At 41.0% G+C, this 144,179-nt stretch overlaps 4 protein-coding genes across 6 annotated transcripts in view; 3 read left to right on the plus strand and 1 right to left on the minus strand.

The window, feature by feature from the left end:
* Positions 1 to 9,320: 9,320 nt before the first annotated feature.
* Positions 9,321 to 100,347, plus strand: RIPOR2 (RHO family interacting cell polarization regulator 2). Of its 2 annotated transcripts, none has more exons than XM_067537571.1 (22): positions 9,321 to 9,424; positions 56,119 to 56,245; positions 57,558 to 57,713; positions 58,401 to 58,479; positions 58,728 to 58,751; positions 59,811 to 59,864; positions 64,675 to 64,824; positions 65,859 to 65,922; positions 70,983 to 71,026; positions 75,237 to 75,362; positions 75,474 to 75,622; positions 77,210 to 77,339; positions 79,808 to 80,491; positions 83,247 to 83,431; positions 85,240 to 85,408; positions 86,827 to 86,962; positions 87,944 to 88,105; positions 89,069 to 89,227; positions 90,719 to 90,921; positions 95,258 to 95,341; positions 97,264 to 97,354; positions 98,412 to 100,347. In XM_067537571.1, the coding sequence occupies exons 1-22, from the start codon at positions 9,364 to 9,366 to the stop codon at positions 98,510 to 98,512; spliced, it is 3,138 nt and encodes a 1,045-aa protein (XP_067393672.1). In that variant the 5' UTR covers positions 9,321 to 9,363; the 3' UTR covers positions 98,513 to 100,347. The 2 variants fall into 2 exon arrangements, with proteins under 2 accessions (XP_067393672.1, XP_067393673.1); XM_067537572.1 differs by lacking the exon at positions 9,321 to 9,424 and adding an exon at positions 28,989 to 29,267.
* A 1,126-nt stretch (positions 100,348 to 101,473) lies between these two features.
* Positions 101,474 to 106,978, plus strand: ARMH2 (armadillo like helical domain containing 2). The gene is made up of 2 exons (XM_067537458.1): positions 101,474 to 101,675; positions 106,366 to 106,978. The coding sequence occupies exons 1-2, from the start codon at positions 101,474 to 101,476 to the stop codon at positions 106,809 to 106,811; spliced, it is 648 nt and encodes a 215-aa protein (XP_067393559.1). The 3' UTR covers positions 106,812 to 106,978.
* A 3,870-nt stretch (positions 106,979 to 110,848) lies between these two features.
* On the minus strand, positions 110,849 to 119,792 carry GMNN (geminin DNA replication inhibitor). 2 transcript variants are annotated; one of them, XM_067537446.1, is made up of 7 exons: positions 119,720 to 119,792; positions 118,922 to 118,993; positions 115,224 to 115,319; positions 114,578 to 114,716; positions 113,672 to 113,754; positions 113,484 to 113,594; positions 110,849 to 111,373 (listed from the first exon to the last, which is right to left on the minus strand). In XM_067537446.1, the coding sequence occupies exons 2-7, from the start codon at positions 118,976 to 118,978 to the stop codon at positions 111,179 to 111,181; spliced, it is 681 nt and encodes a 226-aa protein (XP_067393547.1). In that variant the 5' UTR covers positions 118,979 to 118,993; positions 119,720 to 119,792; the 3' UTR covers positions 110,849 to 111,178. The 2 variants fall into 2 exon arrangements, with proteins under 2 accessions (XP_067393547.1, XP_067393549.1); XM_067537448.1 differs by lacking the exon at positions 119,720 to 119,792 and having other exon boundaries at positions 115,224 to 115,316.
* A 19,128-nt stretch (positions 119,793 to 138,920) lies between these two features.
* CUNH6orf62 (chromosome unknown C6orf62 homolog) overlaps positions 138,921 to 144,179 on the plus strand; it is a 13,615-nt gene continuing 8,356 nt past the window's right edge. Inside the window, exons 1-2 of the mRNA XM_067537573.1 lie at positions 138,921 to 140,498; positions 143,328 to 143,504. Of these exons, the coding sequence (XP_067393674.1) occupies positions 140,370 to 140,498; positions 143,328 to 143,504 (306 nt within the window). The 5' untranslated portion in view covers positions 138,921 to 140,369. The remainder of the gene's footprint in view (positions 140,499 to 143,327; positions 143,505 to 144,179) is intronic.

The following is a 144,179-nucleotide window of genomic DNA, read 5'->3' on the forward strand; positions in this document are numbered from 1 at the left end:
CTCTGCACAGGTTCAAAAGAGAAACTTCAGAGAGATGCCGAAGAAAAAAAAGAATAAAATGTAACATTTTGGGGAAATCCTTGTTATTTTTATTCATATACATGCTTATAGGCTCTCTCAAACTAAGCAAGGTCAGCTGGGTCTGTACCTGGATGGGAGACGTAAAAAATTGAGGATAATGCAGGGAGTGGTCTTAGCGATTCAGTAGGTGGCAACCTTTCTTCTGAGTCAGGCTAGGGCAGGTGCATCAAATATGGTAGCAAGTGACACTGTGTTGTTTTCTTATAAAAATCAAGACCCTGACCACTTATGGTCAACAAAGCGTTACAAGTACTTTTTGCAATAGTAGGAATGTTACCCAAAATGAAATTTGATCAGGACACTGGGATCAACAACAGTCAATTTGCATGCCCAATTGTGGTTTTATTTGAGAAAAGCTATTAGTTGCTGCTTGACCTAAAGGGCTGTGTAGCATTGTGTGCTGTGAAAAAAATTGATACACTTAAGTGGTTGTGGGGAAAACGAGCCTACCATTTGTTCAATTTACGGTTAAAGTTTGTAAAACCCTCAAAGATTTTTCTAGATGAAAGATGCTGTTGTATTATCATCCGTCCATGGGCTGCTTGTACTTCTTTCTGAGATGTTTTTCTTTTTTTCCATAAAACCTTGGCAGTTCATGTTTTAAAGTCACCAAGCTAACACCCCTTCCTTGCCCATTTTCTTTTGTATTTTAGTTATCACGCTTCAGTGAAAAATAAATAAATAAAATGCAACAATACAAATATGACTAAACACTTCTGCAAGCTGTGGTTATCACACTTTCTGAATTTTCCATTGCTTCACCACATTGCAAAACGGAGTTACATGTTTAAAAATCTACTTTTCTATAATAGCCCATAGGAGTGTCAGTGAAGCAATCCCTACAGGAGAGATTCTATGACCCCAGGGTACATCCAGTTCCTGCACTTGTTCTGCAGCATTATATCAGGGGGAAGTCAAGCAGGGTGGGGATCCCTTGCGGTCAGGTTTCCTTTACCACAGGTTCCGTTCCCATGTGCCCTCTTATCCTAGTGGTTTCAGAAAACAGAAGTAAACTCTGCTGTTGAAATTATTCAGAGAACTCAGTCCATAGTGGCATCAAATGTACCCAAAAGTGGCAAATACAAGGACAGGGATATTTTTGTAAGAACTTTCAAAGTGTTGCCTGAAAGTTAAAGTATACATTTAATATTCCATATCATAATATTTTATGCTTAAAAAAATCCATTCATCTTTCAAGGAGCTGTTGAGAGGGACAGGAAAAGGTACAAGGGATACATACCCGGAGGGCTAACTGGACAAAGAAAAAAAAAGGAGATGGGCAGGGGGGATTATATGTATACTTCAAGATGAGATGGTTATCTGCTAGTCTCACACCACAGCATGAAAAATCTGGGAAGAGAAAGAAGCCTGAAAGAAAATACTAGACTTGAATATTCCCAATGCTTGGGAAAGTTTGGATCCTAATTCTAACTCTGCAGTGCAGACCCATCTCATGGTGGGAGGTGGAATTTTAGCCCTCTAACCTCTTCAAGTCAAGCTGAGTTAAAAAACTACAAAACTCAAAAGTTTCCCTCTCTCTTTTCCTAGGTCTTCCTACAAAATAGGCCCAGGTTGAGCTTAGGTTTGTCCTGGCTCCTGTCAATATAGACCCTATAAAGTCTGGTGGGGAGGAGTCTTGAATAATGTCTGCATCTTTCTGTCTGCCACAGGGTTTGTATGGGCTGGGCCAGCCCAGAGTTCACAGCTCTGGCCAGAGTAGGACATAGAGAAATGAACACTCCCATTCAGTAGCTTCTGCTAGCAGAGCTCCTGTGGCACCTCAGTCAGAAATTGAAGCTACTTGCTCTTGCCTCCAGCATCTGAGGAAAACCCTAGAGCAGTGGTTCTTAACCTTTCCAAACTACTGTACCCCTGAAGCCTGAGTCCCACCCCCACGAGGCTGAGGCATGTAACTTAGTTTCATGGCGCTCCTGTGGCTCCAGGCAATTGCCTTTCTTGCCACCCCCAATACCAGCTCTGCACTTGCGACCCCTCTAAAACCCAAGGTTAAGAAACACTGCCCTAGAGTGAGGCACCCAGGGAATCCAGGTGGCTCAGAAAGGGACAGTTTACATTTTCCGCAGCTGCTTCAGTGAAGCTGTCCCATTATTTACAAAATATATGCAACCATTTTGTGTGAGATTTTACATATTGTGCTCCTTAAAAGTCTAACCTTCAGGTAGCACAAAAAGTAAAACTCTGGCTAAGGCTACACATGTGTGTGCATCAAGCCAAGATGGCTTTAGAACTAAGCATGGGTGAATATACTTAATTTCAAACCCATGCAAATTTAATGGATTTGAAATCTGGACTCAAATATAATTGGGTTCATGTTCCTATAGGGATTGTGGGGTGGTGGGAAGAGTAGAAAAAAATCTAATAATTTGATAAATACAGTGTCCCGGGAAGATATGAGGACCCATTTATGACAGCTTTTTGGAGAGTTGTTCTCTCCTTTATATACAGCACAGATTTCCAGTTAGCTAGAAAACCTGGTGGGGGTTTAAAAAAATTGAATATACCTTGTCCAAAAAAAATATTTAAAATGATAAGAAAAGAAGTTTCACGAATGCAAAATAATTCGGCATGAAACAAAATTTTGCCAGGCTCATCCTCAGTCAGAACCTCTGAATGTCTGTATGTATATATAGCCTAATTCCCTCTGAGTCCTCCATCACCTTCAAAGGAGTAAACAGCTAGAACAAAAATGATGGTTAGCTTCTTGAAGTTTCAAAGAAGGCTATTAAGAGCAAGAGATTTGAAACTGCAGGAATATTCAAAACAAGACTATACAAACAAGTTGCTCAGAGTTTTGAGTAGACCTTCACTCTCCTGTGCTGATGGCCTGTTTGCTTTTATCCCCACCTCTATTTTCCCCTCCTTTGGTCTCTTCACCGATCGATGAAAGTTGGGCTCCTAAGTACCACTGAGGATGTGGGCCTAAGTGCCTCCAACCTGGCTCGTGCTCGCTCACACTATTGCATGAGGCTAGATGCACACAGTTGAGACTGGTGACGCCTTCATGGGGACATAGTACACCAACCAGCATGGAAGCTTGGCCCTTGCAAACCCTGGAGTGCTAAGTAGTAATTCTGCCCAGCAGATGGGGAGATGAGTAAGGAAGAGGCTCCCTACATCCCCTTCCAGCACTAGTGGACCCACACAGCACTCAGAGTTGTCCTGTGTTTAGTGGTCAGTACAGTGCATCATTATACATTTTCTGTCAATATTATTTTTAACAGAAAAAAAAAAAAGTTTCCACAAAATCAAAATTTTCAGCAGGAGATTTTTCATTTTACTGCAAATTTTTAATTTTTTTCTGAAGGAAAAATATCAAAACAAAATATTTCAGACCAAATGGAAGTATTTTGTTTTGAATCAGTTTGGCCAAAGATGCAGCAGTTCCTCATGAGGGTTGTAGTTCGGGTGCCTCATGGCCCCATTCTCTCCATCGGGTGGACTACCTCTTCCATCATGCACTGCCATCTCCCCTCTGATCAAGCCATGTGGTGATATATGGGAGTTGTACAGATGTAGTGCATCATGGGAAATGTACTCCAGCCAGGAAGCCTTGCCCATACAGGAGAATGAGGGCTTGAGGAACACAGAGAACAGCTCCCATCAGGCACTGCAGTACCATAGGGCGATACAATTTAACATGGATCTGATTTGAAACAAAATGTTTTGACATTTCTACATTGAATTTGTGGAACTTCTTGTTTTGTGAAAAGTTTTGCTATTTCAACTTTTCATCACAATTTGAGATAAGAACAAATGTCAAAATATCAATTTGTACTCAGCTCCACTATTTGGTACTAATTAGCTAATAGTCAATACTGAATGTTGGTTTTGTCAAAGTGAAAAATTACAAAATATTCCTGCCTCGCATTTTCCTGTGCTTGGCAAGTGGCTTCTCTGAAAGAGGCTGGAACTTCCCCAGGAAGACCAGGCTCGCAGTTGGAGAGCCCAAATCTTCACCACTGGAGGCAAGGGGCCTTGTCTACACTGGGAAAACACATCATGCTAGAAAACAGTAACTAATATGATACTAAACATAATTTTTCCCCGGGGGAAATCTGATTAAAAATGTCTTAGTTGATCATAGTTAAACATCTGTACAAGATGCTAAGTCATTTTTAACGTCATGTTTGCTCTAACACCCTTTTTGACATGGTGCATATGCTCCCAGTGCAGTCACAGCAAGTGGAAGTTTGCCCATTGACTTCAATCAGAGCTGTGTCAAGTACTTAGAGGTTTCATCTGGATCCGAGAGTTCTAACTGATGATATGACACTCAAAATATTGGCCATGTGGGAGCTTTGAATTAAAAAAAATACATATTGAAATGAATGCTCAGTAGCTGTTGTGGTACTATTATAACACTCACAGAGCTTGATGTGACAGATGACTTTTTCAGTAGGTTGCAGGGGAAATGAGAAACAAAGAAAAGCAAACAACATTAAGGTTGCTAAAGGTGAGCTATTTTACAAGCTGCTTTCTAGTACTTGTCTTTTCTCTGATTCACACACCCCACCCTTGGTTTCAATACTTCCATTGTCACCCTTGACTCTCTGTTTACAGGCTGTTTGAGGATGGGCGGTGACTTTTTGTGATAACAGACATCAGATGTGGTTATGTAAAAGAAGAATGAGTCTTGTAGAAATTCTATGATAGATGCTGGCTGGAGTGCCCTGAGTTAATGAACAGGTGACAAGAAAAGTAACAAAGTTTGTAAACATATCAAAGAGAAAGATATAAAGTGCTTCTTGAGGGAAAGGAGGGAATGAGAAAAGCTGCTTCAAAAGGAAGGGAGAGGGCAACTGTTTTAGCTTAGATGCTTTTGAGATCAGAAAAAGACAAATAAATTGGTCTTCAAACTGACAGAGAAATCCCAGATACAAAACATCCAAAGAAGGGGGCACAGGGAATGGTAGAGCATAATCACGGCAATGTAAATCATTTTCACACAGTAAAGCGTTTCATCTTAAATAAAGAAGTCTAATTGTCCTTTTGAGACAGGTTTCTGTGAGAAACTTCACAAGCCAATGATGATGATGTAGGTGAGCCTGTCATTTAGGGGAAGACAGTGTGGCAAATGGGAACGAATCAAAAAGACTTTTCTTTGTATGTTTGAAGTGGAAGTTGAGTCATTATCATTCATCACCAGGCTAGTTAGTGTTCATTCGGGTGACAGTTATTTTCTGGAAAGAAAACAGCTTTTGATGCCTTTTAATTCCTGAAAATAAAAGAAAAAAAGGGCTGTCAAAGTAACAGGCATCCGGATGGGACGACTGAAAACAGTGCACAAGGAAATAACTTTAAATCCTAAGGAAAATGAAGTACAAAAGGGAAGGGCTACAATAACCAGGAGAGTTTTCCTTGTTCCTTAATGTTTCAGAAACTTTGTTAAATGGCTAAAACTTTCCATGCTTAATTTACAAATGAGACACATAGACAGGGCAGTAAACAGAAGTTAGCATCTTTTTATATAAGGTATTTCCCCCCATAATTTCTATTAGGGCAGCTGTGTAGTTTGAATAATCCTGTGTCCCCATGGATGACATCACTAATCTTGGCATTTATTTGAATCAAACACAGAAACCTGAGTATAAAAGTGCAAACCTCTTTTGCCCTACATTGGTCTCTAAAGGTTGAAGTCCTGGCCCCATTAAAGTAAGTGGCCATTGTGCTATCTACTTCAGTGGGGCCAGGATTTCCCCCCAAAAGCATGTCTACATTGCAACTGGAAGCAAGCCTCCCAACCCGGCTGGGACTGCATGCACGCTGCATGCTTGAGTGAGCAGGCTAAAAATAGTCGTATGGAAGTTGTGGCTCAGGAAGTGGCTCGAGCTAGCTGCCTGAATCCAAATCTACTTGACTCCGTGGGTCTGAACTTGGGTGGCTAGTCCAAGCCACTTCCCTTTCCACAACAGCCACACTACTATTTTTAGTGAGCCAGCTTGAGTTGAGCTAGCACAAATCTGTCTACCCAGGGTAGGAGGCACACATTCAGAGGCAGTATAGACATACCTGTAGTGTTTAAAAGAAATAAGAATTGCCTTAGCTGGAAGATTTTAATTCTTAAATCCAGCTGTGATTCTGGCAATCCTCCCACAGAACGTCTGTTTTTAAACAAATAGATGCAATCCAGGAAGCATTTTAATGCATGGAAATAAACACACCGTTCCCTTCTGCTCTTCACTGGTTCTGTTTCCCTTCACTTCCTCGCCCTTTCTTTTTTCTCCTCCCACTCACTGTGGTAATTCAGCTGTTTTGAGCCTCCTATCACTCCTACTACTTCCTGAACTTAATCTGTTCTTCTGGAGGCAGCATTTAGAAGTGCTGTGGATGTGGTGTGGATTTTCTCCTGATAATCCTCTCTCTTGGCAATGGCTTCTCTTTCCTCTATACTGATTCCTTCCCACTGCAGCTCCACTCCACCTGACTTTTCCTGTTCTCACGTCTCTTTGCTGCTCATATTGTGTGGATTTATTTTCTCATTCTTCCCAATCCTACTCTCTATTGCTCCTCTGCTTATCTTCCCACAAAGTTGCCTTCCATTCTTTTCTTCCTTCTTCTGTGTACTACATATGTACTACAGTAGCACGTGGAGGCACCAACTGAGATCAAAGATCAAGCCCCATTGTCTTAGACTTTATAGAAATACCTATATCCCTGCTCTGAAGAAATTATAGTGTCAGGGCCTGTCTACACAGGAGGTTTAGTCCACATTAACTTACATTAGTGCAGATTGAAAATGCCTGTGTACACATGATGCAAATCCTTAAATCCCCAAACTCCCTACTTGGTGTGTAGGGTCTAGAATTCTAGAGTCTTCTTTCAATGTGTGCTAAGTTTGATGCAAATTGAGTTAGTGCAGACTGTTGTTCATGAGGAAACAATGCTGCTGCACATTACTTTGGCAGTCTTCCAACTGCTATCTCACATTGCTCTGTGGGCATCCATGCGTGACCTGTGTGCCCTCCCCTGCTTTGGGATCAGATGTCCCCTCCCCATTTAAAAACTGGTGCAGAGCTGAGATCAGTGCACTTGCTCCTGGATTCCAATTTATCAGCATTGCAGTATTACTCCAGATTCCTTAAAACGTACATCGAGCAGACACTTGAAGCCATGGTGACATCTTTGATCTCACCACGTGGGGAAAAGCAATAATGCAGGCAGCTCTTGTGGCCAACCGTGGCAAATAAATAACTGTGCAAGGAGATCTCAAAGTAGATGGCCAAAAAGGGTCACAACCAGGGTGCCTACCAGTGCTATATAAAGAGCAAACAGCTAAGAAAAATATACAGTGCAACCAGAGATGACCTGTCAGGAAGAACTGGACAGGATTTTTGTCAGCATGCTGCTATAGAGCCTAACACCCTTGTGGAGACTCAAGCCCCTGATGGTGAGCAAAAGTCACTGGAAGAGGAGGAGGAGAGTTAAGAGATCTCCCTGAATAGCCAGGGTCTCCTCAGAATCCAGGGCCTACCGGGCAGCTGTGGAGGAAGCCAGCCCAATTCCCAGCCTCAAGCCCACCCTGCAACATAGGAGATGGATCCTTCAGATCCTGTCAAGGGGACCTTGGAATGTAAATATGTATCTTCTATCAGTACAGTTTATTATTATGTTATATTACTGTGCTAACTTCCGTTCGTGGTGCCCAACAGTTGCCGCCATTTTGGGCAGATGTGAGCTAAGAGCTGTACTTCATGTTTTTACAACTATGAGCAAAATTTATAATTTTTTTCAAGTTTTATTTTTGTCTGATATGTACTGGCATAACTTGTGCAATAAAAGCCATTGAAAAGTCACATAGAATCTGCAGTGCATGCATGGTACATACACTGAAGAAATGCAGACTTTCATAAGTAGGATTTCACAGAAGTATAAAAGCACGGTCAGAAGCTAAAATAGAGTGCAACAACATGCTACTTCTACCACCCATAAAAGCAACAATGTGCTTTAAAATAGGCAATAATAATCACTACTGAGCTCATATTTGCTCATAACTCACCTACTGGATGGTGAAGTGAATGAATTGCTGTTCAGTGTTTTTGTCATTAAAGGGCATGATAGAATGGTACAGCCACTATACTAACAAGTCGAAAGTCAATTGAGATTCACTCTCCTTGCAAGAATGATATGTCCTAATAGCAAAAAAAGAGTGGGAGATTATTCCTCTAAGGCCCAGTCCTGCAAACATAGACATGAATGATTGTACTTATGTGAGGAGTCCCACTGAAGTCAATAGGACTATTCACGTATGTAAACTTAAGCATGAGTTTGCTTCTGTGAGGCAGAAGCTTACAGTGCTAGAGGCATAAGATTCCCACAGACTCCAGGAGTGAATCTACTTGCTTCAATAATTCAGATATGTTGCCATGGAGAGAAGCAACATATTGCAGAAGTAAACAATCAGAAAAATCATTGTCAGAGCTGGGCTTTGTATTAAAATAATATTTCTGATATTCAACTCTAAATGAGAGATTTGATTTTATCAGTGTTCTAATTTTGTTCACCTGCTCAGAGCAGGAAGGAGGTTAGTACCTAGATGGTGATGCACCAAAAGTGGTGACTCAGGGAAGCTTAACTGCCAGGGCAGCATGTCCCCACAGTGTAGCCACAGATGCAGTCTTGTTAATGAGACCACCGCTGAGTTCAGTGTTTTAACTGTATCTATTCAGCATGTATAAATTTCCATTTTTCAAAAGGAAGAAAAAAAGTGTTGTCACTTAACATGCTAATTAAAGTGTCCTCCGAACACATGATGCTCCTGGAGCATGGTGGTATACTCGAGTTGAATTGTCTCTGTAGTGAAGCTGAAGTTTTCTATAGAAAGATGAATGCAAATTACTCCCTCGCTCTACCACTGCCACAACAAACATTCACATTCATATTAAAAAAAACCTCACAAAAAATCCCACACGCATCTTTTAACTAACATGTATGCTGGACATTGTTGCTTTAGAGCAGTATTCACTGCAATCAGGCTATGAATGCAGTCTGCATTCTGAGCCTGTTCTGTCTGCATCTCCCCTCTAGATTCTTTCTCTCTCAGCAAAAAGAAACACCCCACCTCAAACCCAATCTCAAAGGCTATGGCTAAAAACAAGAAGCCTTATTCATATGAATGAGGCTGTTTTCGTAAGCGCAAATGCGGAAGCTGCCATCACCAAAATGTTTAGGAAACTATTGAAAGGAAATAGCCCTCTTGTAGCCTAGAAACTAATTCAAGCATTCAGCTCTGTAGCAGCTACCTCTAGCTGAGCTGTGGCCACAATGCAGCACCTAGAGGAGGATCTGACTATTCTTGGAGAAGCAGATGATGTCTTCTGTGAAGGTAAAGAGCCTTTTATTAAGCAGATCATTTTAATACACAGATTGAAGACAGGTTTTTAGCTTGTATTCTGTTTCTCTGCTAAAAGTTGAAGTTCTTCACTGGCTCAGAACAGCCACTAGGACTCACAGTGTTAGGGCTGAAAGAGACTTGCTTTATCTCAGTAAAATAATGGGAACAAAAGCTTTCTGGGTGCAATAGGGTGAGTGAGATTCATATTCACTAGGCAGACAGGTTACTCAGCGAGGGTGTTAGCTCAAAAGAGAAAGCAAAGGGCGGAACTACACACAAATGTGCAACCTTTCATCCAAAAAGTTACACTTTGCAGAGTAAGCTGATACAAAGGGTCTGTGTTCAGTGATTGACACTGTGGGGCTGATTCACTATGGCCCTAACCCTTGTGCTGTCACTGGCACCAGTGTGGCAGCTGGGTGCAAAAGGCTACTAAAATAGAAATGTTTTACACCCACTTTGCACTCACTCTCCACTGGTGTAAAGGATTATACCAGGTAGAGACCAATGAGAATTAGGTCCACAGTCTCTCTCTCTTCTCCCACCACTCCCTCCCACTGGCTTAGAAACAAAGGACCTGACTCTACAAGCCCTGCCTGCACAGGACTCCCATCATCTTCCATGGGAGTCCAACACATAGAGGGTTTGCTAACCTTTAAACTCAGTTGCAGCATAGTTTCACCAAACTCAGTTTAAACAAGAGTTTGGCTGGTCACTTGGGATGGGGCCAAACCAAGGTATTTTAGCCTGAGTAAAGACAGAGGGGAGAATACATTTTAAAATCTGGGCTTCGCTGATGTGCTGCCAATATTTTAATAGGTCTCCCACAATATCCTCCCACCCCTTATGCTGTGACATATCTCTATGCCAGAAGTGCAGTGCAATTGTAGAGAGGTGGGGTGAGAGGTCTGAGAATTTGCTCATGTGTTTTCATTTATACACAAATACTTTCTAATAATTATAGCCCAGGAAGAGACAATGCCACCCGGCAAACCAACTTACACTTAGCTGGAAATGTTTATGCTTTGTACCTGAAAACTATACTGAGTATATGACAATGTAGCACAAAGTTCAGGTTGTGCAATTTGGAAGGAATATAAACGGTCCTGCTTTCAGGCTTAAACAAACCTTTAACTATTGGGGCTCTGGAGGAAGCTTTCTCTGGGGCAGCCTATCCCATAATTGCCTACTCTAGGATTTCTTGTAATGCCTCTGAAGCAGCTGGTAGTGTTGGTGACAGGCTACCTCATTGGTCTGATTCAAAATGATTCCTCTGGGTGCAGTTTTCAAAAGGGCTTAAGGCCATGGAAAGTCAATGGGATTTAGGCTCCATAGCCACTTACATGCTTTTGACATTTTTGTCCTATGTTTCTAATTTGAAATGTGGGGATAGGAGTGAACATTTTTTTGAATACCTGCCATTTGATACAATGCCATCCTGTCCAAAGGCACACACGTGGCATTTATGCTTTTGGGCCCCATGGCTTTATCATCTCGGATTGGAACGACTTATTGGGAGACAGAGAAAGGTTGATTACTGGCAGCCATGGGAATCCTACTCTCCTGCCCTTTAGTTTGGCAGCAGACTTAACCGGAGGCTCAAGAGAGCCCTCAAGAGTTCCCAGCATATCATTGTGTAGTTGTAACATGATCTGACCCACCACCACATTGGCTGGCTAGATGATATTAGGAACAAGTTCCAATACTTGGTGGGTTAAAGGTCCACAGAGATGAGGCCCCCTCTGTGTTTTTCCCTTTGCCCTGTTTCCTTTCTTTTGAATGAATTTGTGGAGAAACATTTACTGTTTTGCTTTTATTTTCCAAAGCACTTGCTAACTCCATTCATGGTGTCAGTGAGAGGCCAGTACACTCCCACAGAGTGGAGTGAGCCCAGGGTCGTCTTATGAATCTCAGAGCATCTCCTGAGCCACCTCCACTTGCATGAGGAAGAGAGACTCAAGGGGCAGCATGCATCAGAGGAAGCTATACCAGCATGGTTCCATCAGATTAGTGTTACCAGAGGTTAAAGGAGGACAGAATGGAAAAAGCTTTCTTGATGATTATTTCCCATTTCCCATTACATTTTGTTGACCAATCTGCCAGTTCTTAATCCATTTAATGTGTGCCATGTTGATTTTGTATCATTCTATTGTCTTAATCAAGATACTGTGTGCTACCAAGTCAAATGCCTTACACAAGTCTATTACATAAACACTATTTCCTTTATCAACCAAATCTGTAATCTCATTTAAAAAAATATACCAAGTTAGTCTGACAAAATCTATTTTCCATAAATCCATGTTGATTGGCTTTAATTATATTACCCCCTTTAATTCTTTATTAATCAAGTCCTTATCAGCCATTCTATTTTGCCCAGATTCAATAACTGCCTGGGTCATCCTGTTTACTGTTGTTAAATACAATGTTGTGAAATACAACATTAGCTTTCTTCCAGTCCTCAATATTCCAGAGATCTCTTAGGCCAGCACTTTTAAACCTTTTGGACGTAAGTTATTCAGATGTATTGATTTTAAAATGTCTGACTTTAGTAGCTGCTGTTTCACAGCCTCCTTAGTTACTGCTGAAATGGAAAGACTTTCATCATCATCATCATCATGCTATAAGAACATATCATCTGCTTTTTCCCAAATACAAAACAGAAATATGTATTGAATATTTCTGTCTTTTCTGCATTATTGTTGATAGTTCTATCATTTCCATTGCATGACAGGTCAATACCATTGTTAGGAATTCTTTGGTTCCTAATATATTTAGAAAATTCTGTGTGACACAGCTGAGGGGGCTAAACTACTGAATTCCTATCCTCATGCAAGGTCAGGCCCATGCTTGGGATAACTGTTCAATACTTGATGAAAAAAAAAGGGTAAGACTTGAAAGAAGATCTTATAATTAATGTCCTTATCCTTGCACTTATATACTACCTTTCGTCTCAAAGGACCCTAGAGAGCTTTGCAAATGACCACTCTGAAACACTTTGCCCATCAAGGAAGTGCAACCACATCTGGTGTGAAATACAATAACCTTTTAACAGTGTACAGCCACATTAGCAACAGTTTAGGACATGAATCAAAGACTATTTTATCCACTTAAATAGACAGATAATTTATATAAATTCTTATATGACCTTCACCATAATAGCACCTAAGCAAATTACCCATATAGGAATTTGGACAGAGCATTAAATTAACACACCTGCTCTTGAGAAAATACTATTTGATTTTTGGTGACTGTAAGTTGGGATTTTAAGTTTATAGCCATAAAAATACAGCACCTCAAACACCAGAATGCTCGCTAACAACACTCACATGAATCAGTACACTAGAATGTGAACAGAACCCTTCATATGACCTGGGACTTCCTTGTCTCCCACCCACCTACAGACTTAGCAAGCTTACAAGCCTAAGGCTACAATTATGCAGCCCCATGTACTTCCACATGTATTTAGTTAGCAATTATTAATATATCTAAACTTAGAACTTAATTACAGTTATTACAAAGTCTTTTAGACAGCTACTCCACACTAGCCTATACTCACTTAGGCTTGAAAGAGCTGATCTCCCTCTCTTATCTAGTGAATAGCCTCTTTGGTTGCACTTAGGGCAGGTGACCTACTTTTCAATAGTTTCCGTAAAGCTAACACAGAATCCTCTTAAATCTTCCAGAGTATGAAAAAAACAAACCAAAACCAACTATTTTTGATAATATTTAGTAAACAAGAGACCCATTTTAGACAGTCCACAACTATATACATGAGTCCCAGAGGTCTTTTCTCTGCCCAGAGCTGATTTGCTTATTGGGTCGTGCAGTGATTCTCTCAGCATTGCCATCTATTGAGGAGCTCCTTGAAGAATTGTAATTATATGCAATGTGCAAGATATGTTTTAAAAATGTATATGAGTTTGCTTCCTTGTGAAAGTCCCTCTTTGAAGAGATAAGCAGTAAAAGTTTAAGTTTCATGATTAGGAGTAAGGCTTACCTGAAATTAGAATGCAAATAATACTCAATATTTGTTTGGTGTATATTTGTGTTAGGGAAAAACTAGGAAAGATCCTTCCTATGATTACTGTAAGTTTAAAAGACAACTTTATATTGTTATTCACAAAAAACAGTAACTTCATTCAATTATAATTAAGGTAAAACAAGGAATTTTTTTGGCTTAGGAAGAGATTAAGAGATTTTAGTTTTCTGAAATAAACAAATCTTTGAAAACCTGGAAAATCCAAGTTAAAGCTCCACTTGCAAAAATAAACCATTCAAAAGTCTAAAAATGTACAGCTGAGATAACACAAATGACCTTAACTCTGCCCTCCTCAGCACCACATTGAGACAAGTTTATTGATTCATATAACCATCATACATGTTTATCTCATTAGTGACCACAAAAACAAATAACTTCCTCTTAATGAACTTGTGTGAAGCTTTTCTCAAAGTGACCTTATGTTGTTTGGGTGATCAGAACCATGCAGTTAAATACTTTTGAATGGGGTAGGGTGAGAGGGGGACTTTGTCCAGTAAAACACTATCTTGGAATTTTCAAGCACTTTGTATCTTTTGAGAAAATAACAATATTCTTTTGAGGACTTTTTGGCCAAAGTGAGTAAGTTTATTTCAAACAATTCAAAGTTAAAGATTTTTGCATAGGTACTTCCTTAGTTTACAAAATAATGTTTCAATATTGCTAAATGACAGGCATCCTTAAAGGTATTATAAGCCCTGCAGTGACTCTGGTGAAACTTTCAAGCATCACAGGGACTTTGGCAGTCCTGGCACACCACTTGGGAATGAACCTAATTGCTGTTTAGACTCTCTCCTGTCTTCACATGTGGCTTCCTCTTTCCTGTTCCCCATAAAAACTCTGTGCCCCACTCAGGTGGGTTACACTGTTCTGCTCCTTCCACACCACAGTGTGCATCAAACTGCTACATGTATTATCAAACTATTGTGTGTACACTCAAAAAAACCCGCTATGCATTTCAAAAGTATTTGCATTCATTATAGATATTCTTCTCCATGACCCTATGTTTTCACAAAAACAATTCTGAACATTTATTTCCCCACGTCCTTTAACTCCAAGTACATATTACTGAATATTCTTTACGGCAGATCAACCTCAATCAAATATACGAACCATGGGCATACAGTATTCTATTCTCATACTTTTGGGACATTATGGACAATTTGTACTGAAAGTTGCTACAGCTCTTCACCAGCCTTTACCTATACCTTCAGCTTCTCTGATGTTCCCAGAGAAAGAGAATGCTTATGGCACACTGAGCTCTAGAGCAAAGAGAGAAGAATACCCATTAGTTCATCACCAAGGCAACGGTGTTTTCTTGAAGAATATACATTTTTAAACTGATCTTCTTTTTAGACAGTCACAGATTTAAGCACATTTAGCCAAGAATATTGATAGGCCTAGTTATCATTCAGAACAAGGATGGCTTGTTAAAGATGTAACATGCAATGTTTCCATTTAATGTATTTTTTGTTAAACCAACTCTTCATTAGCCTGTTTGTTACACCAGTCATTGCTGACTGGGGTTAACAGATGGAGAGTTAACAAAACTACAAGAGAGTCTGCGCTGTTTTTTAGTTCAAGGGTCCACAATTAGATAGTTAGACATGTCTGCTCACCCTTAACCTCTCTCCTCCCCCCCTCAATTCAAGATGATTTTAGCTTCTCAAAACTCAGCCTGTGACATTTGGAGTATTAGTTGTAACAGTGCAGTATGCTCTGTATTTTAAGTAGAAATGATTCTTTAATGATGATATTTAAACAAAAAAAATTAAATCAGAGATTGTTTCTGCACTGTTGTGAGGGAAAAAAAGTGTTTAATTAAAGATCTTTGATCTTGTTTTCCTCACTCTGCCTTGATGGTAGCCTATCTGACTCTCATGGTTGACATTATTTTTGGATGGATAATAACAGTAATGAGAAAATCAGGCCATCATCAATTAGTACCACTTAGTCAGCCTTGTGAGAAGAAAGCAGGATACATGTGGGCTAGTGAAGCGATTTGCTAGATATGCTCAGACACTTCAGGCTGCCAGAACACGTCTTGTCAAAAAAATCTGAACCAAAATTGCCTTTCCTTCTTATCAGCATTATCTATTATGTATAGTTCCTTGTCTCCGTGTACAGCTCAGTAAAACATAAGGGCTCTAGTGTCAAATCAAATTATTAAAGTAATAAAACAAATTTGGAGTGATTTAAAATCGAGTCAATTAGCATACGCATATTTACCTCTTTAACAATTCAGGGCTCAGTTTCACAGCCTGCTGTGAAAGCACACCCACATATATACCTGCTAAACATATATTTGTGGTTGGTGTATTAAGGGTGTGGAATCCACAAACCCTCTAGGCCAGGAAGTTCAGAGTTAAAGCTATAGCTCACATGTTTGTGCGGAAGTGAAAAACAGAACAACAGCACCAGTTAAAGACAGAGGGCAGAACTGTCAAACGCTTGACAGTGTCAAAATGGCACATAAATCTTGAAAGCAAACACAGAGCTATTTCAACTTGATTTTCAGTGGGGTGCATCTAGCAACATTATTTCTTTATGACTCCTAAATCTGATTTTAATCTTGGGAGTGCAGCCTGGTCTAGTTTGAATTTCATTTAAAATTTCAAAACCTGCAAGCCATGAGTTGCATCAGATGAGGGCAGCTGAGTTAGTCAAGAGATTTGAATATGGTTCCCATTATAGCTTCAGTTAAAATAATACCATTTAAGTTTTGAACTTCACCATTTTATGGGAACAACCTTCCAAAAGGCTAGATGTACATGTGCTCTAGAGAACATTTTGCATACAATGTCAGAGAAGGTACTTTTTCCCCAGAGAGCCACCTGTTTTCTTGTACCCAGATTATAGTCATTTTTCCAGTGGATAACAGGTGAGCTAAAGTGATCTGTGAATTAAAAATGCACTGACACTGACATGACAGCCAAAAACCTGGCAATTAAAGCATTCAAAAACCCAGACTTTTTTTAAAAAATGGGTGCCTAAAATTAGTCTACTAAATCTTAATTTTCAAAAGAGTAAAGCAGCCATTGAAGCCAATGGGGGGGAAAAAGGAACAAAAAGGATTAGATCCTGCAAGGGACAGACAGAATAAAATAAAGAGAGGGGCTTTCATAAGTGCTTCAGCATTTTAGGAGCACAAGTTCCAGTGGCAGTCAGTTCTACCCTAAATAAACACTGAAATGTAGCAGCAGGAATAAATACAAGGGACACAGAGGAATAAATACAGTAGGCTGCATCTGTATTTAGAAATTTGGCAAACTCCTACCACTAGCCTAGCACCAGTGCAACTTATTGTGATGCTAGCAATGGTGGCAGTGGTATCGGAGTCCAGCTGCTTGCCATTTTGCCAATATGTTACCTAATGCTGCACATTTTTATTCATAATGGTAACCAGTCTACATCACTGCTCCTACTGTTGCTAGACCAATGGTGAGAGAACTCCCTAAAATTCTTGCTGTAGACAAAGTCTCATGGTGATGATCCCAGCTCCCAAGCCTGTTTCGTGAGTCTCATTGTCCAGACACAGGCAGAAAAAAAGGACCCTGAACAGAGGAGAGTTACTCTCATCCCACTTCCCCTCCCCCCCCAAACAATATAACTAAAACACACATTCTTTACCCTGTCCATAATCAGCTCATTATATGACCCTCTTTCATTAAGTGACAGTATGTAGCAGAGACCGAAATTATAATCAAATTACATTCACATTGCAAACAGGTAGTTGCAACACCTCCAATTTCATCATCCCAGGCTCACCCTTTAGGTGGCCTGTCTTCCTTCCTCTCCTGTTACCAAACTAAAGAGGAAGTAACAATACAATGACAAGCTTTTGTGCAACTATTTCTGTGCTACCCTGAATTCCAATAAGCTGTTTGTGAAAGTGACTCTCCTTTCCTGAAATTTCATCGCACTTTCTTCATGGTGTATAATCTGAAGTGAAAAATTCCAGTGCTGGGTCAGCATTCTATTCACAGGAACTCTTGGAACCCAAGAAATGCAGCAAGTGTCAGTCAACTCAGGAAGAACCCTGAAGTTTCCCCCTAAGACTTCTTTAAAGCCTCTCGTTATAGAAGAGTCCTTTAAAAAATGACAGTCTTTCAATAGGTTTTGGAACCAGCCTACAGAATTTAATAGAGAATTATATCCCCCTCCTAGAGAATTGTGTAGGATGGTTCAAAAATTCTATGGGAGGGTTATCCTTATCTATTAAATTCAATAGGTTTTCAAAGTAATTTCTACAGAATCCTATTGGAGTCATTTCTATAAAATTCTGCATGATTTTTGATAAAACTCCCTACAGTGTGTGAATAAAGACTCTGATTGCTTCAGCATACAGATTCCCTGGAATCAATGCATTTCAATATTTTCATCAATAACTTGGATAATGGAGTGAAGCGTGTGGATGCAATTTGTGGATGACACCAAACTGGGAGGGGTTACAAGCATTTTGGAAGATCGGATTAGAATTGAAAACAGCCTTGACAAATTGGAGAATTGTTCTGAAATCAACAAGATGAAATTCAATAAGGACATGTGCAAAGTACTTCACTTAGAAAGGAATAATCAAATGCCCAGCTACAAGATGGGGAATAACTGGCTAGGTGATAGTACTGTTGAAAGGTTCTAGGGGTTGTAGTGGATCACAGATTGAATATGAGTCAACAATGTGATGCGGCTGCAAAAAAGGCTAATATAATTCTGGGATGCATTAACAGGAGCGTCATAGGTAAGTCACGGGAGGTAACTGTCCTGCTCTTCTTGGCATTAGTGAGGCTTCAACTGGATTATTGTGTCCAATTCTGGGCACCACAGTTTAGGAAAGATGTGGACAAACTAGAGAGAATCCAGAGGAGAGCAACAAAAATGATAGGTTTAGGAACCCTGATCTATGAGGAAAGGTTTTAAAAAATGGGCATGTTTATTCTTGAGAAAAGAAAACAGGGGTGGAAGGGGGACATCTACTACCAGTCTTCAAATATGTTAAGGGCTGTTATAAAGAGGACTGTGATCAATTGTTCTCCATGTCCACTGAAGATAGCAGCAGAAGTAAGTATTCTTGAGCAAGGGAGATTTAGTTTAAATATTAGGAAAAAATTTCTAACTATAAAGGTAGATAAGCTCTAGAATAGGTTTCAAAGGGAGGTTGCGTAATCCCCATCATTGAAGGATTTTAAGAAAAGGTTGGACAAACACCTGTCAGGGATGGTCTACGTTTACTTGGTCCTGCCTCTGCACAAGGGGCTGGATTTGATGACTTTCTGTCCAGCCCTACATTTCTATGAGTCTATCATTTTTATTCCTCATTCTTGTTTCACCATGCTCCACTATGGTGAAACCATAGTTCTAGGATGTAGATGGGCCTGAAATTGATATAAAAGGTATATCAAAGTGTGCTTATCGTTTAAAAAAACACTGACTATATACAAAAATAATCTCTCCCAGTATTTTCAGAGCCCCGTCTGAATTTGCTGACAAAAAGATGGTTTTTGCATCTATTAGCATCACAAAGCTAATACAGCTACAGGAAAATGAGTGGGGATTCTATTGTGCCTCACACTTCATCAGCAGAACTGATAGCTGAGCTCCAATTGCTGAATCTTTATTGCTGGTGATGATGTAAAAACCTAAAAGAGCACAACTTGGTTTTCATAAACTAGATTTCTCTGCTGGTATTTGGAAAAATCATCTTTTAGTAAGTTTATAAACTGAATGAATTTGGGCGGTTTGTCCAAGTCAGGACTGCAGGATCTGGTCACAGTTCAGAAGTCACGGAGAATAAATGTGGGAACCCCCATTGTCATTTTTATAATTACTTTTTTGACTGTTAAGTCACTTTGAGCCCATAAGACAGATTCTGATTAGCCTCTTGCAGACAGGAACACTTTAAATAATTGCAGAAAACCAGAAAGCTTCTGTAAGATCTTAAACATTTATTGACATTTATGCTGAAGGATGCCTGGCAACTGATACTATTTGTATGACAATGAATGAAAGTCTCTTTCTTAATTTAGGGGGGGAAAAATGTTGAAATGGGCTGAGACAAAAGATCTCAAAAGCAAATAAAACAAACAAAAAAAAAAAGATAGAGTTTTAAAATGCTGTTGAATTAACTTTTAGCATGTTTTTTTTTAAGAACACAGAATAGCAGGCAGTTCTGTGATCTAGTACGCCGCTCAGTTCCCTCTGTCTGTCTGAGTGTGCAACTCTGTGCCATTTCTATTCCTGACTCTTGTCATTGAACCAGGAAGAGTTAGCTTAATCAGAGGCACGAGCCACTGATTAGCACTGGGCTGCTGTCACTCACTAATCACTTTAAATGCTGCACTGAAAATAGTACCCCCCTCAGTCATATGTTGGAATATGGTCCTCATTGCCAATACCAGCCATGCCAAATGCCTAATTAACATGATTTCCTGGTTTGCATTAAATATTCTTTCTTTGTTTGTTCTTTATTGAATTGAAATCCACTGATGTGGTATGAAAAGCTTTCCAGTGTCTGTTGGTGAGCTGCATAGTGCTGTTTGCCCTCTTGCGAGGAAACTATCCCTTTTCCTTTAATAACAACAGTAGAATTGCACAGGAGATTAAACATCAGTTTCCAGGAGAAAGATGGAACCCACCAATTCCCTGTTGTCCTGCCACAGGATGTTAGGAGAGTTCAGATCAAGGTATATAAACTGTTGTCTGCTGTGATGTCTCTATTTAAATACTTAGCAGATGAAGTTTAGGATCATTGGTTTATAGAAGCACAATTGTCATCAAAAGGCATTTCATTCGCACAGCAGTTGAGCACTTTTCCATTGCTATTTTTAAGCCATGGAACTATGCACTGACAAGTGTATTAAAAGGAAAGCAATGGCTGCATCTTGGAGGTTGTATGGTTATGAAACAGTTTCTAAATTTTGTTCTGTTCCTCCCTATGGCACTACTAGAGGCGTGTCTACAGTGCAGAGACCCACTAGCTCTGCTCAAGCAAACACACTGAAATTATGCAGTGTGGCCCACGTGGTAGCATGGACAGTAGTTGGGGCTAGTTACCAGAGTACCTATGCTGGGGCTCTGGAACGGGTTTGTACTCGGACAGCAAAATCCAAAAATGGCAATTCAGCAAAGTGGCTATTAAAACACTGAGGGCTGAGCTCCACCCAGTGTAAACCTGGAGTATATTAACTGATTTCAGAGTTCCTGGGGATTTACACTGGTATTACTGAGAGCAGAATTTGGTCCGGAGCATTCATCAGTCAGGCTCAGTAGAAGCGTGTCTGTGATGGAATTATTGTGTCAGGAATGTGCCTGAACCCAGATATCAAACAGTGTGACTCCCATGCCTGGAACTTAAATTAAATGATGTGGGTCCCTTCCCCACTTCTCATTATGACAACTTCCAATAATAACCAGCCTTCCAACAAAACCTCTCTTGCACTCCACATTCCCCTGCTCTCCTGCAATGATCTCGGAGACACCATGCACTCAAGAACATAACGTCTAATTCATAACCCAGCACCTGGCAGCGAGGCCTTAGGATGCTATGGCCTGTGAAATGTAGTGGGGGAGCTAAGGAAGTGTTCTAGAGAGAATAAGTGAGGGTTGCAAGAAGGAATCAGTTTAAGTATTTGAGGGCCAAAGGGGAGAGGAACTAGGAGACTATTAAAGCTTCTCCCACCCACATACCCACCGCCCCTTGAGGAGATGGATTGACTAAACCGACGGGAGAGTCTCCCATCCGCTTGGAGTCTTGTCACTGAAATGCTGCAGCTGCGCAGCTGTTCAGATGCAGCATTTTAAGTGTAAATTGGTCCTGGATTTATGGCTCATTACAACAATCTGTAACCCACTAGCCCCCTCTTTTTGTCCTAAGACTGCAGAGGTGTTAACGGGCCACTGTCTTTTGAATGGTCCCTGACAATAAGTGCTAACTACTTATACCTAATGATCTGTTCCACCTTGCATTGTTCTGTGACACTGGGCCCTGTTCTACACTACAGATGTCACTCGGGTGTGGAAAATCTACCCCTGAGTGACACAGTTACACCGACCTAACTCCCAGTTTAGACAGGGCTATGTCGGCAGGTGATCTTCTCCTGTTGACATAGTTATCGCCTTGCAGGGAGGTGGAGTACAGTTGGGGAGGTGCAGTTGCACCACTGGAGTACTGTAAGTATGGACAAGCCCTGAGAGTACCTTTCCCAGACCTGGAGAAGAGCTCTGTGTGGCTCGAAAGCTTGTCTCTCTCTCACCGACGAAGTTGGTCCCCTGAAAGATATCACCTCACTGACTTTGTCTCTCTAATATCCTGGGACCAACAAGGCTACAACACCACTGCCTACAGTTCTGTCTGTGAGTTACGTAGGTTGGGTCTACACTATACATCTACACTACCACATCGCTCAGGGTGTGAAAAATTCAGATGCATAACTAGGCGTTTTAGTGCCCGGGGCGAGCAACCATATTGCACCCCCCGGAGGAGACGTGTGGCGGGAGGAACAGCTGGGCACGTGCCTCCCCCCGATTTCTGCCTTCCATTTAGTACAGATTTTCAAAGTGTGGGGCACGGACCCACAATTTAAAAACCATCACCTCCTGCTAGGATCCGGCAGGTCGGAAGCTGGTGGGAGACGCCCAGCCCACTCAGGCTCCTGGCTCTCCGCGCTGTGGGAGCCAAGGAACTGGCTGTCTGCCTGGCAGCCATCCCTTCCATGCTCCCTGAGCCGAACCGCCTCTGCAGGGCCGGGCACTCCCCAGGAGTGTGTGCTCCCCAACACATTCTTGCCTCTCCCCCGAAGGCCTCCGGTACTGGCCGGCAACGCTCCCTGGAACCAGCCCCTGCTCACACAGCCCGGCTGCCACTAGATGCTCCCTGAGGCAGCAGTGAGCGAGCGCCTCAGGGAGCAGCTCATGGCATCCAGGCTCCGTGAGCAGGAGCTGGCTCCAGGGGGGTCGCTAGGTGCTTTCAGCGAGAGAGGAAGAACGCGTCGGGGCACAGCCCGGAGCTGTGCCGCTTGCTCTGCCTGGGGAATGCCAGGCCCTGCAAAGGTGGCCTGGCTTGAGGACCAGGGCCGTGAGGACTGCCAGGCAGCCAGCCAGCACCCCAGCTTCCACAGCACGGAGAGCCAATGGCCTGAGTGGGACGGGTGGCTCCCACCAGCTACTGATCCACTGGCTCCTGGCAGGAGATGACAATTTGAAAATCTCTGTGTTAAATGGAAGGGAGAAATCTGGGGTGGCCCGTGACCCTGCATCCCCATGCCCCCCCCCCCCCCCCCCCCCCCGCCCCTTATTTTTCCATACTGGCAACTTTGTGCCCTGGGCGGCTGCCCTGCTTGCCCCACCCTGGTTATGGCCTGAAAATCCAGACCTCTGAGCAACGCAGTTATACCCACCTATGCCCCTGGGTAGACAGTGCTGTGTTGACGGGAAGTCTTCTCCCATCAACATTGGTACCGCCTCTCACAGAGGGGAATTAACTACAGAGAAGGGAGAAGCTCTCCTGTCAGCATTGTAGTGTCTTCGTTGAAGCACATAGTGCTGCTGCAGTATTTTAAGTGTAGACCTGCCCTTAGTTATCCAGCACAAATCCTTCCCATAAACAAATTACCAACAAACAATGGAACAATCCCTCAGAGTCTCTCTAGGGAAAAACAAACTGAAAACTGAGCACCTGTAGTTTTAGACCTCTGATTATCACATTCACTTTGATCATCTCGTCACATATCTGACTTTTGGCTGTCCACTGAGACATAATGAGCTTCCAGCAGCTTTTCATGCATATTAATTAGAGAACATGGCATGCTTTTCAAGAAAATGGGGAAAAAACAGAATAAAAGCATAGTAATAGACATATATACACACACACATACTTGGCATGCACTTAAGGAATGCTTGGCCTGCAACTGGTTGCTAAGCATTACGAGAAATTGGAATGTACGTTTCAGTCAAGCCCTCTTGTGAGCTTTACTCATTTGCCATAAGAAACCTGCACATAAGAGGGGCTGGTAGCACAGAATGTGAAGTGTGGGATTTTGAAAAAATAGTGCTTTAATGGGTTCCAGATGTTCTCCCCTGTCCCCTGCCCCACCCACTGAAGTTGTATAGATGAGGACAGGAAAGCGTATGTTTGCTTATATATCAGCTGAGGTTCATCCTTTTACTAGTTACTATTTTCAAATTTCCATAGGTGTGCACAGCATTCTTCAGACAGCCACAGATGGGAGAGTCCCTCCCTGCTCTGAGGGCAGATGATCTAGGGTCATGTCTACATGTGCAGTGGCACAGCTGTACCCATTCAGCTGCACCGCTGCAGCGAGTCTGGTGAAGATGTGCTAGGCTGACAGGAGAGAGGCCTCCCCTTGGCATAATAAAACCACCTCCATGAACAGCAGACACTACGGTTTATTCACATCATAATAAGTTATGCCGACATAGGCTGTAGTGCAGACATAGCCTAAGATCACTGTAAATACAGTACAACACAAAGGAGCATGGGTCAAAGCAAGCATAAGCTAGGGAAAGTGCAGCTCCTCCCCCTCTACTGAAAGCTGAGGGAAGCTCCCCCTTCCAGTCCTGGCTTGAGTAAGCAGCACTCCCCCAGATCTCTTCAGCTCCCCCTTCTCACTGGCTGGTGCAGTGATGGCTCCCTCACGCCTCTGTCCTCAAGAACACACACTGCCTCCCCTGTCAATCTACTTAACCATGGCAAAGGAACTACTGTGAAGCAGTGGACTGAACACGGGGTTGGGATTCAGGAGAGCCGGGTTCTAATTGTGACTCATTGCAGAACCTTGGCTAACTCACTGAATTGCTCTGTGCCCTAGTTATAAAATGAGGATAACAGCACTTGCCCAACTTCATGAAGTGCTTCAAGGCCTACAGGTGAGAAGTACTACACGTGCAATTTATTATTACAAGAAAAGGGAAAACATTTCACATGATGAACTTAAGGGTGAGGTAGCAACAGAGTAAAGGGGAAGGAAATAGTTGCACATGGGTTATTGGTTGCACACAATGTGAAATATGTAAGTTTTGAGAAGCTTTCTGGAGCAAAGGATGCTTGGTGTATTGCAATTGGGAGGGCATGTCAGATGTACAGGGCAGAGCAAGAGAAAGGATGAAGGTGGGAATGGGAGGAAACCAAATGAGCAATGAAGAAGGGCGGTGTAGAGAATGGGAGAGGTTATTGGATTACTATAAAATACTTACTTCAAGGATACCAAGGTGAACTTTCCCACTCTCATGCAAACCTGGAAGTTACAGTTCTGATTCTTGGCCAGATTGTTCACCTCTTGTGAAAAGGGGGCTGTCATACTTCAAAGGAAGCTGGTCCTTGAACCCCACACACACTTTCAAGTGACAGGCCTACCACCTACACTTCTCGCAGAGTGGAATCCCACAGTGCACTCACGATTTTAGACTGGGTCACCAGGTTATAGCCCTCCTGTTTACTCAACGTTTTTTTCTTAGCAGATCCAACTGCCTTTGGTTTAGGCCAGACACTTTCCTTCAGAGGCCTGTGATCAATATGAAAATGAAAGTGACTCTGGGAGACAGCCTCTTCAAAGCAAAGTATTACTCTTTTATCCACATGGACATAGCAAACAGGGGAAAAAAGGGTTAAAACAACAAAAAGGCCTGGAGGCATGTTGTCATACCTCACAGCTTAGGTAGGTCTAACTTATCACAGATACACCAAAATCTGGGAGTGGAGAGACAAAGCCTCCCCAGCAGCCACTGCCTCTTTTCAACCCCCTCTTAGCTTCAGGGCTGAGGTGTTTAACCCCTTCAAAGTCCTTTGTTTCCCTTTTCCCACTTGGATTCCCTGCCTCCAGCTTGGCATTATCAACCTGTTGGTCAGAGTGTGGTGGGGATAAAGCTTCAGAGGAACTGACACCTGTAGGGTTTGTTGATTATCAATGACTGAACTACCTACAATCATTGTCTGCCTTCTTGCTGATGTGTAAAACCACCTAGTGCTGGGTTACCTCTTTGCACCCATGTAGCAAGCAGCATGACAATAATCAGACAGCAGTTCCCATAGTATTCATTTATAAAATGCTAATACCTGCCATGTTCTTCATAAGGACCCTGACAGAGTTTACCTCACATTGTGCCTTTGAGGGGAAGGGCTTTTGCCCCATTAAATGACCCTAGGGTTCAGCCCTTAAATCCAGTGGGATCCCTTGAGATCTCTGTGAAATGCAGCTGCAATGGAGCTGAATGCCTGGGACTTTCCTACCCTGGAGTATTCTGTGGCCTGGAACCACAGGGATCATGGGACAACTGAAAAGTTAAAGATTTGCCACATTGCTTACAGTGTATGTTTGCCAGCAGATGCGTTCAGCCTTTGTGAGGGACAGAGCTGTGCAGACTGCTGGTATAAGCACAGGATTTAGGCACTCTTGAATTCTCATCTTTCTTCTAACCCTAACTCACTCTTTGGCCTTGGATTATTGGTCGCAAACTATGTGGAACAAGTAGACTTTGAGCAGCCCAACAGGTAATTTAAGATTATCTGCCTCAGTTTCCACAACTATAAAGTGGGGGTGGATACCACTCAGGCTTGGTCTGAGTATTAGTGTTTCTAAAGTGCAGCATGTTTTGTAATGTTTTATAAAAGAGTGTATTATTAACTGAAACATCATGGAATGGAGCTCCATGTTGATTTCAATTTCCAATGCTTTGGAGAGGTCACTCTAGTTTAATTGAGTAAAGAAGAATCAGTTTTGCTTTTGTCACTTTGAGATTTGTACTTAGGAGGACATTAGTGGTGACCTATTTTTAACATAACAGCAGATTACACTGCAACCGAGTGAATAATGTATAGGTAGGGTGGCACTATCACAATCACAATACAATGGCAGCTTTTATGCCTGCCTAACTATGGAGGGAGGCAGCACTCCCCAGTATTTTCCACTGAATTAGCAAAACAGCAAACGTGAAATGACTGGTTCTTTCAAAAGCAAGAGTGTCAGGGACAATGAACGAGCAGAAGGACAGAGTGGGGCAAAAAAGATTCTATCCAGACCTTCGTTAAAACTACTGAAACTCCTTGCGGTTTCAGCAGGCTGTGGGATTGGGAGCAGGGTCACATTATCTGTCTGCATTTGCTGCAGCAAAATGACACTGAGAAGTCCCAGAAGCATAGACTATATCTGCCGGTTGATGCACACAGATAGGATAAAGAAATATTTCCTTGGAAAGGGGGCTTAGAACTGAGGATGAATTAGCTTCTGTAACACTAAGTTCTAAAAACCTCCTGAAAGGTGACATACAAGACTCAGAGGGCATGTGCAATACAGTGCAGTAATTGCTGAACAGCTATTTCAGGAGCATCAGGGTCCAGGTGAGATACAGCAGCTAGAGCACAGCACTGAACCTTTAACAAATAAGCCAGGCCTCCAGTTTCACTGTCTGTCACCCACTCCTTCAAAAGATTGAAATGGGCTCCCGAGAATATTAAGCATACATGAAGGGGACATTTACAGCTTTCAGCATTGCCACAAGTATTCCCTCTGCTCTCTCCCTGACGTGCCGAAGAGCATAGCGGCTTTTTTTAGGCAGCAACTTCTCTGAATTGCATCCTGAATTCCGTTGTTTTAAATGTAGAACATCCATTTCTGCTTTAAATGCAAGCCGAGAAGTTTGCTCTCTTTTCCACTGTTTTTCAAAGCTGTAATGTCCTATTTAATTTCTATGTACGTTATGACTTGAAATGGATTAAGACCAAGAGGCAATCAGGTTCAGCAACCTGTATGTTTTCTAGGGCATATACTCACATGTTTTCATTTGTACAAGGTGTAAGAGCAGGTCCAAATTTTGAAATCTGCTTATTCTTTGTTGTTATTTAAGCTCACTTCTCAAGTACCATTCTTTGTGAATGCTTATGTGTTGTCTTTGAAAAATATTTGCATTTGAAAGGTTGAATTTTATCCACCAGGACACACATAATTAGAAAGTATAAAGATATAAATATAAAGGGTCAGTGTCAATCCTGCCAAGCCCCAAATTTGATTAACCCTTCAAAATTTTATTTGTTTACCAAATCCACATAATTGTTTGTAGGTTACCCCTGCCCCTCAAAAGAAACGTAGATTTAGGCATTCTTGTAGACGGCTCATTTAGCACAGCAGCTAAAAATGTTAAAGGGGTAGAAACTAATACTGAAAAATACTGTGCAGACATTACCTAAAGTATTGTGTCCAATTTTGGCCACCACCATGTAAGAAAGCTGCACGGGAAAAATAAAAAGGGTTAGAGACCAAAAATAAATGTGCTTAGAGATCTGTCAGGGTTGACATATGAAGAGAGGTCACAATAACTAGGATTATTTACGTTAGAAGAAAGAAGATTGAACTTGAAAGAAGTATTCCAGAATTTGAAACCTGATCATTCCTTTCTTTATATCCTGCCCTATGGTAATGCAAAAGAGAAGGCTCAATGGATGTAAAATGTAAGGTTCCCTCTTTGACTCACCTTCCCAGTGTTGTCTTTACTCTACACTTTATTTTAGCATGTCTAAACTGAGGGCTTGATCTTGCAGATGCTACTGACTGTAATGCACACTGCTGCAAATGGGCCCTTGGCATCAATGAACTTCTCTTGGTAATAAACACTATGACCTGTCATATGTAGTATGAGGCTTTTGGATTGTAAGCTCTTTGGGGCATAGACGAGTCTTATTTTTTCTGTAAAGTATCAAGTGCATTATTGAGTTCAGTATAAATAATACCAAATTAAAAAAATATTTCTTACTGCAACAGACTGTGACTCGTTGCACCAGGAAGTCATCAAGTCACCTGCAATGGCTGGATTTTAAATTACATTTGTAATTATACATGTTGAGATAAAGATAATCAAATATCATGCGTCTTAAATTGAATGTCACAGGAATCAGAAAGGAGTCACCATACTCAGTATTGCACATCTGGCATCAAATAGTAGATGGGTCAGGATGCAGGACTGGCTTGACCTATCACCTGATGCAGTATGGCATGAGATTTTTAAGAGTATAAAAAACATACTTTGACAGTGTCCTTTTAAACACTGCATATTAGAAATAAATAAATTCAAGCAAAAACCACCCCCCTTCATTTTAAAAAAACCTTTCAGGAAAATAGCACCACAGTAGGTCCCTGTATAGTTTAAAAGAATGCGCTAGCTGCATAGCAATTTACAAAGAGGCAACATAAAAAGGACTGTGCTTCATTAGTTTAGGCAAAAAAAAAAAAATCACTTCTATTTAAATAATCAACATGTAAGAAACCAAAACGCAGTTCTGTGGAGAGGTAGGGAACTGCATTACAGCCAGAGTGATCAGCTGAAAGCAGAAAGAAAAGCAGTGCCCTTCCTTCCTATAGTTAGTTAAAAGTATCTGTCAAGCAGCTGTTTCTATTAGCCTGCTACTCCCAGCACACATGACGCTAATCAGACACTGTTCCCCTCCACCGACCTCCCCACTCTCTCAGTACACACACACATTCCCTCTCCCTCTCCCTCTCCTCCTCTAACTTTACCAGGGGAATAGTGTAGTTGCTATTCTTCTGGTAGACGGGAGTCAGAGCAGACAGTGACTGAAGACAAGCTGGTGACTGCTTTCCCCACCCACACTCTGCCTTTTTTTAAAAAAATCTGAAACACTAACTAAAGCCTGGGTTGCCTGTGAAGACAACAGTATACCTCCATCAAGTCAGATCCCAGAGTACTTGTTATGAAGCTCCACTGTACAAGAGGAACTTTTGGTTGCAAGCCAGTGCATTCAACAGCCCTGCCATGAATGTGAATCTGTATATTTAGGTAGGTACATGGTTTGGTGTTTTCCCCCTATTTTAACGAGAATTATAAACCTAGATCTTTCTTCTTGTTACTGTGAATGGTGTTGGTTTGGGTGCTGTAGTTTTGTGCATCAGCTGTCTGCAGTGTGTTAGGAAGCTTTAGAAGTTATTGTATGTTTCAACATAAACACTTCTTTAACTGCAAATATTAAATTATGGACAAGATGGATATTGTTACTATTAAAATAGATGTGTGAGATTAGCATGATGCTCCCATACAACAGGAGTTTATTTATGCTTTGAGCTCAAAGTTGTATAAGCATCACAGAATCTTTGCTTTCAGGAACAATCTCCATAAACAGTGGGGGATTCTTAAGTCTGAACATGCCAAGTCAAGGAAAGCACTCAAAAGTAGGGGAAAATTATGCAGAAAGTATTATACTATAAGAGTGAACTTGTATGTTATGTCTCCAACTGGCTTAGCAGTCACAGGTCAATAGTGTGAAACCATCCAATGAGTTTTGAGAAGTTGTACAGTTTGCCTTAATGAACAGATAAGATAGTGGCCAACTAAATTGAAAGGAAAAATATTAATGAAAAATAAAAGACTTAAATTTTAAGAGATTGAAAGTAATCAAAAGCTGGTAGCTGGACAATTTTGTTTTTAAAGGCTGTTTTCACGAAAGCAGTTGCTGCACCAAACTTCTAGCCTGTGAAGGACGTAGAGCACTGGGATTCAGTTTTAGAAGAGAGAGCTTGAAACAATCTTTTGTGTAGTTCTAATCTGTACATTTGAAGAAGCCCCTTTTGATTGTGTGCATTCTTTAAGGATCTGAAAAGCTGTACCAGGAGAACTATTTTTATCTTTTTTATCACTGCATGGAAGCTTGTTTCTATTCAGAAGACATCTCAGAATTCTCTTCGATTTTGTCATTCTATTCCCAGCAAGCTTTTATGGTATTATCAGTCTGAAGAAGGATTAGACCCTGTTCAGCTCTTCCCCCTTTAGCCTTTGGATAGTGTCCAAGCAGAACTGGTACAAACATACTGCATTTTAGCATTGTGCCGTATTTTACCTTTTGAATGCCCTGTGTATGCTTCAAAGCTTGTCTCTCTCACCAGCAGAAGTTAGTCCAATAAAAGATATTACCTCACCCATCTTGTCTGGTCACAAAGAGTCATTCTAATCCTGTCTTCCTATTGTATCCAATCTTTAATGTTTTAATAAGGTTGTTTGACAGCTTTCTGGAAGTGGAGGGTTTTGGTGGTTGTGGGGGTTTTTTTGTTTGTTTTTTGTTTTTGGTCATTTTGTCCATGTATCTTTACCTTTATATTTAACCTTCAAAGCTGCACATTTTCAAGCTTCAGTTTCGCATTATTTAATCTGACTGCATTTTGCCATGCTGTTAATTACCATGTTTTAGCTGCTGTCACACAGTAGGAGACTGCAGGAAACACTCCCAAATAGAAGCATCATCATCACTATTCTCCAAAGCAATTAGTATTCAAGAACAGATCTCTCTTTCTGAATAAACAAAAGGCAGGGGTGTGTCCAATGAGGGGTGGCATTGAGGGATGAGGAAGTTGCCTTCTCCTGGGAAAGCTCTACTGTACTAGCTGCCAGTCGTAGCTGAGAAATTACTTAACAGTGGTTCTTCACAAGAGGCAAAAATACACTGCACAGAACTACTGTGGTCCACATTGTCCTGTCCATATTCAAGCAGGACTCCCTACTGAAAAGAAAGGGGAGTTCTGCTTTAAATGAATAGGAAAATATGGCAAATTGTCGATAATGCAACACTGATGGGATAAGGTTAAATAAATATACACTGTAGCTCTGAAATATACCAGACGTATCATAACTGTGCTGTAAATTCAAAATCCCTACTGCCCGTAAGAGTGATTACGGCACTGCCCATGATACTTGTCACTACAGATTAACTCTTTGGCAATCCAGAATTAAGTCTTTGAAAAGCCATATATGCTTAAGATATATAAAAATTAATCATATACTGAATTAACTTTTTGTATCCAGGCAATGTTTTCTTGACAGTGTTTTCTGGGATTTGGAGCAGTGGACTGAGATTCAGGGCTCTTAGGTTCCATTGTTGGTTCTACCAAAGGCTTCCTCTGAACAAGTTACTTAACTTTTCTGTGTTACAGTTTATGCCCTGTAAAATGAGAATAGAGGGATGTTATCAGACTGAACTAATATTTGTTAAGCACTGGGGGATCTTCAAAGGAAAATGGCTCTTAAAGGAGCCTGAGGGTGAACATCCCAGCATATGTAAGTAAAATGGTTTGCTGTTATTGCTTTTTGTGTCAAAGTGTGTGACCATTTCATTCATCTGCAAACACTCAAAGTAACAGCTGTACAAAGCCTGGCCTTGATCACATGCTGAAATATCTTATTATATCATGCTGAGTGGAACTGCTAGCACTCTGTTCATGAAACTTAAATAGCCGCCTTTTGCACTGTATTTAAACCTGATCAAGAAGATAGATTATCTTCATGATACACACTACTCAGAAATGGGCAGCAACTCCCTTCTTGCCTTCAAAGTAGGAAGGAGTAGGGTTAAAAGTAAAGCAAGCATTTATATGCCTATCACTTCCTCCAAAAAAGAGGGATGGCTGATCTGACTTTCTGCTTTACGTGCAGCAGTGACTAACAACACTGAGCACTCGTGAACAGCTCGGTATTTTACTGGGGTAATTTTCATCTGCCAAACTAGGCTACTCGCTGTGAGAGACAGGCAGCTTGTGTTTGTGGTCATTCAACCAGCAAAGAATACCAGCTGAAAACGAACAATGAAGGAACTGAATGTAGCAATGCCTTAGAAGCATGTGCACGCAGCTGGTTCATCGATGTAGATCGGGATGTGTAGGAGTGTCATGCAGGCTGGTGTCATGTCAGCCTAAAGTTATGGTCACTGGATGATTCTGTTAGTGAAATGCTAAGAATTCTGGGTGTTTTCCCCTTTAGCAAGAGTTTGGTTTCTCTGTGAGATTCACTCAGCTTCATGTCTCAGCGCCCTTTCTCGTGGTTTCTTTAAAGGAAATTTCCTTGGTTAGAGAATCCGAATATTATAGTGAAGAAGTGGGAGAGATTTGCCTCTTGCTCATGCCAGTTTTGCACAAATATAGCACCAGTGACTTCCACAGAGTTACGCCTGATTTGCACTAGTGGAAGTCAGTGAGGAGAATCAGGCCACAATGAGTTAAAAAGGTCTTTTGATGAAAAACCAAATTCTTCCCAGTGTAAATCCAGAGTAACCCCACTGATTGCAGTGGGCCAACCTCCAATTTATATTGGTGTGAACTGAAAGCAGAATGATACCTCCTTCTAGAGGTGTAAATCCCAGATGGAGGGCCCCTCGGTGGCTATAAATCCCTCTGGAAGGTGGGTGGTGATGGTGAAAAGTTCTCTGAGGCACTGCTCTGCTGAGGGACCAGCAGCTGACCAGTGCTCTCCCACCAGTCAAGAGTGCTAGTTGGGGGAATGCGGGTAGAGCAGTGGCTGTCAACCTTTCCATTCAACTGTACCTCTTTCAGGAGTCTAATTTGTCTTGCATGCCCCCAAATTTCACCTCACTTAAAAATTACTTGCTTACAGAATCTGACATAAAAATACAAAAGTGTCACAGCACACTGTTACTGAGAAATTGCTTCCTTTCTCATTTTTACCATATAATTATAAAATAAATGAGTGGGAATATAAATATTGTACTCACATTTCAGTGTCTAGTATATAGAGCAGCCTAAACAAGTCATTGTATGAAACTTTAGTTTGCACTGACTTTGCTAGTGCTTTTTATGTAGCCTGTTGTAAAATTAGGTGACTGTCTAGATGAGTTGATGTACCCCCTGGAAGAACTCTGCGTACCCCGCAAGTACAAGTACCCAGGTGGAGAACCACTGGGCTAGAACACTCAGCAGATACACAGCGACCCTGTTTTTAAACAGCAGGACACCTATTGAGCTCTCAGTGAGCAGCTGCCTGTTTCGCAATAAGTGATGCAGCTGGCAGAGTTGCAGGAAAGAGATCTTTACTGAGCATGCTGAGAGGCCTGGGTTTGTCTTGGTGACAAGTTTCCACTCCTGATTTTCAGGTCTTACCCCAAAATAGATCTATCCTGTAACTGACTCTTTTTCTCCAGTCCCACCCTATTGTACTACTGTCTGCTCTCCTGGTAGAGCTTGCAGGAGAAGATAGAGGGTAGCAATGCAAACAATACATTGTATTCCCTCGGGTGGTGGTGGTGGGGGGGGGCAAATGGTGTAGCAGCTCTCACTGCAGCAGTAGCTAGGGGGGGCTGTAATTTCCATATCCTTATGGTTGCAGGGTGAACAAGTCCACTTTGGTATAAACCACTGCTCATCATCAACAAAACAAACACTGATTGCAAAGAAAAACACATGCCTTCTTCTGTATATAGTCTGCAAGGTACTGATTATTATTGTGTGTGGTGAAGGACCAGCCCCTGCTCCAGTTTTGCCACTGACTGCAATGGGAGCAGAATTGGGCCCCCAAGGCAGTTTCCATGGGATTTAGTTTAGAGCACAGAGAGCTGAAAGTACAAACTAGCTTTTCAAACCCTTTGCAACTGAAGTGGGGTGCGGTTCTGAACAAGGAAGGAACCCACCCCTGCCCCATTCCAGATTAATTAAGGAGCAGCAGAAAGACAACCAAGATCTTGCTGCATTCTGGCATTGTTTAAAAAGCAGCTACCAGCACAGACGGTCCTGCTAATGGAAAGTTAGGGAGAAAAGCCGGCAACCCAAACTGTTCCTTTATTGCTTTTGGTACCAACAATTACAGGTGCTTACCTGGTCTTTTTTACAGAAGCTCTGGATCCAATGTCCTCCTTATGGCGTGAATTCTTTAAGCATGTAGCAACAATAACTACCAAAAAAAAGCTAATTTATTTTTTTTTAATTGCCTTTTTTTTGTTCTTATGGTACAAGAGTATTCTCTTATTCCACCTCCCCTCCCCCTTGTAAACACAAAAGAAACGATAGATTAGCCACAAAGCATGCAGGCATCTTTCTGCTTTTCAGTAGAAGGAACAAATTGAAACTGACAGTTCTCTGGAACCAATGCAATACATGAAGTATTCACAATAATACATTTTATCTCCCAGCCTTTTAGTACTATAAGCAGTACAGTCCCTAGTGCATATAGTAAGTTGACCTTGACTGACAAGAGTCAGCCATCTAATTACTACTATCCCACTGCTCACAACATGTACTCCCCCTCTGACACTCACACATTCAGATTAACTACAGTAGCTGGAGCATCTGAGGTCAGCCCAGCCTGCTGTTCATCCTTATGTGGCACTGTGTCCATTTCCAGTAATTACCCATGCAATTCCGATTTCAGAGAGAAACACCCATTTAGCCAAAGCACATAGGAGTTTCGTCAAATTCAACGTTGTCTGAAAGACGCCATTAAAAAGAAACCAGCAAAACTGCTGTCATCTAGAGCAGCTTTTGGATTTGCCACAGAATTTTATCAAGATGTATATGAAAAGATTCTGGGATTTGCCTACACCTTAGCTGTAAGAAAGGATCATGCTGGTAGGATCAGTCAGGATACACACATTATTTAAGCCTCTCCATCATCTGCAGTGAATCTGCTGATGACAGATAGGCAAGTAAGCAAATAGCCATAGGGGTGTTTTATTTCAACATATGGAGCAAGGTTAAGAACTGCCTCTCTTCTAGAATATCATCTCCCGCTATAAGCCTCTAAATAGCCAAATAAATTTCCTTAACAAGGTGGCTTTCTTTTATCACGTATGACAGAATACATTCCTAGAAAACTACAGCAACAGCAGGAACACTATGGTTTACAATCAACACTTTCGTTATAAAATCCTGCCCTAAGAGCCCCAGAATTTCTGGGGGAAAAGTTACACTTTGGATTGAAATATTTATGCTTGTTCTTAGTCTATGCATAGAGAGGAAGGTAGATGTGTCCGGTGTATAGAAAGTCTAGTGAAAAGGCATTTGGCCATTTTTGAGTTATCCAGGCATCAAAGGGGCATTTTTTATGCTTTAAGTAATTTTATGTGCCCATTTCATGTTCAATTAAAAATGCTTTGTTTTAAAACTTTAGACATGGCACATATGTAGGGCCGTACTTTGTAACTTTTCATAAAGTCCCAATAAATAGACTTTGCATAGGGAAGGTCAGTGGGGTTTGGAGGCACCATTACTGAGCACACTAATGCAAGCACCATTGAATTACGGTAGCAGCCATATCCAGTGTGCACTTTCCAGCCCTATACGTAGGGTTTTAGCTAGTGGACCTGTGACATCACTGTGTTGTTGGAGAGAGACAAGGTTCTGTGGTGGGTGACTGGCCTTTCTCCACCTTACTGAGCAGACCTATAGCAGTCCTGCTTTGTCTAGGACATCCTGGAGGGAGCAAGGTAAGGAGTGCGTGGTTGGGTACATTTGCAAAGAATTGTTTGGGAAATAAGAACAGTTTACAGGACCATGTGACATTTTCCTTACTCATTTTAATGCTCACTGAGTGCACTTATTTAGCTATATACACAAATACAAACTTGTGTTAATCTGGAAAGCCACCCATTGAAATAAACATAGCTGCATTTATTTCAGTTATTAGACATTCAGATAAATCATATCAGCAAGAGATGGAAACTGCGAGTCCATTCCTCTGCCAGTGTAGGACCTAGGTGCTGGATTGAGGACATTCTAAGAATTAAGAATACTAAGAGTTCAATTGCTACTAAGATTTAAGAATGGTATATTAAGGATACCCTCATTTCAAATACTGTGTGCTACTCCCATATTCAGAAATGCAGGTACATATCCACTGATTTCCATGGAAGTTGATTCACAAAACCTTTGTTTCAACGTGTTCTCATTTCAGTAATGCAGGTGCTAAACTTGCAACCTATTTGAATGCCATGTGTCTCAGCTGAAGGCAGGAAAGAAACCTCAGTCCTCCTAGATTATGGTTTCTTTTCACTGTGCAATTATCCAATAAGGATTTTCTTCCTTCTCCTTTCTCCCCTTTTCTAATGCTTCCCATTCAAAAAAACAAAAAAATTGTAATGTAAGTTTAGTGTGTTGAAATTCTTTACCTTGTAAGAGCATGGCCCTGATTCAGCATTCCCTTGGCCCTTGTACAGTCATTTACATCTGCGTGAAGCTGGTGTGAAATTCTACCATGTCAGAATGGTAGTGTTTTACACCTACTGTGCACAGGTGTAAATGGTTACACAGAGTGCAAGACAATGGAGAATAGAGATGGCCAAATACTTTCCATGCAACTGTTCTGACAGAAAATTGAATTATTTTGCGAAGTGTGTCTGCTTTCCACAGAAATACAGTGAATACATTTTCATTGAAATACACAAATGCTATAAACCAAGTTTTCATCTGAAATTGAATGTAGGGTCCCTTCCAGTCCTATACTTCTGTGATTCTATTTTGAGTCAGATATGTCACCACAGTGCCTCATGGGAGTTGCAGTTCTGTTGCCTCATGTTTCCATACTTCATCAAGATGGGAGACCATGGTGCATTGTGGAATATATAGTTTGACCAGGGAACCCGTCTATATAGGAAAATGGGAGCATGAGGCACCATGGCCGTATTTCTGAATTAAAAATAAATATATTTAATATTTTGGCCAAAATATTTCAGTTTTCAAAGTCAACATTTTTTGTAGAACCTTCCCACAAGATCTAGTGGAGAATCAGGCTCAGTAAATTCAATGTAGTGGATCCCACACCAGTTGTTACTCATATATGGTGTATAAATTGCACAAACTGAGCAACATATATATGCATATAAGTCACTTTATTTTTGTGTGTGGATGAGGGAGTTGCTGTGGGAATGTTAAATTTGAATTTCCTCACATTTGTGGCTTTATATTTCCACTCAGACTGATATTACTTAGTTTTAGCACTGAATAGGGCAATAGAGAAGAGCTCCTTGAGACCTTTGCATTATCAATCAAATTCTTCATTGGAACTATATTCTATCTGTGAAGGTATTGCTAGCTCATCACTGTAGCATTTGAGCACTTCACAATCTAACGGTTGGTGTTCCCACGTAATCACCATTTAGTCAAGAGTCGAGCTATATTCACTGGCAAAAGGGCAGAACACAATCATCTCTGAGCAAACAATGCATTGTAGCAAACAGTTAAATAGCCTCTTTTTCCTGCCTACAGAATGACAACCTCTTATACCTTTTACTACCATAAGAATCTGAGAACTCTGTAATCCCAGCAAAGGAGAGAAAGAAAAGGTTGAGGGTACTGTAGGACAAGCCTTAGTGTGATTCTTATATCTCCTTAACAGCATACCAAGTTCACAGTGAATGTTTTTAATGACAGAATGTGTGAAAACAGTGTAATAAATTAATGCAGCCTTAATTTATGCAAAGAAAAGTTATGCAGGATAATTACCTTGCAGTTCAAGAATAATGAATGTGGTAAAATCTGATTAATCCATGCTTGGTTTAGCCACAAGTCTGTATCTAAAAGATTTAAGTAGTAACTAATCTTGTTGCATGTACAGAGTGTACTATTGGCTTCTTAAACTGAAGGGATTTTTTTTTAAAATCTGCATTACAAATGAGGTTAGCTGATTTGGATTTACTGAGTCTGACTAATTTCCATAGCAAGAACTAAATCATGTATACAAGATTACCTGTCCACATGCTGTACATATGTAGAAGAAAATACAAAAGCCTTATAGACAGAGCCAAAATATCTTTCCGTAACAAGTGCATTGGTGCAACACAGAATTTGGCCTGCACAGTGTAACTAATTTATAATAAATTTAAAGTGCAAGTCTGATAACAGTGAATTTTGAAGGGGAGAGGAATTTATCTTGTCTTTCCTTCTTAACTACCTCCTCTCCTCCTGTTTGCCCCAAAGAGCAGAACTGGGGAGAACGAAAGGCCTTTATGGAAAAGGCCTGTAGAATTTAATAGAAAATAACCTTTCTGTAGGGTTTTTGAACCATCCCATAGAATTTGATAGAGAATTATATCCCTGCTATAGAATTCGATAGGATGGTTTAGAACGTAGTTTCTCAACCTGTGGTGTGTGTACCCCTGGGGGTACGTAAGACACAGGCAGGAAGGGGTACCCGGGGAAAAACAGAGTGAAGAGGAGGTAGATGGCAGCTGCCGACTTCTGGGGAAGCCAGGCAGCATGACCCCACTTCCCATCCGGCCCCAGCTCCCAGATGGGAGGTGTGTGGCAGCCCCCAGCTTCTGGGGGAGGCAGGCAGCAGCCTCCTGCTTCTCGCCAGGTCCCACCTCCCACGTGGGAGCCTGGTGGCAGCTTCCTGCATCTAGCGAACTGGCCTCACAGCTGGGTGGCAGCCACCCACGCCCTGGCTCCAAGCCGAGGGACAGCCTCAAGTGCCCCGGCTTGAAGACAGGCAACAGCCACCTGCCCACATCCATGGGTCCCAGCCAGCGCAGAAGCCTCCTCTGCCGCAGCTTGGATTGGGTGGCAGCCCCCCTCCCTGGCTCAAAGCCCAGTGCCCAGAAAATGTGTCAATTTCACTGCTGTAGTTGAGCAGTGAAATTGACAACTATGACAGCCCCAGATTTCACCAGTTACCCTCTTTTCCTGTCTCTCTCTCTCGCCCTCCTTCCCTGTCTCTCTCTCACCCCTTCCTCCTCTCAAACCTATGGCATAAAATTTGGCGCAGCACTTTATATTCCCCAGCATTGGCATGCTGCTCAAAGCCTCCTAGCTTTGGCCAACATCACCTCTAGCCCAGGTACATACTTGCGTTGTGCACCCCTAGTGTAAAGGTGGTAACCCTACCCACACTAGATCTGACATCTGTCATATCACGGCCTTATACACTCAGCCCTTCTTCCAACATATGGCTCACATTAGTCTGTAAATATAAAATCCTGTGGAAAATTGAGTGTTGGGGTACTTATTAAAATTTTCAGAAGTTAGGGGGTACTTGCTACTTAAAAGGTTGAGAAAGACTGGTTTAGAATACCTGTAGAAAGGAGATGGAGATAATTCTCTATACAGTTCTATAAGATTTCAGACTAATTTCCATAGGACACTTTGATTTCTGTAATATTCTACTGGTTTCACCCCTAGAAGATAGAAGTCTAGAAGATTTTGGTTGTGAGGTCTGCATCAGAGCAGTGTAAGGGGTGGTGTACAATGATTCCACCCCCTGCCTCCATCTATGTAGCAGGATCTCTCTTCCCTAACGTCAGCTCCTCTGCTCTTAGCTTATAGTCCAGCACCAGCTCTCTTACCCAGTGCAGGCTCTCTCGTCCCTCAGCCAGTGCTAGATCTCTCTTCTTCCCTCCACCTTTCAATGGCACCTTTCATGATCTTATGTGAACAGGGCTGGTTGGCTGGTGTGTGGAAGGTCAGGGTATGCAGACTGTACCTTAGTGTTGATGATATTTATACACTACTGCCTTCTACATGTTTCAGAATTTAACAGTTAAAATAAAGTTGGTCATGTGACTAATAACCACCAGTGGGATTTTAAAGAAAAATTCTAAAGTGTTATATATCTACTAAAACACACAAACTTCTCTAATGTAACATTCAGGTTATTTATTAAAACTCTGAGAAGCCAAGAAGTGAAAAGGTTAAATGTGAACACACAACCTGAACTCCTCCCCACCATGCATGTGCATGATTATAATACAGGGTTTAACTGCATGATTACATACTCTAGATAAAGTTTCTTAGGCACTTGTCCTGTAGCCTAAATATGAATAAACCTGCGCATAGGTGCTATGGAAGTAGATGACATACAGCTGCGGTGTATTTTTATGTAGGTGGTATTGAAATGGGCATATTTGTTAAGAGTTGGAAAGATCAAATTAAATATTTTGTTATATCATTCGTATTCGGTACAGGAATGTATACCTATAGGGGTATGTCCTACAGGAAGGCTGGTCCAGTGATTAGCCCACTAGCCAAGAACTTGGGAGATATGGATTCAGTTCCCTGCTCCATCACAGACTGTGTGTGTGATCTTGGGCAAATCAGTTAGCCTCTCTGTGCCTCAATTTCTAATCAGTAAAATGGCAATAATACTGCCTTCCCACACAGGGGTGTGATGAGGATAAATCCATTAAAGATTGTGAAGTGCTGTTAGGTCTACTAATGAAAAGTACTGTATAAGAGTTAAGTATACTATGTTGTCCTAAAATACCTGACAGTGTGCCTTTAAGAACATATTAATGAGTAATATTCCATTAATTCACTCAATGAAACAGAATCACCATATTAAATGTCTGATACATTTTAATTAATCTCTAATCATTTACATTTTTATAGAGCAGCAGCTGAGTCTTCATCATTTTACTAACTGAAAGGCCTTAAACGATATTTTATTGTCTGTTCAGTGATAAGCCTATTTAATTTCTCTATTTTATCTGACTCATGCACTGCTGAAATGGACACTGCGTACAAATGCAGTTCGCTTATTCCTGATGGAAGAGGACAAATAAATTTCTATTGCCAGAGCAATACAGTAGGTAGCTTGGCCATTCTGCATCAAGCTAGCTCTGCTTACTTTCTCTCACACAAAAAAGTGTGGCCACATCAATCCCGTATCAGTACACTGTCACTGACACCCGTGAATTAGGGTTGCAGCAGAAAAACTACCAATGTGCAGGAATAAGAAAGCTGCACTGCCAAGGACTACTTTATCTTAAATCCTATTCTGGTGAGTTTGCTTCTCCTGCCAATGTCTTCCTTCTATCCCCTTGATCTGTAAATTATACTTTGTTTTATGCATCCACTGAATGCAAAATCTGTGAAAGTTGCACTACTTTACCACTTAATGCTTGATATGTAACTTACAATTACTGTTCAACATCACCATGGATGCGGACTTCCATTGGCATTAATACCTACATCAGAGCTGATTGGCCAATTGTTTCCATAATTAACTCTTCAGTCTGTTGAATACTTTTGATCAGTAAAGAACATTACCTGCACCAACTGTTTATTCACTAGGATCATCAGTAATGTCAGTGTTTGCAACCTGACATAGAATAGACTTTTTAAAAGAATATAGAATTTGTGACAGTAGATCCAACCATCGGGTCCTGTTGTCTGGTGAGCTGATCTATGGCTATGATAGGAAAGTGAAATTCCATATAAAGCACCCAATTGTATAGTGCTTGTTTGTGTGTGGTGAGTGAGGTAATTCCTTCAAGAACCCTCCATCAGTTTGGCCCCTCAAACATGGGTGCATTGTACATACTGCCTTGGAACAAATTCTGCCCTGTTTGTGACAGTGCAACACTATTAAAGTCACCATTCTATGCCTATGTCTGTTGTCTTGTGTGGATTCAATGAAGGGTGAAATAGTAGCCCAAAATAGTAGTTCTTGGCATGGTTTTTAGGTTTGTTCTTTATTAGTATTATTCTATTTATATATCTACATCAGGTGCTAACACTGCTGCTTGGAATAGGAGGGCTTTCCTCTTCCCCTCCCCCCATTTTAAAAAGCACTTTACTGATTCTGACAAAAATCAGTCAATGATCACTAGAGCCACATTTAAGATATACATAGAAATCATTATTCAATTACATAAAAGAAACCTTGATGGTGTATGAAAGATAATTATAATAGACTGAACTAACAAAAGAATTTTGCAAATTTGTAAAAATATTTTTAATTAAAAAACCCCAAAACAAATGACAATGACAATCAAATCCAGTCAGATGCCACATTCTGCTCTCTTAATTACACTCATATAGCCCTAATGGACCAAATTTTGCTTGTTTATGTCAGTGTGAATCAAGTGGGATTACTCTGTATTTATGCTGGTGTAATGCAACAGAATCAGACAAATCACTGACTGTATTTCATACTCCAAGTCCAGTTGTCAGTTTAAAACAAATGTAGAAGCTAAAATGGTCATTTACTATGAACCCATTTGTTACGTGGGAGCCATTTAATACCTGCAGAAAATCATTTTTCCTTGCCTCGTTACAGCCCAATAACTCACTAGTTTGTGTGTGTTAAAGTTTTGTGTGCATTAAAACATGGTTAAGGAACACATGGGAAAAAATGCTACTGGTTTTTCTTTGAGGACAAAGCAAACAGTGGAAAGAGCAGTTTATGCTGCAATGCCAAAGAAACCAGGCATGTATTAAACACTCCAATAAAAGGAATGAATAAAACAATGGAGGCAACACAGGAAATAAGTTGTTAATGATTCTACACAAAAATGGGGACAAATATTGCTCATCTTTCTTGACATCATTAGGAGTTGCATGTTAGCAAGGCAAGCAGGTTTTAGCCCCAAAGGTATATTTTATCATAATTGGAAGGGGATACTGTCAGGTTAAAATCCTAGCATTGGTTCTGCTTTCATACTGGTGTAAGTCAGAACTCGTTCTAATGCAGTCAGTGATGTTGCATCAGCATGAAGCTAGTGTGTGTGTCAGAATCAGACCCCATATATTTTTAACCCAAATTACTTTACTGTGTTACTATTAACTTGGATTATTAAATTGCAAGTTTTCACTTATTTGTGCATTGTGTGCAAATATATAAGGTGAATTATCTAAAGACCTCTCCTCTGAAGTTTAGTCTGAAAAAAAGAATAAAAGTCTACTAAAAATATTTTGTAAAATGTATACAATAAAAGACATCATTGTCAACATTTTTACATGGAAATTATTTAAACTGAAAAAGGATACAAGCTTTCAGATAAATCACTCCAAACACTAATATTTTCAGTGGAATGAGAAATGAGGCTCAGAGCCTAATGGATGATGAATAAAGGTCTCTCTCAAAAGATGTTCCGTATGTCAGTAAAGAAAGGCAGAGCTGTCTGATGCAAATTAACCTAGCATTTTCGTTTCAGCTGGAGATGGAAGAAGGTTGCTAGCAGCCTTCCCTAAAATATCTACTGTTATTGGAGGTAGCAGTGATGGGAATATTAACAACCTCCTTCATCCCAGTCTTGAACCAGCAGCAACAGTCAGAAGGAATGAGTTCTCTTCTTTATAGTTCAATCTCTAAAATGTTGGTTTTCCTCAGTAATATTGCTGAAACTGTACAAGCTCACCTGCCTGTTTTCCTGCACTCTCTAATTAGCATTATCTCACAGTTCCTACCAGCCATGCACCAGTAGATATAGCCTTGGGATACATTCTTGTTAGTATATATCTGCAGTTATTTAGGAATATCTCATTGCTTTTTATTCTGATGAAACAAGTGCAAATTATTTTGTTCTGGCAGCCAAATGTAATTCGTCAGATGGAGCTCACATGCCCATACAACTCCAGCAAGTGTTGCCCAGCAGAAGAGAATAGCAACCCAAATCACAAGGACTATCATAAACCTTAACACCTTCCACTCCAAGTGCAAGGTGCATTTATTTGGCCTTGCCTTCTGCAATATAAACACACTGCAACATGTATATTTAAAAAACCTATCTCAACAAAGACACCGCTACAAATGCTTTTCCCCCTAGGGAGAGGATGAAAGCACAAACAACATGTGACCAATGTTAGTCATGTTGCTTAATGCACTTCTGGAAGGCACTCAGATACTATGGTAACGAGTGCAGTATAAAAACCGATATGGAATAGAATAGGATGAGGAGCATAAAAGGATAGGCACAGACTTTAAACTAGGTTTGATGGGCAGGAGACAAAAGCCCATAAGTAAGTCCAAAGCATGGAGACCTGGGTGAAGGGTTGGAATCTGGGGGAAACATGGGAAATCACAGAATGGACAAAGGAAAGACAAGAGGGAATAGAAAGGGGAAATCTAACAAACATCTTATATATTTGTATACTAATGCAAGAAGTATGGGAAATAAGCAGGAAGAACAAGAAATACTAATGAATAACTACACTTGTAACATGACTGGCATCACAGAAACGTGCTGGGATAATTCACATGACTGGAATATTAGCATAGAAAGGTACAGCTTATTCAGGAAGGACAGACGGGAAAAGGAAGGAGGTGCTGTCTTGTATATCAAAGATGTGTACACTTGCACTGAGTTTGAGATAGAAATGGAAAGCAGACCTGTTGAAAGTCTCTGGATAAGGATGAAAGGGGTAAAAAACACGGGAGATGTCACAGCAGGGGGTCTTACCAGGGGTATGTGTACCCCTGGGGGTACACAAAGGTCTTCCGGGGGCACATAAACTAATTTAGATATTTGCCTAGTTTTACAATAGGCTACATAAAAAACACTAGCAAAGTCAGTACAAACTAAAATTTCATAGGCAATGACTTGTTTATACTGCTCTATATGTTATATACTTGCAATGTAAGTACAATATTTATATTCCAATCAATTTATTTTATAATTATATCGTAAAAATGAAAAAGTAAGCAATTTTTCAGTAGCAGTGTGCTGTGACACTTACGTATTTTTAGGTCTGATCTTCTGAGCAAATAATTTTTAAGTGAAGTGAAACTTGGGGTACACAAGATAAATTAGACTACTGAAAGGGGTACAATAGTCCGCAAAGGTTGAGAACCACTTAACCAGGAAGAAGTGGTGGATGAGACTTTTTTTAAACAACTAACAAAATCATCCAAAACACAGGATATAGTGGCGATGAGGGACTTCAACTACCCAGACATCTGTTGGGAAAATAATACAGCAGGGTACATATTATCCAACAAGTTCTTGGAATGTATTAGAGACATCTTTTTATTACAGAAGGTGGAGAAAGCAACTAGGGGAGAGGCTATTCTGGATTTGATTCTGACAATTTGTTGAGACTCTGAAGGTAGAAGGTAGCTTGGGAGAAAGGGATCATGAAATGATGAGTTCATGATTTTAAGGAATTGTAACAGAGAAAACAGAATAAAGACAGTGGACTTGAAGATGGCAAACTTTAGGCAAACTGTGAATTGGTAGATAAAGATCCCATGGGAAGCAAGTCTAAGGGAAAAAATAGTTCAGGAAAGTTGGCAGTCTTTTAAAGAGATATTATGAAGAGCACAAAAACAAACTATACCAATGCATTGGAAAGATAGGAAGTATGGTAAGAAGCCATGCTTGCTTAACAAGGAGCTCTGCAATGACCTGAAACTCAAAAGAGAGTCTTACACATGGAAAGTAGGACAAATTACAAAGGATGAATATAAAAAAAAAACTACAAGCATGTAGGGACAAAATTAGAAAAGCCAAACCACAAAACAAGATTAAACAAGCTAGGTAAATAAAGGGTTACAAGAAAGCATTTGACAAATGCATGAGAAGCAAGAGGAAGACCAGAGAGAGAGCATGCCCACTGAAAGACAGTAACAGTAAATGTAGCAATGGCTGAAATGTTAAATGCCTTTTGAGTTTTTTCAGTTTTAACTAAAAAAGTTAGCAGTGATTGGACGACTAGTATAATGAACATAAATTTAAATGGGATAGGATCTGAGGGGAAAATGGGGACAGAACAAGTTAAGAATTACTTAGCCAAGTTAGATATCCTAAAGTCAGCAGAACCTGATGAAATATCCTAAAATACTTGAGGAACTGGCTGGAGAGATCTCTGAGCCATTAGCAATTATCTTTGAGAACTTATGGAGGATGGACGAGATACCTGAGGACTGGAAAAGGGGCAAATACAGTGCTTATCTATAGAAAGGGGAATAAGGACAACCAAGGGAATTATAGGCGAGTCAGCTTAACTTCAATACCTGGAAGGATAATGGAGCAAATAATCAAATCATAAATATGTAAGCACCTTAAAAGAAAATAAGATAACAAATGACAATGAAGATTGCGTTGTAAAGACAAATCATGTCAAACCAACCTAATATCCTTCTTTGACAGGGTAGCAAGCTTTGTGGATAGGAGGGAAGCCACAGATATCATATCTCAACTTTAGTAATGCTTTTGATATTGTCTTATATGACATTCTCATAAACAAACTCACTCTGTCTGTCTGTATTTATATATAAACATTTCTCAACAACCAGTCCGTGGACTGGTGCCGGTCCCCGAGATCTCCCTGACAGTTTAGAAGGCAGCAAGCTGATCCCTGTTATCAAAAAGGTTGAGAAACATTGGCTTAGACATATCTACTCTAAGATGGGTGCACTCAGAGAGTAGTTATCAATGGTTCACAATTCAGCTGAAAGGTTATATCAAGTAGGGTCCCGCAAGGGTTCTGTCCTGGGTCTCAATCTATTCAGTATCTTCATAAATGATTTGTATAATGGCATAGAGAGTACACTTATAAAATTTGCAGATGATACCAAGCTGGGAGGGGTTGCAAGTGCTTTGGAGGACAGGATTAGAAATCAAAATGATTTTGACAAACTGGAGAAATGGTCTGAAATAAATAGGTGAAATTCAATAAGGACAAATACAAAATGCTTCATTTGGGAAGGAATAACCAGTTGCACAAATACAAAATGGGAAATGACTGCCTAGGAGAAGCATTTCAGAAAAAGATATGGGGGTTATAGTGGATCACAAACTAAATATGGGTCAACACTCTAATACCATTGCAAGAAAAGCAAGCAACATTCTGGGATGAATTAGCAGGAGTGTTGTAAGCAAGACACAAGAAGTAATTCTTCCACTCTGTTTAGCACTGATAAGGCCTCAACTGGAGTACTGTGTGTCCAGTTCTAGGCACCATGCTCCAGGAAAGATGTGGGCAAGCTGGAGAAAGTCCAGAGGAGAGCAACAAAAATGATGTAAGGTCTAGAAAACATGACCTACGAGGGAAGATTGAAAAAAATGGGTTTGTTTAGTCTGGAGAAGAGAAGACTGAGAGGGGACATAAGAACAATCTTCAAGAACATAGAAGGTTGTTACAAAGACAGGGTGATAAATTGTTCTCCTTAACCACTGAGGACAGGACAAGGGATAATGGACTTAAATTGCAGCAAGGAAGATTTTGGTTAGACGTTAGTAAAAATTTCCTGACACTCAGGGCAGTTAAGCATTGGCACAAATTACCAATTACTAGGAAGGTAGTAGAATCTCTGTAACTGGAGGATTTAAGAAGAAGTTAGAGACACACCAGTCAGGAATGGTCTAGAGCAGTGTTTCTAAATTGGTGTTCCGCGGAACCCCAGGGTTCCGCGAGATGAATTTCAGGGTTCCACGAAAAATTGAAACCGCGCCACCGAAAGCTGCTGAAATCGCACCGCCGAAAACAGCTGACAGCGCGTGCCGTCGAAAACAGCTGATACCGCGCCGCTGGAAAGGGGAAGATGTCCCGGATTTTTCAGTGGAGGATATCACATGGCCCCGCAGAAGTTAAAAAGGGTTCCGCAGCCAAATTTAATTGAGAACTGGTCTAGATAATACTTAGTCCTGCCTCTGTGCAGGGGACTGAGCAAGATGAGCTATCAAGGTCTCTTCCAGTCCCTCATTTCTATGATTTCTGTGAAATTGCCATAAAAGTGGCTAACCTAATCCAGCTTCCTGCTGCTGTCAGAAGATGTTTGGGAGGAAGATGCAAGAAACCCTATCGTCACCATTGATGTGAGAACCTGTCCTCAGGGAAAGCTTCCTCCTAAATCCTCTAGGTAGAGGTTGACTTGTGCCCTGATGCATTAGAGATTTTATCCCTTCAAAAGCTGCTTATTTTTTGGCACTTGTTTTAACAGCTCTGGATAATCTAGTTATCCATATAAATGTCTGTTAAAAATGTAGTTAGCCATTGTGATAGGTTAACTTTCTAAAATGATCATGTGGGAAACCTATCCATGCCTTCTAGGAGTCTCAGGCCCTGAAGCCACAAATATGTGACAGTTCACATACGCTCTCTTTGGATGACTGACCAAAGATGAGCATATGTTGTGATTGGGATTCAAGTGAGTCAGAATGAAGCAGACAGAAAGTCAATCTTAAAACTACAAATGCCATAGTCATCAGTTAAGTGCATACTAGATAGTCCTCAAACCAAGTTATGCTCTTTGTTATACTGGAGCAATCCAGAAGAATTGGAGCTGAAAGGAGAATATGGCTCCTAGTAGATCCGTTTATTTCTTCATTAGATTCATTTTTTTTAACAGATGCATGTTTCTAAGAAGGATTTTATTGCAATGAGTTTTACATGTGTAATTATGCTAATTAGTCTGATCATAAACGAAGGCAAAGCAGAGCCTTTTGATTCATTATATTCAAGAAGAGGGCATAAATTCATTTATCAGACACATCCTTTTATCAAATTTTCCATTAAGCGTTCTTTTTAGTATGCAGATAGAATCAAACTGTTCTTTTTATAGGTTTATTGTTAACTCAGTTAATCATTGTAGTGAAGTTGACCACCCTGTCACAACCTGAACAGACAGTCTTCCCCGTCTTACTGTACATCATCATGAATTTTTAAAGGGTGACACCTGGCATAGAGAAAACCCAGCCTCTTTCTACAGTCAGACTCCTGTTGATTCTATGCAAGCAGCTGCAAAGGTACGCATAGTGGAGAACTCCTAAGCACAGAGACTAGGCCTCCCTAAATATCTGACTGGTACCACACCTAGCACAACTGGATCTCAATCCTAATTGGGGCCCCTGGACATAATACATATAAATCTTAAACAAACAATAGAGTCACAGTGTGATGCAAAATGTTAGTAGTTTTAAGTTTGTTTTAAGGATGTGCAGCCTTTAAGATCTTTTTTTGCCTCTAGTTTTGGTTAAAACAACAATACGTGTTTAAAGAATGTGATTGGCTTTTATTTTCTGGTATCTTCCTCCCCCCCCAACACCCCTTTAGATTAAAAAAAAATTATTTCACAAGAAAGTTCCAGCCATGGGAGTTTCATATCTCTATTGGGTCACTTTATTTTACCTACAGTAAGGCTCTAGGTACACAATATTCATTTACCCAGAGGGGTCTGGAAGGTGACAGTCTCCTTTGAATCCCTTGTGGTAGGGTATACAAACCGCCACAGTGGAGAAAAGGGGTAAAGAAGCATCTCTGGGCCCAGGCAGCCCTGCACCTTTGAAGCCTACACAGGCTGGAGGTGGAATTTTAAAAGGGAAGCAGAGCAGCTCAGAAGGAAGCAAGCAGTGGAAGGGCGTGGATCTTTGCTCTGAGCTCTGGAAAGTACTGTCGGGCACTCTTGTTGCCTGAGACCTGGCAATACAGAGCTGATAAAGCCTGCAAAGGAGAGAATGGTGACTGACTGTGAAAGTCAGAAACCTTATTTGTGGTTCTTTAATTTACTGTAGGGGAGGAAAGGAGACTTGGGTAGAAAGGGATCCTGGGCGGCAGCTGCTTAGCCCCCAAGGTGCAGAATTTAGCTGGCCACCAGTTGGCCCTGGACTGGAGCGTGGTGGAAAAAGTGGGCATGGCCTCCCCTACCAACTCCCACAAATGGGACAATAATAGGAGCCTTTACCTCGGTAGAGAATCCAGCTGGGAAAGACCCCGTATGTTCAAGGGTCCACACCCCCGAGCTAAGATGAAAGCCTTGAAGCCTGTGATGGCACTGAAAAAGTTCTCTGTGATTGGACTTTTTTCCTGGTATATGCTGAACAGGCTGGACTGGAATGTGTGACCCAGCTGGAGGGCTGAGCCACAAAAGAAGGGACAGACCCTCACAAGATAGCACTATAACTGAAAAGGGGGTGGGGGAGCAACCTGCCCCATCCCTGCCTGACCACTAGGCAGCCCCGGTGGTGTGCCCCCCTTTACACCTCTATTGAAGTAACCATTGGCTAATGAGCAATGTCACAAATGGTTAAAATGATCATCTCTTTCACAAAGGGACAAGTACACTTTCCAGTGACATAGCACGGAGAACTGTTGAAGGATCCACTACAAAGGCATTAGTTCTCCCAAAAGAGCCATTTTCAGTTCCAGAACCCGAAAAAATGTTTGGTGACTCACCAAGACTCGAAATACATAAATCACTTCAGCCATGGAAAACACAGTATCAGCCTGATCCAACTGCCATTGAAATTAATGGGAAGATGCCCACTGATTTCAGTGAGACTTGAATGGGGTTTAGTATGTGGTATATCTTTGGTAAACGGGATAAACTCAAGGGCTAAATTCGACTTAGGCCAAATTCTACCCTCAGTTATGACCTCATTAGATGTCAGCATCCTCTTTAGAACCTTTCTGGCTTCCTTTGCACAAGAGGACTGTATTTGACTAACTGTGTGAACCTCTAATTTAGATCTCCTCCCCATCTGACTGGCAGAGAAAAAGATATAAGCCAGATTTATGGGCTGTCTAGCTGGATCTACATGCAGTTCTGTCTTGTCACGTTCACACCAAATAATGGTTGTACTTGTTGGTGTGCCTTTCTGACTGGCACTGCTACTTTTCCTGATGATGGACGCAAGGCAGCTGGTTCTCCTTCCTGTTAGCAATGTTTTTGAAGCTGCATCAGTAGTTGCCCATCTATTTGCAGAACCATACACATGACCCTGTGCCTTGTGTAAACATGGTTCTATACAGTAATTGGCCCTAGATGCTGATTCCACCTCCCTCCATATCTGGCTTCAATGTAGACACTACTCCAAGTTCTGGGGCTGGATCATGTCTCTCCAGCCAAGGGAGTTTGCTGCTGCCTGAGTCCCCCTGCCGTCTATCTCCTTTAACTTGTCCTACTCACTGCTGCTTCTGGTGAATGATCACTCATTTGTATTGAGATAGTTTGTTTGAAAATCACTGATTTTCTCACTGTCCTGTTTATGGCCTTTCTGCCTGGATTATTCAAACTCCCAAACCCAGGAAGTCAGAATATATCAGGTAGCTGGGGGAGCGGTCCCAGTGCCAATATAGTCATTTGCATGTTTATATGCTTACTTGCACATGCATATCCACAATAAGCCCTTCCCCTCTCCCCCCCCAAAAAAAAATGTAGGTGAAAAAAAAGGCAGTCACCTAAATTTAGGGTGACCAGATGTCCTGATTTTATAGAGACAGTCCTGATATTTGGGGTTTTGTCTTATATAGGTGCCTATTGCATACACACACACACCCATTCCCTGTCCCGATTTTTTACACTTGCTATCTGGTCACCCTACCTACATTGTTCATGGGAAAAACAAACAAAAAAAGGTACAAGTATATAGTCAGTCATCAGTCAGATTTAGCAAACATGTTTGTGAGTATATTTACCTTCTCTTCGCTTTCGTCTAAGTAAACACTGATTATCAAATATTCTGGCATTCTAGAAAATTAAGTCCACACTCATACTGGTTGAAAAGGAGTCCTTCTGTAGAAGGACTATTCCCTTGAAAACTTTCCCTTCTAATTATCTTAAATCCAGCTGCTTCACCACTGTTTCCACAATGAAAGGAGAGATGAAGCTTTTATTTCCCCAGGGACAGAGACATTATCTGCAATTTCCTGCTATCAACTGTCACTGAGAAGGGGAAAAATATTGTTATCATTTCTCCTTACGTTGAGACTGTGCTGATGTACAACTACTGTAGGCAATACTAAATTTATTAAATATGCTAATCTACAGTGTTATTTATATTCGCTTTAAGCAGATCATTTAAAAATCAAATACCAGTGATGCATCAACACCACGTCTTGAAATAGAAGAGCATTAATTGATTTAGAACTAATAAAGAACTCTTAAACCTCAATTATATCTTGACATAATCTTATTTTCAAAATACATTTTATATTAAGAGAGGGAAAAACATCCCACTTGTAAAAAAATATCAGGTAACTATTACATCTGGAATTAGGAATTCAGTCATCACATCAGAGAACAAAAACAAAATCCCCCTTCTCACCAATTTTAATCCTCATGGGATCCCAGTAAAGCCAATAAATTTGCCTGAATAAACATTTGAAGGCTGGGCCTTATGGACTGTATTAATGAACATACATGATGCTTTTCTTACAGGATCAAATCCAATTTACATACACCAAGAAAGAAGTCAGGATTTACTGGCTTCGAATTTATTTTTTCTCTACATAGAGAATGTAGGGCATCCTAACTGTTAAATAATTCTCAAATCCTTGGATGTTTTCATTTGTAGTTATTTTTTCCTGTTATTAAGATTTCCCATGCTCCATTCAGCAACCCATGAACTTTCCTCGGAGCTACTCTTGCTTCCCTTTAAATCAGAGGCAAAACTCCCATTGACATAAAATAAATTATACTGACACCTACTGCAGTTGACACCAAAACATGATTGATCAAAACACAAAAGGTTTCCCCTCAATGGAAACCCCAATATTAATATCATTAGCAGATCTCTGACACTGTATCTTTTGTGGTTCTCCCTTGTTTTTCACATTCTTCATTAATATATGTTAATATGTTATTTGTATTTAGCTAACATTTGGCTGTCTGATTAAATTCAGAGATGGTATCTTTCAAAGCAAATCTAAACTAAGTAGCTGCTGTTGGAGAAAATACATATGATTATGTGGGGCCAATTGAAAATATGTAGGCTTCAATGAGATCAGCTTAAATTTGAGGTATAGGTAGTGTTTGCAATTTATAAAAGTCCAACTCTGAAGTCTAATTTGATTTTGCAGACCCATAAGCAAGGTATGTTAAAGTGGGTCAAATAGTGACTATTCCTGAAATACAGGAATAATCACAAGTTATACAATTAACAGTCAAATCCTATCCAAATGATTTTTAGTAGAGGCTGATAATATACCAGACTCATCATTAAATGCCATTTTATTCTGAAAGGTGAATCAGCTAATGTTTGTTGTCTCTGTTACTCCCATTTTTAATTTGATCAGTTTAAAAATAAATAGATGTTTTCTTTCTAACACCCAGATCTGAGAGGCGATTTGGATTCTTTCCATTTCATGCAAAGACAAAGCAAAGAGAGATGTAGGCAGGTATTAATGTAAACATCAATTGTATTTGTTCCAGAGTTCAGGTGCATGCCACAAATAGATTCATAGCTACTAAAGCAGCGCAAAACATGAGGAGTAAAGTTGGTCAAAATATTTTAAGAAAAAAAAGTTAAGGGGTAAATACCCTTTTTAGAAGTGACCTTATTTCCTTTTTTCAGATGAAAACTGAAAATGTTTGTGTGTGTGTTTGTATATCACAAACACACAGGAAATATTTTGGCTCAGACCGATAAATATTATTAAATCCAACATTGTCACACTTAAGGTTTTTACTCCTGTGTGCGCTAATGGGGACTTGCTGGAGTAGATAATTGTGGCAGTGTTTTAGCATTTTGACTAGCGTTTTGAAATACCTCATCTGATACAGAGCCCTAGTCATCATGACTAACACTAATTTAGTTTGTTTTTGTTCTGCTTGTTTTTTGAGGAATGTTTGATGTACTGTGTAATGTTACTGCTGCTGTATCCCAGCTGACTGTCAGAGCTGTTTAGCTTTTACCTTCACACCATCTCTAGTCTGCCTGGGAATGCACTGATCATCATGTCAAACCAGGCAAACAATTATTACTGATTTGGGCCTGTTTTATAACAATGCAAATTGGAGCACGCAGTACGCAGATTAACCATTTTAAAGTCATTTGAGAAAATAGAGAACGTCTTAAACTTGCAGCACAGAACTCAAAAGTACTGTAATCAGATGGTTCCCCATTATGTCTCTTAAGTAGTTGTTTCTCAACTGGGTTTGAACTGCTTGACTCAGACTTTAATCAATGCTAGACTCTACTGTGCTTATAAATGTGAGTTCGATTCTGTAAGGTGCTGAGTGGCTCCTGCCAGGTACTAAGCATCACCAAGTGAAAGCCGAGAAACTCAGCACTGTAGAGGAGGTGCTCAGTACCTTGAAGGACTGGGTCCTAACGTAGGGCCCGATTCTAGTCTTCGTTAGTCTGATGTAAAACTGGAGTATCTCCAGCAATGCACTGAGTAAATTTATGCCATTATGTAAATTAGATCAACATTTTATTTTTACTAATAGTTACTTCACTGCTTAATAATAAAGCATTACAGGCCTGATGAAAAGGTATTGATTTGATATAAGATTTCATGCAGTTGTGGCACAGACTCAGATGTACAGAAGGCATCTGTGGAAGCCCTACAATCTGAGAGCAGGGCGTGGCACAAAGTTTTGCAAGTTTAGTATTCCTAAAATATTACACTAAAACACTAGTAACTCCTTTTCCCCTGTGCCCTGCACCCACCTGAAGATTTGGTTAATGAGCTATAACCAGCATAATACCTAATATGCATTCTGTGTATTGAGGGGGCACACTGTGTATTATCGGATACTCTTAGTCCATTTTAAGGTGATGCCTAGGTTCCTGCTTACAAAACAATAAGGCACATAAAGTTCATTCAGATATTAATGGAGCTTCTCAAGGCTCTTTAACAAAGATCCCAGTTCTCTAGTAGTTATAGTAAAGATGAAACATGGTCACAAGGCCAGCATATTACAAAACCAAGATCATATCTACTATGGGTTGACTCTAACCCTGAGAATCCAATCAGTTTTGGCTTTTGAAACACAAAGATCAATGCTGGCTGCATCACACAGACATCTTCAGGTTCGTAATAATGACAGCAATCCTGGGGCTTAGAAACAAGTTCGGCAGAGCTCAATAGCTACTTGTAAAAACACCTCTTCTTGCTAAATAGAATTCCCTCTGAAATTGTATAGAAGCTGTCATAGCCTTCAGTGGTGATTAGTGAAATCTTAAAGAGCATTTAGCTATTTTAAAGTCAATCTATAACTGGGCTGCCTGTGACATTTCAAAGTTAGACTTAACTCTCTTCATCTAATGCATTTGAAATGCAGTAAGGATAAAGCTACTACATAGCTCCAGTGCCTATTTTTAGTAAATTCACTTAATGTTTGTGAAAGATCCTAGATTATCACCCAAGGAATCCTCTTTCCACCGGACAGCAAGAAAAATATAGGCTGAACCATAATGCCCTGCCATTGTACTTCAGTATTGTTCAGCAACTCTAGGGCTGAGAAGGTAGTTCAGTCAGACTGCCCATTCAGCCCCTGCCTCTCTGCTGAGGTTGCTAGAGTGCCAGTTGTGATAGTACTTTTTTTATGTGGATGCCTGTCCACTAGGAAATGAACTGAAATCTCCAGCTCATTTCACTTAGGATGTTGAATGGGATAGACAACATTCTTGCTACAGAAGATGGAGACGGTCTAATGAATTGACAGTGCACTTCCTCTCTCTCGATCACCACATAGATAGCTCCTTCCTTTCCCAAAGTTTTCACAATACACCCGTGTTATCTCCCCGCTACCCCCATCTCTCTCTGCAACAAGACAGTAACCGTTACTGAGATAAGGAAAGCTAAGAGAATAGGATTAGGACTACTTATATTTTTAAATGAACCCTCATCGTTTTCTTTTAATCTTAAGAGCTCATAGTATTCCCTATGAAGTAGTTAACTATGTAGGTAACTAGATGGGGAGACTGAGGCAGAGGGGTTCACTGACTAGTCCAAGGCCGCAGGGGTAGCCTGTGTCAGAATCTGGCTTCTAGTCCTGTCCTGAAACCATTGGACAACATTTCTCTCTCACCTGTTTTTTTACATCTAGAATGTAATTCTTTCAAGAAAGTTGCTCTTGAGCTGTTCCTCAGATGTTTAATAATGTTACCCTGGAATTCAAGACAGAAGAAGTGTCTAGAAGTGTAAACTGGAAGAGTTTAGTTCTGAGAAGGGCATTGCTTTGTAATGCGAACAAGTTAGCTGCAAAACTCTATCCATCCCTTAATTATTCCATGAGAATTAAACGGAGAGAGAAAATGCCTTTGCAGACATTCCTGGTATTATTCTGAAAACTGAGCTGTCAGTCTAAACAGACTATGAAGTAAAGAGTCAGGCTTGTAAACATCTAATCATCTCATGACGCACTTCATCTTGTGGGATTCATTTACCCTTTATCACTTCTGATGAATACAGTACTGTCTCTGTCTTCAACCTGTTGGTAGTTTACCATTGTAACTGACCTTTGTTCTATTATCTTGCAGGAATATCTTCCAAACCCCCAGAAATCATGTCAGTAGGATCACATTCATTCTCCCCTGGTGGTCCCAATGGGATTATTAGAAGTCAATCCTTTGCTGGCTTCAGCGGTCTTCAAGAAAGACGATCCAGGCAAGTACCATCTTTTTGGGGGGAAACTTCCAGCTCAAGACCTGAAACTTGCTTTGGAGACTGGAAGGGTTTTGGTTTCTGTCCTCGGAGTTGAATCTGTGTGCTGTAAGTCAGAATGTCTGTTTATTCTCCATGCAACTCAGCTTTCTTGCATGGAGAATAAAGAATGAAGACACCCTGTCTCTTCAATGCCAGGAATCTATTGGGCTTTATTTTTAATATAGGCTCTGACCTCAGTCTCAGAGGAATTTTGCTGGCATCTCAGAGCTTGGATTTTAGTCCATTAAATTATACAGTTGTGATTTTTTTCAACATGTAAAATGTCCAGAAGTGTCTGAATCCCAACTCCCTCCCTAGGCTTCAGAGCCCTAGCTACAACTTCAAAATGCTGTCTACACATCTTTTTAGAGTGCTAGTACGAGACCCACTAGCTTAGCCTACTCTGTTGACCCAGGCTGGGAAGTTCACTTCCACAGGCTGTGCAGATGTAAGTTATTATTAACTAGATTACATTCTGCTATTTTTTTCAGCTTTCCGTGAAACAGGGAACAACAAGAGTCAAGAATTCAGTGGGAATTTTCAGAAGCCGTATGAGAGTGTGTAATTCCTAGAAACAGAGTAAAATTATCACTTCTTTGCAGTGCAGTAGTTCTTAGAGCAGGGGTGGCCAATTATTATTATTATTTTTTTTGTCAAGGTCCAAATTTCTTGGTCAAGGTATAGTCAAGGTCCAGGCTCTAGAGAAAATAATTTTAAAGCATAATAATAATAATGATGATAAAGAGATTTTTGGGGTTCATGCAAAAGCATCTGGCAGTCCGGATTTGACGCATGGATTTCTGCCTGTTGACTATCCCTGGCGGTGACTGAGATCAGAGCACCAGCGTGCGGTGCACTGTATGAACATGGAGACAGCGGTGTTCAGTAGCATATAGGTTTTGTATGATTAAAAATTGCCTTTGTTCTCAGCACTTGGGTGTCGTGTAGGCCTCTTGCTGTAGTTCCTTAGCAGTGATTGATGGGACAGACACGGGATAAGACGGCTAGAGCTGTGGGACATGGCCAAGCCTAAGGCATAAGCTATTGTTTGCCAGACAGACACTCCTGTCTCAGCAATTGGCACATCACATGCTGATAGCCTCAGCACAAGTACTGCTCAATACAGCTGAGACCTATTAACCTGTAAACAAACAGTCCTCCAACAGGCACTCACATAAGAAGATTACTTTCAGCCAAAAGAGATAACATCAGGCAACACTCCTTTGAGATCCTTGTGATTTATAAGTGTATTCCTTTCATGTTCATTTTGCAGGTGTAACTCCTTTGTTGAAAATTCCTCTGCACTTAAGAAGCCCCAAGCAAAGGTGAAGAAAATGCACAATATGGGACATAAAAACAGCACCACCTCCAAAGAACCCCAGCCTGAAAGGATGGAAGAGGTCTACAGGGCCTTAAAGAATGGATTGGAGTAAGAGATTTTATCACTGGATGACTGAAGCTTCTTTTTACCGCTTTAGAGTCGAAAGCAATGTGCCATGGGAGTGGGGAGCCTCAGTCATGTTAGGGTAAATCAGACTGCTGACTTCTGCTCTCCTGTGTTAACCCGCTTGTACATAGGAAGCAAACACACTGGATGAAATCCTGGCTCTGTTAAAGTCAGTGGCATGATTCCATTCATTTCAATAGGGCCAGGATTTCATTCCTAGACTGTAGCTCAAATCTGCCTCTCGTCACATGGGAAACATGATACAAGATAACCTCATAGAATCTAGTAATGTCCTTGTTGGATAGGTACAAGGACAGTGATTGGAAAGAGGCAGCCCACAAACTAAACAGCTTCTAAGTTCACTCAAAACCCAGTTGTTCAATATACTTGAAAACCTTAACCTGTTACTCAAGAGCTAAAGAAATGCTCCTATGTTGCCTGTTTACTTGGTGTGGGGCATGAGGGTTGCACATGCAAAAGACTAGGGAGATAGGGAGGGCTTTTACGACAATCAGGTCAGTATAAACATGTTGTACTTGTTTACACCATTATGTGGTGAGAATAGCTATTTGTTACACAAATATGCCTTTCACAGAGGTCAGCAATCAGCACCATTATGTACTGAAATGTAGCAGAGTTTATGATTCCCTTTCTGGTTTATCTTTACAGCGAGTATCTGGAAGTTCACCAGACAGAGCTGGATAAGTTAACCACTCAGTTAAAAGACATGAAAAGAAATTCACGGCTGGTATGTGTTATCCCATGATTCAGATGATTAAAGTGTTCTATACCACTTGCATAGATCAAGGGTAACCTTTTCCAGGTACCAGAGGAAAAGGGGGGGACAAGGGAGTTTTAAAGAAAAGCAGTTTTTACTTCAGCTGTAGGGATCTTGTTCTGTATTTCAGCTATTAAAACATAATAGGGCACTGTGGGAGTGTACTGTTCAATGGTATGACATGCAAATTAATCATAATCTCCCTTTCTTTATTGCAGGGGGTGCTGTATGATCTAGACAAGGTATGTTACTCTCTGGGACAGTAGTGCTGCAAAGAAAACATTAAAAATTGAGTGATCTGGAGACAGCTGGCACAAAGAGCTTCTCAGAGCCTGATTCTCTAATCTGACACCCCCCACTGATGAGGGGAGGCAGGCAGGACTTGCCACTGACTTCAGTGGGAGTGGGATCAAGTCCTGAGGGGTCAGAAATGCACATAGTGCGTTCGGCAAGAACCCTTTTCTTGCACATTAAAGAAGAGTAACCCCCAAATTAGACTCCAGAGAAACATACAAAGAAAGTCAGTGGAGAACTACCACTGATAGCTACTGCCTCAGCTCCAGCCAGTGCTTGCTTTACAAACATATGTCTGCCATTTCTCCATCTTGCAATAGAGGCCAAATTTAGTGCTAGGGCACTTCAGTGGAGTTGTGCCCTCTATACCAGTGGTCTACTAAGTCTACAAAGTATCTGTAGTTTGTACACTGACTACAGATCCTGCAAAAAGCAAAGGCCATCCCTCTTTTGAGGAGAGCTGGTTGAAAAATGGCAATTGTTCTTCACAGGGAAAATTTTTTTTAAAATGCCCCCAAAACTTTAGTAAAAATGAAGAAAAGTGTAAAAACAAAATAAAAAAAACAACTTTTGGTAACATTTTGAAAACCAAAAACTGATTTCTCCCCCCCCCCCCCCCCCCCCCCCCCGAAAACCAACAAATCTTAACTGTAAAATTTTCATTTTTATTGAAAAATACTTTTTTTTTTAAATGAAAAATTTTCTATAAAAGTGTGTGTTTTGGTCAGAGCCATTTTTTAACAAAATAGATTGGGATGGAAAAAATTCAACCAGCTCTACTTTTGAGTGGAAGACTAATTGCATTAAAATAAAGCACCTGATTCATGGACAAAAACCTCTCCAGAACAGATGAAAGCTTCACAGTTTGGAGAAAAAAAGTTTCTTTGAAGATCACAATGGCTTGAGATAGGAAAACCAGCAAAAGAGAGTATTTCTGCAAGGAATCTATACAATCAACTGAGCTATCAGAAAAAACTCATTCCTTTTATTTATTTATTTATTTGCAGCAAATCAAAGTGATTGAAAGATATATGAGAAGGTTGGAGTTCCACATTAGTAAGGTAATGAACAATCCTACCATGTTTCTTCTACATCTGCTTTTATGTTAAGAAAACTAAACCATTGCCTAGCATGTGATAGCTCCACTCCAGAGGGACCTACTCAGCACAGCCTTTCCCAAATGCAGTTAAAGTGCTGCAATTACTGCTAAGACAGAAACAAAAAGGGTTTTAAAAAGCTTTAAAACCTCTGAGGTTCATCAGTTCTACATGCACACTAAAGACCCCCACTGACAATGGGTACAGAGGAAATGCAGGGTGAAGCCCTTGATGGGAAAGCTAAGATCTCATAAGTTTACTTTAAAGGTACAGGTAAAGGGACACTTGCACCTGCAAGAAGTTTAAGTTCACAATTTGATCTACTGCATATTAAAAGTCTCACACTACACTGGGAGTGTCTTCTGGATTTTAACTGTAGGGCCTTATCTGTCATTGCTAACACTAGTTTTTACATCCATTTTTACACCCACTGGGCCAAATTCTGCTCCGTTACACCAGCATATAGTTGGAATAACTCCATCTAAGTCAGTTAGTATACTCTGGATTTATTCCAGTGTACCTTAGATCAGAATCAAACCCACAGTATATTTTCTTTTAGACATCAATAGTTCTGCTAATTAACATTTTTCCCAACTTGACAAAATGATGTATTTATATGATGGATGAATTGTCAACTGAGAGATTCATTTAAAAACCACACACACTGCTTGATATATGCAAGAGTGACCAGGCATACAAAAAACACTTTAATTTCATTATTCTCATAATCGTGCAGCTCAAAGAAAATCTTTAAGAAATAGGTTGAAATTTTCTCTCCAAACAATACATTTCCTTGCTGATAACCTGCATGGCAAAATTATAGCCTACAGCACATTTTCTATCTAAATCCCTCCTACTCCATCTCCATCTCCATCCTGCTCAGAGCTACAGGTTTTTGTGTTTATAATAGGAATGAAAAGAGATCCTAAACATAAGAGGACCTAATAAGCACAACTCTACTTGCTCAGTATGGTATTCACTGCTCTATAACCCATGGTGACAAATAAACAGACCATTGTGTAAGAGAGTTTTATAACATCAGATCTAAGGCAACTATTTAGGAAAATAAACTGTTTTGCGTTTTAAAATGGATAGAAGCAGAAGAATCTTTCAGACCCAGGATAAATTGTGCTGTCTTCTGACAACAGCATTTCCTATCAGTGCTAAGTACTGTTGTCATTCTATACAGGAAACAAAGCATGGAAAACAGGAAGTGTAGTAACAGGTGGCAGATTTTTACAGTGGCAGATGAATTCATTTTAACCATGCTTAAACGTGCAGACACAGAGTCTGAGCACAGGGTTGGGCCCCACCCCAGATTACAGAAGTAAATATCAAGAGCCAACTATTTATAACAGTTCTTTAGAATGGAGCGTGCAGGGTTGCTAGCTGGAAAGATTAGGTGTGGTGGGCTTGCATTTCAGATAAGCTTGGTTTGTAATTCTGAAGTGTTAATAAGATTACCTTTTCTTCCATTAATCTTTGTTGAAGCATTCCAATTGTAAACTGCCTCCTATTTTAGTTACAAGTCCCTCAGATAAATTACATCAGCCATTCTGAATCCAAACCAGCCTTGTTAGTCTGATTTTTTACACTTTATTGAAACTGTGATGGAGGAGGCTCAGAAGGGATGTACTCAATCACATTCCCTTTCCCCGTTCAAATGGGAAACAGGCAACAGTATTTGTGTTAGAGATAGAGCTGAATGGGAAAATTTGATTTAGAATCTGAACATTCCCAAAGTTTGGGGATCAGAGGTTTTGGTTCAGGTTTATTTCTAATGTAGATTTTAAAAATGTCCTGGTGCAGGTAGTATATGAAATCAGGCTAACACCAGTTTTAATAGTGGCAAGTTCTATTGTGAAAGATCCATGACTGAGCAGCATGAGGATGCAGTGCATGACCAGCTAGAAAAAAGTGATGGGTTACATAAAAACTGAATCTTGTCCGCTGTTAGCAAGAACAGTGAAAAGAACTAATGTGCCAACCTCCTCTGATTTTCTTCGGGTGACTCTAAAACTACGACTCTTAAAATAACTTTTGCTAATGAAACCACCAGATTCCTCTCCAGCAGCTGGCTGCTGCTGAATGCATCATCCAAACAAGTGGCAGTCACCCTGCTGCGAGCCCCCAGCAAATAACTCCACTATAATAAATGTGCACATGAAGGACAAGGTTTTAAAAGAGAAATACAGTTGGGGTGTTGGATAAGTGAAGGAATTATTAATAGTAAATAGAGCTTTTTTTCTTCTAAGCTATGATCTAAAACTGGCTGGCCCACATTGGTAGATAACTAGGACCAAGATTTCCAAAAGTGATTAGAGAGTTTTGGGTGTCCAATGTGAGACACTTTAAACGGGCTTGATTTTCAGAGGGTGGGGCGATAGCACCCAAAACTACTCATTACTTTTGAAAATCTTAGCCCAAGTTGTTACTTGGGTGTTGTTAATGGATGTTTAGTGGTCTATGAGTTAAAGGCCTCTCACAGTTTCAGGGTAACTGTACCTGTATTTCCACCCCCTCTCCCCTATGGCCCACTCCAGGAGTTCCTAATGAGACTTCAAGTCTCCTGCCATCAGCTGTCTCTGGGTAAGGACCCTTATCCTACTCCCTTGTCACTGGGGGGTTTTAAGGCTGCAAAGCTCCCTGCTTACACTCTAATATCCCCAGCTAGCCAGTTTGTGTAAAGGCCGGAGCATGAGCTTTGCTTTTTCCTCAAGGGCTATGATCAGTGTATTGCCAGCAGTTGCAAACAACCACACAACTCTTTCTAAGCAAGCATCTTTATGCTTAAGGTAAAAGCATTACACAGAAAACGTTAAAAAAAAGTAAAAATCCCTGCGCGCATGCTTAAAAGCTTACCAGAAGTCAACCAGCAATCTTTTAGTGCCCTAATACATCAAATTCCCTCCAACCCTTCCACAAGGGTTAGGTCCCGTCTATTTGCTAGATCACAAAGAAGGCCCTGAGTCAGTTCAAGCTTATACCAAAAGCCTTTCCTTTGTCTCTTAGACTCTGGAAAACCCAACTTGAACCAGTAATATACAGATAACAGCAAGGGTTGGTACGTCTCCAGAGTTGTTTAGTCTCAGTGAGTCATCTGAATCACCCCTCCCTGTTTTTAATTCCTGGAGGAGCTATGGTAGCCCTCCCCCAATAGAGTAGAACATAATCTTACAGGGGTCGGTCCGTAATCTTACAAAGGTTGGTCCTGGGGCCGGTTTTGTTCAACCTCTTCATTAATGATCTGGAGGATGAGGTGGATTGCACCCTCAGCGAGTTTGCAGATGACACTAAGTTGGGGAGAGTGGTAGATACTCTGGAGGGTAGGGATAGGATACAGAGAGACCTAGACAAGTTGGAGGATTGGGCCAAAAGAAATCTGATGAGGTTCAGCAAGGACAAGTGCAGAGTCCTGCATTTAGGATGGAAGAATCCCATGCACTGCTACAAACTGGGAACTGACTGGCTAGGCAGCAGTTCTACAGAAAGGGACCTTGGGGTTACAGTGGACAAGAAGTTGGATATGAGTCAACAGTGTGCCCTTATTGCCAAGAAGACTAATGGCATATTGGGCTGCATTAGTGGGAGCATTACCAGCAGATCGAGGGAAGTGATTATTCCCCTCTATTCGGCTTGGTGAGGCCTCATTTGGAGCATTGTGTCCAGTTTTGGGCCCCTCACTAGAGGAAGGATGTGGACAAATTGGAGAGAGTCCAGCAGAGGGAAATGAAAATGATTAGGGGGCTGGAGCATGTGACTTAGGAGAGGCTCAGGGAACTAGGCTTGTTTAGTCTTCAGAAGAGACGAGTGAGGGGGGATTTGATAGCAGCCTTCAACTACCTGAAGGTGGGTTCCAGGGAGGATAGAGTTAGGCTGTTTTCAGTGGTGGCAGATGACAGAACTAGGAGCTATGGTCTCAAATTGCAGTAGGGGAGGTCTAGGCTGGATATTAGGAAAACCTTTTTCACTAGGAGGGTGGTGAAGCACTGGAATGGGTTACCTAGGGAGGTGGTGGAATCTCCATCCTTACAGGTCTTTAATGCCTGGCTTGATAAAACCCTGGCTTGGATGGCTTAGTTGGGGCTGATCCTGCTTTGAGCAGGGGGTTGGACTAGCTGACCTCCTGAGGTCCCTTCCAACCCTAATCTTCTATGATTGTATGATAAACCAAAGAGATTGCATACAATTGCAATATCTGTCACAGCCTCAGTCCAGGTCTTCGTGTTCACATCACAGGACTCACCGCTGACACTAGCTGGCATCAGCAGAGTGGCCAAGGATCTATTTGGAAATGGAAACTCAGATACTTTCCCACTGCTAGAAAGAACTCCTCCACAACAGGGAAGTGGTATGTTGGGAGGAAGCTTTCACTGCCACTGTTGTGCTATCCCTGGTTTTGAGACTAAACCACTATTGCTCCCCAACGCTGTCAAATCCAAGCTCTTTTATAAGCTTGAAATTGATTTTAAAAGAGGTTTAGAGGGTTTTACAAATCCCAGATAAAAATGGAAAACAGTAGCTGGAGATCTGAAGGAGCTAAAGTACAAAGTGCTGACAGTCTCTGTCTTGATGACATTTTAAAGCAGAGGCTGTTTCTCCACATTGCATCCTTTTAAACGTAATGTGGTGGCATCAAAGCTATAGTTGTTTACCCGGCGGCGTATCTAATAAAAACGCTCAGAGTTGTTCTGTTCAACTTCCTTTTAATGGAACCTGTTTTATGATTCCTTTGGGTTTCTTTATTTTAATGTGTTCTCATTGTTCCTACTAGGTAGATGAGCTGTACGAAGCCTATTGTATCCAAAGACGTCTTTGTGATGGCGCCAGCAAAATGAAGCAAGCATTTGCAATGTCTCCTATCAGCAAAGCCGCTCGAGAGAGTTTGTCTGAAATCAACAGAAGTTACAAGGAGTACACAGAGGTCTGTGGTGATCCGTTCTGTCCAGTCCTGCGCTGGTTGACATCAGAGGAAGTGTTCCCAGAGATTTCAATGGAATTTTGTCTGAATAAGGACTTCAGGATCAGCACTTAAATTCATGCAGCTAATTACTTTTCCCTTTTGAAATATTTGTCTGATTAGAAATATTATAGGACTGTTTTATATCTACTTCTATGGGGCAGTAGGAGACCTGTGAATACAAGCTTGTCCCTCTGTTAGAGATGGATCGGGTGGGCAGCATGCTGTAACTGACACAGTGACATCATGTTGTAATGCCACAATATCACCATCTAAACATGCACCCTGAGGCCACTGTTTGGGAAAAGACACAAGTCTGCCCTGAATCTGTCTGTCTGTACTCCAACTAAATTCTTCCCATCCTGCAGATTTCAGCACATTATAGTTTCCATTAGTCTGGAACCTTTGTGTAAAGACACCTGGCTGCATCTTTTCCCATTTTACTCATTATGATCAAATCTACTTTATTAACATGAGATTGCATCATGATATGGAAAAAACTATAAAAGGCTTTAGTAGCATAACAACCACCACAGCTCTTGGGTAACAGCAACCTCCTTGAATACAAAGAAAGCATTGGGTAAAGTCAATGCCTCTTTCTCTCCACAGCCTTTTCTCATGGTGTGTTCTGCATAGCTCAAAGTATAAAAATATGTTGAGATGCACTTTGGCACATATCCTTGACTGAAGGAAGGGGTGGGAAAATGATCAGTTTACGCCATGATGGCTGAGATTTCCTTCTGCCAATGCAAGGAATATACTGCAACAAAAGAAGAACATTGGGCCAAATTCAGCCCTGATGTAAGCAGGCATACCTGACCTGAAGTCAGTAGAGCTGCATCTGTCTATTCCAGGGCTGACTTTGGTATATTGATTTTAATTTAAGATAACTTATCCCAGAATGTTCATTAGATAAAAATATTTTCTTTCCAAAATATTCTTTTTGTAAAAATAAACGGGGGGTTGATCTGATGTCAATTTTCTGTTTTCCAACACAGAACATGTGTACCATTGAAGCAGAGCTGGAAAACCTATTGGGGGAGTTTTGCATCAAGATGAAAGGTAATTGCCTCCCCCGTTTCTGCATGAACAGAACTGCAAGAGCTGCTCTCGGTGTATTTCTCTGTGTGAAAGCTCTAAGGGCAAAAGCTAATTTAGGTTTAATGTATGAGAGGTTTGTTTTTCACATCACATCAGTTGCTGACTTCAGAACCCCCACTTACACCCACACTCAGCAGAATGGATCATGCCAGTTTGATGTTCAAATCTGTACAGTGAGCTCTTCAAAGCCAATTTTTCCTATTTTTGAGGGAGATGGGGTGATTAGATTGCATGGCTTTGGCTCTCAAGATGAATGTGTGATGCAATTTGTAAGGCTACTCTATCTTTTGCCTCTATTTCCATGTTCCTTCCACAAGTCTGCTAAGAAACTACATCAGTGGCTGTGGATCAGAATTTTAAAATGTTTTCTTATTGTGATACGACATTTCAAAGCCACTTTACCTTTGCAGAGATTAATTTTTGGGGGGGTTTTGTTTTTTGAGTAAAAGTTAAAAATAAAGAGTAGGGATGCCTTACTTTTGAAAGACCCACCTAGCTCAAAGGTGTCATCTACGTTCCAGCCTTAAATCCTGCGTTTTTACATTGGAGGTCTGATTCCTACCACTGCATTAATGGTTCTGAATACAATACAAGCACTTTTGCACTGACACAGATACATTCTTTGACAGTTTCAGTGAATCATTAGGTGTATTGAGTCTTGAAATGAGACTTAAGGGCTTGAAGAAAAATTTGGAAAACTGATTTTTTTTTTTAATTCTACTTGTAATTTTTTTTCACTCTCATCAATCATTAGCACTAAGATAATCATGATAACAAAACCTCTTTGAAAAATTCATAAGCTTTTTATGTCTATTCCTCACTGAAAGTTCCTGTCCACACTAGATGAAAAGACATTGCAAAAAAACATTGGTTGGAGCATCTTGAGCTTGCAACACATGTAAAAAGGCTTTGCTTCCATGTGCCAGTTTCTCCCAGGCATTTTACAAACATTGATTATATCAGTTGGTTGCAACACCTGAGCCCTGGTCTACACTTACCTGGAGATTCAGCGGCAGACGACGGGAGTTATGCAAGCTATGCAGAGTAGCTTGCGTAACTCCCGTCGACTGCTCTGCTTCCCTTCTGCGCGCTGTCTACACTGTGCTGTGCCAACGGGAACCGCATTCCCATCGATGCAGCGCTATGCTACTTGAGGGAGTGGTTTTACTCAGTCGACTTCCTGATCGATTGAGCGGGTCTACACTGACCACTCAATCGATCCAGAAAGATTGATCTGGCGGCGGTGACTTTGCCACCATCAGTATAGACATATTCTGAGACAAGATCTAGATTTAGCCAAGATCAAGCTGTATTGATGCGGACTATAATAATTTGCCCCCAGTGGAGATGGGAAGTTGCAATTGTACTTATTTAGCCACTCCTAACTCCATCCACAGTACAACGTCTCCCATTTAAAAGCCCCTGCTCACAGCAGTAGTGCTGGGCACTATCAGAGAGGCAGTCCCAGAGTGCACTGATACAACCAAGGTTATAAGACATGCTATAAGTGGAAAGAGTAAAATTGGTTCTGTAACAGAACTGCTGTGTGGACACCATAAACCAATTACAAGAACAGATGCTGCAAAAAGCTACTTCTGGAAGTCAGCATCCCTGCAAGATTGATGTGTGCATAATGTGATGTTGGTGACATCACTGTTGCTTGCAGTAGAAATGATTATTGTCATAAATGGCATAACGTCAAAGGCCTGACCTGCATTTCTTGCGCACCCTAACCTTTCAGTGAAATCAATAGCCTGATCTTGCATTCTATGCATGTAAGTGAGGAATAAGCATCAGGAATGGATAAAACAAGAGATAAACAATAACAGAACTTAAATAAAAATCCTGACTACATGTAGAAGCGCCTAACATAAAAGAATGGGGAAGATAAATGATGCATAGTCAGAACTTTCTCTATGAAGTTTAAGATTCATAATGATGACTTCACCTTTTCAAAAGAAATCCTCAAGCAAATAACCAATTCAGTCCTTGTTACTTCTGGATCTCTCAAACAACTGTAGCAGGTGAAACAGCAACATTGTTATCACTCTAGGATCTGAGGGTGGAGCTGAAATATACATCTCTGAAAAATCTTAAACATCCCGTCATTTCACTGCAAGTCACTTTTATTTTGTGTGTCATGAATTAATACCAGTAGAGCAACACAGTCTCCTCCACTTGCACTGAATAAACAACGTCAGAAGGTAAAGGGTCTTAGCTCTGTTTTCATAATGTATGATATGATGATAAAAAAAAATGATCATTTTACGAAATAAGGATAATGGCCTTGCTAGCCCTCTGTTCAGGATTAACTCCTCAGTCGAAAGGAGGAGTACTAAATATCATACACGTGTGCCAGGGAGTGCCACCTGTCTCTAATACTGTAGGTGCTTTCACAGTCCTAAGTGCTAGGGGATGGGCACAATCAACTAAACTAACCTCCCAATATTCCTGTGGAAATACACTTCTATAAAGCTGTAGCCATTTGAACAATAACTGAGGAGAGGCATGATCCTGGGTGAGCCCAGTAATGCCAAGAGCTGCAGTGCTTCCATACTCCTTTTCAGACTTGCTCTCCCTACCAATCCCTTTTGTGTCCCTTCACCCAAACAAATGCTGTAGGCCCATCCTCCTTTCACCTGGATCCGATCACAGACAAAGCAGGAGCTGCAGTTTTAAACCACCCTCTCTCCCCCTTCCATTTGGCTGAAGACCAATGGGTTCTTTTATTTACATCCAATACATTCAGTGATGCTACCCAGCAGAGATCAGGTTGGCTTATCCAAGCACCTTTACGGAGATGGAAGCAGCGGCAGAGTGCTAGTAAACGTCAATTATTTATAAACAATAAATAAATTAGAAAGTGGGAGGCAATATGAGCCCTGACAGATGCCTGCTTTGTTCTTCTACTCCCAGTGTTCAGGAGAGAGTAAAGGATATGCTGGGTTCTGTTAAAGAATCCACCTAAGACGTGAAAGGAACGGTCTGGGTCCAGATTCTTAACACAAGCTCAACCAGTAGTAAAAGAATAGCGTTTACCTGCATTAGGGTGGATTTAAGACCTCCCATTTTTTTAAAAAGAGGGCTCGTTTTGTGGGTACAGCAGTGAAGCCTGGAACTCAGGAGTCTTGAGTACGATTCCCTGTTCTGCCACAGTCTTTCCGTAGGACCTTGGGTCAGTCACAGGCCTAGATTCTCAAAGGTATTTAGGCATTTCAGTCCCATTGAAATCCATGGGAGTGAGGCACCTAAATACCTTTGAGATATCACAGTCTCTCAGGGCCTCACTTCACCATCTGTAGAACAGGGGAAATGCTTCCCTACCTAACCAAAGTGTTGAGAAGATAAATTAATGTGCAAGCTATTCAGACACTATAGCAATTGGGCCTATATAAGAAGTGTTCAGAGTGATATAAAGTAATGGGATGAAGTAAAGGTGAAGACTTTTACGCCAAATATCAGCAATAGTTTTTTAATTAGAAGATATGTGAGACTGCAGGAAAGTGGAAAAAGTTCCCTCACGTGAGACAATTAAAATTAGGCTTGTGAAAAACTAGCAGATGTGTTATGACAGCTATAGGGAACAGTCTTGCATGAACTGGGAGAGGGATATAACTGGTGTGTCTATCTCTAACTTCTATGCATCTATAAAGTATCTGAAAAGAATCCTGCTGTTTATAATTTGGTTTGGTAACACTTAACAAGTAAATGTAAAACAGTCAGTGATGCCAACTCCTATGAGCCTCATGATTTGAGGTTTTATTCTTAAAGCCCCAGCTGCTAGAGTCCTATAGTTAACATGAGAATCTCCACTTTTTTATTTATTTATTTATTTATTTATTTAAGTACAAAGCATTCAGCCCTCCTGGTTACAGAGAAAAGCTTGAAAACATGAATTCTGAAGGCTCAAAAGGCAAATAACTACTCAAATTTCTTATTTTTAACATATTATTTTCAACCAATCTCATGATCTGTTTGAGGCCTGGCTCATGGTTTTTGAACAGTTGGAGCTGGCAGTACTGGCATTCTCTGAATTTTTATATCGGATGGCAAATACATCTTAAAGTTATGAAGCTGCTCTTACTGAAACAGTAAATTAGGTTTGTGAAGGATTGCTGCCACCTATAGACAAGACTTGAGAATAGAACACAGTATTATTGCAAGCCTGCATGACATGTACTTGGTGACCACTTTACTAACTGCCTCAAAGTCAAGGGCCACTCCTTACAAACCAAGGTCAGATTCTGCTCTCAGTTACATAAGTGGAACTTAATTGTTGTCAGAGAAGTGACATCAATGTAAATGAAAGCAGTTTTGCGATATAATCTTGATTGTGGATGAGTGCTCAGTGTATGTGTATATAATACACCATGCAACATTGCATATGATATTGGAATCAATTTACCTGCAGATCTAAGCTTTTTTTGTACAATTCAAAGTGTATTGCTTTAATGCTCCATTGAATAATTGCGTTTATTATAGGTGTCACAATTATGTGTGTGTGTGAGAGGAGATTGAAAATGCATTTTTTAGCCATCAGAAAATACTTGATTTGGGGCTTGTCTTATTAGCTGACTTGTAGAGCTGCACTAAAGAATTTGAGGGGCTAGTAGGAAGTTTTCAAAGTTAAAATCCAGACAGGAGCGTAAATCAGATATTCAAACACCAAACAAATCAAATCCATGATTGGGTTACTCTCTGTCTAACCACACATCCTACTCTCATGTTCCCCAGCAACAAAATATAAACCTAGCAGCTTCTCTGCCATCAGTGGGATCTTTAAAGGAGCCAGAGGGGAAGCCTGAATCTCCAACAGTAATACTGGTGGGTTCAGCCCTCTTAGAAAGCATGTGCAAAGTACTGATGTACATGGCATGAGTGCACTGATGCCACAAAAGAGTGCCAGGATTTTGATCAGGTTTTAAGCATGCAGTTTATACAAGAAAAGGGAGATAGAAAGGGAAGGAAAGTCTAAAAAAGAGTGCCTTCTAAAAATGAGCTCAAATGTCATTTGCTTTTAGGTCTGGCTGGCTTTGCTCGTCTTTGTCCTGGAGATCAATATGAGGTAAGTATCATGTCAGTTTCCTTAAGATAAAATAACCGGGGGGAGAGGTAAAGAGGAAGCAGATTTCCATCATTTTGTACATGATCATGAAAGTAACTTATTGTGGTGACACCTCTGGAAAAAAGTTTTTTTTCTCATGTATATAGTAAGAAAAGCCCCGCTGTTGTTGTTATGACTGAATGGGTCAACAGTGTCAGCAGTCAAGACTTCAAGATCAGACCTGAAGTATTAGATGATGGCTATTAAGATAACAATAGGTCTGTCTATAGCTTTATTTTAGAAAGAAATCATGTCTCACAATATCTTATTTCTGGCATGAGTCTCCAATTCCTCTGTATAGATGATGCCTCCTTTATAGAGTCAGGGAAGATCAAATAGAACAAATCTGTTAGAGAAACACTATATCAATGGGACACTTAATACCAGGGTAGAAAACATATAGGAATGACAAGGCAGGTTGTGCTGGAGGGGGAGTGGCACTATATGTGAAAGAAAACAGAGTCGAACATGGTAAAAATCTTAAATTAATCAAGCTGTACCATAGAATCTCTATGATGGAAATTCCATGCTTGAATAATAAGAGTATAGCAGTAGGAATATACTACAGATCACCTGACCAGGATGGTGATGGTGATTGTGAAATGCTCAGAGAGGCTATAAAAATAGAAAACTCAATAACTGAGATTTCAACTGTCCCCAAATTGACTGGGTACATGTCACCACATGCCAGGATGCAGAAATAGAGTTTCTAGACACCATTAATGACTGCTTCTTGGAGCAACAAGTCCTGGGACCCACAAAGGAAGAGGCAATTCTGGATTTAGTCCTAAGTAAATCACAGGATCTGGTTCAAGAGGTGAATAGAGCTGAACCATTAGGTAATAGCAACCGTAACATAAATAAATTTAACATCCTTGTTAGGGGAGAAAATACGAAAGAAGCCCTCCACAGTAGCATTTAACTTCAGAAAGGGGAGCAACACAAAAATGAGGAAGCTAGTTAAATAGACATGTTAAAGGAACAGTCACAAGAATGAAAGGTCTGCAAGCTGCCTGGAAACTTTTTTAAAACACCACAACAGAGGTTCATATTAAATTTATACCCCAAATTAAAAAGAATAGTATGAGGACCAAAAAAATCACCATGACCACACAACAGAATAAAATAAGTGGTTAGAGGCAAAAAGGCATCCTTTAAAAACTAGAAGTCAAATCCTACTGAGAGAAATAGAAAGGAGCATAAACTCTGGCAAAGTATAATTAGACAAGCCAAAAAAGAACTTGAAGAGCAAATAGGAAAAGACACAAAAATTAACAGCAAAACTTTTTTTGGATACATCAGAAGCAGGAAACCTGCCAGTCAATGGGGCCACAGGACAATTGAGATGCTAAAAGAGCACTCAAAGAAGACTGGGCCATTGCGGAGAAGCTAAATTAATTCTTTGCATCAATCTTCTCTACAGAGGATGTGAGGGAGATTCTCACACTAAGCCATTCTTTTTATATGACAAATTTGAGGAACTGTCCCAGATTAATGAGGTTTTGGAATAAATTGATAAATTAAACAGTAATAAGTCATCCAAGAGTTCAGATGGAACTCAAATATGAAATTGCAGAACTACTAACTGTGGTATTTAACCTATCGCTTAAATCAGCTTCTGTTCCAGATGACTAGAGGATAGCTAATGTGACACCAATTTTTTTTTAAAAGTCTCCAGAGGTGATCCTGGCAATTACAGGCTGGTAAGCCTAACTTCAGTAGCAGAAAAATTGACTGAAACTACAGTAAAGAACAGAATTATTAGACATATAGATGAACATGATTTCATGGGGAAGAGTCAACATGGCTTTTGTAAAGGAAAATCATGCCTCACAATGCATTAGAATTCTTTGAAGGGGTCAACAAACATGTAGACAAGGGTGATCCAGTTGATATAGTGTACTTGGACTTTGAGAGAGCCTTTGACAAGGTCCCTCACCAAAGGCTCTTAAGCAAAATAAGCAGTCACAGGATAAGAGGGAAGATCCTCTCATGGATCAGTAATTGGTTAAAAGAGAGAAACAAAGTTAGAATAAATGTTTAGTTTTCACAGTAGAGAGAGGTAAACAGAGGTGTCTCCCCGGGATCTGTGCTGGGAGCAGTGCTCTTCAATATATTCATAAATGATCTGGAAAAAGGGGTAAACGGTGAGGTGGCAAAGTTTGCAGATGATACTAAATTACTTAAGATAGTTAACTCCAGAGTGGACTGCAAAGAGTTACAAAGGGATCTGACAAAACTGGATCAGTGGGCAACAAAATGGCAGATGAAATTCAATATTGATAAATGCAAAGTAATGCACCTTGGAAAACATAATCCCGACTATTCATACAAAATGATGAGGTCTAAATTAGTTGTTACCACTCATGAAAGATCTTGAAGTCATTGTGGATAGTTCTCTGAAAACATCTGCTCAATGTGCAGCAGCAGTCAAGAAAAGTGAACCATGTTAGGAACCATGGAACCAAGGATAGATAAGACAGTAAATACCATAATGTCACTGTATAAATCCATGGTATGCACATATAGTATGGTATGGAATATAGTAGAAATGGAAAAGGTACAGAGAAGGGCAACAAAAATTATTAAGAGTGTGGAACAACTTGAGGACAGATTAAAAAGACGGACTATTCAGCTTGCAAAAGAGAGGACAAAGGGGGCAGGAAGAGATATGATAGAGGTCTATAAAATTATGAATGGTGTGGAGAAAAAAGGTTAAGGGGTAAATAACAAAACATAAGAACCAGGGGTCACCAATGAAATTAATAGGCAGCAGGTTTAAAATAAGCAAAAGGAAGTACTTCTTACATAATGCACAGTAAACCTGTGGAACTCACTGCTAGGGGATATTGTGAAAGACAAAACTATAACTGGATTCATGAAAGAATTAGATAAATTCATGGAGGAAAAGTCCATCAATGGCTATGAGCCAAGATGGTCAGGGATGAAACCCCATGCTCTGGTTGGCCCTAGGCCTGTGACCGCCAGATGCTGGGAGTCAATGACAAAGGAGGGATCACCTGATGATTGTCCTGTTCTGACAGTAACTAATGCCAAATGCTTCAAAGGGAATGAACAGAAGACAGGATACTGGATAGATTGACCATTGGTCTGACCCAGTATGGCCATTTTGATGATCACTAGTCAGCCTTTATCAGAGGCAGATCAGAACCAGCCAGAACCTTTTTTGAAGTCAGTAGTTTGATAAAAGATCCCTCCCCTTTTACCAAAACCTACTTATTAATCCACCAGTCACCATTTCTCACTGGCAGTGGCAGGCCAGCCAGCTAGCTAGCTAGCGACAAGTTCTCTCTACAGAAGACTGGCCACGCATCCTAATTCTCCCTTACCAGGATCCTCCAGCTAAAGTGGCCTGCTATTCTCACTCCTTTAAATTGTAGCATTAGGTATGGGGCTTCCTTCAAATTTATGCCACAGAGTGTACAGAATTTTGGAGCATGCAGTATTCCTGTGTCTTCCTGAGAGAACATAAGTCCCTGGAGAATCCTGGTGCCTGAAAAGAGAACAAACAGCCCTGTGATCCTGTCTACTGTCTAAGGAGAGAAGGGAAGCTGTGGCCTCGTGGCAAGGGGAGGAGAGAACAGAACTCCCCATGCAATCTCAGATCATTCAGAGAAGCTTTTCACAAGCATATCAACTTGTGCTATTTTTGCAAATCTCACCTCTGAATCTTTCAAGTCTGTCCATCTCTAGCAGTGATGCAATATTATTAATGACTTCACCGTCTCCTTTTTCTCAGCCCTAGCTGCTGAGAGGGAAGGGATTTCTGGTATTAAGGGTTGCCTTTCTTTCCTGCCCTGGGCTCTGGATGGGAAGGAGCAGGTATTTCTCTTCTCTTTCCCTTTATCTGCTAAGTGTGAGGCAGAAAGCTTTGCAGCTTTGTTTCTGAAAACATCTAGTGATATGAGAGCAGGTTTGCATTATGAAACAAATGTGAGAGAACACACTGCAGTGACCCTTCAGCATAGACTTTCCTCCATGTTTGGTGGAAAGCAGAGTTCAGTAGTCAGAGGATCTATTCTTCAGGTGTATTTCAGAAATTACCCTTTTCCTCACGTCTTTTTCTGACATTTGTCTGCTGAGACGGTGAGCGAGAGAACAGGTAGAACATGTGTACCAAGGAAAATAAAAGGACTTTTCTTTCTCACAGATTTTCATGCGGTATGGCCGCCAGCGATGGAAACTGAAAGGCAAAATTGAAGTGAATGGCAAGCAAAGCTGGGATGGAGAAGAAATGGTTTTCCTCCCTCTCATTACTGGGCTGATCTCTATTAAGGTAAACACACCAGTTTGTACTGTTCTAGCCGTATGCTGCTAAAAGCTGCCCATAAAGCTGAAATACAATATGAGGCCCTGTTCCTAATACTACAGCTCTTTACCCTTGCAGGTCACAGAAGTTAAAGGACTTGCTACTCACATTCTAGTGGGAAGTGTTACATGTGAAACAAAGGACTTGTTTGCAGCTGGGCCTCAGGTGGTTGCTGTTGACATTAATGACCTTGGGACTATCAAGCTGAACCTTGAAATCACCTGGTAGTAAGTAGAACTGCTTTACATTTCCATGGGTCAACAGCTTCTCAAAGCCAAGTCCTTGTTTCCTTGGTTAAGAGCACTGGGAGATGATGATGACCCCCACTTTACCACAGACTTTCTGTGTGACCAGGGGCTAGTCACTAAAGGTACGTCTACACTTACAGCGGCATGTAGAGTACAGACACTGCACGCCCAGCTAGCACAGGTATAAATAGCAGTGTAGACAGTAAGGCACAACTTAGCTGAGTAGAATAACGTTGAGTGCCTTACACACCTGCACCGTAGGGTATATACACACTACGAGACTACACACCAAGCAGTGCCTCCTACGTCTACGCTGCTATTTTTAGCAGTGTAGTGTCCTGCTACCTCCCTCCACCAGAACCTTTCCCTGTTGTTTATAGCTACACATCACAGTGAAGAGTGTGGACGCAACCTCTCTGATTGTGGCATGTAGCAGCACATACTCTACATACCGTCGCAAGTGTATATAAGGTTTTAGTGAGGCTGGAATGGGCAACAGGGGAGGGATCCCTTGATGATTACCTGTTCTGTTCATTCCCGCTAAAGCACCTGGCATTGGCCACTGTAGGAAGACAGAATATGGACTAGATGGACCATTGGTTTGACCCAGTATGGCCGTTCTTATGTTAGTGTGTTTGTTCAGTTCTCTTTCTCTAAGAAGGGTAGAACAGCACTTCTCTACTTCACCAGGGTGTTATGAGGATAAATACAGCATAGATTGGGGCACTCAGATACTACAGTAATGGGGGTATATAGGTACCGTAGATAGATGTTGTCTCATCAAACTCAAATATCTGAGGGCAAAATTGGGCTCTTCTTATATCCATGAAAGTCTGTTATACTGGTGCAAACTTTAGTGGAGATACTCTGGATTTACACTAGCATAATAACCAACAACAGAATTTGGCCCATAGCATTAAAAACTAGGCTTCACATACTTGACACATTGCTTCAGGGTAGTGGGAAATCCCTTGACATGCTCACCCCACAGCAATAATGAGCAGAGGCTGATAGAGCTAAGATTCAAAGCAAGATTTCATGGCCTTTTAATGAAGTATCTACCTGTCATCTTTAATCAAACACCAAAGTATTTAACATTTACGTTTGTGTGTGTTATATCTTATAATGCAATAAAGCATGAAACCAACCATGACAACTGCTGTATTCCATTATGATGCAGCAGCTCTATTAATAGTAGAGCACCTTACTCATAATTATTTATGATACTTGTCAGCTCAAATGCAAGAATATTTTTCATACTGTAGGAGTCACATATTAGCAAAGATAAAGTTATTCCTGGCAGTGGACTACTTTTATCCTAAATGAGAATCATGCTTCTGAGCTAATTGCCTAATGAACAAGATTTTCTCTTAAACAGTTCATTTAAAAACTGAATTTTCCTTTTTAGATTTGCTATTAAAATCCATTCCTTTTGGTTTGTGTCAGGTGCAGATTATTCTAATGAATACTAAATTAATAATAATACTAAACAAATTTTCCCTGTAATTGTGATGCAGTTTCATTCATCCTAATGTGTGTGTGGGTTTTTTTGATTTTTTTTTGCAGCCCATTTGATGTTGAGGACTTGACCCCAACCACAGGCAATGTGAACAAAGCATCTGCTCTCCAAAGAAGGATGTCCATGTATAGCCAAGGCACTCCAGAAACTCCTACCTTCAAGGACCACTCATTCTTTGTAAGCTATGTTTGGCGTCACATAGTTATGTAAAGAGATAATCACTGCCTCATCAACGTAGTAAATGCTTAATTGCTTTATAATGCATTTTTCCCAGCTTCATCACTATGCCCTTATAAACTCTGTGCTAAAAGCAACACACTTCTAGCTGTTCAGCTTAAAAGGAAAGTGCGTTTAGGTTCCTGTGACCCTACAATACAATATGGTCAGTTATTTTATGCCCGTTCTTCTGCTGTGTGCTTGTAATATTTGTGTAGACCTTACAAAATGTATTTCTATTCTGTGATAGCAGTTTAAAAAAATTAGAATAATCCATGTTTGTTGTTTAATCTAACTCAGGGTGAAATTCACCCTTTATGTAAAGGATCTGCACAAGGCCAAGGTACCACTTAAGCCCCATGTAAACCATATTTTGATGGATTAAGTAGCATTTAAGTAGTGCATTGGCCTTGCAGAGGTGAATTTCACCCACAATTAAATCTTTAATTAATCTTTAAAGCTAGTCATTTACCTGCTATAACTATGATGCATTCAACTAACTCCCCTTTTTGCTTTAACTACTGAAGAAATGGCTATATCCTCCACAAGACAAGCCACATTTGTCAGTTTTAGATGTCCTGCAAGACACTTTCTTTGACAAGCTTCAGCGCAGTCGCTCTTTTAGTGACCTGCCATCTCTCAGGCTGAGGCCTAAAGCAGGGCTAGAGCAATATGTGAGTTTTGCTGGTGGGAGGGTGGGGGGTGTGTGTGTGTAATAAATGATTGTTTCAGTGTTCATGTGGCTTTCTCATTTCCATGCATGCTCTGTTTGGATCTTTAGCATCACAGATCATCTAGTTTGCTGACTGGTTGCAGGGGAGACTAAGTATAAGCCTAAAGCTTCTCTTATGAAAGTCAATAGCAAAATTCCCATTGACTTCAATAGGATCAGGATCACAAACACCATCTAGGAATGGGGCAGAGATTCAGGTACACGTGACAGACAACCTTGGTTGATCGCTATACTTTTCTTGTCATCTGACCTGCAGCATAAAATTTAAAAATGTATTCACATGCAAAAAAGAAAAACAAAACAATTTCAAATATATTTAGACTTACAATGAAAGATACTAAAAGCACTGAGTGAAAGTTCAATATCACTTTAGATGCTTTCATCTTATAAATGAAGCCAGTGTATAAATTCTTACAGCTTTCTTCAGCAAATTGTCAGCAAAACATTAGTCACTTTTCATCTGCGTTGTGTTCAGATGCGAGTTGAGTGTGCTGTGCAATTCAAAATATTCAGGGGTAAGGACTATGTTAAACTACAAGTGTTATACTTTAGGCTTCAGTTTTTTCATTCTGATTCTAAAGAGATTTTGATATTTCCCGTTTTGCTGTGATTTTTTTAAATTATTCTTGTAATGTTTTACGTTTCATGTCCCACTATCTACTTTAAAAATTTGTTAAAACAACATAATAACTTGTTCTAAAACACCAGTGTAGCTCAAATGTATTTATAGTGAAGAAGGCAGTAGAGATTTTTTTAGTGCCACATAATTCATACTAAAGGAGAGTTAAATGTGATCTATTCATACATTTTTCTCCTTTTTACTGATGCCAAAGGCTATTTTTCACCTTTTTTTTAAATGCATTCTGGTGAAGTTCTCCAGTCAGATCTGCATGGCAGCTTTTGGCTCCTAAATTCTGCTCCCACTATATGTATAAAACGCCCATAGAGGTCAGTGAGAGAGGTGCACATGTGTAAAATGTGGAAAGCGGAGATCCATTGCACAGACCTAAATGCAGAAAATTCTGTCCATCATCTATATATACTACTGTCTTCTACCTGTCAATTTGTCACAGAACTGGTGGAAACAGCATCATGCAAGTTCTTCTGTTGTCTTTGATCTTCTGTGTGACCTAAGTTCACCAGTTCTTCTTAGTGTAACAACCACATTAATTTTTTTGTCAAAAGTATCACATGAATAAGATTGTGACCCTGAAAATTATAAAACATAACATGAGCTAGTTAAACAGTTTTGTGATTCTGGGATATTTTTTATTGCTTTAGAAATGGGGAAAACACAAGAAAGGAAGTCGTAGCAACCATTAAACAAGTACAGATGTGCACAAAAGAACTGTAATAATATCATAACGAACAGAGAAAAGCTATATGAAGTAATAAACTGAATAATGTAAATTAAATTGCTATCTGAGAATTAATCTGATTATACCTATTTGGATCTTACTGTTGTGACACACTCAGTAGTTGGCTCAGTTTTCTTTGCCAACAGAAAAAATACTGACCAAGTTTCCCAGACCCTGATATATCAGGTAGCTCTCCCACTGAAGTGCACAGGAGATGTGCCAGCTTATGTCAGGGTTGAGTGGGGTGGGGAGGAGGTGTCTGTTTCTCTCTCACACACACACGATCATGTGAAATGCATTCTTTGTTTTATTTTTACATATTTACATTATCTTTGCAGCCCAATTTGCCAGACGATGTCTTTGAAAATGGGATGGCAGCCAATGAGAAAAGACCACTGTCTTTCAGTTTTGGTGATATACCAAATGGAGATTGTGCTCCCCCAACTAGCACTGTAGATTCCTCCTCAGCCCTTGACAGTTCCAGTCCTGAAATTACTGTCACACCTCCAGAGCACAAGTCCTCAGAAAAACCAACTACGGACAATTCCAGTACAAACTCATCCCTGGACTCTACACCTGAGTCAAAAGACTTGGAGTCACAGCCAGCACATAGACCAGTAAACAAGAACAAGAAAGGTTCAAGAATAGCTTCTGAAGTTCACCAAAAGCCTCCAGAGCCTGGGAATGATAACCTGTTCATAGATTCAAGTGTCCCAGTGTCACTTCTACAGGACGCAGATGAAGTGTCAGAACTGAAACCTGTGGAATTGGACACCTATGAAGGCAACATCACCAAACAGTTGGTAAAAAGGCTCACCTCAGCAGAGGCTCCAATGACACCTGAAAGGCTGCAGTGTGAGGGATCAATAAGTGGTGAATCAGAAGAATACAAGTCTTATTTAGATGGCAGCATAGAAGATGCCTTTCAGGGGCTTCTCCTAGCACTTGAGCCCCATAAAGAACAGTATAAAGAATTTCAGGACCTGAACCAAGAGGTGATGCATCTGGACGACATTCTAAAAGTAAGTATTTTCAGAAAACAACAACGAAGCAAATGTGAATGAGTATGATCAGCCTTATTGATTGTAAACAGCAAAGTACCATTTTTTCATTCTGCTAGAAAGAGCTCCACTAGAAAAATATCTAAAACCAATTGATTTGCTCCAACTGTGATTGACCAGCGGTGTCTTTGGAGTGACACAGTTTTAAGCTTTGTTCGTTTGTTTGTTATATTGCATTAAATTAAAATACAAGTTGCTCAGGAATGTAACTAGTCAGAAGCTGAAAAAATGGGGTACCATATCAACAAATAATTGAATAAATTCCCTCCACAGCAGAAATTACTTGGTGAAACTATGACCTGTGTTATGCAAGAGGTCAGATCACAGCAGCAGTCCCTTCTATCCGGTAAAATCTATAGGCCAGATCCTCAGCTGTTATAAATCATCGTATCTCCATTGAAGTCAGTTTACACTAACTGAAGTTCTGGCCCTCTAACTTTGAGTGGTATTTTTCAAAAATGCCTAGGTGGCTTAGTAGCACAAGGTCTACTGAAAGTCACTGGGACTTGTGCTCTTCAATCATGTAGGAGTGCATTTACAAAAGAGCCTACGTATTTAAATCAAAGAATCATAGAAATGAAGGACTGGGAGGGACCTTGAGAGGTCTTCTATAGTTCAGTCCCCTGCACTCAAAGCAGGAGTAAGTTATGAATCCTGTAATTAGCTTAAGAATGAGACTGAATATGTGATAAAAGCTTAAAAAGGAAAAAGTATTTTTACATAATAATGTCTTAACCTTAGATTTGTTTCACAGCTCTTCACTAATCACTGTGACTCACATTGTTCCCCACAAGAAGATATTCAAGATTCTTTATCATGAGAACAGAGTTAATTGGGAATAACTGATTTCAAATGCTTCATATTCATATGCCAAGCCGTCTGCTGGAATGATCTGAGAAGTGTAGAATTAGCCACATAATTGAAGAAGAGTGTAACTAGGGAAAGGAGGGAGAGGTTGTCCTTTTGCATTACCATTTTAACATCTGTTTCCATTGGCATTTACAGCTACATGGTACTTTTCCAAGTTAAGTGCTTTTTTAACAGCCTGTTCCTCCTGCTCTGGCTCCCTGAACTAGCTCCGAAGTGGATTTATACATGAGAGACTACAAGCATCAGTTATTTTTGAACTTCCCAGCTGCTCTGCTGCTTGTACAAATGAGGTCAGCTGTCAGAACAGTACTGGGGCAGGGGAAAATACTAATTTTCTCTCTGTGACGCATATCATCCAAAGGAACAGAGGGGATATGCATGTGCAGGTGGGATGCTTGGACTCTTGAGACCACTGGCTCCTTTGAGATCACCTTTTTCACCATTCAACCTGTTAATTTGCTAGAGGATTGAGACTATGGGTCCCTATAATTGACTTGCTGGACTTCACATGCAAAAGGGTCATGACAGAAGCTTGTTCTAGCTGAAGAAAGCTTCTCTTGACTATGTCAGCAGGAAGAGAAAACTGTGGTTGCTACAGTTTTATTTGTACAGGACAGGAAGCTGCATTACTAGCCCTTCAAACATGGAAGCTGAATGTAAGGCTGGATAGTACATACCTATCTCACAGGGGTGTTGTGAGGATTGTTTAATGTTTGTACAGCTTTTGAAAGTGTAAGATGCTGTAAATGCTAAAGTATTGATATTCTGTACAGATGGCATAGATGCAGAACTCTGTATCACCCCAAACTGTAGGAAAGTTTGGATCTGGAATCAGACCTGAACTTCTAAAGCAGCTCATCTCTCACTAATATGCTAAGCCAGAACCCTGAATCTTAACACCAGCTTTTGGGAAGGTTCTGTTCTGGAACCATATTTTGTGGCTTTGACCATCTCTGATGATGATGATGAAGTATAGCTAAAGCTGTAAAAATTGCTGTGCAAAACTGCTGGACCTGATCCTCAAGTTACTGACTTAGGCTCTGATCTTTCAAGATGGCCTGCACAAGCAAACATCCATACCCATGCAGAGCCCCCTTGACTTCAGCATGGCTCCACACAGGACATAGGGTCTGCCTGCATGGATCACTATGTAGGACTGGGGTCTGAGAGATTTCTTACAGAGACCATGAAGCTTTACTCAAACTTTCTACCTGTTGTTCTGAGTTTCTCACTCAGTTCCTCCCTAGTGATATGAAAAGAAGACTTCTCTGGTTACTTTATGGGTTATAAAGTTGCCTTTAGGAATCTCCTTGATTATGTTTATAATTTAAAAGCACTGTATCCTGTGGTTCCCAGTACCATGAGATTCAATAGAGGAATGTCTTGCTCTTTTCCTCCAGTCCTGTAATCTGCAGAGATGGGACCAATTTCATACCTGATTTAAGCTCCAGTGGAGTTATCCCAGGAATGAATTTGGCCCACTACAGCTTAAATGAATGCATGTAATTGCCTATAACTGCCACTAGACAATGAGCCAATTATTTTCAGCCTCCCACATGTTAATTAATCTGTCCCCTTTAAGGTCTTTTCGCTTGACTGTAAGCAAAATGTTTGTCATTTCTATAGGACAGAGTTGAACCCAGCCTTGATGTTTTTTCAATTTGGAGCTTTTTCAGTTTGCAGACTTTGATGTACCTTTTATGAATATGAAGGTTTGAAATTCATATAATTCAATAAAATGAAGTTTCAAAAATAAAGCGTATGAAAAGTTGGAAACTTTAATTTTATCTTTTTTTCAGTGATTAAACATATTTTTGGTGTTCATTGGTTTGTTCTGCCTTTGCAGTGCAAGCCAGCAGTAAGCCGAAGCAGCTCATCCAGTGTCAGTCTAACAGTTGAAAGTGCTTTAGAAAGCTTTGATTTCCTGAACACCTCTGACTTTGATGATGAGGATGGTGGAGGTGATGAGGTTTGTAATGGTGGAGGAGGTGCTGACTCAGTATTTTCAGACACTGAGACAGAGAAGACTAGGTAAGTCCATAGTGACGGCCAGCTTGCAGTTCTCAGATCAAGCTGCTACACTAGTTCTTTGTCACTAACACGGCATCCTGATGCACACATTATTCAAGGAAGATGAAACTAGATATTTAAGCTTATAGATCAGAGGTTTTCTAATGGTTAATACACATGAAACTCTCCAATTGCAGGTTGCAATTTTTCTTCTTCAAACAGCTACAATCTGTCCTCCAAAAGAGAAGTGCAATAAATTATAGTTTAATAAATAAAATGTAAATCAATCAATATCGGCAGAGCTTCTTCCTTGACATAGGTTTGGATCTGGTTTTACTTGGCTTGAATTTAGTAACTAATTCTTCTGTGGTTCCCCCCTCCCCATCTTTTCTCTCTAGCCCAATGAGTCTTTGCAGTAGATTAAGCTTGTCAGTACCAGTAACACAGGGCCAGATTTAAGCAGCATGGTGTGGGTTTCCTTTGGAATGTAAGAGTGATGACGGATACTTCATTCATGGCCCTGTGTGTTACGTGCCCTTCTTTCACCACTGTCTATGTGAAAAGATTAGTGTTGTGTGTGTGTTTATGTTCTGTTACATCATTTTGTGAAACTGACTGTGTTTTATCATTAGATCCTCGCATACAATACATATTTGTAACCTCAGGAGAACCAAAACATGACCCAAAAAGTATATACACTGCAAATATGACTGCAAAAGGACCAAAGAACACGCAACAATCTCCTAAAAGGGAAGCTCTGTTTCCCACTGCCCATCATAGCCCACATAAGGGCTTTCCCAGTGCAACAAACAATCACCATTCTACCACCAAAAAATTACTTCATTGCATACTTTTTTTTCCAAATGGACATGGAAATAAATTATATAAGTTACATTGCTTGTTAACCTAAGCATTATAAGCGTGATCTTGCTCCCATTGAGGTCAACAACAAAACTGCATGCAGAGTCAGGCCTTAGAAGCACCATGGCAACTAGTTAAGTGAATTAGCTTAAAATGCAAAGGTTTCCTTTTCTTCTAACAAAGCCTACGAAAGCAGCCTCATTTCCTACTCTGATTTCTGGTGGATTTTAATGCCTAGGTTAGAGCATCCAACTAAAGCAGTGCAGGTGCTGTGATTTTTAAAACCTGTACATGGGTGTCTGCATATTGGAAATGAGAATCGGGCCCTACTTTCAAACCATGAGAGATAACACAGTTGCAACAAAAAGAAAATGGAAATAATGATTTAAACACAGTGAGATAGTATTATCCTGTGGAAAAAATATGGTGAACTACTTAAGTTATACACACTGTGCTTAAAACAACAGATGGAAACATCATGTCTCTTATTCCAACCATGTTTTCTCTTTTACTGACAAATCTGGTACCCACCAAACACTGAGTAGATTAGTTCTTAATGATTTAATTTTTGAGAAACCACAAATCAATAATGCAGTTTAACCCAGCATGATTTGGTAAATAATACTGTCAACAGATGAAAAAACAAGAAGTGCTAACAAGGGCAAATTTCAAAAGACTTCTTGGTGAGTTCTCCACAAAAGATGCATTGTTTGGGAGAAACAGACCACTGTGAAAGCAATTTGTCTTTTAAATGTGTACAATCGTTCCACATTCATTACACGATGTTTCTGCCAAGTTGAGATATGATGTATTCATTAAAAGGTTTCTGGCTTATCAAGGGCTGTTTGGTTACAGATCACTGCTTTCAGCAATTCTTCTTGTGCCTGATGTTAGTCCTTTTGAGTTAACATGTGCTCTGTCTGCATAAGAAGAAAATCAATTCCTTACCCAACTTCCTGCATTAACAGTTACAGGTCAGAACACTCAGAAGCCAGAGGGCACCTCAGTGAAGCTTTGACTGAAGACACAGGAGTTGGTACCAGCGTAGCTGGAAGTCCTCTCCCACTGACTACAGGGAATGAAAGTCTTGATATCACCATAGTTAAGCATTTACAGTATTGTACACAGCTCATTCAGGTACAACTGCTGTTTTGGGTTATATTTTTAAAAGGATATTCCTAGAGGTATTTGCATGCCAGCTACTTCAGGTTTAAAAATGGCTGGTGAATTTAGTACTGGGGGAAAGCAAGGCAGGACAATTGCTAGATTGAGCCAGTTGAAGAACTGGCTGACATCAGGAAAGTTTCTTAAAAAGTGTAGCTCTTCTAATGTGCCTCAGTCATGACCTGCCAGATCTCTGTTATTCCAGTCCTGGCTCTCTTCTGAGCTGAGTGCAAGACCTGCAACTACAGGGCAGCTTTGTGATGTGAACTACAGATGTCCACTAATGACAACGTGCAGACCACTCAATTCAATGTCCCCTTGAACCCAAATCCTGGCACTGACTCTGCCACTGCGTTGTGTTTGAAACTCCCATTGACTTTCATTCTACATTCAGAGCAGCTACAGGATCCAGCCCTGTTGTGTGAATTTAGATTTCCAGAGGTGAAATGGAAGCCCATTAATCCACTGTTTATTCTAGCTAAACCCCAGGCAATTGGAAGTCAACCAAGATATTTGTGTTAGTTAAAAGCAGAACGTATTTTGCGTATAAAAACATTTAGATGAGTCTCTAAATGCAGGAATTAAAAATTAAAAATGTTACATTTGCTTTGGACTATGTGTGCAAGCACAGTGGAATGTACTGCATTGCACCAAGGTCCAGTCTCTGTGTGAAATAAGTCTGGATACTTATATATTCCAGGAAGTTTTCCCTTCCTAACCAAAGTAAAAACTTGTCCCTGGATTTTATGCTTCCCGAAGGGTGCCCTCTTTGGAGAGCATCAGTGTTTTTCTACTGTATTGAAACATATTGGAGCCTCATTTACTGGATTTGGCTCTTCACTCAGAAACAGACACAGTTAACATCTATTTCCAATGGCCACAAGCCCACTGCTACTATGGAAAGCAAGTCCTGCTTCCAGCATCCTGCTGATTTAAACATCTAAATCCCAGCCCTGTGGTATAAGGAAGTGTATTGAGCACAATACAGGGGTAACTGCATTCAATTCTATGGGCTTGCATATGTTATGAAGATCAGATTAGATTATCTATTGCTCCGCCATTAAACTATGAATCTATGGAAGGAGCTAGGTGCCTAAATAAGCACTTTGGGATTTAAATAGGTATTTAGGTTCCTAGATATGGGCATTTCAGTGTATGCATAAGTTTCATCTGTGCATAAAAATTGGGCCCATAAGAAAGTGCGCAACAATTGCGAAACATAGAAGCATGAGACATTTTAAGGAGATACTATACAACCAATTTGGCACTGCAGTTCTTACAGATTAAAAGTATCTGTATTCAGATCAGATGACTTCAGCAAGAGGAAAAGTCTTTAAGGACTCTTAGTATGGTTCAGTAATTTTTTTTTTTTTAAACCCTTGTTTTATTAGCAAATTGTGTTCTCCAGTAAAACTTCATTTGTGGTAAGAAACCTCCTGGATAAACTGTCTAAGCAGATTGTAGTAGTGGAGAACCTTGCCGAGATCAGCAGTGAGAACATGGGGAACCTCATCTCTGTAACTGAAGGTGAGTAACAATATGGGGGTTTGCCCTCTGGGCGTGTGTGCACGGGCTGTAAGTCTTCCTAAGCAGGCATTTGTCTGACATTCTAGTAAACTCCATTGTACTAAAGGTTGACTCAGACAGTTGCAAATGGACATTGTACCAGCACCTAACTGGTATCAGTCAACAGATGGTGGCAAGAGACCTCATACTGAGCTAGGCTAGGATATCCAGAAAGGCAAGAAAAGAAGGGAGAGATGCTCACTGTTTCCAATATGCCTCCTTTCCTCTGCCACACACAAAAGGAGATGGCTGAATTAGTAAAGGGCACTGCCAAAACAACTGGTATGGAGTGTGGTCTCCTCTGAGAAGCCAGATTCTTCCTCCACCTCTCCTTGCCCAGACTGGGGAGATTCTTTGGGGGAGCTCTAGATTATAGGATCAGAGGCATGACAGTCTCTGAATAGTTTGTCTAGGAGACTACTTTTAATTATCATTATTGACAAACACTTAGCAGTTCTGTAGCATCTTTGTAAAACTCTTTGAAGATGCAAACATTATTAATCCTCACAAGCCCCTGTGGAGTGGGCAAACAAATATTAGCATTATTTTGCTAATCAAGAAACCGAGGCAAAGCAGTTAGGTGAGTTGCCCACAGCCCCAGAAGTCAGAGCCAGGATTAGAACTGTGGAGTTTGTGATTCCCAGTTCGGTGTTCAGACTGGGAATTACCAGAGAGATGTGATGTAACTATTTTCCAGTTTCCAATATTGGATCAGAAACAAGTTTGCTTTTATCATTTGGATTTTTACTCTGGGAAGCCAAAACATCTTAAAAGCTCTATGAGCTGGCACTTCTTGTGCACTGGAAAATTGATGGCTTGGGGACCACTCAGCAGTGGCTGTCAGTGGGCTGGGAACAAGTATTCATCTATCCTTGTTTTTGTTTTAGTAACACAGCAATGTGATCTGTGCGATTGTTTCACCAGTTTTGTTTCTTCCCCCAGCAATTCCAGAATTTCATAAAAACCTATCACTGCTGTCTTTCTGGACTAAGTGCACTGGTCCCACAGGAGTGTATCATACCTCTGCAGACAAGATGATAAAGCAGCTGGATGTCACTTTTGCCACAGCTGTGAATGAAGAGTGCCCAGGACTTGCAGAAACAGGTAGAGTCTTAAAAAAGTCTACCCGCAAATCAACATGGATCTGGTAGAATCTGTCTTGTATAAGCTTCTGTAAAATGCCAATATGCTGGGGCCAAGTTTTGCTCACCTTTGGTTATATCTCTTCAATCCCAAGGAGATTAACTGGGATGTGGTACAAAGACCTTATCTGAGAGTAACTGATTTAAATATTTTTTGCGACAACTTGTAAAGCCAGAAGATTTTGCCCAAAATAGTAAGCCCAAAGAAATTAACTGTTTTAAAGTCCACGTAATGATCAGATAGCAGATTTAGTCATACTTTTTATTTTTATGAACACCGTGTATTAGTGTAGTCAGATATTAGGGAAAAATTCTCTCTTCTCTGCACTGTTGATCTCAGGGACAGTAGGCCTCTCTCTTGCCTATTCCATATTTGTTCTGCCTGTGAAATTCTCAGTCAAAAGAAGCGCTGCGTATGAACATGAAATAGGCAAAAGATCCATGCTCCAGGCCATGTCCTGCCCGTAGACAATCTCATTGACTTCAGTGATGTTACAGAGGTGAACCTGGGCACAGCATTTGGTCCTGTATTTAATGATGCACTATGTCAGGTGGAGAGGAAGGATGGTCTAGTGGACACAGCCACGTGTGACATAGGGCAAATCACATAATCTACTCAGTTCCCCTCTGGAAGTTGGCAATAGCTCTTCCCTACCTCGCATGGGTTTCATAAGGATAGAATGTATTAATGATTGTGAGATCAGATATTACGTTGATGCGGACCAAACAGAGGACAATTTTGCCCTTACTGAAGATTAGAAATACTGGGTGGTGTCTTTTAAAAGAAAAACAACAACAGTTCTACCTTTTTTCATGCTTAAAAGTGTTGAACTGAGTTAACTGCAGTGTTTTGCCTGGCTGGAATTTTTTGCTCTTATTAATACGTCATTGACAGTGTTCCTTTCTCTTTTTCTTCTGCATGTAGTATTCAGAACCCTGGTGTGTCAGATCCTTGACCGAACAGAGCCAGTCCTCTCATCCAGTCTGTCCTCTGAAATCCTAACAGTTTTTCAGTATTACAATTATTTTGCCAGCAACAGCGTTTGTGACCTTGGAAGCTATTTGTTGCAACTTGCAAAAGAAGGTAGAGTACTTAACTTCTGGCTGGTAGAAGGAAAATCTATCAATGTCCTTTTGAGCAGCACAGAAAGCACTTCAGCCTTTGGGCTGATTTTTCATTAACCAACAGGGAAAAGAGGGAAACAACTGCTTTGGGTGTTGAATATGATTGCAACTGAAACGTGTATATTGAAGAAAGTGTGCAGGTATTTCCAACTGTCGTCCTCTTCCCCATATACGTACACGCCCATTAGTACTAAAACAAACACATAGAAAGAACTAATATTTAAGGGCTAGATGGTGCTGTGGGGTTGGGCCCAAAATCTGGAAGGTGCTGAGTGCCCACAGCTCTTACTGATTTCAGTCTTTCCTTTGATCCCATCATTGCTTTTGGACCAGTCTCATGAAGTACTGAGCCCCCCTTGGGAAGTTCTGAGGAAACTGTGCCCTGCAAGAAGTTCTCAGCACTTCAGAAGATCTGGCCCTGTGAACTTAATGTGGAAATAGACACTCGGCACCTGTTGGGACCAAGCCCATAGTGCCATAGACTTTCACTCCTGGAGATGTGAAATTCATTTGTTAATCTGGTCCATGTGAAATGGAGTTTGAAGGACTCTACCTAGTCCCCTGTTCTGCCTGACACAGCGTAAGCACATCTTGGCGTAGCTGCCAGCTTTTACACAAGAGGGGCCAAAGGGCTGGAATAGGGAAGATGTTCAGTACAGTACTGAGGTACATTTGCAGGGGCTGTCAGCAGAGACTGACATAAGTGAGCAGGAAAAACTGGCAAATAAAGATGTCCTTGGTACCAGTATATCGCAGAAGGGAAAACATGACTCAAAGCAAGCTAAGGCAATGCCTTCCCCCTGTAGTGCTTCCACTGGGTGGCGTGGAGAAGCTTGCACAAAGCCTGCTCTCAGTATGGCTGGCTGAAGCCAATGCTATTAGATACTCACTCTAGTCACTTTTCTAAAACAAAAAAACCCAAAACAAACTAATTACGAATATAACATCACTATTACTTTTAATCACATATCAATATCCAGTGTAAATGCTACTCAAGAATCGTGGTCTTAGATACGGAAAGTGCCAAAGGAAAACATGTCTTGAAATCAACTCTCCCTCTAGGATACTCAGTTTTGCTTGCTACAATAATTGACTGGAACGTAGGTTTTCTAGCTGCAGTTAAGATTTGATGATTAGGTCCTCACTTTGAGGTGGGAATAAGAAACCTAACATCCCATTTAGCCCATCCACACACATCTGTTACTCCTGTGGAGAACATGTGCCAGTTTTCAGCAAGAGTATCTGAGAGGCACAGCTCAAAGAGCAAAACACTCCCCAAGTAGGAGCATTGCAATACTGGCACTCAGTGAAGCAGGAATTTTTCACCTGTCCTTTGTGCCAGTGGTAGTAATTGAGGACAGCTGTTTTAAATGGAAAGGCGCATCATAAAATATTGGAAGAATAAATGAACAAAAAGAGAATGCTGACTTCTCTTTCTTTTGCATTCTAGCCTCAATGGTCCAGAAGCTGCAGACATTAAGAGATAAAAAACTGCTACAGAATATAGCGGAACTAACCTCCAGCAGTCTTCCACCTCAGCAGGAAGTATTGAGGTCCCTGGCTTTACTTCTGACTGAAAACAAAAATGAAATTGGCGAGGCTGTGACATTACTCTTGTCAGCTTCAGCAGAAAACAGGCATTTCAGGGAGAAGGTAGGGAACAGAGGAACCATACCTAACTGCAAAAGCCACTTACAGTATAGGAGACCTATATTATATAATCATGTTTCTGTCTATAATGTGTAAAGTAACTTCTTTGAGTCTTGCAGTGTTGTTGTAGCTATGTTGGTCCCAGGATATTAGAGACAAAGGTGGGTGAGGTAATATCTTTGATTTATTTTATTTGGATCTGAAGAAGAGCTCTGTGTAGCTCAAAAGCATGTCTTTCTCACTAACAGAAGTTGGTCCAATAAAAGATATTACCTTGCCCACCTTGTTTCTCCAAGTCTGACAGAACATACAAATTTGCAGGACTGCCTCTATAATATCTGTCACAATAACATCTAGACACTAATTTAATCTATTTGGTTTGCATTGTATTCTTCAGCCATCTATCGTGTTTCAGCATTAGTGTGTGTGGTTTGGGTTGTTTACTGAAATGCTGCTTCAAGCACTGCCATTTTGGAAAGAGACGAGTCTGATATTTTGCTCTGAGGATGGTAAGATCTGGCAGCATCCTGATTTTTAGAAGAAGGGAATTGCTGATGAGCAAACAAGAACTAGCTTCATGGTCCCTAGTGAGGTGATAAAAAGAATTTGGATCAAAGACTTTAGTTTAGATAAAACATTTAAAATTAAGGCACTGTGAACTAAAGAGCAGGGAGGAGAAGGAAAGAGAGTGGGAGGTAATGATTGACTTTTGTACGTACAATGCCCTTCCTCCTTTCTGCTGTTACCCTAGTGAAAATTCATTCTTGGGTGCCCTAGTTGTGAGGAGGGACCAGAACAGGAGGAGGGTGTGATGGGTTCATGAGTGGGGCAATCCAGACCAGTAAGAGGTTGTGTCACCACTTGCCCTGCCCTGCAACTCTGGGTGTGGCTCACAATGCTTTGCTGTTGTAGCTTCCAGCCTGGGCTACTCACAACCTGGCTACCTGGATTCAGGTCACATTCAGGTCAGGCTAGACAGCCCTGGTTCAGCAGCTCTGACCCCAGCAGCCTGTCTACAGCCTCACTCTGCCTTCCAGCAGCCATGATAACAACCAGCAGAATAACCCTAACAGTATGTCTTGTCCCAAGTTTTTCCCCAAACCATGTATTCTGTAACATCCCGTCCTTTCCTGGACTGTTCAGAGAAATGATATGGTCAGTTTGCGCCTCTAAAAACCTAAAACCCATCAGCTTACTAACTTAACTGGGGTAAACACCGCACTGCGTTGGTTTATAGAAAAACTAAAACAAATGTGTGAACAATAGGTCATAGATTGAGTAATGCCAAGTAACAGGAATACAGTTAGAAAGGGTCACAAGCAAATGAAATTGAAAACATGCATCTATAAAAGTCTAAAACTAAATCAAGCAAGTTACAGTTTGTTCAACATGGTTTCTCTGACCAGTCATGACTCACTTTCTCTCAGGCTTGGTCTACACTTACCTCCGCGATTCGGCGGCCGTCAATGGGAGTTACACAAAGTATGCACAGAACTTGCGTAACTCCCGTCGACTTCCGTGCTTCTCTTCTATGCACCGTCTTTACTGCGCCAACGGGAACAGCATTCCCATCGACGCAGCGCTACACCACTTGCGGGGGTGGATTAATAACATCGACTTTTGGATCGACTGAGCGAGTCTTCACTGACCACTCAGTCACTCCAGATAAGTCGATCTGACGGCGGTGACTTTGCCACCATCAGTGTAGACATAGCCTCAGTCAGGACCTTCCATGAAAGCACAAGGGGCTGGTTTCCCTTGTCTTCCTAGGTGAAAAATCTTTGCCTAAGTAGGTTTCTCACCTATAATCACTTCCAGAGACTTCAAACCCAGCTTGATTGAAGGACCCATCTTTCTCAGTGTGCAAGAGCTCTGTTCTCGTCTTTCTAATGATGGATGCCAAAGATGGCTTCTGGCCTTGCTTCTAAAGTTCAGTGACTGTTTCAAGAGGCAGGATGACCTCATGCTGTTATTCCCTTCCTGTGGGCTTCTCATCCCCCTGTATGTAAATGGGGCTTCCATTGTTTTGATTCCACCATGCTTAATTTACCTAGGAGACAGGTGTAACAGGGCTCTCTGCTCACTGCCACCATACCTCCTTGTGGCTCATCTGGGGACTAGTTTGCCATTGGTTGGCTGCCCCTTTCTGTGGTCGCTCAGCCCATTGCCTCAATCTCACCCCCCAGGAATTAGGGTGGTGGTATTCTTTGTGACTCAGTTTCTCCCTCTTCATGACTTGGCCCTCTGGCCAGGTCACTATAGTCTTTCCCTTCTGGGGTCTGTCAATGTCTCTCTGGACAAGCTTTTTCAGGCAGTCCTCCATTCTATGTCCAAGACCGTGCCATTTCCCCTGCCTCTGGTAGGGAAACCTGGGCCAACCTTCTACTCCAGTTTCCAACTCACTGACCCTATGCTCCACAGCTACAGTCTACTTCCTTCCAGACCTGGTTGCTCCTTCCCTGGGCTCTGCCCTTACTCCCTCCTTCTACCCTGTGGCACCTCTGGGTTTACCACCTGGCTGAGCTTCCTCTGCTCCCCATGGCTGCTTTCCCCTTTGGCTTCTTACCAGATCCTGTAATCTCTAACATACTTCCCGCCTGTTAGGGAGGGAGGGAGGGAGTGACTGCAGATCACTCCCCTGGAGCCCCTTTCTGGTTTTAGCTTTGTAGAAGCCCTGCCTGTTCCTGTCCAGGTAAGCGTCTTCCTTAATTAAGCATTACTGAGCCTGGCTCCCTTCCAGGTGGAGCCTATGCAGTTAATTGGCCCATCTAGCCTACCTTTTTTCCTCCAGATTTTCCCCAGATTGGAAGGCATGAGCACTGATAATTCCTTATGTAATGTTAATACTTATAATTCAGTGATATTAATTACCAGTGTCATAGGCTTTTATAAAGAACCTCACACTGAATACATTAATATTGTATACAATAAGTAGATTCAATTGCTTATCACTTGAGGTTGAGTCCGTCCCCCCACCCCCCCCCCCCCCCCCCATCTTTATAGACCAGTAAACCTTTGCAATGAATTCTTTGAAAAGTAAAACCCAGACCACGCTTCCAGCTCCTGCTAGGTGTAAATGCCATGCTGTCTCCTACCCTACTTGTTAGTGTGCGGTTTACCTCCACCCCTTGTTGACTTGATGGATCTGTTTATGCAGTATGTAAATACATTCTTGTTGTCTTTCAAAGTACTTTGGAAGTAACTCCCAGGTAGGGAAAACACGTTCCTTTGTCTAGTGCAGACCTGTTTACCAACCTCCTGGAATGCCTGGTTTTAAACACACTTTAATTCTAACATATACCTTTACATGTGTACACACAACAATGTTAATCAGTGATTTATTAGTTTTCAAATGATACCTCACAAGGCATATTTTGTACAAAGATTATTACATTAGAGTGTAGGGTATGAATACAGGGGTGCTTAGTGTCACAAAACGGCAGAACAAAAAGAAAGGGGAAAGAAAAACGTTGAGTGGCACCAGTCATGTTCATTCTTCTTTTGGTCATCTTCTTCTGCCACTCTCTTCCCCTCCTTTTTCAGTCTCCCTATATTTTACCTTCTGTCACTTTCCACCTATGCAATATCAGAGCTGGGTGCCACCTTGCCTCTCTTCTGCATGAACACAAAAAAAAATCTCCCCTTCTCCTAGTACAGGCTTGCTGCATTTATGTCTTGGTCACTGCAAGAGGGAAAAGACAGCTTGGTGCCTGTATCAAAACACTCTCTGCAATTTACTAGGCAGCTTCCTGCTGTTGAGATTTGCTGCGAACTGCTGAGCAAACAAGAATCAGCGTAACGGGAACATTTCTAGAACTGAGCAGTAAACATAGTTTAGCAGCTCCTGATTGATAGCTTTGGAATAGTCATATTCACTCACTCTGGGTTCCAATTCAGCTGAGGTCAGTTGTGACCCAAAGTCATTACCACCCCTCTTCTAGAGGGACCACCTTGAAAGAGAGCAGTTCAGTCTCCATGACCCACTTACTTCTTGACCTCTCTGCAGAAATTACCATCAAGGGTACCAGTTAGTGTTGATTGCTTTAATGTGCACACTTTCTCACTAAGAACTGGACCAAGATCAGTAGCTCTTGCCACATAGATGACAAAAGACAAAACTTAGGCTGGATTTCAACCAATGATGTTCCCCATTATCATATCTGGAGCCATACAATTACCCAATAAATGATTATTTTATCTTTTCAGTCCTGTATCCACACTGTTAGGTAATTTGACTTCTGTGTTTGGAAATGCAGAGATTATATACATTTCTTTCACTTTTCTGCTCAACACCGCTACAAACATTCTAATTGGTGTCATCCTCTGTCTTCTTTTCCAGGCTTTAATTTATTACTGTGAAGTGCTAACTCAGCCCAATCTCCACCTACAGAAAGCAGCTTGCATGGCACTGAAATGCCTTCAGGTAAAATTTGATGCAATCAGTTGTTGTACTCTGCTCTGCCATGGAAATTCAAAGTAAGAACATGAGATTCTATTCAATAGAGCCTCCTGAGCACAGAAATGCACAAACGGCAAGATACAAACAGCAAGAGAACATGAGCTTTGCTTTTTATTTGGCATTTGCTGCGCTCATATTTTACAAATGGCTTGTTGGCCTGAATTGTTTAGAATCCTGGTTTTTAAAGCAATCAGTTTTTGTCTCTTTGTGCCTTAATAAAAAGGATTTTATTTATCTTAGGTGTTAGAGGGTATCTTCTACATGAAAAAAAATCTAGCACAGTAAAGAGTCTTGATAGAGGGGGGAAAAAACATGTCTTCGAGCAAAATTATAATGGTCATAGCCAAAAACTATAAAGAGAGAGAGAGAGATGGAGACATCAGTTCATTAGCTGATACCACAGCAATTGAGATAGTGTAACCAGTAAGTAAAAACCCCTAGAGCAAAATGGCTGGAATACATGGAAGTCCCCTATTCAATATAGTTTCTGATGCCATTTTTGCACCTCCTCCACACACAAAATTAATTCTTTCTGCACAGTCAGTAAAAGGCCATGGAAGGGAATAGCTGTTCTCAATCCCTGAGCCCTCAAATGGTCCCTGAAGTTAGGCAGCTGCAGTAGGTGCCCCAGCATGCAAAAAAAAAAAAAAAAAGCATTCCATGAAATCTAGACATTGCACAGAGGCGATCCCTTTCAGAACTGCCCTCTGGAGAAGATAACTGTACAGTGTAGCCACATGTCAGTCCCTATACCCTTATGTGCATACAGCAGTATCCTCTCTAGCTATTGTGGGGCGATGGACCATCTGTAACTATGAGTTTCTAGCTAAGGCCTCAAACAAAAGCCAGGCAGTGATTATGCACAGATGCCCACAGGACATGAGGGCATTATAGCATTAATGCCTACATGCTATTAGAATAACTAGTTCTAAAGGGCTCTCTAATCTAACAGAGAAAGGTATAAAAAGAAGGAATGCTGGAAGCTGAAGCCACACAATTCAAATAAGAAATAAGGTACATATTTTTAATAGTGAGGCTGATTAACCATTGGAACAAACTACCAAGAGATATGGTGGATTCTTCATCTCTTGATGGCTTCAGATCAAGACTTGGTGTCTTCTTGGAAGATATGCTTTAGCCATACACAAGTTCCTGGGCTAAATCAAGGCACAGCTGGATGAAATTTAAAGGCCCATGTTATATAAGAGGTCACACTGACTAGATGATCTAATGGTCACTTTAAAAATCTATGAATCTGTGAATTTACAATGGAAAATGGAAACACCTGAGATTTTAGTTTTAGCCGACCTGCACATCCACCCTAACCTTAGCCCCACCCCGGTGGCTGGGGTTTTTTGCTATACTCTTCATATGGAGAAGATGGAAGAGAATGAGCCACAGTACAGATATTAGTTATGTTGCTAAATGCACAACTAGAAAGTGCTCAGGTACTATAGTGATGAGTGAAGTATAGGAGAACCGGAAGAGAAGAGAATAGTTAGTTGGAAAAAAAATGACATCAAATTAAACTTAGAAAAAAAAGTAATCTCATACTTTAAAGGAACACAGACTATGCGCCTCAAAACACTTTCTTTCTCATGTGTAGGAAAGCACCCATCTCTCTATTCCATTCAGGATCATTTTCACAGTTGTAGCATCCCTGGCAAGGGCAACCACAACTGTTGCACTGTCAAAAGGCTGGAGATTTGTACAGTAGCTGTACAGAACTCTGGAAAAGTAACAAATTGAGCTCATAAACACAGAGATACAAATCAATGTTTGTATGTGTATGGGATGGGAGAGATGTGGAGAAGGAGGTTTATGTATATTCACACAAGAATACAAAGTGTAACTGGAAATGTCAATACCGTTTTTTCACTTTCTAGGCTACAGAAAGCATTAAAATGCTAGTTACACTCTGCCAATCTGATGATGAAGAAATCAGAAAAATAGCATCTGAAACCCTTCTCTCCCTTGGTGAGTTGTGTTTTTATTTATTCATTTTACTGTTGCATACAATTTAGGACAATTTAATAGTTAACTGTTTCACTGCTGACCATTTCAGCAGGAACATCCAATCTCAAATTGCCTCCCACTCAGATGCCAAAAACTTGATCCGCTCTTTGCTCAGCTGCCAAAACTTCCCTTTTCACCAGACAGCTGCTGCAATGCATTGGCCCAGTGTCAATACAAAAAACCCAGCAGCGCTCTGAAAAGCAAAAATGTGGGGAACAGCAAATTTAATACCATTATTAACAACACTAGGGCATCTGCACTGACTGCAATATTTCCATATGTCATTAAAAAACTTTTCTTAATTTAAATGAAGCTGCTTCATCTTTGCTTTAAACAAATCATCTCTACTTAGCCCAAACATTTTGTAATGCTATTCAGACCATCTGTAAATCCATACTTATTACAGATCCCTAGCTCTCACTAAAGATGAGAGAGCATATCATGTTTTGATTTATTCAAATCCTTCCTTTGCCTATTTGTTTTGATTATTTAAGTGCCCGTCCTAAAGTCTGGATGCTTTATACAATTTCATATAAAACTGAATCCTTACTGCACCATCAGTGTATTTAGTAGATTGCCTGGACAAACAAAATTTAAAAATTAATTCATTAACGACCTAGCCATCATCCTATTATGTATTAATCCATGTGCTCTGAAAATATGATGGAAAAGTGATTGCATAGTATATAAAAATTCTTGCTAAAACATTTGATAGAAGATAGGTTTTTTGAGAGGCAGATAATGGAAAAGAATAGGCAATGGTGTTCCAATAAATTTATGCAAGTAAACAGTATGTGGATTATCTACTACCCCAGAGATGCAGCATAAAAGTTTAAGGAATAGTTTGAACATTCACAGCACACTCAATTTTTGTGGCTAATTTCTCAATTTGCAATTAATATACAAAAAATCCTATTAAACGAATAATCAGTAAATCCGTTCATTCCACAGAAAAGAAATAATTTGGGGTACAAAAATGATGCAACGTTTTATTTATGCTTTACTGTTTTATGCTCAGGTGAAGATGGGCGACTGGCTTATGAACAGCTGGATAAATTTCCTCGGGAATTTGTTAAAGAAGGAGGCCGTCGTGGGACTGAAGTTGCCACAGCTTTTTAGACAAGATAATTTGCCTAACAGTTAACAGTCATTATGACTGGTCTCATTAACTGGGATGGTGCTGTAATTTAACTGCTTAAAATTTTAAAAATGCTATAAATAATGTCCTGAAAGTTAGCAACTTTCAGACTTAAGAAAAAAAGTGTAAAATCCAGTTATTGAGTTCCTATTGGCTTTTCTCTGTAGCTTATGATGGAACAGTTGTATGCTGAAGATAATACTTCAATTCCTTCAGAGTAAATGATGTAGTTGCAGTAAATCAGTATCAGCAAACTTCCATAAGATTTTCGAATTCAGCTTAATATTTGTACAGAATGTTGCACTTGTTTTATTGAAGTTGTTGTGTAAGCTTGAAACATGATGCTGTATCTAAAAAGGGAAAATAAGGAGCAAACCAAGTAGAATTACAAAGCAGCTTTCCCTTCAACTCTGCATTAACTGTTGGATGCCTTGCAGGGTTCCTAACAGCACTATAGCAGCATGGAACAAGACTCAACTGCCCAGTTTTTTTTTTAATGATGAAACATAGATCAAGTTTCTTCAAGTTTTGCTTCCAGAAACAACAGGCTGTAAACCCCAGGAGATGTTATTTCACTGACTCATTTTAAATGCCTCTGCTGGTCTTTTATTTCCTCCCTCTTGCCCTCCAGTAATGAATCATGATTAATCCAGGGATTTTCATGTGCTATCAAGCAATTACGTAGGTTTTATAGAAATAAATGGAAGGTTACATGTGCTCATTGTTCAAAAATAAATAGTGAATATAATGCAATTAATTGCATGAATCCCTGAAGCTGTTTTTGTTTCCTAGGTTACAAGGAGTGGGGGGTTACATGCACTCTGGCTAGTGCATCACAGTTTGCTATAGAGTAATGTCACTATAAAGAATTAAAGCAAACTAAAGAGGACCTTGGAGCAGTTAAAGACAGGGTACAAGTAAAAGCATTTCCTCCCCCCAACTCCAAGTATGAAAGACTGAGTGCTTCAAGCTATGATTCTAGCCCGGGAGTTAACAGAAGAGGTGAGTGCAATTTAACAGAAGAGTGTTCTTATACTGCAGTTCATCTGACCTGAAATACTATTTAGATATTAATTAAAACATCCAGTCTTTGATAGACTATACAGAAAGGGATCACAAATAGTTCACTTCCAAAAGAAGCCTTGTGCGCCAAATACATTGGCAGACAGTTTTTCTGACTGTGAATGTTACCAACAATGTACATACAGCTGTATATTTATAAATATATATATATATATATTCTTTAATTAAAGGTACATTTGTACAGACTAAAATATTTACTTGTTTACTGCAGGAAATAGTCTTTTTACAGAAGGTTAAATAACCATGCTATGGGTTTTATATCACTTCTATTGCATGAGCTGATTCTGCTATCATGTTCTTTTGTTCTGACTACTGCTTATTTTTTGCATTTTAGTTTTGTGGCATTTGTACTCATGTTTCCTATCACATTTAAGTTATAATAAAGATGATTTTTTAATCACTAAACACATTGGTCCAAACTATAAAATGTGTGTGCTCACCGTTCTCCACTGTGAGGTCTATACAACCTTAATACACAGCTCTCAGACTTTGTCTATGCTGGAAATTGGGTCCCAGCCAGCCATCGGTGGCTGCTAATCACTGTAGCTGCCCCATGGCAAAGCCCATCATTGTGGACAATCGTCAGTGCTGCAACTCCCTTTGGCCTGGCATTGGGACAATCCCCAAAATAGTTAAGGTGTTGCAGCTTCCTTATGTGCAGTAGGATATCTCCAAAGAAATCTGCAAGCAGAGATTCATGCTTGTACTGATATACTACCATGAAGGTATTTCTTACAAACATCTGGGGAAGGGGTCAATAGTTCTGTTTTGACAGGTCTCATCTCCACTACCAAATTAAGACAACTTTGAAAAGTCTAACAGCATGTTCTCCACTACTCTGCAATTAGTGTAGACAAGGGTAAGTCATCATATCCGCTAATCATGGTTAAACCTTAGTGCAACACTACCATAGTGCTCTGGTTTTCACTACATTCAGGAGGCTTAGAGAAAACACCAGCAGTGCTGAAGTGAGCTCTTGGAAAGATGTGAATAGGCCTCTGTATACCGTTAATTTATAGCCTAACACAGTGGCAAATATGCAGTATTGCAACTTTTCATGGAACTGAATGAAGAAAACTGCAATGTTAGCTTGTTTTCTCTTGCTTTTTCATGGGTGACTGGTTTTGTCGCCCTAACTTTCTGCTGCCCAGGAGAAGCTGCAGTGACAGATTTGTTTTAGCTACTAAACCCAAAAACACATACAAAAAAGGCAGGAAAAACAAAGGGAAGAAAAATCAGCATGGAAAGGTAGAGGGGCAGGCTAGCTGAAGCATCCAGTATACATCATCTACACAAGGCAGTTCAAGCCAGATTTATTTACAGTATAGCGCTTCTTCACAACTCTAGGCCAAGGTGGGGGCAGGGGGTAATCATTATGTGACTGGTAGTACCTGAATTTTTGCAAAGCAAAATGAGAAATTTTAATCATGTTTTAAATAAAATGACACTATTTTGGAAATAAATAGACATGTCTGGTTTCTGTTGTTCCTTCCCTCGCTGCTCTAAAATAAGCCTACTACAGCCCATGCTGTACACATTGTTTTAACCCAACAGAACACATTTACATTCAGCCATCCAAAGAAGATAATTCATTGCAATGAAATGGGGGCACAGAATATTGATGTGCTAAAATAAATCTCATGATGTCATCAGATTCTGTGCTATAACAAAGAGCTGCTTCCATTTTTCATTCTGTTTATTAACTTTAGAATAAAGTGTTGCTTAGTTACTAACCTGAGTGAGTTTTTTCAAAACCAGAATTCATACTCTGGCTTTTTAGCTGCTTCCTATTTAATTTTAATTTCTACACACATTCAAGAAAGTCACTAAGTAGGACTTCTTGAAGAGTCATAGAAAGTATGTTTAAGAAGCTCCAAACATGTTATGAAACTTACATCAAAACTTTTTTCTCTTCGGTGGAGGAAGAACCCTACAATCCAAATGGCAGCATTTTTCATAAGCAAAAAATTGTTAGATACGGCAGTGATGTGAAGAACACACAACTGCCCCTGGAACAGAGAGCCCAAGCTGCAAAAAATATTGGACTGCTGGTGTACACAGGTATCAAGGCAAATTGACTTGTTGAAATATTATTTCTTCTGTCTTCTTTTTAGCTATTTCAGGCCATTTCCCCATAATCAGTACAATTACTGAAAGCAATTTATTTGGCTCAGAACTTACAGCACCCATTCCCGCTCGCAATGAAGTCAGTTATGAAATAACTTTTTTTTTTTTTTTTAAAAACCCTAATTCATGAATTCCTATGATTACATTAGAATCTCAAATTCCATTTTTAAAAAGGTACATTTCTAGCCTTTACAGTTGTGGAGAAAAGATTGAAAATGTGAACACTAAAGCCTCCAAGGGCATAAGACAAAAAGAAACCAATGTTTATTACTAGTTAAAATCTAATGCTTTGGTTCAGTAATACTGCTGTTTTTTACCTACCTTCCTCCTAAGCAATAAAATTAAGGAAAGGGGTGGAAGGGACAGACTAGGTTGTCACCAGCTGGAAAAGAAAATCAGGAGCTGCTAGTTACAAAATAACCACTTTAGAAATGCAGCTGCTTGGCTCCACCAAATTTAAAGGACCAGCCATTCCCAAAAAGTATGTTGAGGAAAAAAATCTCGTAACAAGAGAGAATTAGCAGGGATGAGGAAGTCAGTCGTAAAGGAAAGTGTGTCTAGGAAAGGAGCTGCTTTGGTGTTGGCCTATTATCACTGTGTCATAAGTTTTTCTTATCTTAATTGAGCATGTTGTTCTTCATTCCCTCTCTTCAGCTGACTGGACCTGCGTTTTTTTTCCCCCACTGGGGTGGGGGTGTGTGTGTAACAGAGTGATTTATAATCGCCATATTGCCAATCGCAAGCTTTCAAAAATCATGATTCAGACCTCCAAAGCATGAGATTTAAAAAATTATACATTTGGGTCTCCTTTTATGTACCAATTGAATCCTGCTTGAAGAAACTCAGTCTCCTTAACTAGATGTAAAACTTACACTATGTCTACACTAACACTTGGCAGTAAAGTAAATGTCACTCGGTGTGAAAAAACACATGCCTAATGGACATAAGTTACCCCAACAGAAGCACCAGTGTGGACAGCACTATGTCAACAGGAGACCCTCTCCCACCGACCTAGCTACCGACACTCATTGGGGATGATTTAATTACGTTGACAGGAGAGCTCTCTCCCATTGGCATACAGCAGCTATATGGGTGAGCTTACAGCGGCGCAACTACAGCGTAGACACAGCCTCAGTCTCTGACTCCCTCCAGTCAACATTTTGCAGCTCCTTATACCTGCAATCACGTATCTCCACCAGGGGGTAAAGAAAGACATTCGATGCATTATACTTTAAAACTATATAAACAGTAAGGGTAAATAATAATATACTGACCTATTTTAAGAAGGGGTTCTCTGATCCTGCCCGACAGCAAGCCTACTACAATTAAGTCAAATATTCATAGCCAGCTGGCATCATAATGTTCAAAAAATGTGAAATGTTAATTGAAGCCAAAGTACCATTGTGGGTAGAGGAGACTCTCCTCCTTCTAAATGTTAGAAAAGGTACAGAGAAAAGTTACTGGAATGTTGTGATCCAAGTACACACTCCTGGCAGATAATGTATAACTAACTTTGGGGAGCATAAAGTCAGCCAAAAAACTCAAAAAGAAAGTAGTTCCGTAGATGTGAAAGTCAGGTTTTTGGCCATTTAGAATCTGGAACAGGAAGGGAGGTCAGGGAAAGAGAATCTTAATTAACATAATGTTTCCCACAGAAAATCTACATGCAACTCACTCATGTGTTTTGCAATCTGGCCAAGTTTTCTAGAGAATAGCTTGGCCAAGTTCAGAAGCCAGTCCGGCAACTGTCAGTGGATTTATGCAACAAGGCCCAAGAACCTACATAAATCACCATCACTTGTAACATTTGCATTCAAAAATACTCACTTAAATGAATATTTTTGCCACTAAAAATCACATCAGCCCAAAACTGATACAGAGATGCTTTTACTGTGTATCAGGTATTGTATTCTATTCACAGACAGACAATCTTTTTACATTACGTAGGGCAACATTTGTGAAGAAGACAACCACTGTTTCTTATTCTGAAGTTATTTCCAGTGTATTCCATGTGCTGCCACTGAGTTTTCTCTGACAGTGACAAATCCTGACTCCACTGCACAACCCAATCAACCAGATTAGGTAAAGGAGAGTCCTGTTGGGTTTGTGTGGAAAGATGTTCTCTGAAGCTGACCTGCAGTTCTTTGATGGGAATGACTGATGGACTGGTAAAGTTACTGAGCCAGCTCTTACTCTTCCCTCAACCTGCCTGTGTTACATGGATAATCCATATAGCTTTGTTTGGTTGTGCACAACTGGTGTGAGATCCCAGAATTCTGTCCACTGCTACCGCAGTGATACCACATTGGTTTTGCAGCATACAAAAAATTCTGCACTGACGACGGAGGAAGAATGGTGGTGAAAGGTGGGGAGGAGACAGATTTACCCTTATGTAACTAGACTGCATTTTAGTAGTCACACTGACAGCACAAAGTGCCTTCCCAGCATTTATTCCTTGGACAAAGACCTCAAACCTTTTTTTAGGACATGAAATCCTTTGTCCTGGTAGAAAGGAAAAATATGTAATAAATATGCCTTACAGCAGGAAATACAGATGATATCAGAATCAGAATAATAAAAAAACAAAACAGAATGAGCAGCTTGAAGGCTCAGCAGATTTTCAAACTACTTGCCCCCAACTTCAAATGCAGCTCTGAAAAGAACAGAAACACACAGAAATGCCAGTTAAGAACAGTAAACAATGTGCAGAGTTATCCTCTTTGCTGATGAACATATTTATACATGTACAATCTAGAAAAGAAACAGAGGAATATGTCTCAGGGTAGGCAACCAAGTAATTTCAATAGTCCATCCAAGAAATAATTATGATATAATAAAAGTCCTTCATTTTCAGTTTTTATTGATTTTTATGGAAAATTCCCCAGGTATTACATAAGCCATTTGGCTTTTACTGATTTTTACTCAAATTTTGGATCACTCAAGTACATGAAAATATTATGTTAAGAAAATCCAACACATTACAATAAGTTGATGTTAATAAATTAGCGTAAGTGTAAATGTGACGCTTTCTGATAAAGTAAAGCAATATAATGGAAGATACACACGTGCATATGCATACATATGTTAAACTGCTTTTATTTTCAATACCCTTATTTTTCTCTAGTTGTTGCTATTTTTTCTGTCCTGGCATCCCACAATGCTAACCTCAATATTTACCCAGAAAACTGTGAAGTTAATTTTTTCCACCAATTTTCACATGGGTTTTTTTTTTTAAATAAACAAACAAACAAACAAACAATCAATACATTCCTGGGAAGTGTTAAACAAAAACAAAAAATAAGGGGCTTTACCTATAATGCACATGTTCTCAGATCTTATGCCTTGTGTAGTATGGGTGTTTACATCTCAACTTTCATTGTTACTTGACCATATTTGCCAGTAAATAAGCCCCTCTTCCCCAATAATACCTTCAGATACTATTATTTCCTATCATCAAAGAAAGGAACCAGGATCCAGCTGTTTCTATGCTAGATCCCTGCACAGACAATCTCTGCTGAAATGTCTAAGATCTGAGGGGAGTAATTCCTAGCAAAATGTAGGATTTGGAGCACCCAAGAGCCCTAGCTCATCAGAACACAGAGTTCATTAAGGACATGCTAGGACCACAGCATAGAAGCAGATGGGCCCCCATTCCTTGAAGGCAATGGGATACATCAGTGAGAGGAGGAGTTGTGGCAATGAGCAATGTGAGAAGGAAAGTCAGCCCGATGACCAACATAGAGGTACAATAGTGTGCTGACTTCTTGAAAAGCAGGCCTGATATATTCAGATTCCATCACCAACCACGATAATTTTATCCTGCCAACCTAAATTCCCCCTGCAGTTTAATTGGATATCAAGTTCTTCACTCCCTGTCTGAAGTAGAACTGCTTTTTAACAGAGCTACATTTCATTGGTTCTGTGTATGTTCTATATTTATTTACCACACAAACTATAAACATCCTACACTACGTATAGGAATTAGCTCGCATATATACTAGATGTAGTTTGTGTGAGAGAGTATATGTATAGACACACAGACACACACACAAGATGAGTCAAGTGATATATCACTGATATGTATATTAATAGTTTACATAGGATAATGTCAATTTATGTATTACATTTGAAGAGTACTTGAGGATTTTGGGATAATATACTATAATAAATCAAACTTTGAACTTTTAGAGCATGTTTCAAATGCTTTGTAAACTTTTAATTAAACATAACACCCCTGGAGGGACATGAAAATATTGTCCCCATTTTTCAGACATTGAAATTGATGCCTAGAGAGGGAAATTAGGTGCCTAACTTCCATTGAAATCAGTAAGAGTTAGGTGCCTAAATATTTTTGAGGATCTGGATCCAAGTAATCTGACCAAAGTCACAAAGCAAGTCTGACGCAGGGAGAGGAAGAGAACCTGTTTCAACTACCTGTTCTACGATTTAGCCTCATGACTATCCTTCCCCTATAGTTTCCATAGTGATACACACCATGGACTGGATGTGTTCCAATGCAATGGAACAGAGTAAAAGGTTCTGTGGTAGCTCAGAATTTCCTATGTACATGTAAATTAACTAGTTAATGACCTTCTAGAGATAAAGATAGCTTCTTCCATTGCAGGTGGACCAAATGCTGGAATATATGCATCTGAATACATTCAGGAACTAATTGATATCTTGCACATGCCAGATATTTCAGCAAAAGTGAAGATCCTTGTGCTGCAAGGGCTGTGTGGTATTTGCTATATAAATTACAGCAACCAAAACAAGGCAAAAGATCTGAATCTTGCTGATGTTCTTCTTGCCTATCTCACTGCAGATGAAGATTCATCCCCAGCTAGCAATGATATTACCGTGGTTAAGTTCTGGGTTTGTTACCTTCTGACTGTTATTTGTTGCAACAATATCCCTTATATTAGATTACTCCATGAATTGGGAGGTCAAATGCTGGAAACAAAGCTGGAATCCCTGTCTAGCATGGAATGGTCAGGCTGGCCAGACAATTATGCAGAAGTACTGTTTGCCCTCTTGGGATTTCACAAAATTCAATTTACTTCTGATATTTAAAATGAAATAACCCTCTTGAGAATGGTTGTGTGAACTATTTACACAGCATAATAAAGAAAATGAAGACAAATTAAATTTATTTTCACCATTCCTGTTCCCCAAGAACAAGTTTGGGATTAAAAAATTAACTAGACATCTCAGCTCCTATGCTTATCCATTTTATTATTCACCCCTTCTCCCTCCCCACAGTCAGGGCTATGTTACAGAACAGGTAATCTGTCATCAAGTTAGGTTTTTGGTAAGACATTGGCTGGGGAAAACTTTCACCTCTTTTCCCTTTCCTGACAGATTTGTGCAGTAACTTCAAAGGATTACAGACTAATGTTCTCTTGAATATAGGCTGAAGCAGGGATTAGTATGACCTTGGTGCACACACCATAGCCCCAACAGTATGTAATGTATCTACTGGATAAATGTCAGTATACTCATTCAGCAGCAGAACTAGGGGAAAGTGCACATTGCTTCTTTCTGAAGTCCTGTTCATATTACCATTACAATAAACGGGTAGTATCAGAATCAGAGTACTAGAGGTACATTAATATTAAACATTCCCCCCCACCCAAATCTATTCTCTCTGTGCTGGCTCAAGAGCCCTTCGGCAGCTAGTCCCTCTCCTGAAGAGTTTACCAACGTAAGAGTTAATGTTCCAAACAAATATACATACAAATAGTCCCCTTGAACAGAACTGAGACTGTGAATCTCTAAGTCACAGATACCAGAAAGCCTTAGGCCTAATTTGCTAGGCACTCCTAAAACGCTCAATGCCTGCACTATGAACTGAAGAGCATTTTCTAGGAAAGCCCCTCACTGCTGTTTTTGTGCTGAATACAGCTCATCAAGCAGGAAGTGCTTTGGGAACCTCTCCCATTAAACAATTTTCAAAAGAAACTGCACGTTTTGACAGTACATATTAAGTTTCCATGCAGCAGAGCTTCCAGCAGGGCACATCTTAACTTAAGCTTAAAAAAAAAAAATGACTCATTTTAGCAACTGCAGTCACCTCCCAAACACACACACACCTCCATGCACTGATTGCTTATGAACAGGTAATAAACTTTAAGGTGGTATGGTTGTTTTAATACTGTGTTTTTATATAGAAAATGATCTAAATCCAAAAATGTTTTATCAATGGGGCAAGGATAATTTGAAAGGCCTTAAGGCTGTAAGACATACCTATACTGGATACCAGCTCTGAGTCCAGTGCTACTGTTTATCTATGCTCACACACTAGTAGCCTTAAAGATCTGCTGCTTGAAAACAATAGGTGAACAACCCTTTGCTATAAAAGCAAAAAATTTGTTCACTTCCTCTACATGTCAATTACAGTCTAACATCTCCCATTTTGGGGGGCATGAAACTCCCCCCCCACCCCCACTGTTTTTCATGTAACCACTGTTGGGTTAGCCCCATCTGATTTCACCTCTTTTCTTCCCCTCCTTGTGCTGAGTCTTTTTAAATAGTCAAAGATTTTAATTGTTTTGTTTTCACATACTGTTTTACCTTGTATTTGACCAGAAACCTTTTTGTCCCATAAATGCAACCATTTGTAACTGAATACATTTAGTTTGCACTTGATTTTTTTAAAGAGATGCTTAACTTGTTAAAATTACATCACTTGTGACAAACAGCATACATCTGAGAATACAAACTGGTTTCTACCCTCTTTATAAGAAGGAATGCATAGCAAGGTACATGAAATCAAAATACTTAGCATATCAAGTGCCTTCAGGGACTCTACAAATGGGGTATGTTGTACTTTTTTCCCCCCTAACACCTGTAAGATCCAGAGCTGTACCATTACCTACAATGTTTTGTTGTGCATTTCTTTAACACTTTGGCTTTCAGAGTAAAAATTCAAATGGTAAACTTTAAGACTAAATATTTTTAGAACATTAACTTATTTGCATTCAAAAACAGACCACATTCTTCCACCATCATAATTTTGGTCAGCAGAAGGTGCACATTTCCATCCCATTTGAGGAAAACTGCTTCCTATTGTGAAAACATCTGAACCTTAATCCGGCAAACACCTGATTAAGTTTGCTAGAAGTCCTCTTGAAATTAATAGGATTAATTGTGGTAGTGAAGTGAGGTGTATGCCTGCAAAAATCAGGGCAATTAGGATGCTCATCTCAAATACTTTGAGATCTTCAGCTAAATGAACATACTGTTAAATCCAATAATCTCACTCTGAAGTGAGAGTTGCCACTATTTTAGAGCCATTGAGAGCATAAAAAGGCCAGGTAAAGCTACCTTCTTTCACCATGCCAAGAACCCTTTTTTCCTTACTGATCTTCACTATGGTCCACTTCCCTCTAGAAACAGGTTCTACCTCTTCAAGTGGAGGGAAGGAGCAGGGCTATAGGCCTTCAAAGCAGCAGGAAGAGCAGAGATGCTCTGCCATGTAAAATAAGCATCTTATGATAACATGTTGATAGGTGTTGCAGGGGCTCTTTTAAGGGAGCTTATTTTGAAGCAAGGACAGAACTGTGCAGCCCATGATAAGCCTCAGCACACTGCAGTAAGTTTAGTACAACACAAGGCAAGAAGTTAAAGCAAGCTATTTAACATAGCAAAGGTGAGGACTGAAACCTCAAACTTGGAAAGATATTACCTAACATTCACTGTTTCTTCACAATCCAGAGACTAAGGTAACCAACCATTGATCATGTAGGTCACTACCAGTAGAGATTGCTACTGAGCAATTGTTTCTCCCTTCCATTTTAAGTGAGATTGATGGCTGTGCTCCCTCTCCTCTCCAAGAGTATTTTCTGTTTCAAGAGCTAGACCAGTCTGTGGTTCTGGCTAATTTGCTTTTCAAACAGTTAAAAAAAAAAAAAAAAAAAAAAAAAAAAAGTTTTTTTTTTTTTTTAGTGTGAGAGCTTTCATCTTTAGGTCAATTACAAACATGGTTTTAAAAATTCACCATCATTTATATTCACAATCACTTACATCTACCACCCAATTGTCAAATTTAGTTTATTAGACATTGACTACCAGCAAGTACTCTAACCAAAGTCAGCTGCATTTCAGTGTGGGCCCTTGTTAGTAGACCTTACACACTATTCTGGTTAAGTATTTATATTGCACTAGTATCTAAGATCACTAGTGGGTTGGGTTCTAATGTGGTACAAACTGTACAAACAAATTAGTGCTCTGGGGTAGTGATTAACTGCCCCTGCAGGTGCAATTATCAGGTTTGCCTCATTGACAATGCAATTAAAAGGTTTTTTTGCTTTCAGCACTGAGCCATATTTTCCTTTTTAGAAAAACCAGCATCCCTCAACATTTGTTGGGAAAAACCCACTAGGTAAGTAAGCTATGTTTTCCTTTTACAGGAGGAAAAGTGAATACTTTTATCAATTACTTTTGACACTGGAGAGCCATGTGAATCCAGGTACAGCTGGTTGTGTACAAAGGGTATCTACTATGGTTGGATGCAGGAAGTGACTACTGATAGTTGTCGGGTATCAATAGGTCCCACTGCATATTTATCCAGACTTTCTTTCTCCACAGAAATCATTTGTAGATTTCTTCCTGATGCAGTTTAGTCTTTGCCAGAGAGCAGGGGATACTGTGGACTTATGGATGGATAAATGTAACTGTCCATGCAATATATTCCCCCAAATGCTTTGTTATGAGCTCACTAAATGTCAGAACTATAACCATAGCCTGTACACTACATTAGGAAGAACAGCGGGAAAGAATCCTATTTGAGTATAGCTTGATGCTGCTAAGCCCTTCCACACACAGAAGATATAGGGTCTAGATTTGGCAGTTCTAAATAGCACATTTTATTTTACAATCAGCCTAGAAAATTACCCTTTAATTCTAGTTGAAATAAAACTTCTATAACTTGGATACTGTGTAACGGGTTTTAGAATTGTTCAGTTTAGTCTAAAGTCACTAACTAGATATCAAGTGTTTATACTGTATGTTCATGTAGAAGCGTGGCAGACACTGAACAAACATCTCCCAAAGTATGAGAGCTTAGCAATCTGTGCCGCCCCCCCCATGCACCAAGTTGTAAGCGGCAGTGTGTTTTAGTAGAGTTTAGTTTATTTATCAAGTACACATTCTCATGCCAAAGCAACAGATAAACTATTTACACAACAGGTAGAAATACATAGTATTTCCATTTTATAGAAGTGACCAAATTCAGTCTGTAATACCTTGTTTAGGTAGTATACAGCTATTTCCATTACTACATATTACCTGTTAAAACCCATTCTGATACTTTAAAGCTTCCACAAGACTCAACTTTTATATCTGAGGTAAACTTTGGCAGTGTATTTTTCCAACAGTCATTTAGCAATTAAAATAGGAAGCCATGTGCACATTGGCCATTCAAGTTTGCCAAGCCATTTTCACAGACTTCTAGCTTCCTTTGAAGATGAATCTGTGGCATTCTCCCCAGGATCACATGAGACCTGCAAAGACACCTCTTCAGAATCACAATCTACATCACCCTCAGAATCACTCTCTTCATCCTCCTGCTCAAATTCCTCCAAGTCTAGATTTTTCAGTGACTCAAGGCCATCAGGTGCCTGCCCCGTTAGTCTCTAGAAGATACAGGAGAAAACCTTAAGGATGTGTTAACAGTTGTGTTTGCATTAGGATGCAGTTCTATTTCTACAGAAAATATTGATAAAGTTTCGGGTCCCCAATCTAAATTTATTCAATTATGATCTAACCTATTAGCTAAGCCATAAAGTGATAAGGCTATGCTTAAGAACAAACCCTGTCTACTAAAAAGCAGAAGCTCTCACCCCAAAAATACAATCTACAACTTCAAGTTGCACCTGGCTTGCTGAGATTTAGGGAGAGGAGGCCAAGTCTGTTTTATCAAAAAGTCCACCTGTTGGTTATGAAGGGACTGTTCTCCAGATTAAGGGTTTTTTTTTAAAATCTACTGCCTTAATACTGTTTTCCCCCATCCCGCACAAGATATTGCTGTGACAAAGTTTATGATTATATCAAATTTTTAAAAATATAATTTAACAGTTGCCAAGCCAAAAGTGAAAGCTCAGTACTGACCTGTTGGTTCTTGGTCCTAGACCAAGAGCAAATTGCAAAGTTTTGAAGATTTATGTAACCTAGAAACAATTAAGTCTAAGCTATTATTAACAAGGCCCATTTTTCTTTACCAGATATTACAAGAAGCTTTATGCTATTCAAGAGTCAGTTAAAAGCTGAATTTGGAGCTCCATTTAGACAGAATGTTAAGTATTGCATTATGAATAATGCCAACTTCCTCTGTTCACCTCATTTCAGGTGAAAGATTCTTTAGTTATGTTTACTGTAGTTTTGGGAATGATCTGGTTATGCTATAGGACAATAAATACGGAAGGAATAAATCTATGTACAAGAAATGTTTAACAAGAGTTGATCCATTCAGCTGGAGAAGCACCATTGTGCATATACGTCAATCTCAAGACTTGTCTATAACTAAACTACCTGAAACTTGTGTAATCAATCCAAAACCCTGTGGGAGAACTTGATTTAAGCTTGGCTTATATCAATTTAGCTTGTGCCTGTAAGTTTACCAATACAGGCTAAACTGACACCCAAGTTTCCACATGGGGTCTCTACTGGTAAGACCTCTTCAGTTACATCAGTGCAAGAACTTAGACCAGGCCTTGGAAAGAATTCATTGAGATTCTTAGGTTGGAAGTCCTCAATCTTACTCAGCACAAATACCCTGTTTTAGGGGTACTTCCAGCTCCAGATTCTCCCAACAGACAGAGCCACCAGGTAACATCTGTCATCCAACTCCATACTAGAAGCATTCCAACCAAGAGTTCAAAGATTCCTCAATCATCCCCAGTTTACTTTTTGTATATCAAGAACCACAACACTTGGTTGAACAATTACTATTACAAGCTGGCCCTGTCCTTCTGCATAGATGGACAGTCTGAAAGTGGACCCAATCCTGGATTCTGAATGCTTCTAAGCCCCCCTAAGTCTGGATAGGGTCTACCCATAGTTTATGGCTAAGAAACACTGGCAGAGATCTTGACTGAGAGCCCATTCTTGGTTTGTGGATCTGTGTAGTCCAACCACCTTACTCCATAAAACCAGTGCCCTGGGCCTCCTGTTGCTTAGACATGCTCCCCTAGATTTCCACCTATTTGTAGGTGTTCTGCCTCCAGATTTAGCCCCTTTGGTGACAAAGTGGCAGAAGGCAAAGAACAAGATTAAGAATTTAACCAGTCACTATCATTAAAAATACACTACAGATCTCTGCAAAGCAAGTTGTCCTGACACCCCACCGGTCTGATCTCATCACTATGAGTGAGAGGTTTTGCCCCCTTCCTGCCTTCTCTTCAGCCCACTCTGCTTACATATGGTAGTGGATAATACCCTTCAATGCAGTGTCTCCCTTCATCTATGTGCTCAGGCCGAGAATCTTTCCTTACAACGAGAAAGCTCATTGTTTATGGGATGGGCATGCTGATAAAACAAAGCTGATTCCCTAGATTGCTCTTGCATTGGATTCCTTTCAATCACTCGTGTAAGTGTCCAGGACCATTCCTGATGGAAGCACCTGAAGAATAGCAGACTGATCTTACGATCGGGTACTTCTATACAGAATACAAAAGGTAATCAGTACTCAAAACAGAAGTCATGATTTGATACACATCCCACGGACAACAAGTCATCCAAGTTTACCTCAATCATGTTTGTCATGTACTGCACGTGTTCTGCAAGTAATACCAGCTCATCATTTTCTTCTTTTAGACGGGCAATTTCACCATCTTTTTGTTCAATTTCTTTGTGTAGCTAGAAAAAAGATTAAAATTTTATATATGGACTAGTCAAGAGAAAAAAGTGTCTAGGTATTTAACCTGATTAACTACCTTTTCATTTTCTTGAAGCACTTCATAGAGTGCCTTCCTCCTCTCTTCAGCCACTTCCTTCCAGTACCGAGATGGAGGATTTTCTGTAGGAAGTTTAATATGAAAATCTCTCATGTAAAGAAGTTTTAGATTGAAGCAGATTAAATATAGAAGTAAATTTAAATAAGGGTTCCATGTTTTGTCATTTCAAAGTCTACAACCCTTTCTCACATGCTAAAAACACTACACTCATTTGTTAACCACTTCATTAGTAACTTGAGACCTTTATTTTATAACAGCTGGATCAAATTTAGGGTTATACTAATTTGCTTTTGATATAAGTCTTGAAGAGCATTTTCTGAATCCTCTTCAAGAATAAGTGTCCCAACATGCATTGCAGAATGGTCCCAACTGCAAGACATTTTGGACATAAAGTGACTTCTGTAATGAGCAGCAGCAGAGCAGGATCAATAGAAGTAGCAAAGGCTTACAACTTCCAAGACAGTCACATAACTGGAGTCCAGGTATTCTCTCATCTAATGTAGAACAGTATTTTAAAATACTGGATCAGACTGTTAAAGTTATTTGGTTGGCAAGTGGTAAAGAGGCATGAATTGTGACACCATGCTCGGCTAAAGTACAATTTCCAAGATTTAAACAGAGCCTCACAAAGTGCTGGCCAAGCCAACTCAAACAACAATGTAAAACTTTTAAACTGTGCATAGACCTGCATGAATGATGTTTGAGAGGACATGAGAATTAAGATGAGTAAGTGTTACTACCTAATGTTGGCAATTGCCAATTTAACAAGGCTAAGCCCTTTACTTGATTTCGGTAGCACACCAAAGTTAACAAGGGGTATCAAGATACGCATCTGAAGTTTCCAGCAACAGCATATTGTTTGAAGTGTAAAATAAGAAAACATACTTTTTACCATGAGATCAACAGCTTGAGTGACTCCTTTTAGATTTTCATTTTCCTGTTCTGTGACTACAATCTCTGCTTTGCATGTCTTTGCAGTTACCTGGTCACTCCAAAGTTTCCTTTTGATTGAACATTTAGCAGGCTGTAATACAATAAGATTGATTTTCCAAGATGCTATTTCTCCTTGACATTTTACATGTTCTCATACACCTGCGAACTCATCTAAGCTACAAATAAACAGCCATGGATGGAGTTTTTCCTTAACTTCTGTGCCCATCAGCAATAGGTAATCTGTACTTCAAGTGTGGCACAACCTCTATGCCAACCCACCTCCAGATTTCCTAGATAAGAGCTTTAACTCATGAAACATCTTCTCAGCACTGACAGCTTTCTTGCACTAGTAATATGGGTCTGATGACCAAACATTTCTTCTGAAGTGCTTTCAAAGTGCTAGATTTGCTATTCAAAGCTAAATGATGTAATTACTGCACAGTTTAAGGTACTTGTCATGAATCGCATATGATTCATTAACTAGTGACATGCTCCAATGTAAGATTACAATACCTTAAGCCCTACGACATTAAACGTAACAGCATTTAGTTACTGATACAAATGGTGTTATAAACTTATCACGTCTTCTAATACTTACTTCATTTACTCTGCCAATAAGACAGCCTGCTGCTGAAGGCTGAATCATTTTAAGAGTCCGCCTTGGAACTGAGTTTGCATTGTCTGTGAAGTACTTCTTGAAAAGAGACAAAGTTTTAATACAAAGCAGTTAAACTTTTGAATGGAGTAAGGTAATTTATGAAATTTCTCATGCCATATTAAAGGGGATTAAACTATCAAGCCACTTGGCTTTCCCAAACAGGATTAACAAACTTCATTTTAATTTAGTTTAGCATTTACTGAATTATAGTTACAATGTGGTTTGTATTTGTAGCAAAGTTGGATCTATACTGTTCTATAACAAGTCTGAAGACCTGCACGTCTTATCTTGGTTAAGACATTTATGGTCTCATTTTACACTCCAAATAGGAACTATTTTAAACATGTCAGGTAGCAGCTATGTTCTAACTAGATTCCCAATTCCATTATTACGGTGCAAGTGTTTTGTTTAATCTTGCAAGATGCACTAGCTATTATTCACCACAGATGAATACTTCTGCTCAGTGATAACTGTTTTGAGGTGTTAGATTAACCCTGTTTTTGGCTCCAGGTGACTTAGTTTAAACAATTGTTAAACATGCACAGGTAGTTAGGTACCTTTTTTTTTTTAAATCTATATGCAAAAGTTTCTTCAAGGCCTAAATGCATTTAACAGAAATTTTGTTTCAACCATTCATCAAGAGGTGTCTAGAATTTCCTTGCTTGGGGCATAACACACTGATCCAAGAAGGCTATTGTTTTGTGGAACAGAATGTTTACCACCTTTTCTTGTCTTATGTCAATACCTATTTCCTGCATTAAAGCTTTTTAAACCATTAGTTATACTGCCACCATGGGACAGTAAACAATGGTAGACAATCAAACAGGGATAGCAAGAACACAATAGCATACAAGCGTGAGAAAGTTACTGATTCACACTACTTCACATGACAAGAGTTCACCTTTCCCACGGTAAAGTTTCTGCCACCAATTACCTTGCTGTTGAACTAGAGGACAAATGCCAACTACTGTGGGAACCAGAATTACACCACCATTTCAGACACTATTTGCAGCTACTTGGAAATTATGATTAGTGAAATGCTCTCCTGGCAAAATGCAGTTTAATACTATGCCAGATGCTTGAGTTAACCAGTGAAGCATCCACAAACTGGTGTCAACCAGATACTATAAAGTAAGATAATGACCATACGCTTGCTAAAATGAGCTAAAGAAAAAATGTTTAGTCATATACTTATCTTTCAATAAAACTGAAATTTTTTTTTATTAGATTTACTATATCTTTTAAGGGTACTGAGATTAGTTTTGCAACCTATAACACTTGCAGCTGTTTTAAAATTCCTCTAAGTTTCTCAAGGGAGGAGGGGTGAGGAATGAAAAGAACCAAGAAAACAGATCTTGCACCACACAGAAGTGAGGAAACATGATTAAGTACCCCTCCACATCATAATACCCACATTACCGCTCAGCGACTTTTACCCCCCATGTCTTCCTCTAGAGTTATCCACCAAGTCTTCAGCCAACATACCCTCTGAATAAAACCAAGACACCTACTAGCTTTTAGGGAAGTATTATACTTGTTGAGTCCATACATGAACTTTCAGACACCTTTTTAGCTACTGAACTGTCCAGAATTCAGATACTCCCCTGATTATACTAACCTTGTATTAGCGACACCATAGTTTTTACTCTGCATGAGAGTAGAGCAATTTTAGATTTGCATTTAAGACTATTACATACTATGCAAATTTGAAAAAGGATTAACACATTACTGGTAGCATGGTTCTTACAGCACAGCATTACATTCACTATCAAAGTGTAACATGTGAAGACAGCCCTTTCCTGTGGGCTGGACACTGACCTTGGAAGGTCATCTCCTGAAATCCCCACTCAGTTTTAAGAAGTCACAGACTCTTAGCCTCAGACTTTTAAGGTCAGAAGGGACCATTATGATCTAGTCTAACCTCCTGTACAATGCAAGCCACAAAACCTCACCTACCTACTCCTGTAATAGACCCCTAACCTATGACTGAGTTAGTGAAGTCCTCTAATCATGGTTTAAAGACTTCAAGGTACAGAGAATCCACCAGCAAGTGAGCTGTGCCCCATGCTACAGAGCAAGGCAAAAAACCCACAGCCTCTGCCAATCTGCCCGGGGGGAAAATTCCTTCCCAACTCCGAATATGGCCATCAGTAAAACCCTGAGCATGTGGCCAAGACTCACCAGCCAGACATGCAAGACAGTTCTCTGTAGTAACTCAGAACCCACCCCATCTAACATCCCACCATAGGCCATATTTACCACTAGTAGTCAAAGATCAGTTAATTGCACGTTTTAGGTTGTCCCATTATATCGTCTCCATAAATCTATCAAGCTCAGTCTTGAAGCCAGCTAGGTTTTTTGCCCCCACTACTCCCTTTGGAAGGCTGTTCTAGAACTTCACTCCTCTGACAGTTAGAAACCTTCATCTAATTTCAAATCTAAACTTCTTGTGTCCACTTTAGCACTGAACTTAAATAACTCCTCTCCCTTCCTGGTCTTTATCCCTCTGATGATTTATCCAGAATAGTCATCTCTCCCCTCAGCATTCTTCTGGTTAGACTAAACAAGCCAAGCTCTTTTTTTAATGTATTATGATGGTTCTACTCACAAGTCAGACATTTAACTTAGGTCCCCTTGTGTATTTAGCAACACTTTTATAGGCACAGCATATATAAGTTAGCTATGGTATGCAATCAAATATACTACACGAACAATGTAGCTATGGCTACATTTCCCAACTTCAGGTGAGAGATCTTAATTCTGATTTTCCCCCCCAAATGTGAAAAGAACATTGCTTCACAAGACCACAAAACCGATTTTTTTATGCAAGGATCTTCATTTAGCAGGATCAACCTTAAATTACATTATGAAATTAACTCATTAAGTAGTTTCATACAGAACTGATTCTAATCCCCTGCTACTTCTTATAATTTCTTTTCTTTCCTGTATAAAGGATATGGTTACAGGGAAACCAGCTACAGGACTGACAAATCCAGACTTCAAAGAGTTCTCTAATCCTCAGTTATACTATTATGTATATTGTATGATAAAACCAGTAAACCTAGCATAATTAGCTTTATATTGACTGGGTGGTTCAGGGAACTGGTAACAGGATACAAAGCCTGTATAGGTCACCAATTGTGATCCAGATTTGTAGCATTTGAAATTCACCTATATGGAATTCTATGCATGTCCCAGCCCATGCCTAACATGTACAGATAAATATATCAGTTTGCATGTACACATCAAGTTGTCATACAAATAAATGCCTGGGACTAAATGCCCATTGTTTGAAGTCTTAGATTTTAAGACCTTAAAAGATCATTGAAGCACTGAAAGAAAACCTAGCCTGCACTGAGTGGTTTGTAATTCTCTCTCCCCAGAGTAGCACATTTTCAATGTCTCTGTGAACAACGTACCTGCTCTGATTCTCCAAAGCATTAATCTGACATCTACCAGGATAAGAAATGCACATGATTTCTTTTTAGCTAGCATTATAAAATGGTGTGCTTACTTAAGGAGCTGTGTTACACATCGGACTGGATTACAGATGGCAGAATAAAGTCTCATTACAATCGGATCGATTTCATTTTTACCTTACTTTAAAGACCTGAGTAATGTTGAATTAAATTACAGACCTTTATAGTTCCGGAGGCTCTCTCTGCATCCAATTTCTGCTTCATACTGAAATTCATCTGATGACTACAGAGCTGAGTTTTACACCAGTAAAGACAAAGACACAAATAAGAGCAAATTCATTAGTCACAGCAGAAGGCAGGCATTCCAGTCGCCCAGTCTCAAGCACGTGTCTGCCAGAGACAGCCAGCCACGGGCTCCCCCTTGCACAAGGGCAGTCAGCTGGGGCTCAGCCCACCACAGCCGCCAGCCTCTGGTGCTGGGCAGGCAGGCACGAGCCCACCGCACGTCGCACCCCTCGTACATAACACGGGCGGGGCCCAGGTGCATGGATACCCCTCCCCCGCGCGCTCCGAGCCTAAGAGAGGCCCCCTGTCGTCCGGTTACTCCCGCCCCCCCCCCCAAGCCAGACGTTGAGGGCAGGGGGCCCCACCCCCTTTGTCTCTTGCACCCGCCGCAGGGCGGCCCCCTCCCCGCCGGCAACAGGAACGCGACAAAACCCGCAACGGCCGAGCCCACCGGCCGAGCGCGAGCCCGCCACGCGCCGGAAAACGACGCACCTGGGGCACGCGGAGCTCCCGGCTCGACTGCCCCCCCCCTCCTCCCCCGCAACCGGCGAGGAAAAACCCGCCAAAAACCTGAACAGCCAGCCCCGCCCCCGGCCGCCGCGCGAGCCCTCCCTCAACCTCTCTCCTGCCCCCCCCCCCCCCCAACTCCGCGAGACCAAACCGCCCTAAAGGCGTGGAATCTTCCCCCCTCGCCTCGCCGCCGCGCGCAAGCCTCACAACCGCCGGACTCACCACCACACTCCACCGCCCGCGTACGCTGCTGCTGCTGCTGCTGCTGCTGCTGCTGCTCCACCGCCGCCACTCCCAGCCACACTCTAATCAAGAAGCAATAAAAACCGAGAAAACCCCGCGCGCGGCTATAAATACCAGCCTGAGCCAGGTCAGGTGACCTCACGTGACCGGCTATCCTCCCGTGGTGCCCCGCGCGGATATAAAGATCCGCCTGGGCCATGTGACCGTCACGTGACCAGCTTGTTTCCCGCGGCTCCCCCCCTGGGGGCGGAGCCAATTAATCCGACCGCCCCCGCCCCCATCCTACATCGGGTTGTGTTCCTCCTGCGCGTCAGCGCTACGCCCCACCCCGCCCGCGGGAGGAGGGGGCGGAGCGTTGCTGGGCCAGCAGGTTCATAGTGGGTGGGGCGGTAGAGGGGGATTCCCGCGGGGAAGGGGTGGGAGGAGAGATGGGCGGGGCCGGGAGCGGCTGGGGGCGGGGCAACTCTGGGTGTCCTCGCAGTAAAAGGCGCGAAAGGCCAGAACGGGCCGTCAGAGCACGTTGGAATGACTCTCGCCTGGTGTGAGTCCGCCAGGGCTCGGAATGGGGCTTCTTCTGCAAGGAGTATTACTAGCTTTAGGCAATCTGAAATCACAAGCCAGACCTCATCCCTGCCTCCTCCTTCTCTCCCCCCCCCCCCCACAAAATCGTGTTTTATTCCATCTGTCCTTTGAGCTTTTGCACTCATTGTGTGCATGCAAAAGTGTGAGAGAATGTGTGTTACCCACTCTTCCAAATGCATTGGGTATGGTAATTTTGATCCGCTACTGCTAAGCCTGTCACCCTGGTCTGCCTGTGGCAAATCCAGCAATGTCTCTTGACCTTCCCCATCCATTCTTGCTCCATTCACATCAGTTCCACTCACCTAACTACTCATCAGTTCAGTGCCCTTAGCCTCACCTTTGCTCTTCCTAGGGTTTGTCTCTTCACCCCACCGCACCCTCCAGGCCTGGTGCTAAGCCACCCTGGGGAGCTAGGCTTTTTCTGCTACCTTCTGTGTGCGCACACACATGCACACCTCGCTGTCCTATGAGAAAGAGTTAGGGTTGCTAAAGGGAAGGAGAGAGAGTTCTGCCTGCATTAACTCTGCTTGTTTATTCTGTCTCAGGAGGTGGGCAAGTGGGGCAGGCAAGTAGCGCTCGCAGGCAATCAGATGACTCAAATTTGCTAAAAGGCTGGAGATTCTCCCATCTTCAGGAGACTGGCTGCAATCCCAGCCAAAATCCTGTCTGTCTCATGTGACTAAAGTAAATTATTGTAAAGTGACTGTTGTAAAAATAGCCACCATAATTTTTGCCGCTTAATACAGTACAGTTGGCTTAATTCACTTTGACCAGCCATGTATGTATAACATCATACTTGCTATTGAGACAGGTCCTATAGAATACGGTGATCCAACAGGTGACAGAAATGCATAAAATCATAAAAAGTTGAATTAAGGACTTTGAAAACAGAAATAAACAACAGGAAATAAAGAAAAGCACTGTGAAAGTGACAGAAGAAAATATTAGATAAAAGAAGCCTCTGAGGATTAAAAAGGCAAGCCAATTAAGAAACAGAATAAGATTCAGACAAACAAGACAAAAATATCAAGCAAATAAAAATCAGAAAAACAAATGCACAAATGTCTATATGTAATATCTTTGAATTACTGTTCATCAGAGAAGAAATATTTTTGCAGCTTTCCCAGCCATGCCAAATGTGTTTGCACTTCAAGCTAATCGTAGTATGTATTTGTTTGCTTTTTTTTATATTAGTGAACTCTATTCACTATTGCTGAATTTTTTGTTCAAAACTATGAAGCTATAAATAACTGTGATGCTTTCCAGGGGTACCCAGGGTTGTGAGGCACCTTGCTGCCAACTACCTTTAGCATGAGGAAGCCTTATATATGCCTGCCAGGGGTCAGCTCCCTGAAATCACCAGCCTCAGGAAGCACAAACACTCCCCTCTCAATCTGTGCAGGGTCCACTGTCTGTCTCTGCAGATTAACAGTAGGCTACACCAGTGGTTTGCAACCTTTTTTCATTTGCGGACCACTAAAAGATTCCAAATTGTGGTGCGGACCCCTTTGGAAATCTTAAACATAGTCCATAGAGCACAGGTTGAAAACCACTGGGCTACACCAACCCCATAACCCTCTGAGTGTCTGCCTCCAGTGTCCAGCCCCCTGATTCATTAGACAGAATTCCCAGATCCTCTACTCCCAAGGAACAGTACATCATAGCCTACCCATTACACTGTAGAATACAGCTCCACTTAACACAAATCACTTATATTTGTTTGTAGAGAAAGCAAATGTAAGTCTATTTAACAAAGAACAGAGATTCAAATGATAGCAAGCAGAAATACTGGCAACAAAGGGTTACATATAAAATAAAATTATAACATGCTTTCTAGAGCCTTAACTTAACTAACAAGACATTGTCATGTACAGAGCAACAGCTCATCCAAAATCCTTCCAGGCTTCGCTGTGATTGTACATATTTACATTTTGAGGTTTGACCTACACTACAGACAGGTCAGTGTAAGGCAGCGGTCTCATAGCAGGCCCTCTCTCACTGAGCCTGGCACCAGGCTCACAGCTGGAGCCCCCACTCCAGGGCTGAGGCTTGGTCTGCACTACAGTTAGGTTGACCTAAGGCAGAGGTCTCACAGCTGGCCCCCCACCACAGGCTGTAAGCCTGTGTGGGGCTCAATTTCACAGCAGGGAGCCTACCAGTCTTTCTTGTCAATTTCACACTCCAGAGGCCAGCCCAGTCCTGCTGCTCTGAGCCAGAGACAGCCCTGAAATTGACAAGAAAGGCTGGTAGACTCTGCTGTGAAATTGAGCCCCTTGCTGGACTCACAACTCAGGCTATCATCCTGGGATGGGTGGGGGCTCCAGCTGCGAGTCCCATGCAGCTGTCAGTACCCCACAATGCCCCCCTTCAGTCAGTGCAAGCACTGCTGGTGAGAATGCACTCCATCTGCAGAAAGAAGGTAGTGTGAACACCAGCAGCCAATTGAATTACTGCAGTGGCAGTAATTTTGTAGTTGTAGACAAGCCCTGAGTAAAATGCTAATCAAGTGATTGCAAAGTCACACTTTCTAAATCCAGGCTAGGTTGTGATATTCCACTCAGACAAATCATGCACCCTTCTACCCTCTGCCACTCAGCATGAAGAGGCCCCTGGGTCACTGCAACCTTCCTCCTTTCTTTTAATCATTAGTAAATTTCCCTTTCTCCTTCTTCTAAAGTATTGTCCTTTGTTTTGTCTTGTGTTTGAGTTGTCTTATTTGGGTTCATTGGATTTGCTAGCAGGGACCCCTGCTTGGTCCATGCTAACGGATCTGAACACAAGATCAAGTCCTAAATTCAAATCCTACAAGATTTATGCATATGCTAAGCTTTACACTGAGCAGTACCATTGACTTCAATGGAACTATTCACAGTCTAAAGTTAAACATATGTATAAATCTTTGCAGGATTAGGGCCTTAGTTGGTATGCTTCTTGTGTCAGGGAATGTGTGATTTATAGCACTATATAAATATTGATATATGTAAATTTATAGCACTATATAAATATTTTCCAACAATAATATAACATTTCAGCGTAGGTGTTTTCTTTCAAATTCAGCTCACTTGATGATGGCACTTACTTATATAAAGCTGTGTTAGTATTTATAAAAGGAATTAAAGTGTCAGGGGAATTTTCTCTCTGAAAAGTGGCATAACTGTTTTTTGAAATGTTGGTAATTAGAATGGGCTGATGAAATGAAAGAAGGCTTTAATTTGATAAACTCACATTTTATTTATTTATCCTTGTAATCTGTCCCTTGCTCTAGGTATGCTATCCAGGTGTTTATAACAATGGAGCCACGCCTTTCATTTAACCAGCTGAAGAACTTTTGTTGTTGTGTATCCTTATGCTTCAATGTCAGTTTTCTTTCTCTTAATTTTCTTCAGTTTGAAGGATTTCTAAAGAATCCCTTCACCAGATCTTTTCCTTCTGTCATAAGCTTATTGATAGGATTTAATCATGGAGACCATTAAAATTGCATCAGAAATCACACTGAAAGGTTTTACGTTGCATAATTTAGCTCACGGAGAACAGAAGTTTAAAGAAGTTGTCACTCTCAACATTAGCTATATTTCTCTTTTCAAATTCAGTGTGTAGTACTAGATTTCAGCTTGTTTGTTTCAAAGAAAATGAAACTCTGGGTGTCATGAATAGCTACAATCATTTGCACTTATATAGAATCTGAACAAATACACAGGTTTCCCATTGAGCTTATCTAGTTTGTTTGATTGTATAATACCAGAGAGAATGCATTTATTTTTTAGGCTTTTTATAATCTATATGGCAAATGATATATGTTCTTATCTATTTTACAGGACAAGACAATAGAAACACTTAGTTGTGGGCCTGGATCGATCAGGGGATTTTTAACAGGTGATTTATAATAATTTCTAGGGCTCCAATGCTGCAATTATCTCTGTGTGGGTGAACCCCTGCACCTGTGTGGAACTTCATGGGTCTTTCTATGTAGAGCTCATTGCATAATTGGGACCCGGATCTCTGAATCTAATAAGCCCAGGTAGGTAGTGGCCAAAATCATTTCCATTTGACAGCTTTTTTTGGCCTATATCAGAGGTTCTCAGCCTGTGGTCTAGACAGCACTTGCTTGTGGTCCATAGAGAACTGCCTGGCCACTTGATGCTAAGGATCCTCCTTATTTCCACTTACTGAATCAAATATAGATAAAAATGTCTTAAATGCTTTCCTAATATTAATTTCCCATGTAAGCAGTTGTTGTAAAACTGCCACAATGTGATGTGAGAGTGAATTGGAGGATAGGATGGTTCAAGAGAGTAGATCCTGTCACTGTTCTGCACCACCAAGAGACATGGCCCTGTCATGCCCTTCCTGTCTCAGCCCTGCCCCATATACCAGAGCTTGTGAGGTGGACCTTGGAGAAGAGGGAAGCGGAACCATATGGTTCCCTTCTCCAGTCCCTGCACCAGAGGAATTCTCCCACAGCAGGAACCAGGGTTTTTAGGATCTGGGATCTGTCTTCACTGCTACTTTTAGCCATGCTAGTATGGATCAAGCTAGTGCGGGTATATTTACTGGAGATGCAATCAGACCTCCAACTTCAGTGTAGACACACCCTTAAGGTTAGACACCTTGTAAAAACTAGGCTTTAGCACCCTTTAGGAGACCACTAGATGGCAGTGTGATATCAGTTCCTTTGGTCAGAATATTGTTTCTGATATTAGGTTCCTGTACATTCAACAAACAATTTTCCAGTTTGTCTCTTTCCCTAGGTTATAGGTTTGTTTTAATAAGGCTGCAGTCTGATTAAAATATCCATAAAGAAATTATCATCATCCATACACTATCTTCAGAGTAGTTAGTCACGATGCATGCTGGTTTATCATGATCCCCATTGCTATTAATTAACTCTCCCTTGAAAGTCTGAAATAGCCTCCTCCTTGTTAAAATGAGAGATTTTCCTATAAGTATAGTGATCCCTCATGCTTCCTCGGAGAAAGGTGAAAGGAGAAAGCTGTAAAGTGCCTTTCCCCTCCTAGATTTTTCTTTGGTTTAGAACTGTGTAAATCATTAAGATGTCTCTTGGAACAGTATTAGGGCCCACCTCCTCATATTCAACAGGATCTTTACACTGTGGTTTTACTTTGATAAAATCTGTGTTAAAAAATCCTCAACAACTCTGTTCCCTCTGAATATTCAAAGCCATAGCTGCTGACTTCAGTGACCGTCCGTGCCTAGGGTAGCCCACCTGAAAATGTTAAGTCAGGGCAGGCTGCAAAAAAGATAGCAGATTCTCCTAGCACTGGTGGCTAACACTGAAGTTAGAGTCCCCAACCAGTCACAAACAGTGCTTCTAATTCCCCACACTGGTTATCAAGAAGCTAAAACAAAAAATACACAGCCCCCTTTCACAAATTTCAATCTCTGGCTCCCAATCACCAATTAGGTCCATTAAAGGGATAAGTTATTAAAACACTATTTCCTTTACCAAAAAGTGCCAGCCACATTACCAGATCAAAATTTTTTTATTAAAGATAATGTTTAAAAAATGATCAAGTACAGAGTTTAAACAAAAGAGTGTCTGGACATCCAGGCATAATATACAGATTATAAATTTGGATCTTATCCAAAATACCACGCTGACAGCCAATCTTTTAGTAACTAAAACTAAATATTTATTATAAAAGGAAAGAAACAAACAAGGTGAGAGGTGTATGATTAAAGCAATCAGATACATAAAATGATTTGAAAGTCCATATATATCAGGTTTCCAATAGAATTGTGGAGTTTGCATGCTTGTACAGTTCCTCTGGTGTCCATCCAGTACCTGGATGGGTCTCAAGTCTTTTGTTTCACAGCTTCAATTGGAGATGAGTTGGTCCAGAGTAGGAAGCAGGAATGAAGATAACATGGGATCATGAAGCAGCTGCCTTTTATGTCCCTTTGCCACGGGGCTTGTGGAAATTCACAGAAACAAGATGGAGTCCAGGGTCACCTGGGCAAGTCCTGATGACTCATAAAGTGTAGCCCCTGGGTTCTTTGTACCTTTGAGTTCCCTTAATGGGCCATTAAGCAGGATTATTGCTGCAGCCAATCTGTCTGGGGTGTCACCTAGAAACACAGCACAAGTTGAAATACAGATATATCAAATATATCCATAACTTCCAATACAAATATGACACATAGACATAAAATACCATCATACTTAGCAAATTATAACCTTTCTAATGGTACCTGACATGATCTATTCCATACAAATTATTGTAATTTTGCAATATTGATATTTAATCATATTCTAAAAGATCCACCTAATCCAGACAGCATCACATTCAATGACTAAAATACATTTTTAGTCCCAAATCCACAAAGAGACTTAGGCATTGCAGCACCTAATTTTTAGGTGCCTAAGAAATCACAGGGACTGTGAGCCACAAAGCCTGAGTTGATGCCTAAGTTCCTATATAATGAATGGGGAGAGATAGGTGTCTTGGACTGTGATCCACAAGGCCAGCACTCTAGTGGGGGGACTGCCTAAGCTAGCAAATGGAAGATGCCTACGAGAGGGCACCTCATGGAGATGGGCACCTAAAACCAAGCTGCCAGGAGGTGCCAAGCTCTTCTTGAGATGCAAAGGTCTTTGCAGGATCAGGATCTTAAGTTTGATGTGTGCAAAAAGAGCCAGAGGAAACGGATTGCGAAAATTCTCCTCTTCTTCCCCCTTAGTACCCTAGAAATATCTTGTTTAAAATTAGTGCAAATTTTGTCTTAATCTAAACAACTGAGACTAGGGGTAAAATTTTCAAAAGCATTTTGGTGACTTAGGAGCCTGAATTGTCACTACAACTACATTACTCAGACTCTTTCTATTCCATTAAATAGCCTATAACAAGAGATGTATTTATGTTTGCTCTTTCCACTACGGTTATTGTCCATGCTGCCTGATTCTGCTTACTTCTTAGGACAGACAAATGAACATTGTTTCCCCCATCTTTGCTCTTCCCCTCCTGCTGTCTGAATATATGTATGCATATAAAGAATTTTATTCCCAAAGACTACAGGGCCACAGCCACCCAATAACATATAAAATCTTCATTGGAAGAGGAGGAAGGAAGGGAGGACTAAAACATACCAACCAATATACCTGGGCTATTGGAAGCAAGCAGAAACTCTCCCAGTCTACCTACCATATTGCTCTACCATGAATAAAAATGTAAGAACACTATCTTTGCTGCGCTAATGGGGCTCCACTCAGAGGTTGTTAAGAAGTATGGAATGGAAAAAATAGAATTCCTAGGAAAGAACCAGCTAAATTGATACTATAGCCAGGGCTGCTGCCTGGTACCCTGCTGTGTTAATTTTGATGGACTAAATAGGCCCAGAGTCAAAGGTATTAACATGACCCTGTCGCTGTACAACACTAAACAATTAAACATCGTTCACGGGTTTGAGTACGGAGACTTCAGGCGGCTTAGTACCCTGGCCACAACTTCCATTAAAATCTGTTTATAACCTTTTATTAAAGATACAGAAAAAAAAAGGAAAAACAGTTAAAGCATTTAAAAAATAAAGTATTAAGTAAATCTTTTACTTTAATAATATCCCTTATTCATTTTCCCTTTATGTGTAGAGAAAGTATACATGGAAAACTCCTTGTCTGACAGTCTCTTAGATCGTATTAATGATGGTAATAACTGTCATTTCTGGGGAAAGGAAAAAAGTTAGTTGAGATGGGTTGGAGCTGTTGTTAATGTTCTATCTTGCTTCAAGATAAAACAAGACAAGCACACACAGAGAGAAAAGAACAGCAAAGATAAAAACTGCAGCTTCTGTCTCTTGTGCTAATGTTTACTTGCAATCTTACATCTGGAAAAACACAGGCATGGCACACAGTCTTATCAGCCACTCGGAGACCTGGCAAACATGTATCAGCCTCAGGTGGTGTAGGGCATTGTTTTTAACTGCTTTTCTGCTCATGGGTTCACAGCAGTGTTGCAAAATAGATAGTGTTGGCCAGAGTCTCATTAAACAGAAATGAAAAGGAGAAAGATATAAAGGGGGGGCAGGGGAGGAAATGGTGAGGAAAGAAAAGGACACACAAGCGATGGGGTGACAACAAAAACCCAAGTGTCACATTCCAGGTTGTGTTGAGGAGTTAGCGGACACTGGTAGAGGTAGTGATGTCTCCCTGGACTGTCTAGTCAGGACATCTCTCAGAATCAGGATGATGAAGATCCAATGATATAACAGTGGATCCAGTGTCACAAAAGATGGTCAGGGTGGTATAGTTCACTTCTTCCAATTCACCTGTCCTCCAACCTGGTGTACTGATCCCCACCCTTCCCCCAAAGTCTTTCTTTCTTTCTTTCTTTCTTTCTTTCTTTCTTCTATATCTATATCTATTCTCCCAGCCCCTCTATATTTTGTCCATGAGTTAGGCCTAATTTTCAATACACCAATTCTGATCCATTAATTTCTGATTCCATTCTCCTCTTGTTTAACAGTCATGATCTTAATACAGTCCTTGGGTGGTATCAGCAAGCCTTTTTGTTTGGACTAATCCAGGTTTTTCTGCCTTTATCTTTTGCTGACTTTTATAAACCATTTTATGTAACAGGCTGAGTTGTACTTTTGTTACCTTCACAATTTAGCATACAAGCATACAATTTAGCATACAACATTCCCTCTTTTTATGAACTAAATCTACTTAGTATCAGATGTTGGTTCATAAGATACAATTGTAAAACAAAATCCTTATTTTATATTTATTATATAGAAAAAAGTACTTAGTTATATTTTAGGTTTGGCAAATTCTGTATCCCAAAATTGCTTTCTCACATGCACAAAACAACTTAATAGTAGATACAGTAGCAGCCCTGAATTAAGATGGCATTTTGTTAATGAGGAATAATCCAGGATGCTCTTTTAGTAAAAGTCTGTTTTAGCAACTTAACCTTCAAAACTTTAAAAGACTTCATTTTTACAATTTTGCTTTTTCTTTAAAATTCCTTTATGTTAAACTATCAAAATTATTCAAATTACAAAAACTACAATTCTCAAAATAAAAGAAAAATGGAAGCAAAACAGAGACTATTTAGAAGGTTTAAAAATTAATAAGTATAAAACAAAATTGTTAAATGGTCTTATTTTTTAAAACACCATTAACAGTTTGTTTTGCATGCTTAACAAAAACAAGTTCAACATGTTCAAGGATTTTAAAACAAACTTTTGTGTCTCAAACCAACTGTAAACGCTCTAGCATTGTCTTCAAAATAAAGTTTGTGTTGACTGGATTTAACATGATACAGTATTACACAGTCAATCTGAAGCATAACCATATTAATGTATTAAAAGCCACAAGCTCTATAATCAGGAGAAATATGGAGTGATATTGTATAAAGCTCTCTCTCATAGGCCCCTATGCCCAGGTCCACAATTGGAATTAGGGCTTGTCTACACAGCTCTGCAGTTCGGACTATGGGGGTGTAAATAGCGGTGTGTGTGACCCTGTCCGTGCCTAGGGTAGCCACCTGAAAATGCCAACGTCAGGGCAGGCTGCAAAAGGAGAGCAGATTGTTCCAGCACTGGTGGGTGACACTGAAGTCAGACTTTCCAACCAGCCACAAACAATGCTTCTGATTCCCCACACTGGTTATCAAGAAACTACAACAAAATATACACAGCCCCTTTACTGCATTTCAGTCTCTGGCTCCCAATAAGTCACTAGGTCCAGTAAAGAGATAAGTTATTTAAACTCTATGCTCTTTACCAAAAAAGTTCTCCTGATCCCAAAGGGTCAGTCACAGTACCAGATCAGTATAAGTTTGGATTGTATCCAAAATACCACGCTGCCAGCCAACTCTTTAGTAACTAAAACTAAAGGTTTATTATAAAAGGAAAGAAACAAACTATAAGAGAAATGTTAAATGATTAAAGCAATCAGATACATACAAATGATTTGAAAGTCAATATGTATCAGGTTTCCAGTAGAATTGTGGAGTTTGCAGGCTTGTATAGTCCCTCTGGTGTACATCCAGTATCTGGATGGGTCTCAGTCCTTTGTTTCAAAGCTTCAGTTATATATGAGTTGATCCAGAGGTAGGTGAAGACTAAAGACTGACTGAAGAGAAAATGGATGTCCCTTTTATGTCCCTTGGCCTTTTCCATGCTGCCTGTGGAAATTTACAGAAATAAGATGGAGTCCAGGGTCACATTGAGCAAGTCCAGGCGACTCATCAGGTGTAGCCCCTGGGTTCTTTCCCTGGGCTTATTGTACCTTTGAGTTCCCTTAATGAGCCATCAAGCAGCTAGTGCCATCCTGTCTGGGGTGTCGCCCAGAAACATAGCACAAGTTGAAATATTGATACATCAAACATATCCATAACTTCCAATGCAAATATGATACATGCACATAAACAATATAATCATACTTAGCAAATGATAACCTTTCTAATGGTACCTGAGATGGCATATCTCATATGAATTATTGTAATTTTGAAATATTGATGTTAAATAATATCATAAATGGTCCCCTAATCCAGCCAGCATCACAGTGTGCACCACAGCTGTGCTGTAACACCCCTGTGTGGATGCTAAGGGTGTGAAATAAAAGATTCCAAAGTCGCCTTAATGTAGTCCTCTGGTCTGGACTACATTAATGGAAACTAGGAACCTTTTCATTTATGCCCACAGTACCCACATGGGGACTATACAATGAGCACTTGGTGCACACTGCTATTCACATGCCCATAATCTGAGCTGCAGGGTAGTGTAGACATAACTTTTGGGACCCAAGTCCAAAATGTAGGTGTCCCTGAGATCTTCAAAACCCCTTGCTCATCTGCCATCTAATCCTGTAGGCATCTAAATTCTTGCAACTAGGCATGCACAAAATACCTCACTTTAGGTGTCCAGAAACCTCATGCCAAAGCCCCAACAATCTCTCCTGTTGAAGATGTTTAACTTTAGATAAATAATTAAAGAATCATCGGTACAGGAGGACTGGATCCTAGGTCTCCTACCTCCCAAGTGGGTGTGCTAAATAGTATGCTATAGAATAGCTCTCATGTGCATTCCGTTTCTGGCCTAATGTTATTTAAGCCAAAGTGGAACAGCTTCAACAGGAGAGACTGAGAGAGAGCCATAATATCCCACAGCTCAGAGCACGCTCCTGAAAGGTCAGAGACCTCTGTTCAAATTGTTTCTCCCCATCAGGCAGAGGGAGCAAATTAAACCTTTCTCCCACATCCTAGATGAGTGCTCTAACTACTGGACTAAATGTTATAAGGAAGTTGGTGGCACCTCCTCCTACTCCTTTGTTTCTTGCAAAAAACAAGTTGGGTGCCTGTGGCACACTGTACCTCAAAGTAGCACCCTGGAACCCTGATATATTTAATCACTGTCATATAATCATGATATGTTTTATATAAAGAATGCCTTGTAAGGTATTAAGTCTTGATCTGTTGAACATTAATATTCTGTTGGATTGTATGTGCTATCATCATATGTGAAGTTATGAAGCATTGCTATATGTGTCACTGAAATATGTTGTGAGGTTGGGAACACCCACAAGCAGTCTTTCAGGTACAACAGTGGAGTAGCCATGGATAGCCACAGTTAATGGCTCATCAGTACCCATCAAGGAAAGAGTCTACTATCACAGAGACTCCTCAGAGAGAAGTGGGGAAGAGTGGTCCCAGGCTGGAAAAAGGAGTCCTGTCTGTGTACTGAGAAACCATAACCTGTTTGTACTATCTGTCAGGATGAGACAGTATAAGATTGGTTTGGACCAAAAGGGTAAGTCGGGGAACTCACAAGAACAAAGGAACTCTGAAAGGATTAAAAGGAACCTGTTTCTCAAGAGATGGGGGTAATTATTTGGGGGAACCAGACTGAGACAGACACCCTGGGAGGTGTCTGAAGAAATTAGGCCTGTCTAACATCATCAAGGGATGATAAACTTTTAGGTAAGATAAATATGCGTGTAGTCTGCTATTTTAAAATAATTTTTCACTAAATGCTTTGCTCCTACTGTTAAAATATACAATATTTTGGTTTTAAGAAGTCTGTCTGGTCACTGTATACCACAGGTCATAGACTCCTGAAGGGAAGAATACAGATACTTGAATAAGTCAGACCTTTTGGGTAAGGATGGAAGGAACTGTAGATTAGGACCTGGCCTAAAATGGGAGAACTGCAGAATTGCACCCCAAAAGAGGATGCATGAGGTTTGACCCCTGAGGGAGTGCACTCAGAGGGACTAGAAAGGAGACAGATGCCGCTAGCTCTGTAACGATGACAGTGGCTGCTCCTGCAATCTAATTAATACAATTAATAATTAATCACCTATGCTTAGAATAAGAAACAACTGTATAGTATCTTTAGTTCCAGAGGGGTAGCCGTGTTAGTCTGTATACATCTGAAGAAGAGAGCTGAAGTCTCTCGAAAGCTTATGCCTGCAAATATTAAATTTGTTAGTCTTTAGAGTGCCACAGAACTCTTGTTGTTTTTGCTGTATAGTATCTGTAATCAAATATTGACTTTTTAATGGCTTCTACTTTACATCCTCTCTCTTAACCCGGGTTTCCTGGTCAGGAGTATAGGACTTGGTTGAGTGGAAAACTTCTCTTTTGTAATGCAAAATAAGTTATGCATTGGCTGGCTTTCAGTCAGATTTTCCAGGTGGTCACATTTTGCTGCCTTTGTTTAGGCCTTGTCTACACTAGAAAGTTTTGTCAACGGTAGTTTTTTGATGATTAAAAAGTGCTATAATCATAGTGCTCACGCCCATCCACACAGCACTCATTTTGTTGTGAAAACACATCCACACTTGGAGCTGTAATATCAACAATGAGAGCAGTGCATCGTGGGCAGCAATTCCCCTATACAACTCAGCAACTTTTGCCAGTAGGAATTCTGGGATGGGGGAGAGGAGTGTGGGGCAGCAGGGGTGCTGGCTAAATGTCCCATGGTGCATTGCATTTCCATGCCATCATTCATTACATTGCTGGCAGCGACTCGTGCCATTTTTTCAATGGCTCCCCGCCATTTACTGCGCGCCCACCATCTCTGTCTGAAAAGATGGATCCTGTACTACTCTTCACTGTTGCTTTCAGCATTCTGAATACATTGCGGCTGGTCATGCAGTATATCATGAGTTCCAAACTGGAACAGGAATCCGAGGACCCTGACCTGCTGAGTGACATGAAGACAAACAGCACCGCATTACTGTTGTCATTCACGGAGCATCTGCACCTGGTGAACCGCCACTTCTGGGCGCGTGAGACAAGCACTGGGTGGTGGGATCGCATCATTCTGCAGGCCTGGGATGACGAGCAGTGGCTACAGAACTTTCGAATGCGCAAAGCCACCTTCATGGAACTCTGTGGGGAGCTCGCCCCTGCTGTGCGGTGCAAGGACACCAGAATGAGAGCTGCCCTCTCGGTGGAGAAGCACGTGGCAATTGCTGTGTGGAAGCTGGCAACTCCAGACTGCTACCGGTCAGTCGCTAATCAGTTTGAAGTTGGCAAGTTCACTGTTGGAGCTGTGTTATCACAAGTGCGCAGGGCCATTAATCGCATTCTGCAGCGAATAACTGTGACTCTGGGCAATGTGCGTGAAGTAGAGGATGGCTTCGCAACAATGGGATTCCCTAACTATGGTGGGGCAATAGATGGCACACATATCCCAATTTTGGCACCAGACCATCTTGCGATGGAGTACATCAATAGGAAGGGGTACATCTCTGTGGTACTCAAGGTGCTTGTGGATCACCGTGACCTTTTCACTGACAACAATGTAGGTTGGTCAGGAAAGGTGCATGATACTCGTATCTTCAGGAACACCAGCCTGTACCAGAAGCTACAAGCAGGAAGTTTTTGTCCAGATGAAAAAAATTCCAATTGGGGATGCTGAGATGCCCATAGAGATCCTGGGAGACCCAGCCTACCCACTAATGCCGTGGTTCATGAAGCCTTACACAGGCAACCTGGACAGCAGCAAGGAGTTCTTCAATAACAGGCTGAGCAGGTGCCGAATGATTGTTGAATGTGCATTTGGCAGGTTAAAGGTGTGCTGGAGATGCCTTTATGGGAGGTTGGACTTAAATAAGGACAATATTCCTGTGGTTATAGCCACCCGCTGTGTGCTCCATAATTTATGTGAAGCTGAGGGCGAGAAGTGGGTGGACCGCAGAGGCGGATTGCCTTGCATCTGAATACAAGCAGGCAGATGCCAGGGGTATTAGAGGGGCACAACAGGGGGCCATACACATTAAGGAGGCATCGAGGGCCCATTTTGACAATAAGAACCCATCAGGTGTTTTTTGAAACTGCACTGTGACATTTTATGACCACTATACAGCTGTACATGTGTGTTAGTGGTAGGTGCACACATCATGTTCAACACATAAATAAAGAATGCTTCTTTTTTTGAGAGCTTACTTTTATTATTAAACACAAAATGGCACACAAACAAACAAATTCTATGTGTTTGTGTAGGGGAAGTTGTTGGAGTGCAGGAGAAAAAGTTCTGTTTCAGCTGAAGTGGGGTTGAGCTTACATGAACTGTGTCTGCAATGACACTATTGTCTTTAGAAGCTCCATCTGCTCATCCATGGCCTTGATCATGCGCTCATGACCAGCTAAAATTCTCTCCTGGTTTTCTTTCCGTTCCTGTCTGTCCATCTTCTGAGATTCTGACATCGATTGTCTCCATGCCCTTTTCTTTCTTTTGGATGCCTTAGAGGATAGGAGGAGTTCCTGGAACATCTTCTTGCTTCTCTGGGGTTGCTTCTTTATCAGTCATAGGTGGTCTGCTGGCGTAGGGGCCTTCGCCACGAAGGTCACATCTGTGTAAGAAGAAGAAACAATTAACAAAACCATTATTGTGAGTGCCCTAACAGAACATATGAATCACTGTGAAACACACCTCATTCTCACTGTCCCCCTGCACAGAGTACAGCTCCTTGATCAGCCTGAGAATGGTGAGTTGTGGGAGAGGGGGCAAAATCATACAAGTAGGTCTAGGTTCTGGGTGGGTGCTCACTTGGGGCATAAATGCAGGTACATGGGGAAAACAAGTTTCAAATTGTGCCACCAATCTCCACAGGTAGGGGCCATAGAAGCAGATATCTCACTCCTTAGAATTAGCAAGGATGCTAGGATGCATCTCCTCCATGCGAGCAGTTTCAAACCAGGTTCCTATGCTACTCAACTGTGCACTGCTTTGGTCCCTGCTCAAGTGATTGCCAATTGGTGTGGGAAAGTGACTTATAATGGGGGCAGAAACACAGCTGCTCTGCACAGGAATCTGAGGCAGAGAATCGGAGAGTACCTCCAAGAAAGTTTCCTAGAGGTCATACTGGAGGATACCTGTAAAATCTCAGCATGCATTAATGTGCTTCTCAGCCGTACTGCCTAGATGTGCAAGGGAATGGGAAAGCACATGCAAACACAGCTACTCCTATGCGTTTCTATCCCTTCAAGCACCTGTATGTTTTAGCCAACGTAAGGACCCCTATGCCTCCAGTACACAAGTAGCATCAGCTTCCAAACACTTACCAAAGCTCCTCTCTCCTGCTTCCTGAGCACCTGAGCAGAAGGGCTGGGGCTGCCTGTAGACTTCCAGGGTCAAGAACAGCTTCTGATTCCCACCCTCAGCAACCGGACTGTTCCTCAGCTCTGGGTCATTCTCCAGCTCCACTTCCTTGTTGATGACCTCTTTGTTGGGGTTCAGTCCAGTATCTAGTGACCCCCAGGCCATGGAGGTGTCTACGGGCATCTTGGGGGTGGATGTGGGGTCGCTGCTGAGGATGGATTCCAGCTCTTTGTAGAAGCGGCAGCTCATTGGCTCTGCACCAGAGTGATGGTTTGCCTCCCTGGCCTTGTGGTAGCTCTGCTGCAGCTCCTTGATTTTAGCTCAGCACTGCAGCATGTCCTGCTCATAGTCTTTCTCCCCATGGCACGAGAAATCTAGCCATAGGTATGAAAGTTCCTTCAGCTAGAGCAGAGCTGGACTGCCTTTTGTCAACAAAACACTCTAGTGTAGACCAGGCCTAATAGATGAGCTAGTTGCTACAACTCTTACTGACGGTATAAGATTAGGGTGGGGTTCCAAGAGTTCCTTCTCCCTTCTATGGCCCATGCAAAATGCTGAGTAGGCATGCAAAGGCACTTCCTGTTCAGCAACTCTTCATAAACTACTGAAACTAACCAGTTCCAGAAGGGTAGCCATGTTAGTCTGTTTTAACCTATCTAAGGCAGCCTTTTATAGGTCAGTAATGGTCCAGGTTTGGAGTAGCCCTTCACAGAGGTCTTGTCTTGAATTGTTAATGCTGGCCTGGGGTTAGCAAAAATGGGAGTTCTAGAATAGACAAGGTTTTGGCTGCTAAGATGGTTTTCAGCACTGTTCTCGGCAGAGCTAATAACGTTTACTGAAAACGCTAATGCCAGCCAAAACCTGTATATACTACTATTCTCATTTTGCTCCTTCTCCCCCACCTCTCTGTATGCCCGCCATACAACTTCTATATGCAGATGTAGCCCTCAGGCCAAAAAGTTCGCCCACCCCTGCTATAGCGCCATGATTAAATTGTTTGGATTTTGTGGTTAAAGAGTTCTCTATTCTCCCACCATAGCCCTTTAAAAAGCTTATTTCCGATTCAGTGATTTTGCAGGGGGGGGGGGGGGCATTAATACATGTCCTGGCCATTAGTTGCCACATACAGATATCTGTGATGCTGATCCCTGTCCCTGATCATGAAGTCCTTCTACTTTAGTTATGCTGCTCACGGAGTTTAACATAGACAATGTTACTCCCACACTCTCTGTGCCTACCCGGCCTCATGCCAACAGTCCTGACTCTCATGCTGCACTTGTAAATCATGTCCGGGTTGGGCATGGCGCAACAGCATTGCATTGCCTTGGGATGAAATGAAATGAACACAATGGGCCTTGTATTCTGACAGGGCTGCCCACCTTTGCAGGCAGTGAGTGGAGATTTCCTAGGCTGTCCATGCATTATGTAAGGGGAGTCTTTCAGTGTTACAAGGCGGGTATTGAAAAATGACCAACAAACGTCCTGTGTAATCTATGGACAGCCCCTCCCTACAAGGCACTGCACTCTTAGAGCCCGCCCCGGGCCCAGTGCCGCTCTCCCGTCCGTCCCACGTGTGTCGCTGGCTGTCACGGGCTAGGGGCACTGCGAGGCGGCCAGTGGCTGCAGAACAGCCTGCCTGCAGTTTCCTCCATTAACTCTGTGTTTGCCGGCGATGCGCAACGACCTAGGGCCGCCTCCCGCCGAAAAGGGCCCCGCGCGGCAGCACCGCAGCACCCGCAGCTGCCGCTCCCCGGGCTCGCCCCGAGCGGACTGGGAGACGCGAGCACGCCGTGACCACGCGCCGCTGCCAAGCAGCCAGCAGGCCGCGCGCGAGCGGCGCTTCCACCAGTGGCATTTGCATGGCCAGCTCGAGCGGCCGGGCGGGCAGCCCCGCCCCCGCCATTGGAAGGCGACTCACTCAAGGCCACTGGGCCCCGCCCAGAGCGCAGTGTGAAGCGAGGCCGAAAGGCTCCCTCCCCTCCCCCCCAGAGAAACGGGGAGGGGGGCCTGATTGAGTAACTCCATCCGGATCCCCGATCGGGAAGCGGCGGAGCTGGCTACGGGTCACGTGGCCTACAGGCTCCGCCCCCGAGATGAATTGGTGGGGGTGACCCGGGTTCCCTCCAGTAAAGCAATCCTCCCCCCCGCTTTTCCCTGTCACGCGCAGGGCGGAAGTTGGTTGCTCGAGCCTTCTCCCCCCCCTTCCAAAGACATCCCTAGCTCGGCTACTACCACGGGCTCCCTGCTGGGTCCTAAGCTCGTGCTGCACCCCCCGGTAGAGCTGGGAGATGGTAGGTGCCAGCAGGAGCGCGCCTGCGCAGTGAGTCCCGGGCGGCGCCGGCGTGACGTGTGTGATGACTCGCGAGCAGGCGGCGCTGCCATTTTAAGTTGTTTGTTCTCGCTCCGCCGCGGTTGTTGCTGCTGCTGCTGCCGCCGTCGCCGCTGCGGTCACAGTCTCGTTCCCGTGTCCCAGCCGGGCCTGAGAGAGGCGCCTCCGCTCTCGCTGCCGCCTGAGAGGAACCGCCGGGGCCGCCGCGAGGTTTCCCCACGCAGCCGCCGCCGCCGCCGGGACTCGCTCTCCGCGCCGCCGCCCGGCCATAGGAGCCGCTAGCGCAGGGGCCCGGCCGCCGCCGCCGCCTCTTCCTCCTCCTTCTCCTCTTCCTCCTCCCTCCGCCGCCGCTGCCTCCGCCGCCATTTCCCCTCTCCCGGCACCGGGGCGCTGAGCTAGACTATGGGGACCACGCTGGGGCTGAGCAGCGGCAGAGCGGGCGGCCCGGTCACCGTGTCCAGTGCAGCGGGGATGGGGGGGCTCGGCGGCTTCGTGGCTTTATCTTGACATGGCTCCTCCCCGTGCTGCTAGCAGCGCCGCCGCCTCCACTGCTCCTCCTGCGCCCGCCGGCTGCGGGTAGCGAGCGGGCCACGGTCTCGGTTTCTGCCTGAGTCTCTCCGTCTCCCGCTGGGGATTTGGGGGTTTGTTTGTTTGGGTTTTTTTTTTTTTTTTTTTTGCTTTTTTTTTTTTTTTTTTTTTCTGAGGGGGAGAGGGAAAAAAAATCGGTGGGTTTATTTTTAACCTGGTCCGACGAGTTTAATAAAACTCTTGGGGGGGGGAGAAAAAAAACCTCACCCCCCCACACACACAGAAAAAAATGGCTGAAGTGAGGCAAAAATAAGCTAAAAGGGGGATTTTTGTTTGAAAAAAGGAATTTGTTTTTGATTGCCACCCCATTTGCAGAATAAACAAAAAAATTGGTAAAAATTTGCATACCCCCAAAATCTATTTTGCAAAATAACCCACCAGCCTCTCCATGTCTGTAAAGTCACTACCATGAAGTGAGAGGGGGGGAACCCTGGGCCACTGAGTTGGTGCCTCGCTGCCCTGGGCACAGGCCGCCCGCCTCTGCCTTGTTGTGTAGGGAGAGGCCCCAGGGGAGAAGAAAAGCATAGGCCATGTCCAGCCCCAGCTAAATCGGGCTCCCTGTGGAGCGCAGCAGCAGCGGCAGAGAGAGGAGGATTCCTGGGGGATCAGCAGTCTAGGGAGCCTGTGGGGTGTTAGGGAATGTAGGACTCTCACCCTGAGGGGTGGGGAGAGTCGGGACCAGGGGATCCAGTCAGGTTTGAGTCTCCAGGTGAGATAATATTGTCCCTTCATCCCCACCCACTCCTCATCTATGGCCATCATGATCCCTCTTCTACTTGGCAGCAGCAGCCTCAGGGCGATGATGTGCCGGATGATGAGCCGGATGAAGTTAGAAATGACTCTGCTGTTTTTCCTCTTTGCTCTTCTGCAAACCAGCACCATGTTGTTTGTAGTTGATGATTTTGTTGTTGGCAGGGAAATCTCATACCTCTCGGGACGTGCACTCCTCCTCCTCTGCACTCTCTTCTCTGCTCTCCATCAAGTGTAATAATTCTAAAAAAGAAAAAGGGGGGAGACAACATAGCAATAGTGGAAATCTGAGAATAATAACCAGCAGAGTCATGAATCTGACTGGGGTAAAACGCAATTTGTAATTTCAGTTTTTTTATATATATATCTTTTTTTTTTTTTTGTAAGCAAGGCAAAAATAACCCCCACATGGATTGGGCTTGTGCCAGTTGCTTTTTATTGTACACATAAATCGTGATAAGATTTTTTCTTTTCATTCTCACCCACTTATTCCTGTAAACTCTTCACACAAGCATATTTTCTTCAAAATTTTTAGGCTTTCTTTCCCCCCTTGGTGCCATTGCAAAATCAACTTGTCCATCATGGTTGGACACTTACATATTTTGTTTTTTGACCCCTCTAATACAGTAGCCTCATAAAATATTACTTGAGGTGTGGTTTTTTTTTTTTTTGGGTTACATTCGCGTTTTATCTATTCAGTCGTATTAGTGGGAATAAAATGACTTGTTTCTGTTGTACTTGAGTCTTATGAAAAAGTGCCCATAGTTTAGTGACAGTTTGCAAAGGCTTTAGTACCACCTGTATTACAAAATGGGGGACCCAAACTCCCGGAAGAAACAAGCTCTGAACAGACTTCGTGCTCAGCTTAGAAAGAAAAAAGAATCTTTAGCTGACCAGTTTGATTTCAAGATGTATATTGCCTTTGTATTCAAGGACAAGGTAACTTAATTTTAAAATCCTTCTGTGTTGTCTGTTACAACAGGACTTTAACTCTTTGCTGACAGTCAGTTGGTTTTTTTTGCAAAATGATCCAAGGTCAAAAATGAAATTTCAGTTATTTTATTTTTCACCATTTATGCTGTCTTAACCTTTTGCCTTTCATCAGATGATCTATTTTTGTCTACTCAGTTTCAATTTCTTTTTTTAAGTGACTTTGCCTTTCATTTCTCGTGTGCTTGCACAGTCTTGTAATATAGAGGATGCAAACTCATTATTGGGACACTGGCATCCAAATAAATCTTTTCCCAATGTGGAAGGGAATTAAAAAATATGTAACTTGTCTATGAAGCCTAATTTGGGCGCTGTACTACATGCTTATGTGCTCATAAAAGTCAGAGTTATGACAGAAAAAAGGCTGCAACAGCTACTAAAACACCTTTATCAAGTTAAAACAAAAGTTGGTTGTGACCTTTCCAAAAAAACACTAATTGGTACAAACGTGTATGTATATCCGAAACTGCCTCTGAAAACCAGCTTTTATTTGCTTGGCTGCAGTGAACATAACTTCTAGATGTTGTCATGTTCTCCTGTCCTTGGATAACTCATGAATATGTGCATTTGTGTCTACAGTGTGGGTTCTATCTAACTGTTGGAAGCTACTTTTTCACTAAACTGTTTGTAAAACTTTTTGGTTCACTTAGAATTACTGAAGAATTAAGTTCAAACCAGCTTACATTTAAATCTAGGATGAAAACTATTAACTATTGCAGTGTGTGTTTATGCCTGGGATGAGGGAAGAGGCTATAATCAAGAATATAATGCTAAGAAACTGAATGGAGTGGGCTTAGTCACTTATTTAGGCCTTGTTTACAGTATGAAGATAAGTCGACCTATGTTAGGTCAACTTACAGCCACGGCATTAATTACTGTGGTGGCTGATGTCCACACTACCATCCTTAGGTTGATGATATGCGTCCTCACCAGGAGTACTTCCACCGACTTAAGAGGGGCAGTGTGGGGAGCTGAGATGCTGGCAACTCCCTGCCTGGAGTCCAGCTGCCAGCCAGGCTCCCAGCAGGCTCCCCCCTGTTCCCCACCATGGGCAACTGCCCAGGGCTTCTCCCCTCCCCGTTCTGTGCGGGGGAGGGAGGAGGAGCTGCCCTGAGGCTCTTGTTGGAAGTCGTTTATTATGTTGCCTTTGTGGGGGGAGCATTTCAGTGTGTACACCTCCACTGTTTTGTCAACAAAACTCTAGTGTAGACAGCCCTTAGTCTTCAATTGCTTTCTGAAAGCCCCTGTCCTGAACTTCATAAGATGGTGTTGACAAGCCTCTACCTCTACATCAAACTCCATCCTCAGTTTTGTGAGAATGACCACCATGAAGGCAAACGGTATTAGGAGTTTGTCTGGTATTAGTGGATATGCAGGTCTCCCATCTTCATGGGCAAGTGAAGGAATCTCAGTGAGAACCAGACATTAAGGAAGTGAAAATCTATTTCACTGGGGAAAAGTTATTGTTTTGTCCCTGTTATATCTTTCTTTGAATGCCTTTTCACTGGAGCACGAACTATAAGTATTGTGAACCCCTATTTGTGAATCTGATAGTGTGGACCTACTTGTCTCTACTTGCTAGGACATATGGTGGTTAAGACTGCTTCTTAGCTAATTCACATGTGCATTATCATTCTAAAAGATATCATGCTCTGTAATAAGGTGGCAGAGTATGTCACTAGTTTGAGAAATGTAAATGTTTAAGCAGTGATAGCAAATAGCTTTTTCTAACTGAGACAGTGTTAGTGTGCTTGAAAACTAGTGATTATATCAATATAACTTCCAAGATATTTTTTGAAAATGTCCTGCTCATGCATGTTTGTTCAGGCATTCTGAAATCTAGCTTGCATTCAAGTAGATGCTGGAATGCTCTGTCTTGCTATCAGTCCTATACATGTGCACCAAGGCTTAGGTGTTTGAAAACTTAATGGGAGTAGGAAGGATTTAGAATAGCCCAGCCTGGTGCAAGCAAAAAAAAAAAAAAAAAAAAAAAAAGATGATAAATGTCCATTACTTAGTTTCAGTATGTGCCATATCTCTAGTGAGGTCTTCAGAAGAAGAATAAAGAGCCTCAGTGAGTTATAGGAATGTCTGTTAGGAACAGACAAACCACTTTTATTACAGGTGATCTGATGTGCAATGGCAAACTGCTTTTGCTTTGATAAGTGAGATGCTGAGGTAATTATTCATAATTAACTGGCAGTGTGGATACAATTCAAGAATCAGCTGTGAAAGTGAGTTGAAAATAAAGTTACCCTTCACTTGTTGACAGTCTGAAATTACCAGAATTAGAATTGTTGCCAAATTCAATCTGCTTCCCTTGGTACTGATGGGGGAGAGAAGTTATACTTCCATTTGATGGAAATGGACATTACAGCTGTGTAAAATGCCTTTGATTCACTTGGCTCACTAGCAGAAATCTGTGTCTAGAGCTGCTGCGAAGATCACAGCTGTCAATTTTAGACAATAAAGCTCCAGTCCGAACAAACCTTATGCATTTATTTAACTTGAAGCATGTGTGTAAAAAGCTTTTTTGGGGATTGGGTCCTGAGTCATCTGTCTAAGTAGAGCTCTTTGACTTATTCTCTCAGTCTTGAAGAGTTTTGTGAATAACTTTTTAACAGTGAGTTATGACTCTGAGACACAAATCACTAATGCAGTGCTTACGTAACACCAGCACAGAAAAACATGCAGGCTTTGATAGATGTTATAATCACAAACTGCTTGGGAAAAGGATAGACCCCTAATGAGACTACTGCTTTTTTTTTTTTTTTTCAGAAGAAGAAGTCAGCACTTTTTGAAGTGTCTGAAGTGATACCAGTCATGACCAATAATTATGAAGAAAATATCCTGAAAGGTGTGCGGGATTCCAGCTATTCCTTGGAAAGTTCCATAGAGCTTCTGCAGAAGGATGTAGTACAGCTTCATGCACCCCGCTACCAGTCTATGCGCAGGGTAAAGTTATTCCTTACACTATCTAGTTTTTGGCCTGAATTCTGAACAATTGTGGTATGGTCTTATAAATCCTGGGCTCAATCATGCAGTCCTCCGTTCTTTAGTTGAACTAGAACTTTGGGTACATAAAGAATGTAGAATTGTGGGTGCAAGTTGGGTCCTGAACTGAAATGTGGCACATGCTTATTCTGGAATCAGATTTACTTATGTATTTGTGTAAATTATTTAAATTTTTTCCATTTGTACTTGAATGGGATACATTAAATACTTTCTTAGAACTTTGAAAGTATGTCTTCCTGCCAGCTTTGTCCTCTTTTAGTGGGCAAATATTAATCTTCACAAACCAATATTTTGGCAGGTTGGCTAAATACTTATTCCATTTTTAATGAATATTAAAATTAATGCTCAGATAATCCATGACACAATTTTAATAAGCCTCCTTGAGACTAGAATTTGTATAACTGGGACCTGTTATGTAATGCTTACTTTACAGTAGCATGTAAAAGCCAACTAGGTCTCTGCTTATGCTAGCTCTTGTGCACAGAGAAAATTTCTCCTAGTCCTTGTCCCAAAGAATTTGCAATCTCAGACTAGACATAACTGGTAGATAGAGAGATAAACAAGTGGGACGGAAGAATTTGGAGAGAAGGTAACAGAATATGCACAGTTCTTAAA

Source organism: Emydura macquarii, unplaced genomic scaffold (genome assembly GCF_026122565.2).
Source record: "Emydura macquarii macquarii isolate MOO-44397 ecotype Brisbane River unplaced genomic scaffold, CSIRO-AGI_Emac_v2 contig_431, whole genome shotgun sequence".
Lineage (NCBI taxonomy): Eukaryota > Metazoa > Chordata > Testudines > Chelidae > Emydura > Emydura macquarii.

Excerpts from the sequence above, each read along its gene's own strand:
- RIPOR2 (XM_067537571.1), top strand. The coding sequence starts at position 9,364 with ATGCAGCACCTAGAGGAGGATCTGACTATTCTTGGAGAAGCAGATGAT. Across the intron at positions 65,923-70,982 it reads GTTTTGCATCAAGATGAAAG|GTCTGGCTGGCTTTGCTCGT; the intron begins GTAATTGCCTCC and ends ATTTGCTTTTAG. Across the intron at positions 77,340-79,807 it reads TCAAGGACCACTCATTCTTT|CCCAATTTGCCAGACGATGT; the intron begins GTAAGCTATGTT and ends TTATCTTTGCAG.
- ARMH2 (XM_067537458.1), top strand. The coding sequence starts at position 101,474 with ATGTTTAAGAAGCTCCAAACATGTTATGAAACTTACATCAAAACTTTT. Across the intron at positions 101,676-106,365 it reads TGGACTGCTGGTGTACACAG|GTGGACCAAATGCTGGAATA; the intron begins GTATCAAGGCAA and ends CTTCCATTGCAG.
- GMNN (XM_067537446.1), bottom strand. The coding sequence starts at position 118,978 with ATGAATTTCAGTATGAAGCAGAAATTGGATGCAGAGAGAGCCTCCGGA. Across the intron at positions 115,320-118,921 it reads GAGCCTCCGGAACTATAAAG|AAGTACTTCACAGACAATGC; the intron begins GTCTGTAATTTA and ends TCTCTTTTCAAG. Across the intron at positions 113,755-114,577 it reads TGTTGATCTCATGGTAAAAA|AAAATCCTCCATCTCGGTAC; the intron begins GTATGTTTTCTT and ends AACTTCCTACAG.